At 37.4% G+C, this 144,179-nt stretch overlaps 3 protein-coding genes and 1 pseudogene across 14 annotated transcripts; 3 read left to right on the top strand and 1 right to left on the bottom strand.

Moving 5' to 3' along the window:
* Positions 1 to 1,383: 1,383 nt before the first annotated feature.
* Positions 1,384 to 48,503, top strand: ZNF782 (zinc finger protein 782). The gene is made up of 6 exons (XM_057724977.1): positions 1,384 to 1,476; positions 2,856 to 3,084; positions 3,628 to 3,678; positions 8,816 to 8,942; positions 40,057 to 40,152; positions 44,286 to 48,503. The coding sequence occupies exons 3-6, from the start codon at positions 3,664 to 3,666 to the stop codon at positions 46,139 to 46,141; spliced, it is 2,094 nt and encodes a 697-aa protein (XP_057580960.1). The 5' UTR covers positions 1,384 to 1,476; positions 2,856 to 3,084; positions 3,628 to 3,663; the 3' UTR covers positions 46,142 to 48,503.
* LOC130846629 (NTF2-related export protein 2-like) lies at positions 37,591 to 37,950 on the bottom strand. The gene has a single exon (XM_057724990.1). It carries the CDS (start codon positions 37,933 to 37,935, stop codon positions 37,591 to 37,593), a length of 345 nt encoding a protein of 114 aa, XP_057580973.1. The 5' UTR covers positions 37,936 to 37,950.
* On the top strand, positions 40,103 to 117,323 carry ZNF510 (zinc finger protein 510). 12 transcript variants are annotated; one of them, XM_057724981.1, is made up of 7 exons: positions 40,103 to 40,152; positions 50,499 to 50,611; positions 86,178 to 86,459; positions 87,267 to 87,325; positions 110,230 to 110,356; positions 110,648 to 110,743; positions 112,795 to 117,323. In XM_057724981.1, exons 3-7 carry the CDS (start codon positions 86,390 to 86,392, stop codon positions 114,489 to 114,491), a joined length of 2,049 nt encoding a protein of 682 aa, XP_057580964.1. In that variant the 5' UTR covers positions 40,103 to 40,152; positions 50,499 to 50,611; positions 86,178 to 86,389; the 3' UTR covers positions 114,492 to 117,323. The 12 variants fall into 12 exon arrangements, 11 of the variants coding, with proteins under 11 accessions (XP_057580964.1, XP_057580962.1, XP_057580966.1 ...); XR_009051594.1 differs by lacking the exons at positions 40,103 to 40,152; positions 50,499 to 50,611 and adding an exon at positions 84,579 to 84,794 and having other exon boundaries at positions 112,795 to 115,924; positions 116,881 to 117,323; XM_057724979.1 differs by lacking the exons at positions 40,103 to 40,152; positions 50,499 to 50,611 and adding an exon at positions 84,562 to 84,658.
* On the top strand, positions 55,526 to 70,583 carry LOC130844366 (diacylglycerol O-acyltransferase 1-like; annotated as a pseudogene).
* Positions 117,324 to 144,179: the final 26,856 nt, after the last annotated feature.

The following is a 144,179-nucleotide window of genomic DNA, read 5'->3' on the forward strand; positions in this document are numbered from 1 at the left end:
AGGTACTGAATGGGGTTTACAGATGCTTAAGAGAGGATAGGACAGTTAGAGGGAAGAGAACAAGTGAGGTTAATGTATTTATAACTTTGGCTGTCTGCGCTGAGCCTTGTAATGGACATTACATTGTTTCTCTTCCTAAGGCCACAGCTTTCATAAGTGTTGCCTTTTCTGCCAAGCTCTGGTAATATTACTTACCCTCACTATAAGCTTGGGGTTGATAATGGTTCCCTACCATCATCAGTAACAGGATGCTTCACCAATCCCATCTATGTTTTTGGAGCCCATTTATTAAACTCAAGCCTCCATTTTGTTTTTTGACAACTGACACTTGTTTCTTGAGGTAACCTGACAACCCTGATCATAAACTCCATGGGGACAGGGAATTTAATATCTTTTATTTGATGTTGCAGTCCCAGCATCTAGAATGATGTCTATTGCACGGAAAGTTTTCAATAATATTTGTTCCATGAACATATGTAGTGACCACTTTCTTTCCATTAGTGAAATTTACGTTAAAGTCTATTATGACTGATTTAATGTAATACTGATTTAATATAGTTTGACCACCATTTTTGTGCTTTTATTTGTAATTAAAGAATGACAAAGAAGTATGTATGTCAACAAAAAGCAAGCAAACCTAGGTGCACAGAAATCCAAGATCAACGTAGTTTAATGAACAAAATTTGTTGAAACAGTAATAGAATTCAGCTGGAAACAATGTTGATGCATAAAAACCAACACCTTCCTTATATATCAATACATCTGTATATACCTGCAGCACTGTCTTGACCTCCAGTAGAACCGCCACACTGGACTCCAGGGGTGCCAGTACGGGGCTTACGGGTTAATGGGTCTATTGGCTGTATAGACACAGGATAGAGGTCCCACGTTGAAAAATTATAATTTTGCAGTTATATAATTAAAATCCTAAATACCTCAATCGTCCTGCCATTTTTTTCTTAACCAATTTGCTTACATAACTTAAAATGTTTTCACACTTTACCTAAGTAATGGTCATTTTAGTATTTTCAATAGCCAATCCGTATTCAAGTTTCCCCAACTGCCTCCAAATGACTTAATGAAAAAACTATTTCAACTGGGACCCAATAGAGGACCACGCTCTGCATTTGGCAGTTAATATTTAACCCGTTCTCTTCAGGATCCTTAAGATCCTTGGCAGAGGATATCTAAGACTTCGCCCTTCAGCTTTCTAACACGCGTAAATGCCTAAAGCGTGACCGCAAATCTGGACGCAGACGTCTGGGAAATGTAGTCTTGAATCCTTCTGTTTTACCGCGCGGCACTCTGGGAAGGGGATCCTGGGCTTCTGCGCGTGTGCAGCTGTATCCCCGCCTCCTCACTCGTCTTCGCCGGACCCCCGGGATGGGCTTTGGGAACCTGGGGGATCTGCTCGGAAAGCGAAGGGTGCGCGCCTGGGGTGAGAGTGCGGAGAGTCCAGCTGGGACGGGTGCATTTGTGCGTAGGGATGGAAGCGGAAAATCGTTGGGCCGCCCTCCCACCAACCCCAGTGTATGCGCCCGGGCGGGCCCTCAGCCGGAGGAAGGCCAGTAGGGGGTGACTCCGGCCCTCGGGCTCCAGGGGGACAGGTCTGGCAGGTCCGGTTAAGAGCAGGTGCTCAGTGTAGGCCTGGGTGTGTGGGCACCGTGTGCTCGGCCCCGCCTGCAGCCTGACCGGGGAAAAAAGCCCAGGTCGGTGGCAGGGGTACGGAGTGAATTTATAGAGCTGACGGCGGCTCTGGGTGTGCGATGAGAGCCCCGGTTCTAGAGCCAGAAGGGCCCAGGTAAATTCCAGGTCTGTCACCTGTAAGCAGGGTTACAGAAGGAACCTGCGTAAGAGTCCGGTTTCTCGTATGAAAATGATACTAATGATGACTGTTTCGTGACTTTGTTTTGAAACTTAGATCTAAGTCATCACCTGTGCTAAGGGACAACTGCTATTATAGTTGGAAGACACTTTATTCTTTTCATTGGACGACTTTATGTAATCTCACAACCACTTTAACAGAAACCGAGGTTCAGGTTGGTGGCACCGTGTGCTCAGGTCACTAGCTAGCAGTGAGGGAGTTTAGATTCAAGGGCAGGCGTGCTTTACTTACAGCTTCAGGCTTTGCCTAAATATCACACCTACCTAAAACCGTCATTGTAGCCTTCACAGCACTTAGCAAAGTGGCCTGTCCCCAGTTCCCAGAAATATAAGGGAAAGTGAATGTAGATGGAATCCTACCGTGTGTCAAATGTATTCTGGGATTTCTAGTGTCTCTTCAGGTCACTTAGGGCAGACAGAGGTCCTTGGCCCCTTCTGCATTGTCAGGCTGTTTGTCTTTTAAGTCTGATATTATAATGAATTCCAAGAGTTAGGCTTTTGCTCCTAAAATGAGTTTGTTTCTTGGATCCATGTCCCAGTTACCCTGAAACAAAGCGACCCTTGTGAGGTAGGAAGCAGGGAGTCTCTGTAAACAGGAGTCTTACCTGGAAAAGAGCACCCCTATGACCTTAGACCTCACTCCAGAACCTCAGAGCAGAGATAGAAGAGCCCAGAAAGGAGCAGATCCTAGATTTGTAGGATCAGAAGCTGTTCTTAATCCCCCTGACCAGAATGAGCCAGTCTTAGTGATGAGGCCACCTCCAGAAGCCGCCAGACTATTGGGGGCCGGGGGGGAGGTGTTGCCAGCCTTGAGAAGAGCAAGCTGAGCTGAGGGGATCCAGGGGAAGGCTGCTCAGGAAAATCCACTTTGTTGGAGACCTTGTGAGGACGAGGTCTGGGGATAAGGGATAATCTGGCAGAGGGAGGAAATGCTGTCTCCACTCTCCTTAAATGGCCCCCACTCATTACAGATGCTGCGCTGCTGTCACATGTGTCCATCACGACATGTGAGACTAGTGACATCCTGACCTCACAGGATCCCAGAATGATGATATGTGAAGGGTTTTCCAAGGTCATCTATTTCTGACTCTCTTGAAATCTTTAAAGACATTGGGCCTGGAAGGTTCATTGATTTGTCCGGGGAAACCGTTTGTTTGTGACAGAATCAGGAGGAAAACAGTGCACCTCACTCTCTCACAGGTAAGTCACCAAAAGCATCTTGTCAAAAGGGGCTTTTGACAAAGGTATCATAGCGGAAACAATTAAAATTTCCTGCTTTAAGGCATTCCCATCTCTTTTACTAGGCTTTCTGTGGATTGTTTATACCAGGGGGTAAATAATATTACTAAGAAAAATAGATAAATGATGCATACTGAGTATTTTTCTGCTAAGTTAATTTTAATGAAAGAATAGTGTCTTATTCTTTGGTGGATTTAATTCAACTAATCTGTTGTTTTATTTATTTGTATTAGAAGGACACATGCATTATTTTTAGAACAGCTGAGGAAAGTTTACATTCACTTATTAAAAAACTGCAGATATAGTCCTCATGATCATCTCAGAGCCACGCAAAGACAGGTGGTGCCACCTGTACATGATTCCTCTCATGCCTTTTCAAGGCTTAGGGGGCCCTATTCCTGGAAGGAAGATGGTCCCCAATTGGGGTGCTGAGATTTTGGGAAGTAAATCTAGGAGCTGTAAGACAGGTTAAATCTCATGACACCCATCTTTCTGTCCTCTCAGCTGAACCACAGTTCTCTACTCTCCCAAGAGCAGAAAATGAACATACCTCAGGTGAGCTCTTTATTCTTTCCCCATTTTGCCTTGTAATGGATTTATAAGGTTAAAGAAGCATCCATGCATTAAATGGAAAAGGAGAAACAGAAATAGATCAAGTCAATCCTGAGGGATAATATACACTGTTTTACTATTAACTGTGATGTTTGCTGTCAGCTTTTGGTAGTAACCCTTGTCAGGGTAAGTAGGTTGCCTCCAGGTACCAGTTTGCTAAGATTTCACATTAGTCATGAATGTGCATTAAATAATATTGATTACATTTTGTGTATCTTTTGGAGCAAAGCTATAGCTTATTTCCTTTAACCTATAAATACTGTAAACAGTATAATAGATTTCCTAATGTTAACTTAAATCTCCATGTAGACCCTAATTGCTAATAAGTGTGGTAAGTTGCTTCTTACATATCTTCCTAGGACTTTTTGCTAATACTATATTTAGGATTTTTATTTTTGTATCCACAAGTTGGATTACAGTATACTTTCTTGTTTATGTGTCCAATTAGGGTATCATGGTCATAGTCTCATAAAAGGAAATGGTACATTTTCCTGCTCCTTTTAATAATAATTTAGATGAGAAAATTGTGTTACATGTCGATTTTGTGAAACTCACCTATAAATTAGGGCCTTACAAAGACTTTTTGCATGAAGATTTTGATTAATTTATTGATCATAAGTCTATGCTAGATTTGTTTTCTGTTTTTTTTTAGTGTAACTTTCCTCATTACATTTTCATAGAAAATTATTCATTTTTTAAAATTTATTTATTTATTTATTTTGGTTGTGAAGGGTCTTAGTTGCAGCACACTGGATCTTCGTTGCAACATGCGGGATATTTAGTTGGGGCATGTGAGCTCTTAGTTGCTGTATGCAAACTCTTAGCTACAGCATGCACGTGGGATCTAGTTCCCTGATCAGGGGTCGAACCCAGGTTCCCTGCATTGGGAGCGTGGAGTCTTACCCACTGGACCACCAGGGAAGTCCCTATTTATGTTTTTAAATGTATTTTCATGAGCTTGTTGATAGTATCCTCTTGGGATTTCAAAGTCTTTATTTGTTGTATCAATAATTTCCTTTTTGATTAGCTTTAAAATTTTATTTTAGTACAGAGGCTGCCAATCAGAAAAGGACAAAGTATATTCTAGCGATATATAATATATGTCTTTCTCTCCCTGACTTACTTAATATGATAATCTATAGGTCCATCCATGTTGCTGCAAATGGCATGATTTCATTCTTTTTTGTGGCTGAGTAATATTACATTGTGTGTGTGTGTGTGTGTATACCACATCTTTTTTTTTTTTTTTGGCTGCATTGGGTCTTCATTACTGTGCACAGGCTTTCTCTAGTTGTGGCAAGCAGGGGCACCTCTTGGTTGCAGTGTGTGGGCTTCTCATTGTGGTGGCTTCTCTTGTTGCAGAGCCTGGATTCTAGGTGCACAGGTTTCAGTAGTTGTGGCTCGTGGGCTCAGTAGTTGTGGCACATGGGCTTAGTTGCTCCGAGGCACGTGGGATCTTCCCGGACCAGGGCTTGAACCCATGTCCCCTGCATTGTCAGGTGGATACTTAACCACTGCGCCACCAGGGAAGTCCTGTACCACATCTTTATCCATTCATTTGTTGATGGACATTTAGGTTGCTTCCTTCCATTTATCGGCTATTATAAAGTGCTGCAATGAACATTGGGGTGCATGTATCTTTTTGAATTATGGTTTTCTCCAGATACATGCCCAGGATTGGGATCACTGGATCATATGATAATTCTATTATTATAGAGTTTTAAGGAACCCCAGTACTGTTCTCCATAGTGGCTGCATCAATTTATACTCCCACCAATAGTGTAGGAGGGTTCCCTTTTCTCCACATCCTCTCCAGTGTTTATTATTCACAGACTTTTTAAAAATGGCCATTCTGACTGACGTGAGGTGATACCTCATTGTAGTCTTGACTTGTATTTCTCTAATTATTAGTGATATTGAGCATCTTTTCATATGCCTGTTAGCTATCTGTATGTCTTCTTTGGAGAAATGTCTATTTAGATCTTCTGCCCATTTTTTGATTGGGTGGTTTGGCTTTTTTGTTGTATGAGCTGTTTGTATATTTTGGAAATTAATCCCTTGTTAGTAGCATCATTTACAAGTATTTTTTCGCAGTCTATAGGTTGTCTTTTCACTTTGTTTATGGTTTCCTGTGCTCTGCAAAAGCTCTTAAGTTTAGTTAGGTCCCATTTGTTTATTTTTGTTTTTATTTCCATTACTGTAGGAGACAGATCTAGAAAAATATTGCTGTGATTTATGTCAAAGAGTGTTCTGCTTATGTTTTCCTCTATGAGTTTTATAGTATCCAGTCTTACATTTAGGTCTTCAATCCATTTTAAGTTTATTTTTGTATATGGTGTTAGAGAATGTTCTAATTTCATTATTTTACATGTAGCTGTCCAGTTTTCCCAGCACCACTTGTTGAAGAGACCGTCTTTTCTGCATTGTATATTCTTGCCTCCTGTGTCATAGATTAGTTGAACATAGGTGTGTGGGTTTATTTCTGGGCTTTCTATCCTGTTGCATTGATCTGTGTGTCTGTTTGTATGCCAGTACCATAGTGTTTTGATGACTTTAGCTTTGTAGTATAGTCTGAAGTCAGGGAGCATGATAATTCCAGCTCAGTTGTTCTTTCTCAATATTGCTTTAGCTATTTGAAGGCATTTGATTTTTATGTAGTCAAATTTAGCACTTTTTTCTTTTATGCTTCCTGGATTGTTACTCATAGATCAGCATCTCACACTCTAACCTTATAAAAGAGTTGTTCTGTGTAGTCTTTTAGAATATGATTTTATTTTTTACATTTAGATCGTGAACACATTTTAATTTTATCCCACTCTGTGCTGTGATATAGATTTGTCTTTTCCCAGATGGCCATCTAGTTATCCCAATGACATTTGTATCTAGCCTTTTCTCACTTATTTAAATGATGTCATCTCTATTCAAGTAGGAAATTGACTTTATCATTATTCCTACTACACACTGTCTTCAGTTTAAGCTTGCATGTCTTTCTGGGCTCTCACCAGTGACCTGCTCCTTTTGCCCACTTCTGTGTTTATATTAGATTCTGGGCAATATTGTACTATTTTTTTATCTAATACTACCTTACCCTCTATCTTCCATAATTTGTTCAAAATTCAGGCCTTGTGCTGGGACATTTCTCTGTATTCCTTTTTTTTTTTTATAAATTTATTTATTTATTTATTTTATTGGCTGTGTTGGGTCTTTGTTGCTGTGTGCGGGCTTTCTTTTAGTTGCGGTGAGTGGAGGCTACTCTTCGTTGTGGGGCGCGGGCTCCTCATTGCTGTGGCTTCTCTTGTTGCGGAGCACGGGCTCTAGGCATGTGGGCTTCAGTAGTTGCAGCACATGGGCTCAATAGTTGTGGCTCACAGGCTCTAAAGCGCAGCCTCAGTAGTTGTGACACATGGGCTTAGTTGCTCCATGGCATGTGGGATCTTCCTGGAGCAGGGCTCGAACCCGTGTCCCCTGCATTGGCAGGCAGATTCTTAACCACTGCGCCACCTTGGAAGCCCTCTGTATTCCTCTTTTGTCATACTTTTATTACTATAAAAGTTTTGTATTTTAACTAAATGTGTTTTTGGAGGCAGAGGATGTAAATATGTGTGTTCAGTCTATTTCCTTGCACTAGAGAAATAATTTTTGCTTGTAATTCTCTCTTCTCTTAATTTCCAGTACTCTAATCTTTCTGTTTTCTCTTTCTACCAGTTAGAAATCCTTTCTCAGCCTTTCTTGCCTATTTTTCTACCTGCCTTTTAAATTTTGCTGTTCATTTGAATTTTGTACTTGGTGCTTTTCTTTCTTAAAGTTTATGTCCTTTCTGAACCAGCCCTTTTTCTTTGATGACTTCAGTTACCATCTTAATGACTAATGTCTCCTGAATCCTTATTTTCATTTTAGACCTCCCTTCTCCATCCAGAATCATGCAGCCAACAATGAAATAAATAATTGCATCTGTGTGTTCCACAGGTGTTTTGAGTGCAATTGAACAACATCTGCTCACTGTGACCCAACCTCTGGTTCTTATTTAGTCTTCCAATCTCTGTGTATGGCATCAGCATCTGCCCACTTGCTTGTGTAGCATCTCCGCGTACAGCTGCACAAGAAAATAGTGACCAGATTTTTTTTTTCTCTAAGGATTAATTTCCCATTCTTTATCTCTGTTGCTTTGCCTTAATATAGGTCATCTCTTAAATTGGGTATTTTGTTTGTTGCTGAAAATATTGTCCACTATTCATATAGCGTGATTGTTCCTAACTAGGGCTGATTTTGCTTCCCAGGAGACTTTCGGAAGTATTTGGAGATATTTTTGATTGTCATGACTGGGGATGCTATTGATATCTAATCAGTAGAAGACAGGGATACTGGTAAATATCCTAAAATACACAAGACAATCTTCCACAAAAATAGCATTATTTGGTCCAGAGTGTCAGTAGTGCCAAATTGAAGAAGCCCTGCTAGAGAGCAGAGGCAGAGTTAGTCTTGTTTTATAGCATTTTGTTTTAAATTCTAAACAGTAAACATATATCCAGAGAAAATCATGATTTGAAAGTATACTTGTATCCCAATGTTCATTGCAGCACTGTTTACAATAGCCAAGGCATGGAAGCAACCTAAATGTCCATTGATAGATGGATTGATGAAGAAGATGTGGTGCATGTATACAGTGGAATATTACTCAGCCATTAAAAAGAATGAAATAATGCTGTTTGCAGCAACATGAATAGAAAGGTGGAGAGGGAGGGATAAATTGGGAGTTTGGGATTGACATACACAAAGTACTATTTAAAAATAGATAACCAACAAAGACCTACTGTATAGGACAGAGAACTCTGCTCAATACTCTATAATAACCTAAATGGGAAAAGAATTTGTAAAAGAATAGATATATGTATAACTGAATCACTTTGCTGTACACCTGAAACTAACACAACATTGTAAGTCAACTATAGTCCACTATAAAAATAAAAATGTAAAAAATAAAAATAAAATAAATAGTAAACATAGTAGGAGTTAGTTTTCAAAAATATTTTCCATGTCCTGATTCTGAACCCTCATATTGATTAGAAATATGTTGTTCCAGGCATCAGTGTCATTCAAGGACATCACTGTGGAGTTCACCCAGGAGGAGTGGCGGCAGATGGACTACGCTCAGAGGACCCTGTACAGAGATGTGATGCTGGAGAACTACAGCCATCTTGTCTCAGTGGGTGAGCAGACCTTACCATGTGACTCCCTCAAGAATGCAAATTCAGTTTTTTCTCTTTTTAAATGTTAATCACTTTTTTTGAGGAATATTAAATGGAAAATAAAATTTAGCACTTTTCGGTCTACAAGTTAATAAGTTTTAAAAGATGATACAGTAGATTACTATCATCAAAGTCATGATTTGGAATATTTTCATCATTCCCCCAAAATTCTTTGTACCTCTTTGCAGTGAGTCCACTCCTATTTTTTCTTGCTCATATGTGTTTTCATTTCTTGTGTAAATACCTAGGAGTGGGGTTACTGTGTCTTCTGGTAAGTTTATATGTAACTTATTCAGAAAGTGCCAAATGTTCCCAATTTGGGTCTGCAGTTTTTCATGCAATGTCTGAGAGTTATCATTGCTCTTTGATTACCAACATTTGGTTCGGTAAGTCTTATTATTTTTAACCATTCTAGTTGATGTCTAGTTGCATCTTATTGGATTTTAATCTGCATTTCTCTGGTAATTAAGAATGTTGGACTTCTTTCCATGTGCTTTTTAACCATTGATAATCTCCTTTAATGAAGTGTCAAATCTTTTGCCCATTTTTTTTTGGTTTGGGCTTATTGTTGAGTTGAAGGAGTTTAGATCTTTATCAAATACATTTATCAAAACATTTTGCAAATGTTTTTTCTCCAGCTCTGGCTTGCCTTTTTAAGAAGAAAATGTTTTCAGATTGTTTTTGGTTTGTATATATACTTAAAAATTTTTTTTGTATGACATAATTAAGATTCACAGGATTAGCACAATTGTACTCTTTACAAGTTTCCCCTAATGGTTATATCTTACATAACTATAATATAATCTCAACACAAGGAAATAAGCATTGGTACAGTGTATATGAATAGCTCTGTGCCATTTTTTTTTTTTACTTTTTTATTTTGTTGAAGTATAGTTGATTTATAGTATCATGTTAGTTTCAGGTGTACAGCAAAGTGATTCAGTTATATTGGGTTGGCCAAAAGGTTCGTTCAGTTTTTTTGCTAAGATGGCTCTAGTATCACTTAGTTTTCTTTGACTTTATTTGAAACAATTTTGTTAGACTGTATTGTGACAGCTGTCATATCAACGTGCATTTAAAAAAAAACTTATCAAAACTGGTGAATTTTTGTGTAGCCATTTTAATATTGAAGATGGAAGAAAAAAAACATTTTCAGCATATTATGCTTTGTTATTTCAAGAAAGGTAAAAACACAACTGAAATGCGAAAAAAGATTTGTGCAGTAAGGTGCTGTGACTGACTGAATATGTCGAAAGTTGTTAAGTTTTGTGCTGGAGGTTTCTTGCTGAACGATGCCGCACAGTCAGGTAGACCAGCTGAAGTTGAGAGCGATCAAATCGAGACATTAATTGAGAACAATCAACTTTATACCACACGGGAGATAGCCAACACACTCAAAATATCCAAGTCAAGCACTGAAAATCATTTGCACCAGCTTGGTTATGTTAATCACTTTGATGTTTGGGTTCCACATAAGCAAAAAAAACCTTGATAGCATTTCCACATGCGATTCTCTACTTAAACATAACAAAAATGTTCTGTTTTTAAAACAAATTATGATGGGTGATGAAAAGTAGATACTGTACAATAATGTGGAATGGAAGAGATCATGGAGCAAGTGAAATGAACCACAACCAACCATACCAAAGGCCAGTCTTCATCGAAAGAAGGTGATGTTGTGTATATGGTGGGATTGGAAGGGAATCCTCTATTATGAGCTCCTTCCAGAAAATCAAATGATTAATTCCAGCAAGTACTGCTCACAAATAGATCAACTGAAAGCAGCACTTGACGATGACATCCAGAATTAGTCAACAGAAAACGCATAATCTTCCATCAGGATAACACAAAACCACATGTTTCTTTGGTGACCAGGCAAAAACTGTTACAGCTTGGCTGGGAAGTTCTGACTCATCCTCATATTAACCAGACATTGCATCTTTGGATTTCCATTTATTTTGGTCTTCACAAAATTCTGCTAATGGGAAAAATTTCAATTCCCTGGAAGACTGTAAAAGGCACCTGGAACAGTTCTCTGCTCAAAAAGATAAAAAGTTTTGGAAAGATGGAATTATGAAGTTGCCTGAAAAATGGCAGAAGTTAGTGGACTAGAAAGGTGAATACATTGTTCAATAAATTTCTTGGGGAATAATGAAAAATGTGTCTTTTATTTTTGCTTAAAAACCAAAGGCATTTTTTGGCCAACCCAATAGGTTACCACAGAGCACTGAGTAGAGTTCCCTGTGCTATAGAGTAGGATCTAGTTATCTATTTTATACATAGTATCAATAGTGTATATATGTCAACTCCAATCTCCCAGTTCAACCCACCCCCGCTTTCCACCTTAGTATCCATACATTTGTTCTCTACATCTGTGTCTGTATTTCTGCTCTGTAAATAAGATCACCTATACCAGTTTTTTCAGATTCCACATGTATGTGTTGATATATGATATTTGTTTTTCTCTTTCTGACTTACTTCACTCTGTATGACAGTCTCTAGGTCCATCCATGTCTCTACAAATGACCCAATTTCGTTCCTTTTTATGGCTGAGTAGTATTCCTCTCAGCACCATTTATTGAAGAGACTGTTTTTCCTCCATTGTTTAGTCTTGCCTCCTTGGTTGTAGATTAATTGATCATAGGTGTGTGGATTTATTTCTGGGCTTTCTATCCTGTTCCATTGATCTATATTTCTATTTTTGTTCCAGTACTGTATTGTTTTGATGACTGTAGCTTTGTAGCATAGTGTGAAGTCAGGGAGCCTGATTCCTCTAGCTCCATTTTTCTTTCCCAAGATAGCTTTGGCTATTCAGGGTGTTTTGTGTCTCCATACAAATTTTAAGATTTTTTTGTTCTACGAGGGTAAGTCAAAAATTATCCACATCCTGGCTGTAGTATTTATAGAAGTTTTAATATAATTGCACTGTGGATAATTTTTGACTCATCCTTGTAGTTCTGTGAAAAATGCCATTGGTAATTTGATAAGGATTGCATTGAATCTGTAGATTGCCTTGAGTAGTATAGTCATTTTGACAATATTGATTCTTCCAATCCAAGAACATGGTATATCTTTATATCTCTTTGTGTTGTGTTTGATTTCTTTCATCAGCATTTTATAGTTTTTGGAGTACAGGTCTTTTGTCTCCTTAAGTAGGTTTATTCCTAGGTATTTTATTCTTTTTGATGGAATGGTAAATGGGATTGTTTCTTGGATTTCTCTTTCTGATCTTTCATTGTTAGTATATAGAATCTAAAAAACAAGACAAACTAGTGAATATAACAAAAAAGAAACAGACTCACAGAACAAGGTAGTGGTTACCAGTGGGGAGAGGGAAGGGGGAGGGTTAAAATAGGGATAAGGGATTAAGAGGTACAAACTGCTATGTATAAAATAAATAAGCTACAAGGATCTATTGGACAGCACAGGGAATATAGCCAATATTCTATAATAACTATAAGTGGAGTGTAACATTTAAAAATTATGAATTACTGTGTTGTACACCTGAAACTTACATAATTTGTAAATCAACTATACCTCAATTTTAAAAGAATAGAAACTGCTAAACCGTTTTCCAAAGTGGCTGTACCATTTTGCATTTCCACCAACAGTTTGTGAGAAATCCAGTTATTGATACTTTCTGTCCTTCCTAGTACTTGGTATTATCACTGTTTTTTTCTATTAGTGGTTATAATAGGTGTATAGTAATATCTCATCTTAGTCTTAACTTTCATTTCCTTAATGGCTAGTGATGTAAAATATTTTTCCATGTGTTCATATGCCATCTATATATCCTTAGATAGTAAATGTCTTCATGGCTTTTGCATATTTTTCCTATCTTTATTGAGGTATAATGGCAAATAAAAATTGTATATATCTAAGGTATAATACTTGATGTTTTCATATATGTATAAAACATATATTGTGAAATAACGGCCACAATCAAGCAAATTAACATGGCTGCCCTTTTTTGGAGGTGGGGGTAGGGCCATGAGTACAAAAGATCTACTCTCTTGGCAAATTTCAAGTATACATTACAGTGTTGTTAACTATTGTAACATTTGTATATTAGATCTCCATAGCTTGTTCATCTTGGTTAATTGAACTTTGTACCCCTTGACCAACAGCATCCCATTCCCTAGCTCCCAACCCCTGGAAACCAGCATTCTATTTTCTGTTTCTGTGAGTTTGACTGTTCTGAATTCCACTGAGATCATGCAGTATTTGTCTTTCTGTGTGTGGCTTATTTCACTTAGCATAATATCCTCTAGTTTTATCCATGTTGGGGCAAATGTCAGGATTTCTGACTTTGGATATATACCCAGAAGTGGAATTTCTGGCTCATAAGGTAGTTCTGGTTTTAGTTTTTTGAAGAAACTATTGTTTTGTGTAATGGCTGTACCAATTTACCTTCCCACCAACAGTGTACAAGGGTTCTGTTTTCTCCCCATCCTCAGCAACACTTATCTTTTGTCTTTTTGATAATCACCATTCTCTAACAGCTGTGAGGTGATACCACACTATGGTTTTGATTTTGTATTTTCCTGGTGATTAGTGATGTTGAGCACATTTTCATATTCCTTTTGGCCATTTGTATGGTTTGAGAAATGTCAACTCAGGTCCTTTGCCCATTTTTAATCTGGTTATTCACTTTTTTGCTATTGAGTTATATAACTCCCTTATATTTTTTGGATATCTACTCCTTATAATTATTATTATGATTTGCAAATATTTTCACCCATTCTCTACGTTACCTTTTTTTATTCTGCTGATTATTTCCTTCTCTGTCCAGAAGCTTTTTGGTTTGACGCAATCTCACTTGTCTGTTTTTGCCTTTGTTGTCTGTGCTTTTGTTGTCATATAGCAACCATTGCCAAGACTAACGTCAAGGAGCATTTTACCTATGTTTTCTTCTAGGAGTTTTATGATTTCAGGTCTCCATTTATGTCTTTAATCCATTTTGAGTTGATTTTTATATATAGTGTGAGACCAAGAGTCCAGATTAGACTCCAAATGTGGATTTCCACATCATCTGCAAACAAATGGTTTTACTTCTTACTTTTTTTAATTTAGATGTCTTTTATTTCTTTTTCTTGTCTAATTGCCCTGGGTAGGACTTCTAATGCTATGTTGAAGAAAAGTGAGAGTGGGCATTCTTGCCTTATACTGGATCTTAGAGGGAAAACTTTCACTTTTCCTCCAATTGGTTGTGGGCTTTTCATATGTAGCCTTTACTATGTTGAAGAAATTGTCTTCTGTACTTATTTTGTTGAGAATTTTAATCGTGAATGAGTGTTGAACTTTGTCAACTGTTTTTTCTACAGCTTTTGAGATGATCTTTTTTTCTTTCACTTATTTAATGTGGTATAACACATAGATTGATTTACATGTAGTTAACCATCCTTGTGTCCCAAGGATAAATCTCACTTGTTCATGGTTTAAGTTCTTTTAAATGTGCTGTTAAATTTAGTTTGCTAGTCTTTTGTTGAGGATTTTTGAATCTCTATTTGTAAGGGATATTGGCCTATAGTTTTCTTGCAGTGTGTTTCTCTGGTTTTAGAAACAGGGTAATGCTGACCTCATAAAATGAGTTTGGAAATGTTGCCTGTTCCTTTTTTTTTTTTTTTTTTTTGGAGTATAGTTGATTTACAGTGTTGTGTTAGTTTCAGGTGTACAGCAAAGTGATTCAGTTATACATTTATTCATTCTTTTTCAGATTCTTTACCCATATAGGTTATTACAGAATATTGAGTAGGGTTCCTTGTGCTATACAGTATGTCCTTGCCCTATTCCATTTTGTAAAAGAGTTTAAGAAAGATTGGTATTAATTCTTTGAGCATTTGGTAGAACTCTACCATGAAGCCATCTGGCCCTGGACTTTTCTTTGTTAGGAGGTTTTTTTTTTCTTTTTCCTTTCCATCTTTTTATTTTTTTTTAAGCTCTTTATTGGAATATAATTGCTTTACACTTTTGTACCAGCTTTTGAGGTGCACCAAAGTGAATCAGCTGTATTTATACATATATCCCCATATCCCCTCCCTCCCGCGACTCCCTCCCATCCTCCCTGTCCTGGCCCTCTAAGGCATCACCCATCATCAAGTTGATCTCCCTTTGTTATACAGCAACTTCCCACTAGCTATATATTTTACAGTTGGTAGTGTATATATGTCTATGCTACTCTCTCACTTCGTCCCAGCTTCCCCTTCGCCCCCCACCCCCCCAACCCTATGTCCTCCAGTCCATTCTCTGTATCTGCATCCTTATTCTTGCCCTGTCACTGGGTTCATCAGTACCATTTTTTTTTTTTTTAGATTCCGTATATATGAATTAGCATACAGTATTTGTTTTTCTCTTTCTGGCTTACTTCACTCTGTATGACAGACTCTCAGGAGGGTTTTGATTAGTAATTAAGCCTCCTTATTTTTTTAATTAATTAACTTATTTATTAGCTATTGACTGTGTTGGTTCTTTGCTGTACATAGGCTTTCTCTAGTTGCAGAAAGCAGGGGCTCCTCTTTATTGTGGTGCACGGGCTCCTCATTGCAGTGGCTTCTCTCTTGATGCAGAGCATGGGATCTAGGCACGTGGGCTTCAGTAGTTGTGGCACATGGGCTCAAAAGTTGTGGCTGTTGGCCTCTAGAGCGCAGGCTCAGTAGTTGTGGGCCACAGGCTTAGTTGCTCCGAGGCATGTGGGATCTTCCTGGAGCAGGGATTGAACCAGTGTCCCCTGCATTGGCAGGCGGATTCTTAACCACTGCACCACCTAGGAAGTCCCAAGCCTCCTTATTTTTTGTAGCTCTGTTCAGGCTTTCTATTTCTTCATGATTCAGTTTTGACAGGTTGTATATTTCTAGGAATTTATCCACTTCACCTAGGTTACCTAATTTGTTGGTTTAGTTGTTCATAATAGTCCTATATGATCCTTTTTATTTCTCCACTGGTTTTTCTTTTTCTGAAAAAGACTTTATTTTTCTTCATTTGTAAAGGATTCTTTTGCCAAGTATAGTATTCTAGGTTGGCAGGTTTTTTCTTTTAGTGTTTTAAATGTAACACCCCACACTCTCCTAGCCTGCAAGGTTTGTGCTGAGAAATCTAGTAACAGTCTTATGGGAGATCCCTTCTATATGATAAGTGACTTTTCTCTTGCTTCTCTCAAAATTCTCTTTGTTCATGACTTTTGACAATTTGATGATGTGTTTCAGTGTACTTTAGGTTAATCTTATTTGGGGCCTTTGAGTTTCATGAATCTGGATGTCCATTTCCCTCCCAAGATTTGAGAACTTTTTAGCCATGATACCTTGTTTTATTATTTTTACTTTTTTATTGAAATATATGTTTGACATATAACATTATATACATTTAAGGTGTTCAGCTTGTTAATTTGATACATTTATATATGGTAATATGTTTGCCATTGTAATGATAATTAGCACCTCTATCATGCAACATAATTATCCTTTCTTTTTAGTACTTGGAGTAATTAAGTTATAATCTCTTAGCAAATTTGTTCATTATAATACAGTGTTGTTGCCTATTTTTACTATGCTGTGCATTATATCTCTAAGGTTTATGTACTACTTGTTGTAAGTTTGTACCCTTAAACAACATCTGTCCTGCCCCCTACCCTCCCATCCCCTGCAAACTATGATATTATTTTCTGTCTTTACAAGTTTGGCATTTAAAAATTCCACATATAAGTAATAGCATACAGTATTTGTCTTTCTTTCTTTGACTTATCTTACTTATCATAATGTGTAATGTGCCAGAGGTCCATCCATGTTTTCATAAATCAAATGGCAGGATGTCCTCCTTTCTCATGGCTGAATATTCTGTTTATATATGTACCACATTTTCTTTATCCATTCATCTATCAATGGACATTTAGGTTGTTTCCATATCTTGACTACTGTAAATTATGCAGCAGTGAACATGGGGGTGCACATATCTCTTTGAGTTAGTGTTTTCGCTTCCTTGAGATAAATGCCCAGAAGTGGAACTGCTAGATCATATGGTAGTTCTATTTTTTAATTTTTTGAGGAGCTTCCATACTCTTTTCCATAATGGCTGCACCAGTTTACATTCCCACCAACAGTGCACCAGCTGTTCCCTTTTCTCCACATCCTCACCAACACTTGTTATTTCTTTTTTTTAATTAATTAATTAATTAATTTTATTTATTTATTGGCTGCATTGGGTCTTTGTTGCTGCACACGGGCTTTCTCTAGTTGCTGCGAGTGAGGGCTACTCTTCATTGTGGTGCGTGCGCTTCTCATTGTAGTGGCTTCTCTTATTGTGGAGTGCGGGCCCTAGGTGCATGAGCTTCAATAGTTGCAGCACATGGGCTCAGTAGTTGTGGCTCACGGGCTCTAGAGCACAGGCTCAATAGTTGTGGCGCATGGGCTTAGTTGCTCCGTGGCATGTGGAATCTTCCCAGGGCTGGGCTCGAACCTGTGTCCCCTGCATTGGCAGGCAGATTCTTTACCACTGTGCCACCTAGGAAGTCCAGCATTTGTTATTTCTTGTCTTTTTGATAACAGCTATTCTAACAGGTGTGATATGATACCTTATTGTGGTTTTGATTTGCATTTCCTTCATGATTTATGACATAGAGCATCTTTTCATGCACCTGTTGGCCATCTATGTGTCTTATTTAGAAAAATATCTATTCAGGTGTTCTGCCCATTTTTAATTGGATTGTTCTTTTGTAATTGAGTTGTATGAGTTCTTTATATATTTTGGATATTATTAGATATATGGTTTGCAAAATTTTTCCCATTCTGTATGTTGCCTTTTCATTTTGTTAATTGTTTCTTTTTTTTGCTGTGCAAAAGCTTTTAAGTTTAATGTAGTCCCATTTGTTGATTTTTGCTTCTGTTGTTTGTGGCTTTAGTGTCATATTCAGAAAAGTATTGCCAAGACCAATGTCAAGGACCTTCTTCCTTCTCTTTTATTCTAGGAGTTTCATAGTATCAGGTCTCATGTTTAAATGTTTGATCCATTTCAAGTTAATTTTTGTGAATGGTGTAAGTTCAGGCTCCAGTTTTATTGCTTTGCATGTGTTTATCCAGCTTTCCTAGCACCGTTTATTGAAGAGACTGTCTTTTCTCCATTGGGTGCTCTTAGCTACCTTATCAAATATTAGTTGACCGTATAAGCAGGGTTTAATTCTGGGATCCTATTCTGTTCCATTGGTCTGTCAGTTTTCGTGCCATTACCATACTGTCTTTACTACTGTAGCTTTGTTGTATGGTTTGAAGTCAGGACGTGTGATACCTCTGGCTTTGTTCTTTTTCCTCAAGATTGTTTTGGCTCTTCAGGGCCTTTTGCAGTTCCATACAAATTTTAGGATTTTTTTTTGTATTTCTGTGAAGAATGCCTTTAGCATTGTGATGGGGATTGCATTGAAAGTATAGATGGCTTTGGGTAGTATGGACGTTTTAACAATATTAATTTTTTTTAATTTATTGAAGTATGGTTGATTTACAATGTGTTAATTTTTGCTGTACAGCGAAGTGGTTTAGTTATACATATGTATACATTCTTTTTCTTATTCTTTTCCATTATGGTTTATCACAGGGATATTGAATATAGTCCCCTGTGCTATACAGTAGAACCTTGTTGTGTGTTCATTTTACATATGATAGTTTGCATCTACTCATCCCAAACTCCCAATCCATCCTTTCCCCTCCTCCCCTCCCCCTTGGCAACCACAAGTCTGTTCTCTTATGATCCATGAACACAGATCCATTCGTTTGTGTCTTCTTCAATTTCTGTCAGCAAAATCTTTTAGTTTTCATTGTAGAGATTTTTTACTTCCTTTGGTTAAATTTATTCCTAAGTGTTTTATTGTTTTTGATGCTATGGTGAATGGAATAGTTTTATTTTTTTTTTCAGATGTTTCATTCGTTCTTAGTGTATAGAAATACAACTGATTTCTCTATGTTGATTTTGTACCCTGAAACTTTACTGAAATTGTTGATTCGTTTCAACAGTTTTTTGGTTTAGTGTCAGGGATTTTCTAAATATAGAATTATATCATCTGCAAATACCAACAGTTTTGCTTCTTCCTTCCTGATTTAGATGCCTTTTATTTCTTTGTCTTGCCTAATTGTTCTAGCTAGAACTTCCAGTACTATATTGAAAAATAGTGGTGAAAGTGGGCATCCTTGTCTTGCTCCTGATATTAGGCAAAAAGCTTTCCAATTTGTTGTATATGGCCCATATATGTTGTATATGTTGAGGTATGTTCCTTCTCTACCCAATCTGCCAAGGGTTTTTATTATAAAAGGATGTGGTATTTTGTCAGATTCTTTTCCAGCATCTATTGAAATGATCATGTGATTTTTATCTTTCATTTTACTAATGTGATGTATTACATTTATTGATTTCTGTATGTTGAACCATCCTTGTTTCTCAAGTATATATCCCACTTGATCATGGTGTATAATTCTTCCTATGTGTTCTTGAATTTGGTTTACTAATATTTTGTTGAGAATTTTTACGTCTATATTTGTCAGAGATATTGGTGTATAGTTTTCTTCTGGAGTCCATCTCTGGCTTTGGTATCAGGGTAATGCTGGCCTCACAGAATGAGTTCAGAAGTATTCCCTTTTCCTCAACTTTTTGGAAGAGTTTGAGAAGAATTGGTATTAATTCTTCTTTAATGTTTGGTGGAATTTGTCAAATGAAGCCACCTGGTCCTGGGGTTGTCTGTGTTGGGAGGTTTTTGATTACTGATTCAATCTCTTTGCTCATTATTGTTCTGTTCAGATTTTCTCTCTTCCTGATTCAGTCTTGATAGGTTGTATGTTTCTAGAAATAGCCGTAATTTTTTTTTCTTTAAGAACTTCTATTGAGATACAATTGACATACAATAAACTGTATATATTTAAAGTGTACAATTTGATATTTTTTCTTATTAGTAATGTATATATGGCAATCCCAATCTCCCAATTCATCCACCCCCCAACCCCTGCCCCCCCTGCTTTCCCCATTTGGTGTCTATGTTTGTTCTCTACATCTGTGTCTCTATAGAAATAGCCATAATTTTTTTAAATAAACTTTGTGTTTTTTTTATGATTTCTGTATCTTTGTTTAACTTATTTCATTCACGTAATGTTTTCCTGGTTTCATTGAGTTGTCTGTGTTCTCTTCTAGCTTGCTGATCTTCCTTAAAACATTTTTAATTTTTTGTCAGACATTTTGTAGATTTCCATCTTTCAAGTTTGCTACTAGAAATACATTGTTTTCCTTTGATAGTGTTGTATTTCCTTTATTTCTCACATTCCTTGTAGCTTTGCATTGATGTCTTTTCATGTGAAGGAATAGTCACCTCTTCCAGACTTTACAGACTAGATTCAGTAGGGAAAGACCTTCACCTATGGGTGATATGAAGAGGGCAGCTGGGTTGGGTGCCAGTTGTGGACTTCAGGCAACTCTATCAACTGAGATCAGCATTCACAAAGACTGTGGGGCTCCTTGACAGCAAATGCTGCAGGTGTCTGCAGCAAGAGCAAAGGCTGCTAGGGTTCTTGCTGGCACAGATTGCTTGATTTCTCTTGCTCTCCTTTTTTCTTGCAGGGGGATGTCTCAGCAAAGCTTTTGGTGTCAGAGTGCAGGCATACACAGTGGCAACACTAGAGTCCAGAGCTCAAGCATGTGCATGGTATTGCTGGGTGGGTGGGTGGGGTGGGGTGGGTTGTAGTGGCTCCAGCCTCAAAGGAAGCATAGTCGAATCTCCTGCTCTAGAGCGCTGTAGCCCAATGGGCTCCAGGCAGCCCCATCAGCTGAGATAACGATAGGCAAAGACTGTAAGTATCCTCAGTGAAGAAACTTGCGTCTGTTGCAATAGTGAGGGCTCTTGGGGACCTTGGTGGCAAAGGCTGTGAAGGGCTAACTTATTTTTTCATCCTCTTCATAAGGTCTTCTGCAGAACCTAAATTTTTTATTTTGACAAAGTCCAATTTATCAGGATTTTGTATGTGTTTGTGTATCTGAGAACACTTCACCAAGCCCTTAGTCCAAAGATTTTCTCCAAATTTTAAAAAATTTTACACTTATATTTAAATCTATAGTATGTTTTGAGTTAGTTTCTTATAGGGAGTTAAGTGTAAGTTGAGATCTTTTTTTTTTAATATTTATTTATTTATTTGGCTGCACCAGGTCTTAGTTGCAGCACACGGGATCTTCGTTGCCATGTGCAGAATCTTTGTTGCTGCTTGTGGGATCTTTAGTTGTGGCATGTGGGATCTTTAGTTGCAGCATGTGGGATCTTTAGCTACAGCATGCAAACTCTTAGTTGTGGGACTTCCTAGGTGGCACAGTGATAAAGAATCCGCAAGCCAATGCAGGGGACACGGGTTCGAGCCCTGCCCTGGGAAGATTCCACATGCCACGGAGCAGCTAAGCCCGTGCGCCACAACTGTTGAGCCTGTGCTCTAGAGCCCATGAGCCACAACTACTGAGCCCATGTGCCGCAACTATTGAAGCCCACGTGCCTAGGGCCCATGCTCCACAACAAGAGAAACCACTACAATGAAGAGCCTGCGCACCACAATGAAGAGTAGCCCCTGCTCTCAGCAACTAGGGAAAGCCCGTGTGCAGCAACAAAGACCCAGCACAGCCAATAAATAAATAAATTAATTAATTAATTAAAAAAAAAAAAAACTCTTAGTTGTGGCATATGGGATCTAGTTCCCTAACCAGGGATCAAACCTGGGACCCCTGCGTTGGGAGTGTGGAGTCTTAGCCACTGGACCATTTTTTAACCTATCCATTTGTTCATGTACCATTGTCTTATTTCATTGAGTTGCTTTTTCAGCTTTCTCAAAAAATCATTTTGGTGTCCTTGGGTGGATCTGTTTCTGGGTTCTCTAAATCAGGTAGAGTGCTGCTTCCCATGTTATGCTTATTTTTCAATATTGTTTTAGCTATTCTAGTTGCTTTGCCTTCACATATAAATTTTAGAATAATGTCATTATGTTTTTTAAATGCTTGCTTTGTTTTTTATAGGAATTACATTAAAAATGTATAAATTATCAGTTTTGTAAGTTGCAATCTTTGCTGTGTTGCCATTCAAAATTCAAAATATATATGTTTATATAGATCTTTGATTTCTTTCATCTGTGTTTTTTAGTATTCAGCATTAAAGTTCTATACATGTTTTGTTAGATTTATACTTCAGTATTTTATTTTGAGTGATTGTATATGTTATTGTATTTTAAATTTCTGTTTATCAGTTGCTAGTTTATAGAAACATTTTTATGTGTTGTTCTTTTATGCTGAGACCTTGCTGAGCTTTCTTAGGAGTGATGAGAGCAGACACATTTGCCTTGTTTCCAATCTCAGAGAAAAAGTATTGTGTCTTTCACCAAGTGATGTTAGCAGGAGATTTTCTACTGATATTCTTCATCAACTTGAGGAAGTTTTCCTCGATTCCTAGTTTTCAGAGAGTATTTATCGTGAATCGGCATTGAATTTTGTCAAATACTTTTGTTGTATCTACTGCTGTGTTTATGTGGTTTTTCTTATTTACCCCCTTACCATGGTAAACTACACTGGCTGATTTTCAAATAGTAAATCAGCCTTGCATACTTGGAATAAACCTTACTTGGTTATGTCATATAATTCTTTTTATTTATTGCTCAATTATATTTGCTAATATTTTTTAAGTAGTTTTTCATTTTTATTTATGAGGGACATTGGTCTCTAGTCTTATGATGTGTTTGTCTAGGATTTATATCAGGATAATGCTGCTTTTATTAAATTAGCTGGAAATTGTTTCCTCCTCTTGTATTTTCCAGAAGAGATTGTGTAGAAGTTTTGTTTATTCTTCTTTAAATGTTTGGTAGAATTCTCTAGCAAAAGCACCTGGGCCTGGAGATTTCCTTTTTGGATGTTTCAACCTAAAAATTCAGTTTCCTTAATAGTTTTAGGACTATTTAAATTGTCTCTATTGGACAAACTATGGTATTTTTGCTTTTCTTTCTAACAATTAGCCCATTTTATCTAACTTGTCAGATTTACAAGTATAGAGTTGCTTCTTGCTTATTTTCATTTTAATGTCTGCAAGATCTGTATTTATATCCCTGTTTTATTCATCATGTTGATAATTTGTTCTCTCTCAAGTAAAACTTGTCAGTTTCATTGTTCTTTTCAGCTAGCTTCTTTTTTCATTGATTTTTCTCTGTCATTTTTCTGTTTTTAATTTCATTGATTTCTGCACTTTATTTTTTTTCCTTCTGCTTAAGTTGGGTTTGTTTCACCCTTTTATAGTTTTTTAATGTGAGACTGTTTTGGACGTTTACTCTTTTCTAATGTAATCATTTAGTGCTATAAATTTCTCACTCAGCACTGCTCCAGCTGCATTGTGCAAATTGTGTATCAAGTCACTAAAACAAATTCTTAATTTATATCTCCTAGTGTATCTCCTAGTATATCTCTTCTGATAGAATCATGATTTATACAGTATGTGATCTTAAAGAAATGCAGTTAAAGTCTAACAACTATTTACTTAATACCTATTCGCTAGACTCCTGTACCAGTCTTGAAGATATTATATGTAATAACATACTCTCAATTTTCATAGAGTGGTTTGAATACTCAGTCTAGTCATTGGACTAAGTACTAGAAAAGTAATTATGAACAAAATACAGACCATCTCTGCTTTCAGAGAGCTTAACATTTTAAGAGGAAAACAAATTATATAAACAAATGTAACTGTAAATTTGATAGGCATAAGGAAGCAAAAATATGCAATGCAGTTTCTCTAATAGCAGTACCTGACTTTAGGGGATGCAGTGAAATCTTTCCATAAAAAAGATGTGATGTGGGACTTGCCTGGCAGTTCAGTGGTTAAGATTCTGTGCCCTCAATGCAGGGGGCCCGGGTTTAATCTCTGGTCAGGGAACTAAGATCTCACATGCTGCATGCCACAGCCTAAAAAAACAATAAATACATAAAAATAAATAAAAAGGTGTGATATTTATTGATACTAGATGAAGGATGTATCAGGAGAGGGGTTCACTGGACTATTTACTATTTTATAAAGTTTTTTAAACTCAAAAAGAAATATTAAGATAAAGTAACGCTTGATCAAATCCGTAAGGAAAGTGTAGGAAGTATTCCTACAGAGAAAAGAACAAGCACTAAGATTCTTGATAGAAGAGAAGATAGTGAGCACAGAGTCCTAAAAATAGATTAGTGAGGCTGGAATGAAGAAAGCAAGAAGGCATATGGTATAAGATGTGGAAGAGGACCAAGAGAATATACTGAGGCCGTATTCTGAAGTTTTTAAGCAATGGGTAGCCATTAAGGATTTTAAATAAAATAGTAACACAGTCAGATCTGCCTCTAATAAATGTACATTTTTGGCACTAAAAGAATTCCACATGTATTAGATTTTACCCAGCAATCTCATCTCCAGGAATCTATCTTAAAGCTGTACCTGCACAGATACAATATGATACATACACAAGGTCATTCATCATAGCATAGTTGATATAGCAATAAAACATCAACAACACAAATGTTCATAATTGACTTAAACTTGGGTTACATCTACCCACAGATGAATATTATGCAACCACAGTAGAGGAAGAGTTTATACACAAATAAGGAGTAATATTCAGTATATATTGAGTCAAAAAGAGAGAAGCAGAACAGTGTGTATTAAAAGTTATCTTTTGAATAAGAAACAAAGAGACAGGAATATATATAATTGCTTATGTTTGCAAAAATGAAATACTGGAAGAAAATTAGTAAAAGTGGGAAGGAGGGGAATGAGTGGAGGGGACAGAAATGGATGTGAGACTTTGAATATATCTTTGTATACAATTTGGATTTTTGAACTACATAAATATTTTATATATTTAAAAGTTACACAAAAATTTAAAAGCAGTTTTTAAGTGTGAAAATTTTGGAGACTTGATAGTTTCATGTATAATTGATTAGACATACTTCACCCCGTTCCTCCCCTTAAATAAAGCTAAAACCCCAGACATTATATATAAAACAATCATAAGACTTTGGACAGTGGAGAGAAGGATACAGACTGACTAGTGATCTCAGAACCCAAGAAAAAATACTTAATTTCCTCAGTTTTATTTTTGTCTAACATGTTTGAGCTTGGGTGCTAGATAAAAAAAGCAAGCCAGAAATACCAATGGGCACAGGCAAAAAAAGCCCCAGTAAAGCCTGCTTCTTCTAGACAGGGAAAAGGAAAGGGGCATAGAAAGACTGAAAATTTTAGATAACTGCCCTACCTCAGCTAAAACACCGTGCAAAAAACTGAAGCCCACCTCCATTAGTAAAGACTGACTTCCCTCATTCTGCTGTAACAAGGTACCACTCCACCTTTCTAATAGAGTGATGGGGAGCCAAGACTTTCACCACTGACTAGCAGCAAAAAGAGGTCCCAATCCCTACTCCATGGTGTCTGGAGAGGCCAAGTAGAGAACCTGGACTTCAGACCTCGTCTGGCAGTAAGAAACTGTATTTCCCCTTCAGCTGCCACAATGTCAGAGGAAACCTATTGTAACAGAAGATGAGGAAGATCTAGAGTCACATAATGCTTAGAATGTTCAGGATGCACTTGAAAACAGTAACAGTAACAAGGTATAAGGTGGTTATAGCATATGGGTAAGTTAATGACAGCCATAGCACAAGGGATGGCAAAGACCATAGGAAATACACTGTTATAAGGTACCTACACTATATGTGAAGTGGTATTGGTATAGTGTTATTATAAGGTGGACATAGATTACTTTAAAATATATATTGTAAACACTGGGCAACCACTAAAAAGATTTTAAAAGAAGTGTAAATGATACACTAAGAGAAGAAATAAAATGGATTCATGTAAAGTGAATGGCTACAAGGGTGTACCCTAAACACAAAGACTCAAATAGCTTAAAAGTAAAGAGAGAAAAATATGGCATGCTAACACCAACCAAAAGAAAATTGAAGTAAATATATTAATTTTGGACAAAATATACATTAAAACATGGAAGATTACCAAGGATAGAGAAACACTGCATACTGAGGTCAGTTCTCTAAGAAGACATAACCATCCTAAACACATATGTATCTAGCAACAAATTCAAACTACAGGATAGAACTGGAAAAAAAACTAGACAAATCCAGTATTAGAGTTGGAGCCTTAAACTCTGCTCTGTCAGTATTGATAGATCAAGAAGGCATAAAATTAGTAAGGTTATAGATAACCTGAACAGCACTATCAACCAATTTGGATCTACTGATACACATACACACATAAACTATTCCAACTACAAGAGAATACACTTAATTCGCAACTATACATGAAACGTTAACCAAAATAGAACAGATTCTAGGCCAAAAAGCACACTTCAACAAATTTTAAAGTATAGACATTAAAAATATGTTCTCAGACTACACCAGAAATAGACAAGAAATCACATACAGAAATACATCTGGAGTATTCCAAAATATTTGGAAATTAGCCAACACATTTCTAAATGATACGTGGGTCAAATAAGAAATCACAAGAGAAATTTTGAGAATTTTTTTAAATGAAAAAAAAAATGAAATGAGATGCAACTAAAGCAGTACTCAAAGGTTAGTTTATAGCACTAACTGCGCATATAGGAAAGAAGATCCAAAATCAGTAACCAAAGTATCCACCTTAGGAAACTAGAAAAAGGAAATTAAACCTAAAGCAAGCAGAAAAACAGAGTAGAAATCAGCGAAATTGCAAATAGAAAAGAATGTAGATAAAGTAAACAAGATGAGTTCTTTGAAAAGATCACTAAATTGATTCATCTCTAGCTAGACTAACAGAAAAGAAGAAAAACACAAGTTACCAATATCAGTTATGAAAGAGCAGTCAGAACTACTAAGAGTATAATAAGGGAATACTACAAACAGTTCTGTTGCCCATAAAGTTGATTATTTGGACAAAATAGACCAATTCCTTGAAACACAAACTTCCAGATGTACTTGTGATGAAATAACTAACCTGAATAGTTCTATATTTATAAAAGAAATGTAATTTGGAGTTTAAAACCATCTGAAAAAAGAAACCAGACCTAGATGACTTCACCAGTGAATTCTACCAAACTTTTGAGAAATAATACCAATTCTATACAAACTCTTCCAGGCAAGTAAAGAGCAGGGAACAATTCCCCACCATTTCATGAGTCCAGTATTATTCTAATATGCAATGAGAAGACTAAAAAAAAAACTATAGACTAATATTTCTCATGAACTTAGATCTAAAAATCTTGTATAAATATTAGGAAACCAAATCCAACAGTATGTAAAAGGGTGATATATCCAAATGAGTTTCATTCTAGAAATGCGAGACTGGTTCTACACTTATAAACCAATAAATGTAAGTCACAGTAACAGACAGTAAGAAATACTGTATGATCATATCAATGGAAAAATTTTAAAAATTTCACTAAATTTACAGTGCATTTGTGTGTCTGCGTCCCCCCAAAATCATGTTGAAATCCTAATCTCCAAGGTGATGATATTTGAAGGTGGGGTCTCTGGGAGGTTATTTGGTCATGAGGGCAGAGCCATCATGAATGGGATTAGTGCCCTTATAAAAGGGACCCCAGAGAGCTTACTCACCCTCCTATTATATGAGGATACCTCAAGAAGAAGCCATCTGTGAACCAGGAAATGGGCCCTCATCATGCAGTCAATCTACTGGCACCTTAATCTTGGACTTCCCAGCCTCCAGAACTATGAGAAATAAATGTTTGTTGTTTATAGACCACTCAGTCTATGGCATCTTTGTTATAGCAGCCTGAACATTCTAAGACACCATTCATGGGAGAAAAAAGAACACTCTCAAAAAATTAGGAATATGAGAATATGACCTAATAAAGCATATATATGAAAGATCTGACACTAGCAACATACTTGTTGTGGGAGACAGAACACTTTCCCTCTAAGTTAGGGAATTTCTTATCACTCTTATTCAGTGTCTTGCTGGAACTCCTAACTAGTACAGTAAGGTAAGAAAAGGGGGAGGAAAGTATACAGATTGAAAAGGAAAAAATAAAACTGTCTTTATTCACACATGCTATTTTCTATATAGAAACCTCCCAAAATATACTGAAACATTCATGGAAATAATAAGTGAATATAGCAGCTTTACAAGATCCACGGTCTTTTTGCAAAGTTATTGCTTTCCTGTATATTAGAAGTGAACAATTGAAACTTAAGTTTTTTTTAAAAACCAATAACAATTGCACTAAACAAAAGAGGGTAGTACTTAAGGGTAAATTAACAAAATATAAGATGTGTTTGCAGAAAACTACAAGACACTGATGAAAGAAATCGAAGAACATCCAAATAATGGAGAGATGTTTTGTATATATGGATTGGACAACTTAAGATAATCAGTTTTCTCAAACTTGAACTATAGATTCAAGGCAGTCTCAATCATGATTCCAGGAAGTTTTTATCAATAAACTGACTCTTAATATTTATATGGAAAACCAAGGGATCTGCAATAGCTGAAAAAATATGAAAAAGAACAAAGTTAGGATGATATTTCCCAATTTCAAGGTATGTAATATTGGTGAAAGAATACTCTTGTTATTCAGTGGTACAGAATGGAGAGCTCGAATAGATACACACAAATATAATCAAGTGAATTTTGACAAAAGTGCAAAGGCAATTCAATGGAGAATGGATAGCCTCTCATCAAATAGTGCCAGAATAATTGAATGTCTATATGTTATAAAAACAACAACCTCAAATTCAGGCTCATGTCTTATCCATAAATAAACTTAAAATGGATCATAGACATAAGTGTAAAATGCAGAACAGAAACATCTAGAAGCCAAAAACAGAGGAGAAAATCTGTGAGTTGGGTTTGTTGATGTGTTTTTACATGCAACACCAAAAGAAGATCCATGAAGGAAAAAAATTGATATGTTGGACTTCATTATAATTTAAAAATTGTACTCTAAAAGACACTGTTAAGGGAATGAAAACATAAGCCACAGAATGGAAGAAAATTTGCTAATCAAATACTTGTACTCAGGACTTGTACTCAGAATATACAAAGAGCTCTTAAAATTTAACAGTAACAGAGAGTGATGTCCACAAAATAGTGAGCTAGAAAACTCCAAGCTCTCATTCCCCTATAGAAACAAAAAATACTTTGTCAGAACTCTGAAAAAATGAAGGTTTACAGCAACTAAACAAACACACAAGCAAGAAAAAGTCATCTACAAAGTCATAGAAAATTTTTTAATATTTTTACTCATCCTTGCGCTCACACTGTCCAGTGCAATGGTTGTCTTAGTCTCGAGCAAATGGCTTCCCAGTTCCCAGGTCCTCCCTCAAACCAGAGGAAGCAGAACATACCTTATTTGCAAATTATTCTGTATGTCTGTTCTGACCTGTCGGGGGGATACCTAAAGGACTGACTCAAGGTGCTCATCTGTTTCACATAATACAGAATACAGGCAGGAAAAGTGGCAAGACTTGCTCATAAAAGGCACAAAGCAGACAACAAGTCCACAGATGCCTGGGGCAAGATATTATGAGTGGAAATATGCAATAGACCATCTAAGATGCTGAGGATAAGCTGGGAGAAGACTCTTGAAAATTAGGACATTCAAAAGCAGCCAAGTACATGGGTCAATTTAGAAAGCCATTCCCTTGCCTACACATGACACATACTCAGAAAAGACTCGAGAAGACCTTAACCTTCCTCCTCAGGCTGATTTTTTTGCATAAAGCAAACCTGGATAAGTGGTAAAGGAGTGCCACAGAACAGATCATTTGCAAAGACAGGGAGAAGTGGTTCTCATTTTTGTGTGGTTTGTTTTTGGTGGTTTCTTTTAGCTCCTAATAAGGAAATCTGTCAAAATATTAGTTGAACACAAACTAAAGGAACAGGGAGTTCAGTGATCACACACTATAAGCAGTTGACTTTGCAAAAAAAATAGTTTGGAAAAGTCTCAAGACAAATGGACTACTACGGCCTCCAACAGTTAAAAAAATAAAATCAGCAAACCCTGGGAAAGAGGAGAATCTGATTTTCAGAGTTACCACGTTATAATAATCAAATGCCCAATTTTCAACAAAATATCACAATGTGTACAAAGAAACAGGAAAACATGGCTCATTGAAGGGAACAAAACTCTTTGACAGGAAAAACCACTCTTAAGGGACCCAGATGTCAAAACTGCTGGACAAACACTTTAAGATAACTGTCTTAAATAGGACCAAAGAGCTAAGAGAAAACATGAAAAAGAGCTAAAGGGCATCAGGAAAACAATATAAAATTAGAATTAGAATAGCAACAAAAAGATGGAAAAAATTAAAAGGAACCAAACAGAAATTCTGCAGTTGAAAAGTATAATATCTGAAATGAAAAATTCATTATAGGACTTCAACAAGAGAGAGAAAGACAGAAAAAAGAACTAGAAGATAAGGACAGTTGAAATTACCTAATCTGAGGATCAGAAAGGAAAAAGAATGGGGGAAAGTGAACAGACCAAAAGACTTGTGGGATACCATCAAGAGGGACAAGGAATACAAAATATGAGTCCCAAAAGAGAAGAGAGGAAAGGAATGGAAAGTTTTTTGAAAAAATAATGGCTAAAATTCCAAACTTGATGAAATACATGAATTTATAAATCTAGCAGGCTCAATGAATTCCAAGTGTAAGCCCCAAAAGACCCAAACTGAGGCACATACTCTGTCAAAATACATACAGAGAATCTTGAAAGCAATAAGAGAAGTGACTCATTACATACAAGGGACCCTGAATACAATTATCACCCTATTTCTCCCCAGAAACTTTGGAGACCAGAAGGCAGTGGGATAACGTATGTAAAGTGCTGAAAGAAATGAATTGTCAAGTGAGAATTCTATATCCATAAGACGGTCCTTTAAAGTTGAGAGAGAAATTAAGAAATGCTAAGATAAACAAAATTAGAGTTCATTACCACTGGAGCTGCCCTACAAGAAATATTAAAGGGAGTCCTTCAGGTTGTAATGAAAGGATGCTAGATGGTGACTAGCATGTAGCATCTCCAGTAAAGGCAAAGGCATGGACAAATATATAAGCCAGTATTACTTTAACTTTGGTATATAGCAACACTTTTTATTTTCTGAAAAATTTAACAGTACATAAAAATAATTATAAATCTGTGTTTTGGGCTCACAATGTATACAGGTGTAATTTGTGAAATCAATAACATAAAGTTAGAGGATAGAGCTGTAGAGTCTTTTTTTGTTTTAAAGAATTTTTATTGAGATAAAATTGACATACAGTAAACTGCATATATTTAAAGTGTACAATTTGATATTTTTTTCTTATTCATAATGTATATATGGCAATTCCAATCTCCCAATTCATCCCACCCCAACCCATCCTCCGCTTTCCACTCTTGGTGTCCATATGTTTGTTCTCTACATCTGTGTTGTAGAGTTTTTAATGATTAAAGTTAAGTTGACCTCAATTTAAATTAAATTGTTATAGCTATGTATATAACTCCCATGATAAAAAAAGAATCTACAGAATATACATAAACAGAAATGAGATGGAAATCAAAATGTATCAGGACAAAAAAATCAACTAAACACAGATGGTGCCAGTAATGGAGGAAACGAGGGCAAAAAAACCTATAATACATACCAAAAGCCAGTAGCAAAGTAGGTGAAGTAAGTCATTCCTTGTCAGTAAGTACTTTTACTGTAAAAGGATTCTATCAAAAGATAGAGATTGCCAGAAAGAATTTTTTTTTTAAATTGATCCAACTCTGCTGTCTTATAAGAGACTTAATTTAGATCTAAAAACACATTTAGGTTGAAAAGGAAAGATGGGAAAAGATATTCTATACAAATAGCAACCAAAAGACAGTAGGGGAGGCTAATCTATTATCAGACAAAATAGACTTTAAATCAGAAACTATTACAGGAGGCGAAAAAGGACATTATATACTGATAAACAGGTCAACCCACCAAAAAAAATGCATAAGCATATATGTACCAAACATCAGAGTCTCAAAATACATGAAGCAAACATTGACAGAATTAAAGGGAGAGGCATACAGTTCTACAGTAATAAACACTTCAATATTCCACTTTCAATAATGGAGTAAATAACCAGATAAAAGTTAAGTAAAGGACTTGAACAACATCATAACCAACTGAACCTAACAGACATATAGAAGTCTCCACCCAAGTTCAGTAAACTACACATTTTTTTCTTACATGCACATTGGATCATTCTCTAGGATAGACCACAGAGAAAGTTTTAACACATTTTAAAAGATAGAAATCATATGTATCTGTTCCAATCACAATTAATGAAACTAAGAAGTCATTAACAGACAGAAATTGAAATGTCATAAATATGTAGAAAATAACATGCTCTTAAACAACCAATGTGTCAAAGAAGAAATCATAAGGGAAATTGGTAAGTACCTTGAGAGAGTAAAAATGTTAACACAATATACCAAAACTCATGGGATGTGGTCAAAGTAATACTAAGGTGGGAATTTGTAGCTGTAAACACATATATAGAACAAGAAAAAAGATCTCAAATCTATAACCTAACTTTACACCTTACAGAACTAGAGACAGAAGGGCAAACTAAACCTAAAGCTAGCAGAAGGAAGAATATAGACTGGAAAAGAGATCAATAAAATAAATAATAGAAAAATAGTAGAGAAAATCAATGAAACCAAAAGTTGGTTCTTTCACAAAGTAACAAAATTCACAAATCTTAGCTAGATTGAATAAGAAAAAAAGAAGGAAGGCTCAAATTCTTAAAATCAGAAGTGAAAGTGGGGCAGTATTACCAATTCCACAGAAATAAAATCATTATGAAAATACTGTGAGTAATTATATGTCAGCAGATTGGACAACCTAGATGAAATGGTCAAATTCCTAGAAACCCACTGTCTTCCAAAGCAAAATTATAAAGAAATAGAAAATGAAATAGATCTATAAGTAGGAACTTAAGGAAATACTCCAAAAAAATAGAATGATGGGGGTATGTCAAAGAACACAGGAGCCAAACTGAAAGAGCTCCCCATAGGCAAAGCTGCAACAATTTGAGCAATAAAATAATATAGTGTTGGTTTATAACCCAAAGTATAAATTACTTATAAGTCCATACTGATATATGGTTAAGTAAGTAAATAAATAAATGGGAGAAAACAGAAAAATCTCTGACACAGAATTCCTAATAATTTATGTAGTTACTCCACCTTCTAGGAGGTGAAGCAGAATTCCCCACCCCTTTAGTGGGCTGTGCCTAGTGACTTCCTTCTAAAGAGTACAATATGAGGGCTTACCTGGTGGTCCAGTGGTTAACACTCTGTGCTTCCACTGTAGTGGGCACAGGTTCAGTCCCTACCAGGGGAAGTAAGATATTGCATGCTGCATGGCCAAAAATAAAAAAATTAAAAATTAAAAAAATAATAAAGAGTACAATATGCATGGAGGTGGGGGTGGGGAGTAACTTTACATTGGAGAATTCTGGCACACACTACCTCAACCAGGTTATCAGCAGTGATGAGTCATGTACCCTTGATAAGGTGGGGTAAGAATGGCAGTCATTTTACCTCTGTGGTCTCTCTCCCAAAAATACAACCCCATTTTTAACTATGACAAAAACATCAGACAAATCCAAACTGAAGGACCTTTTTACAGTGTCCTCTAAATTGTCAAGATTATCAAAAAAGATTATAACTTACAGTCTAGAGGAGGCTAAAGAGACATGATAACTAAATGTAATGTGGTATCCTGGATGGAATTGTGGAACAGAAAAAAAAATGACTAGGTTAATAAAACAAGGAAATCTGAATAAAGTATAGATTCTATTTAATAATAAAGTATCAATATTATATTAATAGGTATGACAAATCTGCTAGTAATGTAAGATGTTAACAGTAGGGTAAATTGGGTGCAGGTTATACAGGAATTCGCCTTTGTCTCTTTGCAACTTTTCTGTGAATGTAAAGCTAGTCTAAAAATAAAACATTTATTTAAAAAAAAAAAAACACCTCAGTGCATGTGCACAGCTGAATGGAGAGGAAGGGGCGGGAGGGGAGGGGGGGGAGTCACTGAACTTTATGACCAAAAAATAGAAATGGCTCAATCATCATAATGTATTCCTGAACATCAGGGAACTATGGGTCTACAACAAAATCTCTAACATTTGTGTCTTTGGAGTCCCAGAAGGAAAGGCTAAAAAAATTTTTCAAAGAAATAATGGCTGAAATTTTCCCAAATTTGCCAAAGATATAAGCCTACAGATTCAAGCAGCTGGGCAATCTCCATACAGGGCAAACCCAAAGGAATCCATGCCATGAACTCCATGACTTTCAAACTTCTGACAACCAAAGAAAAAAATGTTAAAAGCAATAAGAGAATGATGACCTCACTCATAAGGAGAAACAGTCTGAATATTTATGAAGTGATCTTATTGTTCATAGTATGTACTTGGGTTATTTTTAACCACAGATAAGTGGTTATATAGAAATAGATGGGAATTAAGTCATGTTGGTAAATAGTATTATTCAGGTCTTGTATTTTGTTATTTATTTTTCATCTATTCTAGGAATTATTGAGAAAGTGCTGTTACAGTCCAGCTATAATCGTGGATTTGGTTATTCTTTCAGTTGTATCAAGATTTGCTCTGCATATTTTGAAATATTGTTATAAAAAGGAGAAACAGGATTGTTTTGTTCTCTTGATGAATTATTCCCTTTATCATTGTGCAATATTTCTCTTTACCCCAGATAATATGCCTTTCTTTTTTATTTTGCTTTGATATTAATATAGTCACTCAGACTTTCTTTTTTTTTGTTTGTATGGTATCTTTTTTGTTCATTTTACTTATAACTTATCTGTGCCTTTATATTTAGAGTGAATTTCTTGTAGCTATAATATATTAGAGGCTTGCTTTTCTATCCGATCTGTTAATCTCTGCCTTTTAATTGCAAAGATTAGACCATTTATGTTTAATGTTATTGATATGGTTGGGTTTAAATATACTAATTTGTTATTTATGAACTATTTTTCCAGTTTTTGTTCCTTTTTTCTACTTTTGCTGCTTTTTTGGATTAACTATTTTTAATGATTTCATTACATCTATATTATGGTTTGTTAGGTGTGCCTCTTTTCTTTGCTTATGAGGTTCATTTAGCACTTACAATACACATCTTTAACTTATGGTCTACCTTCAAATACTAATTTGTCATATATATTTTAGGAATCTTACAATAATTTGCATTTTTTTACTTTCTGTTGTGCTGTTATTGTTATCATATTGTCACAGTACTTTTTTTTATTACAAGGCAAATTTTATTTTTTTCAAGTTACAAAAATATGTGCATGTCAAAAACAGTCTAGTCCGTATAAGAGTAGTTCCAGCCATTTAAAAGTTATACTTAGTTTGGAAAAAGCAATTCATATATGTCTTAAAACATTCAGTTCATGAAGAGTATACAACCACTCAATTCAGTTATTGCTAGTTATAGGCAGCTTTTACTTGAGACTGTTCTCCGCAAGGGAAAGGGCAGTATTTGGGCAATCTCATTGTTGCTGCTAAAGCTGTAGTTTTAAAAAGCCAATCCAAAATTAGAATAAACTCGCTTTGAGTAAAATATAATGTGTAAGTTTTAGTCAATACCTCAAGAAGGTGTGGTCTAAATTTAGTTCCATCCCCTTCTCCTACTTAATTCTATTTTGTTAATATATTGGGGGGGCACAAAGGGGAAGCTGGGACAAAGTTTGAGAGCGGCATTGACTTCTCTACACTACCAAATGTAGAATAGATAGCTAGTGGGAAGCTGCTGCATAACACAGGGAGATCAACTGGATGATGGGTGATGACTTAGAGGGCTGGGATAGGGAGGGTAGGAGGGAGTTGGAGGGAGGGGATATGGGGATATATGTATAATACAGCTGATTCACTTTGTTGTACAGCAAAAACTGGTACAACAGTATAAAGCAATTATATTCTAATAAAGAGCTTAAAAAAATATCAGAAATGTAATGTGTAGTTTGGGACAAGAGTAAATGAATCACTGATTTTCAAATTAAGTGACAAGAAACATTAACTTTGAGTTGCAATGTAGAAACAAATCTGGCACATCTGGTGTAAAAACAGGAAAACAGTAAATTCAAAAATGGAAAGACATTTTAAGTTTAACCAAAAACCAAAGCTAGATTTCTTTCTCTTTAGATGTTGACACATAAAATGAATCAGTTGGTTCTTTTGACATTTATGAGCTTACGAAGATCTGCAGTTCTCTATTTTCTCTAAAAAGACGAAGTGTTAGCCATATAACAGGAACGTGTTTTATAACAGATATGTTTGCTCCAGTGCCATCTGGAAGAACAAATCATGAGATTAAATAATTTTAACTTAAGTATTAAAAAGTTCATGCAGTTAACAATGTAAACACAGGGAACAAATCACTTGCTTTGGGTGTGGATAGTATATAGGAGACTTCTGGTCTGAAATTCACATGGAAGACTTAGAAGTTAAGGGCTGCAAAGAGAAAGCAATGGCTTTGTTTCCAGCTTTCCTGTCAGACTCTGCTGCAGGGCCAGGCTTACTGCTGACATTTTACCCCCATAAGTTCTTCAGTAAATTGAGGCATTTGTTGGTGATAAGTATGAGGTGAATTGGAAAAACCTTTAAAAGTAATTCTTAGAACAAAAGTGACATTTATGACCATTTGGTAAGGATACTTACTACCTTAATGACTTAAATCCTAAAATTAGGCTACATTTTTAGAAGGTAGAAAACACGTACCAAAAGTGTACCATTTGGTACCCCTTCTTACTTTTGGCCAACCTTGGATCTCTACATTTCTCACTCTTCATTCTCCCATTAAAGCTATTAGTCCTACTACCATTCACTACCTAAAGATATAGACCTGGTGCTGCCAAGAAAAATGTTTTTAAGAAGTTTTGCTTTATGCCACTGAGTGTATCCAAACTCAGGTATCAATTCAGAACATTTTACACTTCTTTCGTAGATTAATTGACTTCATAAGGAAACATGCCAACATAAAAAACCCACATTTCTTAACATAAAAAGACTGCTGAACATCTCTGCATGCGATTCTAGTATGTCAGAGTAGTTATGTAAACCTAAATTGGTAATGTGTTCATTGAACTGATTTGAAAAAGCCTTATATTAAAACTGTATTACCAGTGTTTACCAAAAATGGGTACATATTGTACTACAAAATTAACCTAATAACAAAAAACATTCCACTTCCTCCCAGAGAGTTATGTTGTGCTGATATCCTACAGATAGTACTATAAAAGGGTTTCATTTTTGCAACATGCTGGGCTCATGGTGAATATGTTAGTACAGAGATCATGGGGTTAATGTTACTGTAAGAATGTCATTAGTGAAACATATTTATAAGGCATGTAGAAAACTAGCATTAAAGCTTTTAAGGGCAACAATCCAAACTGGCAGCTGCTAGTAATAAAAAAATATTAAAGAAATTTAGTTTCAGCACATCCTAGTTTTTAGTGCTTCCACAATGAATTGAATTATTTCACATAAATTTCTGTTGCTGGAGCTAATGGACCAAAAGAGAATGGACTTCTGCCCTCTTTAACTACTAGCCCAATCTTGAAAACAGAAGCAGTCACTTGTAGTCTTCCACATGATTTTATTAGGAGTAGGCTGAGCAGTCAGCAGGAAATTCTTGTTGAAGTAGTGTTGTTTGTTTCCATCAAACTTCATAGTTTCACTGGTCACAACAAGAACTGTAGTCTGGGCCTGAGTAGCTTGCTCATGAACTGGCTTGCAATCTAACATACTGAGCTGGAATTCACTAGAAAGCAACATCTCAAAAAAATTAATTAGGGCTTCCAGCCCTGTGACAACATTTCCATTCCATGTTAAAGTGGCCTTGTCCAGATGCAGCCTGGTTAGTGCCCGTCCTCTTCTGTCCATTGTCTCATAGTAAATATTGACAAATTCCTCAGCAGCTCTGCATGCCTGATCTATATAAGGTTTAAAATCCCCAACATTCCCAACTCTTGCTAGTTCTCATTTCCTACAGTACATTATTGTTGTTTTAAAAGATAATTTACTGTTATTTAAAAAGAGTTCTGAAAATCAAGTTTTATGTTTATCCTCCTGTTTCCAGGTTATGGTGCTCTTTTTTTTTCTATATATTAATCCAGATTTCCACCTGATAGCATTTTTATTCTGTGTGAAGAATTTCTTTTAGAGAATTAACTTTCCTTTAACATGTCAGTTGATGATAAATTCTTTCATTTTTGTTTGCTTGAAAATGCCTTATATTTGCCAAATATAAAGTTCTAGGTTGACTTTTTTCTTTCAGCACTTTAAAATTGTCACTTCATAGTCTCTGGCTTGTATAAATTCTGATAAGAAGTGGACATTCATTTTTTTTTCTCTGTAAATATTATGTCTTTGTCTATTCAACATTTTCTCTTTATCAGTGATTTTAGCAATTTAATTATAATGTACCTTGGTCTGGTTTTCTTCATATTTCTTCTCCTTGGCATTCATTTAGCTTCTTGAATCCATGGGTTTATATACATCTTCGAAAACTGAACCTTTGCCTGTTATTTTCTCCATCCTCCTTTTTTCCTTTTGAAAGGCTAATTACATGTTAGAAAACTTTATCTCACAGGTCACAGAGATAACCCTGTTTATTATTTTCTAGTCTTTATTCACTGTGGGTTTCTTCTTTCATAGTTTTTATTTCTGTACCTTAAAGTATCTATCTGCCTTATGTTATTTAGCCTTCCTTATGTGGCATATATATACTATTATTAATCCTATCCAGTGTTTTTTTGTTTGTTTATTTGGTTTGTTTTCTCATTTCAGATATTTTTCATACTTAGAATTTCAGTTAGGAACTTTTTTTTTTATAAATTCTCTTTCTCATATTCTTGAACATATGGAGTATATTTACTGTTTTGATAGCCTTGATTATTAATTTTATATGTGTCATTTCTTACTCTCTGGCTTACTGATGGATTTTCCTCCTTGATTACAGTCATATATCCCTTTTATTCATACCTAGTAATTTTTTATTGAGGGCTAGATGTTATGGATTTTATATTGTTAGGTGCTAGTTTTGTTGTATTATTTTCAATCTTTGGGGCCTTTTCTGGGAGGTAGTTAAATTATGTGGAAGAAATTTGATCCTTTCAAGATTTGCTTTAAAGTTTGTTTTACTGGATTCAGAGTTCACTTTACTCTTGGACTAATTTGGCTCCTCTACCAAGGCAATAAATACCCTTCTAGTTATTCGACCCAATTGGCCATGGGTTAGGAAGTTTTCAACCCTGACTAGCAGAAACAGAAGTTTCCTACCTCTGTACGTGCTTTGGTGACACTTCAGCCTGCTCTTTTTCACTGGTCTTTTCCCCAACATCAAGTGTCTTCCTTACACTTTCAAAAATTATTACTCAGAAGATCCTTCTGTAGATCAGATAGAGAAAGACTCTGTCTCTTTTGTCTCTTGTATTTTATCTTACAAATCCTAGCTGTCATGACTTCCTTAAAATGCAGTTCTGTTGCCTTAACTTACTGAGTCAGCCAGGCTCTGTTTTGGTGGCCTCTTTTTGTGTTATGGGTTGAAAATTCTCTAAGCAATAAGCTGTGATAATCACAGGGCTCACCTCATTTGTTTCTTTGTTCTCAAGTATCCCTGTCTGTACTGCCTCTTTTCTGAAGTCTAAAACCCATTTCATTTAGTTTGTATGGTTTTTTTTAGATGTCTGATATGATGGGGTAAATCAGTTCTTTTTACTCTGTTATGGCCAGATATGAAATTGGTCCTTATGAAATCTCATTTGAAGCACAGACATTGACCATTTTAGAACTTAATATTATTTATGCTTGTGACTTAAGAGTTTAAGGAGAGTGATCCTTTATGAGTATAAGAAAGTGTTTTTTGCTATCATTTCCCCCTGCCCCCCAAAATTCTAGCAAGCACCCGCAATGTGCTACTTCTGAAGCTATACCTTTCTTCACATTGAGAAACAGTGAAACGTATGCAGCTAACTCAAGTGCTAAAGTATTTCCCATTTACAGGGTACTGCTTTACAAAACCAGAACTGATCTTCATGTTGGAGCAAGGAGAAGATCCATGGCTATTAGAGAAAGAATTTGTAAACAGAAGTTCCCCAGGTGAGTTATTGAATACTGGCAGAAGGCATCTAAGAAAATTAGATCCAAAGTGATCAGCTTGAAGTGAGCAGTTTGAAATGTTTTTTAGCACTCTCCTATTAGAGGCCATTGGTAGGTACATGGGGCAAAGTCAAGAGAAAACCATATGTGACAACATGTGTGAAATATCTATCTGAAAAGTTCATTTGAGATGAGGTGCCCAGAGTTTTTACTGGGGGCTGCTCACATAGGCACCCTCTGTCTAGCATGTTTCAAAATTCTAGGCTTTCAGATGGAAACTAGGCGTTCAGCATAAATATATTGTTTGTACAAATAGTTTAGGCACATTGAGTCCCTTTAGCAGTTCTGGGAATCTTGGGAACCATCTCGAAATCTAAGTTCCCAGATGCCAGCTAAGGGCTAACCTTGTAAGCAGACCTTTCTAAGGGTAGCAGTCTCAGGCCTGCTGTATTAAACATTTTCTGCACAAAAGCTATGCAAATACACTACATAATACAGAGTAAGACAAACATATCTGATATATCAACTGCCAATGTAAATGGATTAAATACACCTATGAAGAGAAAATGCTATCATATTGTATCAAAGAGATACACCTATAAAAATAATTTAGAAAGTTTGAAAATACAGTCATGAATTGTTAAGCCTATGAACATAAAAACAACTCAGTGTTATTTATCTCAAAGTTCAATTTAGGTCAAAAACAGATGAGAAAAAGGACATTCTGATAATGGTAAAGAAGATAATTTTTAAAGGATACATAAAAGTTTAAAATACTAGTACACCAAATAGATTATCATCAAGATTCATAAAACAAAAAACTGCAAGAGTTATAAGGAGAAATCAGAACACATTAGATATAGACAACCTTAATGTGCTTTTCTGATTTCATTCCACAGCCTGTGGACTCTAGAATAGTGCTTGGCAACTATGGCCCACAGGTCATATCCTGCCTACTGCTTGTTTTGGTAAAGAAACATTTATTGGAACACAGCAATATCTATTCGTTTACGTATTTAAGCTACAAGGCAGAGTTGAATAGTTGCGATACAGCCTGCATAACCAGCAAAGCCTAAAACATTTACTCTGGCCTTTTACAGAAAAAGTTTACCAACCTCTGGTCTAGAAATTATAAATAGCATATTTTATAAAATGAATTTATTATGTTCTGAAAACAAAGCTATGCAAACACACTACATAACTATTCTGAAAACAAAGAATAAACCTCCTTTTAAATGATGTTGGGACATTGACAAAATGTAAAAGTTTTAGGCAAATTCTACAAAGTAAAGATATTATTGTTAAATAACACTATAAATTGCAAACAATATGAGAAAATTTTAAATCCCTCTGTCTTAAAATTAATAATGGATATATATCTTTAAAAATCTATTTTATCAAAGTTAAAACTGTACAATATCAAGAAATTATTTTTTAATGAAACATGTGTATTAGACCCTTTGCACTATAGATGAAGCAGTGCTTAGAGGAAACTGGGGGGGAAGGGGAGGGTGGGGTGAATTGGGAGATTAGGTTTGACATAAATACACGACATGTGTAAAATAGAAAGCTAGTGGGAACCTGCTGTATAGCACAAGGCGCTCAACTCAGTGCTCTGTGATGACCTAGTTGAGTGGGATGGGGGAAGAGGGAGGCCCAAGAGGGAGGAGATGTGTATGCGTATGGCTGATTCACTTCGCTGTGTGGCAGAAATTAACACAACATTGTAAAGCAATTATATTCCAATAAAAAATAGTAATAAAATAAAAGCAATAAAGTTTTAAAAGAAAACTAAGCAAAGCAAAAGATATAATAAAGATAAAACATTATAGTTATAAGACATAATTATAAAGCCAAAAGGTGGTTCTTGAAATAAAAGCAAATAAAATAGCTTATCTCAGCTAGAAAAAGGGAAGAAAGCACTATTATTCATTTTAAGTTTTGGCTCAGATTCCTACTTCTATAATATAATTTTGGAATACTTTAGCCTATATTTTATCTCTTACTTTTGTAAACTCTTAACCCATTTGATGGGTGTGTCAAAAGAAAAAGATTCTGTGCCATATAGCATACAGTTACTGAATGAGCTCCTTTCCTCACCTGGATTATAATCTCCCAAAAAGAATGGTCTCTCTTTCACTCTTCCTTTCTGGGTATTTGTCACATGATAAATATTTTTTAATAACATTGTAGGCTGACTCCAAAGTCAGGTGGAGAGAGGTATTTCATATTGATTCACTCAGAAAACACTATCCACAAATGTAAGTGCCCAAGTCAAATTTCTGGGGTTTTTGAATCATCTGATGTAGGTTGTTATTGGATCTGAGCCCTTATATTAGTGAAAGAACTCTCTACGTAATTCTTAGACACGGAGCTTTTTATGGACCACTAAATTTATATTACAGAGGAATGCAAAGACTATCACAGTGAGGGTTTTATTTTGGAAAGGTGAGCAAAGCTGCATAAACATATATTAGGTGCTAAGGTGAACTGTTATTTTAGGTACAACCAAGAAAGAAAAAATGCTGCTCATTTAACTATGGATTTGCCATCAATTTACAATGCCTCCTGACTTCGGTGATGGTTATTTCCTTTAATAATCATGAGTCATAGATACAGGTGCTTTCCATGTATCCCTTGTTAAAATGAATGATACAGGCAGTAGCTTCTTTCAGATTTTAAAATAAATGTTGCTTAAATTTGTGAGAGGATATTAGAAGCCTGTTTTCATTGTTAAGATTTGGGAAAATAGCTTTGCCCTTCCTGAAGGGCATCTAGATTCTAAATAGTTCTAAGGCTAGAATGGAGGATAATTTAGGGAAAGAATGTGAGTATGAAGTTATTGTTGGAAATGAACCACTTAATGAGGACTGATACCCTGTCAAGATTAGAGCAGAAAATAGTGTGTACTAGTGGATTGGTAGCTAGAACACATAATGAGCATATAGTTAGCATACAACTTTCTTTTCCTGAATTACATCACTTTAATCTTATATCTGTTGGTACCAAGGTATCCAAAAGCCTTCAAATATTTTTAGCATGGGCCTGATATTTTTGCATGGAGTGTGTGTAGCAGGAGAACAATTGCAGTCAAATTATGCACAGGAAATTTATGGTAAATAAATATAAAAGATACTTGTTTCTAGGAGCAGTTTGAAACATATGCAGATGAGTCAAAAATTATCCACACTCCAGTTATATTAAAACTTCTGTAAATTTACAGCCAGAGTGCGGATAATTTTTGACTCACCTAGTACAATCCTTAAGATTCTTTCAGTGAATAAAAACTAGATATGTGGGAAAATAGATGGAAAATAGAATTAAGGATTGGACAGGGCCAAGACTGGTTTGAGGGAAATAAGTGAACAAATTGAAAAGAGGAAAGTTAAGATTTGATGATTAGAGGGATTCGCTATTGAACAACCCTGATATAATACCAAGGCACCAGAACCAGGAAAGAGAGGGGGCTCCAAAATAGGTGGAAAAATTAACTCTCATCAGTTTTTTCACTTCCACTGATACATTTATGTTTCTGTTTCTGATTATTTCTTTCAACATGAGAAAGTTAGTGCCATGATTTTTTTTTTTTTCTTTTTTTTTGGCCACACTACATGGCTTGCAGGATCTTAGTTCCCCAACCAGGGATGGAACCCGGGTCCATGGCAGTGAAATCACTGAGTCCTAACCACTGAACCACTAGAGAATTTCCCATGATAAATTAAGCCACTGAAAGCAATTCTCCATTGATACTTTTTGTTACCTACTTAGTGCAAAATCCTTGTTGGATTCATTCCAATCTTTGTTTTTTCTGTTCCCAGGATTCAACTCTTCAGTATATTCTCCTTTCTTAATTTTTCCTTTCCTCTTCTCTACCTGGTTTTGAAAATTATACTTTAAGATACCAAATATATATGTAATTTCATTTCTAGATTCCTCTCTCTCATTCCACTAGGAAAAGTTTTTTTAATAACAAAATAAGAGAGAAATTACTTTACACTTGAAATTACTTTATTTTTGGGAAACTGAGCCAGACACCAAGGAGTCAAATACATAATGGGGCATATGTATGTAAATTTCATTCCATAATAAGTATGTTAAATATCATAAAATATTTTTAATTTTCTCATTTTTAGAAGAATCCCAACCTGATGAACTCTTAGAGGCAAGACACTTGAGGCAAGTTTTATTTATCAACAAATCATTGACTACAGAGCAAGATATTACAAGAAAACTATGTACTCTGGACATAAACATTTTTCCTGCAGAAACAATGCCCTGTATATTTGACACTACAGGGTCTACTTATTTGCTTCTTAGCTCATTGGCCCCACACTGTCAGTATTCAAGAAATAAGGCTTATGAGCTTAATGTATGTGAGAACTGGCTCCTCAGTATTAAGGATGGCAGAACTAATACTGGAGAGAAATCTTTTGTTTATAGTAAAAGTGTGAAAGCCTTTGGACATAAAGACAAAGTTATTCAGCATCAGACAATTCAGACTTTGAGGCAGGCTTTTGAATGTAATAAATGTGGAGAAGATGTTCTTGAAAAGACTGCCCTTGTTACATCTAAGAGTACCCACCCAAAAGTGAAATCTTATAAACTCAATAAATTTGGGGAAAACCAATGTGATAAATCAACCTTGATAGTCTCTCAGAGCAACCATCCCGAGAAGAGTCACTATGACTTTAATAAATATAAATGTACTACTGATAAAAACAGAAGTAATTTCAGTAGGACCACTCAAAGTACTGACACAGAAGGGAAATCTTTCAGCCCAAAATTACATATTAGAGAACAGCAAAAAATTCATATAGGGGTGAAACCCTTTGAATACGGAAAGAATTTCAGCCATAATTCAACCCTCCCAGTGCATCAGAGAATTCACACAATAGAACAGTCCTCCTATGGCACATGTACAGAATCACTGGGTTACCAGTCAACTTTCAATGTACATAAGAGAACTCAAATAACAGTGAAACCCTATGAGTGTAATGAATGTGGAAAATCCTGCACTATGACTTCATGCCCAATTCAACCTCAGAAAAGTCACACAGAGGAGAAACCATATGAATGTCATGAATGTGGGAAAGCTTTCAGTGAGAAGTCACGCCTAAGAAAACATCAGAGAACTCACACAGGAGAGAAACCCTATAAATGTGATGGATGTGAGAAAGCTTTCAGTGCAAAGTCAGGCCTAAGAATACATCAGAGAACTCATACAGGAGAGAAACCTTTTGAATGTAATGAATGTGGGAAATCTTTCAACTATAAGTCAATCCTCATAGTACATCAGAGAACTCACACAGGGGAGAAACCCTTTGAATGTAATGAATGTGGAAAATCTTTCAGCCATATGTCAGGCCTAAGAAATCATCGGAGAACTCACACAGGAGAAAGACCATATAAATGTGATGAATGTGGGAAGGCTTTCAAATTGAAGTCAGGTCTAAGAAAACATCATAGAACTCATACAGGGGAGAAGCCCTATAAATGTAATCAGTGTGGGAAAGCATTCGGTCAGAAATCACAACTCAGAGGACATCATAGAATTCACACAGGGGAGAAACCCTATACGTGTAATCATTGTGGGGAAGCTTTTAGCCAGAAATCAAACCTCAGAGTACATCACAGAACTCACACTGGGGAGAAACCCTATAAATGTGATGAGTGTGGAAAAGCTTTCAGGCAGAAATCAAATCTCAGAGGACATCAGAGAACTCACACAGGGGAGAAACCCTATGAATGTAATGAATGTGCCAAAGCTTTCAGTGAGAAGTCAGTCCTAAGAAAACATCAGAGAACTCACACAGGAGAGAAACCCTATAATTGTAATCACTGTGGAGAAGCTTTCAGCCAGAAATCAAACCTCAGAGTACATCAGAGAACTCACACTGGGGAGAAACCCTATAAATGTGATAAATGTGGGAAAACTTTCAGCCAGAAATCAAGCCTTAGAGAACATCAGAAAGCCCACACAGGGAACTAAACATAAATGTAATGAACATGGAAAAACTCTGAGCTGGAAATCAAGTCTCACAATACAAAATAAAACACGTAGGAGAGAACCCCTATGAATATAATGAACACTTGGAAGTTTCTCTGCAAGATACCAGCTTTCTCTAAACATCAGAGAACTTACATGAGAGAAGTTCTTGAAATATATTTTGTATGGGCAGTCTCCTGTTGAGGGCAGTCCTCATTGTAGATCAGAGAATTCGATCCAGCAAAGAAACTCTATAAAGGTAATGAATACAAGGAATACTCTGTGCATTCAATCCTTGGAAAACTCACACTGCAGAAGAACTCTGGGAATGTAATGAAAATGTCAAAACTGTGCCAGCAATCAAAATTCGTTCATCATCAGAGAAATCAAACAGTGAGAAAATTGAGAATGTAATAAATGTGAGGTAACCTTTAGCCAAAAGCCAGCTTCCTCAGTAAAGAAGAAAATACATAAAGGGTAGAGACTTCATAGCATATCAGAACGGGCAAGAAATCAAGGTAATAGATATGGGGAATCCTTCTACCATAAGTCAGACCACAATTTGACTAACACGAGGGTAATAACTATTTGACATATAATGACTATTAATTGTTCACCAATAACCATTTCCTCTTTTTTCTCATGCCACGCCTGGTCTAAATTTCTCAACTACTCTGTCATCCAAATGAGATCATATTTTTAACCTCTGAATAGTGAAATATAGGGGTCAATGACAAGTCTTACTAATTACATCTCGCAAATTCTTAATGTTTTCTCCTGTCCCTTGTCAGAGTGGAGTGGAGATTACCCCCAGCAAAACCAAGGGGCTCGTGCACAGAAGATGAAAGGGTACAAAATAGAAAGAAACAGGGCTAGAGAGTGACTATTGAATGGAATTTTCTCCTGCATGTACACAGACTTTTTGCTGTGATGAAATAAACTCGTTCTCTGCTGAGCTCCTACAGGTTTGGGTATACTTAATACTGACATATATTCACCAACCCTCAGTTAACAGAGCCTATGAATATGATTTCTCCAGACATGTGAACTCAGTATAGTATATCAGAAATATACGATACACAGGTAAAACCCCTGACAACATCTTGAATGACCATAGTTTTTATCCACAACTCTTCCTCTTCGGTCAAGTAAATATCAGGGGAAGATACCTAACATTACAACATACATAGGTAATACTTTACCCCAAAATGAGATCTCATTAAATACCTGATAACTGAGCTGTGAATCAAAGCTTTCAACGAGTCATCAGAGTTTAATATCTCTCAGAGTTTGTTATAAGGGAAAAATTTATCAATTTGAGAAAGGTGAATAATAGCCTTTGTGTTATATAAAAACTATTGTTTCATATGTAATATTAAGACAGATAATGAAATATAACAATATTGGTTCATGGACATTCACTAGAATAATATTTTTAAAAATAAGGAATAAATTGCATAAACTGCACAGTGTTGAATGTATGTGAACATTTTCTGAGTTCTCTTGTCTATATGAGTTTGTATGTGCATGCCACTTAGATGTTTGCTTTGTATGTATATTGGAACTCAAATGCATTGTTATAGAATTATGTTCCTCTTACTTAGTAACTATTCTGATATCAACTATGATTTGCCACATATATATTAGTAACAAATAAACCTTTTACAGGAAGTATCTGAAAATTCACAATCCTATACCTCATTCTTTTTCTCCTGACGTGTGCATATAGGAAAGGCCATTGTTACTAAGCTATCTTTTTCCAGCAAAGCCAAACCATGTTTTCTGTGTACTTTTGTATCATCTCTGGGTCATTAATACAAATACTGTATTAAAGCATACACATGTATAAATATATGTAAATGTGTGTGTGTGTATTCTATCTCTCTCTTCAGTGTCACTAATACTTCCTCAGTGATATCAAAGTATACTGATAAGCCCTCTGAAGGCATTCTTCATTTACTGTATGTGTTTTTTATTTCCAACATTTAAATGTTACTGTAGTTTCTATCTTTCTGCCAAAATAACCCATCTGATCTTGCATGTTGTTTAGCTTTTTTACAATCATTTTATATAGTGTTTGGCACTCTCTATCTCAGTTAAGCAACTGCTTTGGTTCTTGTCTCTCCTTACAGCCACCTAGCTCTCCAGACTTTGGGCTAGTTTTTTTCTCTGCAATTTCAGATATCTGATATATTCAAGAAAAGTTGTTAATTTAAACTCTTCCCAGCTGTCTTCTTGTTTAAGAACAGGAGCAATGCTTTTCCTGCTCTCTAATTATCTGAAACATAACTGAAAGTTGTTAGTTGATTTTTGACATATGTTCCAGGGTAACTTGATGCAAAAAAGATGACTTTTTTCAAAAATGGTGATAAAATAATTGGATATTCATATATTAAATGCACCTTGATGTTTATACCATAATTAAAAGTTTATTCAAAATAAATCATAAACCTAAACGAAATAGCTAACAGTACAAAGCTTCTATTGGGAAACAGAAAGTAATTTGAAGCACAGAGATTTTTAAGATGTAACACAAAGAATTGTGTGAGACATAAAAACAAAAAAGATAAGTTGGAGTTTATTAAAACTTAAAGTGTCTGCTTTTCAAGATTTTATTATGAAAACAAAAAAGAAAGTCATACATTGGGAGAAAACGTCTCTAATATATCTCACAAAAGACTTGCATTCACAATATGTAAAAAATGTTCATAATGCAATAATAATACAAACAACTCAGTTTAAGTGGGGAAAAAAAAAGGATAAGATTAAAACAGGCATTTCACAAAAGAAGATATATAGATAGCCAGTAAATACTAGAAAAGATGTCCAAAGCTTTAATCATCAGCGAAGTGCAAATTAAAACTATATGTGATAGCATTAAAAATCCATTTGATGTCCTTGTAAAGGTAATGATACCTTACCTAAAACCAATAATTTCATTTCTGGGTATTTACCCCAGGAAAACTTAAATAATTATACAAAAACAAAATCAAAAAATAAAGTTTTAAAAAAACTTTATAAAAATGTTCATAGAATCTTTACTTATATTAGCCCCAAATTAGAAAGAACCAAAATGTCCATCAGCAGGTAAATGTATAAACAGTGATGTTGCCTGACAATGGAATACCACTCAGCAATGAAGAGGAATGAACTACTAATGTATGTAACAACATTGATAGTAAAATTAGGCTGGGCAAAAGAAGCCAGGCACAAGAAAGTAGAGCTGTATGATTCTATTTACACAAAATTCTAGGAAAGACATCTAATCTAGAGGGTGGGGGTGAAGATTAACTGGGTAGGGGAATAAGGGAATGTTTTAGTATGATGGAAAGTTCTACATAGATTGTGCTGGCGTTTACAAAGGTGTGTAAATTTTCAAAACTCATCAAAAGCTATCAGAAATGCATATGCTTGTATAAATTACACATCAATATAGTTGATTTTTAAAATTATAAAAGTGAATTTTGGACCCCCAGCATATTATGAGACCCAGATTCTGAATTTGCCACATGGCTCGTTGGCTTTACTATCAATACTTGTATATTTATTCCCTTCTCCCTTCCATATGGCTGTGTGACCTTGGGCAAGTCAGTTCTCCTTTACGTCTCTCCGTTTCCTTGTTTGTGAGGAGTGCATAATGATGGGTAAGTACCTACAGTCCTTTTTGGAAGCATTTTCTGAGTTAATCTATCAATGTGTCAGTCACATAAGACAATACCTGACACAGAGTAAATGAGCAATAAGTAATAACTAACCATTATCTATTTTACTACTGTTATTAAAAATCAAAATGAAAGTCTGTGTTCCTTAAAAGAGCTTAAAGCAAGATTATAGCTGACAATAAAACTAAATAATAAATTAGGCCTAAATGAGATTCAGCCTTGATGTGATAGGAAGGTGGGAGTTCCTCACGCTCTCGAGACTTACTCTTTCTCTTTATCTGATGACACCATTCCTAAAATTTTGGAAGCCTCAGGCCTGTGCACTGGTTTACATGCCTCAGCCCACAACATTTTCTAAGTATCCAATTCCCAGGAAACTGCTTTTCCACAAAGGCAGGAAAAGCACCCCCTGTGATGCTCTCTCTCCCCCCTCCCCCCAGAGCTTGTCTCTGATGGAAGTCTGAACTAAGCTGGAGTATTGTCACTTGGGTTCTTCCATCCAGGGTAGGAGTTACACACCAGATGTACAAATATTCTAAAGAGAAGTCACACTTCAAGATAGTACTAACAATAAACACTTGTGCGCACACGCACACATGCACACACACACACACACACATCCTTTAATGGCCACTGCTGCCCTGAGTTCTGCTTCCCTGCTATACTGGAGGTGATTTCATTAATGCCTTTTAACACAGGAACTGCATCCTGAGTTCTCTTGCGTAATGGAATCACTTCATGGTGACCGCTGTGAGAAAAGAGGACTTACAGATCAGCAGATGATTTGGCCCTAACCATGGGCAAAAAAAAGGTATGAAGTTTTGCATTCTTCACCACAGGTGTGTCAGGGCCTTAAAAAGACACAGTTTCAAGTAGTAGACGGTCTCCTGCCAGTGTACAGAGTTTGTGGGGGCATGACTTGGGCCAGAGTTTGAGAACTCATCTTCTGGGTCAGTGGAGAATTTTGACAAACACCTTGAGATAAGATTGAGCTCAGTTCTCAGAGGCCCCTCCATATTCCTAAAGGAAACACAGTCGTCAGTGGTGTGGGCATAACTATACCTGTAAATGCTTCAGTGGTCTTTTATTTGGTAGTATAACTTGTTTTCATATCAAAATTATTGGAAGAATGCAGAAGCAGGTGATAGTTACAAGCTATAGGAAAATAAGTATAGAAGATTATAGTGAAAGGATGCAATCCATTGTACATAAGTATGCAACAGAAACCATTAAGTTGCCACCAATTTTAATTGTGAAACTTTATTCCCTGCATTAATGCTTTATATCCACATATTTAAAATGGACCTGAGGGTTTCAGGCCTTTATTTTTCAATTTGCGTCTTATGTTTTGGTGACTTATCCTTGGAAAAAGCAAAACCCCATGTCTGATCTCCATAAGAGGATGAGCAATGTCTTATCCTGAGCCACAAGCCAAGTGTTTGTCTCATGGAAGCCCCTTTGCAGCTGGCAGGTCGTGGACAGGAAGGTGGCCCTCCTGGCACAGATACCACAGAGATTGGTATCTCCAAACAGGCGAACCAGATAGACCTCGGGGCCTCCTGTAAAGCCCTGCTAGTCCCACACTGGAAACACAAGCCAGACTGCAAGGCATGAGCAACTTCCCAGACCAGTGTCTGTAATGGCTATTGAGGATCAGAAGCCCCTGGGATTTCTGATTCTGCCTGATATCACAAAAAGCAACAATCCAGGGTAGGTAACAATGCGATGTTGGCGGCCAGTGAGGAGGGGGCATGGGTACTGTCTTGCCACGATGGTGCCAGGGGCTTTTAGGATCCTGGGGATCATGACAGGTGTTTTTGTTGGTCTGCTTGGTGCACCACTCGAGGCTGTCAAGCAGTGTTTCCCATACACCTGCCTTTTCTGTGCGGTCTTCAAGAGCAAGAGTAGCCTCTGTGCCTAAAAGGGCGCAAGGCAGCTGTTGACACATAGCAGTATGTTAACTGTGAACCACATCTAAGTGTGGACTTCTTGGCACATCACACCTACCTAATTACCAAAGGAAGCAGTGCATGAATGATGTTTCTAACCAACACACTGGTAATTTGTTTTCATATTATTGTATATTTTTCTTGGAAAAAAAGTGAATACAATTTTTTTAAATGTCTGGCTTAGCCTCTTTGTTGGATCTTTACAATCTTTTCATATTATTTAGCTGTAAATTCCCCCCTTAGCACTGTTTGTTTCCCATGATTTTAGTCTAAATTCATCCTGTTGTAGTCATAGAAGAGATTTTGTATGATCTCTCTCTCTCTAAATCTGCTGAGACAATTTGTGGCCTAACACATGGTCTCTTCTGGAAAATGTCTCATTGTGTGTTGGATACAGTGTTCTGTACATGTCAGCTCTAGGTGGTTTATTGCATTGTTCAAGTTCTCCATTTCCTTATTTATCTTCTGTCTGGTTGTACTACCCATTATTTATAGTGAGGTACTAGCGTCTCCCTATTACTGTATACATGTTTGTTTCTCCCTTCAATTCTGTTTTTGGAGCCTACTTATCTCCTTGGGTATTTATGGTAACTTTGTAAATTCCCTTACATATATGATTGCTTTTTAATGTTCTACTCCTTAAGTGTCTGGCTCACAGAAAAGAAAAAAAGAGAAAAATTAAGGGAGAAAAAAAAGGTGCTGGACCTATACATCCTCTAGAAGTTGCTTCAGCCAGATAAGGAGGGGGCCTGCAAGAACAGCTGCCTGCCTCTGTGTCTGCACCTGTGTGATCAGAAGCAGCAGTCAGCAGTAAAAGCAGATCGCCAGTATTTGGGGGTTAGTGTCCTTATTGCTCACCCTGGACCCACAAACTGCATGAAAACTGCTCCAGGAACACATTCATGGTTGTCTGCAGCGGGGTTGAAGGTATGTGAGATGGGTAACTGCTATGGTGCTAAAAGCTGAAATTGACTAAAATTAACTTCAGTTTATAGGGAACTGCAAATCTTCAATAGATTCCAGAGTTCCAAAATAGTTACACACACAGATTGCGCCAGCATAATTATTGTCTGGGTTGGGAGACAGATTCCTGGTCCTTCCTCATACCACCATCTTCCCTTTAGCTCCACCTCCTTTACATATTATTTAAATTTACAACGGTTAATTATTTACTTAAGGGACAATGTTTTGTTTTATTTCTATAACAGTATTTTTAACCATATTAAGTTCTATTGCTTGTTTCTAAATGTTCTCCAGTTTGTGGCTTGGAAGTTCTCAGAGCTAACGTCAATATCCTCAATCACTGGAAAGCCAAGTACTTTGTTTCTAGGACGCTAAATTGTTTGGTCAGGTGTTTGATGTATGATTTATGTTTTATTTTATCTACAGGATTATTCTTTAAGCCCATGGGAAAGATTTTTAATTTGATGGGTAGTTTTCTGAGAGCTAAATCTCCCTACCCAATTACCTGGCAATCTTGCTGTAAATTAACATTAATTTCACTCCATCTGGTGAGTCCCATTAAGACTATTTGTGAAACTTAATTATGGGATCCCTGGCATCTTTTATTTCCCTAATTGGACATGGCTTTCAGGTGGTCTTCATTTCTGTGGAAGGACTGTTTAGTGCTAGTAAACCAAAGGCCCCTTGAGTGCCTGTGGACCATTGCGCAAACTCATCATGAAAAATTAGTACCTTTTATTTTTTCACGAATCACCACAGCTAATTAGCATTGGTTCCTTCAAGTTTCTTACTGGCATGTGCTAATCAGAATTAACCCACTGCATGAAATAAGCATGGTGTATTGTAAACTAAAGAAGTAGGGAAATGTGAAGCACAATATTACTGAGTAATGTCACTCAAATTTAATATGCTTATTGCAATGGCATTCAAGTCTTTGTGTCTTAGCTTCTGAATGTGCAGAAGTGGATAACTTTGGTGCAGTAGATAACTTTGGCCTTTTGGTGAAGACCATAGTCCTTCTTGATGATGTTTTTTAATGCATAAAGTATAATAGGATTGCAATGAAAATCAAATGTACTAAAAGAAAGTAATCAAATACTTTTTAAATAATTTGTGGTATAGAAATAAATGTGATACTTTATTAATGCATCAAATACCCAAATCTAGTGTCAGATATATAAACTGTCATAATTTCCCAGTAGAGATGAGCCAAGTAATATTTCTAAATACCTATAACAACTGGTAAGTGATACATGAGAATATTTTTTATTTCTGTTGGTGACAGAGTCGTGGATACTCTGACACTACTGATATTTGTTGCCCACATTCATAACTGAAGGAATAGATAAATTTCAGTAAGAGGCTAGTTACATTAAAGATGTAATTTTGGGAGTTCCTGGTGGCTTAGTGGTTGGGATTCCAGGTTTTCACTGCCACGGCCTGGGTTCAATCCCTGGTCAGGGAACTGAGATCCCACAGGCCATGCAGCACAGTCAAAAAAAAAAATGTGATTTTGAGTGACACCAGCAAGATGGCAGAGTAGGTGGTCCCTGACCTCAGTCCTCCTTATAGGAAGACTGACTAGCAACTATCCAGAGACAAGATACCTTTGTGAAAATTCCAGAACCCACAGGTAAGACTGAAGCACTCTCCTTGGGCCAAAGAGAAAAAAGAAGGACCACATTAGAAGGGTAAGAGGAGCAGTTTCACTTTGATCACATCACCCCTCCCCAAGGCTGACACAGCACTGCATCAAGAGACATCTCTGGGCCTATAGTTTCTCTAGTGGAAAATAGCCCAAGGTGGGCATGCAGCTTCCTCAGCATTGCAGATGCTTCTCAGAAGGCCCACTTGGATCTCATCTCACAGGAATCGGTGGAGCTGGACCACTAGTTATTAGACAGAGAAGCAGAAGGAGGCAGAGTTTGTAACAACCAGCACAAATACCTTGGCAAGCCACATTCCTGCTGCTGGTTGTGCCTGAGCAGAGATCTCAGCCAGTGTCTGCCCATCTCCAGAGCCAGGCCACTGGCTTCATCTTCCCAGGGAGCTCTATTGGCAGTTATGTCAGGTTATGGTCCCCAGCCAAGCATCTACACTGGCTATAAAGCCCATTCTAGGGGCCACTTGGGGAAGTAAGACAACAGCCCCTACAACTGCTGAGTATAACCTCTAGTCCCACCCAATTAGGAAGCCTAGACAGAAAACATGGGCAACTGTGGAGTCCATCCTATAACTTCAGTGGACTAGGAAGGCAAGCCAGCAGCCCCTCTCAACTCAAGAGCATAGCCTCAGCCCTGCATAAACACAGAACCCAAAGAGTGACCCCAGGCATCCTTGAAGCCCAGCAGAACTGCCTGGCTACAGAGCACAGCCCGTGACCTCATCCAGCCAGTGACCCCACCCAATCACAGAGCATAGCCTGAGCATAACCTGTGGCCCTCTCCTGACCAGGAAGCCCAGAGAGCAACCCAAACATGGAGCAGAGCCTCCACCCCACCCAACTGTAGGGAACAAATGAAAGCCCCACCAGATGAAGGAGCCCAGCCAGCAACTTTTTCCAACAGGGGCACACAGCGTGCAGCACTCGATCACAGAACCAGCCTGTGGCCCTAAGCAATTTAAGGGCACAGCCTGCAGCCCTACCTGACTACAGAGCACAGCCTGAAGTCCCATCCAGTCCCAATTCTGAATACAGAATTCAGCCAGTAGCACTATCTAGATGGGAAGCACAGGCTGAGGCCCCACCTGACTAGGAGGGATTGCAAAGTGTGCCTGCAGCTCTATCCAGTCACAGAGTCCAATAAGCAGCAATGCTCTACAAGGGAACACAGACTGACTGCCCAACCAGAGATGAACATGGAGCCCAGCTAGTGGCGCTGCCTGACTGTAAAGAACAGCCAACAGCCCCACCTAACCATGATGTCCAGCCAGCACCTTCCCTCCACTTCAGAGTATGGGCAGGAACTTTACCTAACTAGAGAACAAGCCCCACTTTCCCACAGGTGTTACAGGTGACCTGGCCAGAACCCATACCTGAGATAACTGATGGAGTTCTTTCCCTGACAAAGCAAACCTGTAAAATCTAGAAAAGGAAACCACTTCCTCAACTGCACAGAAACCAAAACAAGGTACAAGGATCACAAAGAATCAAGTAAAGATGACATCACCAAAGGAAACTAATAAAGCTCCAAGAACAGACCCTAAAGATCTACAAACTTTCTGACAAAGAATTCAGAATAATTCTCTTAAAGAAGTTCATCAAACTATAAAGCCACACAGATAAATAACTAAATGGAATTAGGAAAACAATACATGAACAAAATGGGAAGTTCAATCAAGAAATAGAAACACACACACACACACACACACACACACACACACACACACACACAAATCCCAGGGCTTCAGAATACAATGACTGAAGAACTCAACAGTGAGTTTCAATAGTAGACTTGACCAAGCAGAAAAAAGAATCAGTGAACTCAAATGCAGATAATTTGAAATTATCCAATCATAGAAGAGAGAGGAAAAGGAATTAAAAAGAATGATGAAAAGCTACAGAACTTGTAGGACACCATCAAAGGAAATAGTATATGCATAATAGGAATACAAGAAAGGACAGAGAGAAAGAAACAGTCTATTTAAAGAAATAATGGCTGAAAACTTTCCAAACTTGGGGAGAGAACTGGTCATCCATATTCAAGACACAAAGTCTCCAAATAAGCTGAATCCCAAAAGAGCTATACCAAGAAATATTATAATTATTGTCAAAAGTCAAAGACAAAAAATTTTTACAGCAACATACAAGAGAACTCCCCCTCCTCCCGCCCCAAACTATCAATGGGTTTCAAAGCAAAAACCACTCAGGCCAGAGGAGAGTGGGATGATATATTCAAAATACTGGGGAAGAAGAAAGTCTGTCAACCAAAAGTGCTATACCCTGCAAAGCTGTCCTTCAGAAATGAGGTAAAGACTTTCTTAAACAAAAGATAAATCACCACCAGTTCTGCCTTATAAAATATGCTAAAGGGAGTTCTTCAAGCTAAAATGAAAAAATGCTAATTAACAACATAAAAGCATATGAATGCATAAAACTCACCAGTAAAGGTAAATACATAGTCAAAGTCACATTCTCTAATATTGTAATAATGGTGGTGCATAAATTACTTTTTTTTTTATTGGGTATAGTTGTATTATAATGTTGTATTAGTTTCCACTGTACAGTGAAGTGGAGTTCCCTGTGCTATACAGCATATTCTCATTAGTTACCTATTTTATACATATTAGTGTATATACTTTAATCCCAATCTCCCAATTCATCCCACCCCCTCTCCTCCCATGGTGTCCACACGTTTGTTCTCTACATCTGTGTCTCTATTTTTGTCTTGCAAACTGGTTCATCTGCACCATTTTTCTAGATCCCACAAATATGCATTAAGATACGATATTTGTTTTTCTCTTTCTGACTTACTTCACTCTGTATGACAGTCTCTAGGTCCATCCACATCTCTACAAATGACTCAATTTCATTCCTTTTTATGGCTGAGTAATATTCCATTGTATATACCTACCACATCCTTTATCCATTCATCTGTCGATGGGCATTTAGGTTGCTTTCATGTCCTGGCTATCGTAAATAGTGCTGCAGTGAACACTGGGTGCATGTGTCTTTTTGTATTATGGTTTTCTCTGGGTATATGCCCAGTAGTGGGATTGCTGGTTCATATGGTAATTCCATTTTTAGTTTTTTAAGGAACCTCCATAGTGTTCTCCATAGTGGGTGTATCAATTTACATTCCCACCAACAGTGTAAGAGAGTTCCCTTTTCTCCACACCCTCTCCAGCATTTATTGTTGGTAGATTTGCTGATGATGCCCATTCTAACTGATGTGAGGTGATACCTCATTGTAGTTTTGATTTTCATTTCTTTAATGATTAGTCATGTTGAGCATCTTTTCATGTATATGTCTTCTTTGCAGAAATGTCTATTTAGGTCTTCCACCCATTTTTTGATTGGGTTGTTTGTTTTTGATATTGAGCTGCATAAGCTATTTGTATATTTTGAAGATTAATCCTTTGTCCATTGATTCATTTGCAAACATTTTCTCCCATTCTGAGTGTTTTCGTATAAATCACTATCAACTCAAGATTTAAAGTGAAAAAACAAACAAATATAAACATTATAATAATTTTTTATTGGATACACAATATTTTAAAAGGTGTAAATCATAAAACATCAATAACCTAAAATGTAAGGAAGGGAACTTCCCTGGCAGTCCAGTGGTTAAGATTCCATGCTTCCAATGCAGGGGGCACAGGTTCAATCCCTGGTTGGGAAGAAGATCCCATATGCCACAGGGCATGGCCAAAAAATAAATAAGTAAATAATAAAATGTGAGGGAGAGGGAGAAGTAAAATATAGTTTCTGTATGTTACCAAAATTATCAACCTAAGATAGGATTTTGAAATAGGATATAACTATAAGATAATTTATGTAAGATTCATGGTAACCACAAAGGAAAAATCTGTAGGAAATACATAGAAGATTAAGATTAAAGACATCAAAGCATACAACCATAAAAAGTCGCCAAATCACAAAGGTAGACACAAGAGAGGGAGAAAGGAGCAAAGGTACAACAAAACAGTCAGAAAACAATTAACAAAATGGCAATAGTAAGTCCCTACCTATTAATAATTACTTTAAACATAAACAGGTTAAATTCTTCCATGAAAAGACAGAATGGTTGAATGGATAAGGAAAAAAAAAAAAAAGATTCTACAATATGCTTCCTGCAATAGACTCACTTGAACTTTAAAAACACAGGCTGAGGGACTTTCTAGGTGGCGCAGTGGTTAAGAATCCACCTGCCAATGCAGGGGACACAGATTCGATCCCTGCCCCAGGAGGGTACTACATGCCGTGGAACAACTAAGCCCATGTGCCACAACTATTGAGCCCATGTGCTGCAACTACTGAAGCCATAGAGCCTGTGCTCCACAACAAGAGAAGCCACCACAATGAGGAGACTGCGCACACAATGAAGAGTAGCCCCTGTTTGCCGCAACTACAGAAAACCCGTGTGCAACAACAAAGACCCAATGCAGCCATAAATAAATAAATAAATAAATAAATAAATAAATAAATTTATTAAAATAAATAAATAAAAACACAGACTCAAAATGAAGAAATAGAAAAAAAAAAGGTATTCCAAGCAAACAGTAATCAAAAGAGAGCAGGGGTAGTTATATTTATGTCAGACAAAATAAACTTTAGCTAAAACAGAGACAAAGAAGGTCACAAGAGACAAAGAAGGTCATTATATAATGATAAAGGAGTCAAAGGAGATATAACAATTGTTTAATATTTATGTACCCTACATTGGAGGGACTAAATATGTAAAGCTCATACTAACAGAACTAAAAGGAGAGATAAACAGGACTACAAAATAGTAGGACTCTCAATACCCCCACTTGCAACAATGGATAGGTCATTCAACAACACTTGTGAACTAATGTTCATTGAACAACACTATAGATCAAATGGACCTAACAGAACATTCCATTCAACAACTGCAGAATACATTCTTCTAAAGTGCACATGGAACATTCTCCAGGATAGATCAAACGTTAAGGCAACAAAACAAGTCTCAATAAATTAAGGAAACAGAAATCATATCAAGTATCTTTTCTCACCACAGTGGTATTAACCCATACTATACTGACACTTTCTGTGCTTTTCTTATTCAGAACTTTCACCCTACAAAGATGTATTAAGTTGCCAGATATATAAACCTAATAAATAATCTATTGTGTGTTCAGTGTAAATGGAAATGAAAGACTTATCCTTTCAGTTTATTTACGCACTTTCTCTCCTCTGCCCTTGTCAGGCAGAAAAGACAGCTAAGTATCACTACATCAATTAAGCACGTCTTTGCGTTGGTTATCTTTGCACAAACAAACGTTAATGATGGGAACTTCCCTGGTGGCTCAGTGCTTAAGAATCTGCCTGCCAATGCAGGGGACACAGGTTCGATCCCTGGGGTGGGAAGATCCCACATGCTGCAGAGCAACTAAGTCCGTGCACCACAACTACTGAGCCTGCACTCTAGAGCCCTCCAGCCGCAACTACTGAGCCCACGTGCCACAAGTACTGAAGCTAGCATGTCTAGAGCCTGTGCTTTGCAACAAGAGAAGCTACCCCAATGAGAAGTGCATGCACCCCAACAAAGAGTAGTCGCCACTCACCGCAACTAGAGAAAGCCCACACACAGCAATGAAGACTCAATGCAGGCATAAATAAATAAATAAATAAATAAATAAATAAATAAATAAATAAATGATTTTTTTAAAGTTATAAAAAAATTAATGATGCCCTCTTTATTTTGCCAGTCTTTTTTGTTCATTTATTTTGGTAAATGACATAAATATAAATATAGACAAGTAAGAGTCTATTTAATAATCTTTTGATATTGTTTGTCAAGAAAATGTTGAAAAAGCTATCTAAATAACAAATGGAAACTTCTTGAACTATGTTCATTTTATTCTATTAATTCACTTTATGATGATGTGCTATGGACCCACTGTTTTGTGGCATTCTGCTTGTTTTGGACATTTTTAAACATGCTGAGCCATGATCTCCAACCAAGCTGTGGACATGTGGGCAGCACTAGAATTATGCTCAACCATTAAGTTTGGTCAGGTTTACCTGGGCATATGGATGCTTATGTCTTTATAATCCAAACTTTAATCTATTAACATTTAATGTGATAATTAATTTATTTGCCCATATTTCCAACTAACTGGAAGACATATATTCTACTTTTCAATCATTGTTCTTCAGGCACTTATTCATTTATTTTAATGGCTCCTGATCTACTGACTCTCTCTTGATAGTAACTGACCTTCCCCTCACTGTACTATCACTGAATTTTAAAGCCAATTAGTTAGTCTTGATCACAGGCTACAATCATCGATTCTCAGTTTTGCCCAATATTTCAGTCACTGACATGGGTAGCCCCTGAGTAATGCCTCCCATAACCCCCATATCCCTGATCTTCAAATACTAGTTTCTGACCACTCACTTGAATCTTATGTGTCTGAGACATCACACCACATTAAATCCCTCTATAATGGAGCATATTGTTCATATATCACTGAATTTTATGGCATACTCCAGTACCCATTGGTCCCAGCACTATACCCACAGGTCACTGATCAATATTCAGCAGAGACCATGATCATTGTCGGTCACTTGCACACAATTACTCATCTCCTCAGATCACCCAGTATCCTACTGCCACATCCTATGTAGTGATCCCCCCAAGTTCTCAGTTGCTATAAACTGCAGAACTCTATTTCTTTTATCCTGCTTGACATCAAATTAATTGACCTTCACTTTCTCAGACATCAACTGAACAAAACATTGAATATGTGTCTTTTGTTCCAGAATGGTTGAGGCTAGAGACAGGTTTTGCTGCGAGCTTCACACAGGCACTGGATAACATGTTTAGAGTGGTCGCACTTGCCCAGAGAGAGTAGGTGAAAAAGAGTCAAGGTCAGAAAGTCACAAATCTGAGAATAAAGGGAGATGCAGAGAATATAAGAAAGTCCAATAAGAACTATTTCCTACTGAACCGTGCTGTCCGCAAGAGCAGACTAGCTATACTCACTGCTGGCTCCTCAGGACCTAGTACAGTGTTTGACATAGAGTAGGCAGGCACACAGGAAACATTTGTTGGCAGAAGTACCAGAAATATTTATGGAATACTAGGAGAGTTAGTGTCACAGATGGCAAGAAAGGAATGTTTCCAACTGAGGGGATTGTCATCAGGTAAAATTCCAAAGACTACCAGTAAAACCAGAAAATCAAATTTGTGTGAGGTCTTCATATATCAAATATATTAAACTCTTTTCACACAAATGTTTTGAAACTTTTTCCAAGGTCATCATTTTTTTGAAAATTAGTTAGAATTTATGCTTTGGATATATAATGTGTAAATTTGTATATACTCAGATAAGTCAATCTTTTTATTTTGTGTTTTCCTCACCTTATTTGAAACTACAAAACTAATCGTCATTTTCGGCCTAGAGGGACTTAAAAGAAGCCAAAGCCTGTGTATTCTGTTTCTCCCTCAACCTCTGAGATAGTGCCTTGGGAGAGAATCAGTTAATGACTAATGAATGAGTGTCAATAGAAGATAACGTTGGCTACCTATTTTTGTTCAATAGCAAGAACCCCTCCGGTGCTTTCCTGAGGTATCTCCTTAGATGTTACTGGAAGGAATGGAAGTTACAGGAACCAGTTTCAGGATTCTGTTTCTTCAGAGGAGCCCCTGAAATGATCTGCTGTACTGGGGTTAGGGACCTCTCTTTCCTTAGTGAGCAGGTATTCTGCACACCCTCAGAAGGAAGACTGGGCTGAGAGCAAGGGTAAGATGAAGTGCCCAAGCCCCAGGTGCAGGCTGAAAGCACCTTTGGAGGACCCTGGGGCTTGAGCATAACCCTGCAAGTGGTGGGGGCAGATGAAGAGCCAGCAACTGCTTTTTCACCCCACAGCCCTGGTGGCTCCTGGGGAAAAGTCACTGCCCTCTCTCTAACCCAATTCATAGTCATGTCAGGGACTGAGAGTGTAATAAAAAATAGATATGTGCTAATTTCAATCCTCATGCAGGCATCCCAAGAACAAACCCTGGAACTTTCCAAAGGCCTGGAAAACCCTTCTCTCCCTTCACTCTTCCCCAACAAGTCAACAGAAAGTGGGAACCAGCCTCTGGCTCCATCTCACCACATCTATTCATACTCATATCTCTGGAATCTGTACTGAGAGTTCCTCTGAATTTGCCCAGAAAAGGTTGATTTCCTTTTCCATGCTTAGGAACCCTATTTTTCACTCTTGGGCACCTTGATGAGTGGACTGAGTCCACTCAGTTCCTGGATTGTAGTAATAATTTGAAAAAACTGTAAAGACTGATGTAGGGTCATACCATCCATGGGGCAGTGTCCACAGTCATAGAAGGGACTTCCTATTGCCTCCTTTACATCACCCCATCCTTGTATTGGGGCCATATTTGATTCTGCACTTTATTCTCCACCCAGGAATGGGCATGAGGTCCCTGTTCTAAACACACACACTTCCTCTTGGCTGTTCTAGGACTTAGGGACAGATGAACACCTCTTCTGAGCCCCTGACTCCCTATGCTGGGCCAATCTCCATATACATACATCAAGTCCTGCCCCCAGAATAGCTTTTTCTAACTCCAAGCCTTCCAACCCTCTTTAAAGTTGACCGTGAGTGGATAGTTCTCATGGTTGGGACAAGGTGGGACACACTTCTCATGTCACCTATCCTAAAGATCCATCACTTAAAACTGATCTAAATGTTAACACAAAGAGAAATTTATAGATTTTGCATGTATAAATTAGTTGTATAATTTAAATAAATACGAAGCAGTAAACAAAAAGGATTTCCAGTTTTAAAAATTGCAAAGCATTCAATCAGTTAAATATACCAGCTTTCATACCATCAGAATTTGCGTTGCATGTATTTCAATAGAAAACTATATAGCTATTAAAATTATAATGAAATATAAATTTATTATCATTTTTAAATGCTAGGATGTACCCTATACATAGACCATGATCTAGGAAGAAATATACCTAGATCTTAAGAGTGATTACCTCTAGGTGTTTGAATTAAGATCTTTCCATATTTTCAAATATTTTTGTTATATGTGTGCATTCTTTTTATCATTTTATCAGACAATAATCTTATCATATGATAAACAATTTTTAAGTGTTTCTACTTTGGCATGTGTTCCTACTTTGTTCCTATGTTTTTTGACATCCTGATCTATAAAAGCCAAAACTCCCCTCTAGAATGTCCTACTGGATGGTGATGCTGGTTGACAAAAAGAGCCTGTGTGTTTTTACCCTTTGGCCCTACTACCATAGACTCCGCAATTACATTGGAAGTTTTTCAACTATTTGAGGTGGAAATCTACATTAAAAAGTATGAGAAGCAAAATCTAATCTGGAAAGAGGGCATCTTATAGGAAATTTAGGCTCAAAATTCACGTGCATATTTCTTTTTAAAACTCAGTTGTTATGTTCAGATTAGGTCAGGAGTATCTGACCAGCCTCACAGTAGGAAAAAGGAAATAGAAAAGGAAGTAGATAATTGCTTACTGATTTACTACTTATTCTTTAAAAACAAAATATGTCATCACTCATATTTTCTCTTAATACTGGCATGTTTTTCTATTTTGAAAATAAAATCAAATCACAATATCATGAATGGTAATATTTTTCACAGGTTTTTTTTTTCACTTGTTAACTACTCCTGAGAATTAATCCTAATTGGGTGAATTGTGTATTTCAATTCCATGTAAGGCTGTAAATACAGCAAGATGGAAAACTAAATATCAAAATTTATTTTATATGCAGAAAATATTACACACAGTAGGCCAAAGAGTAATGTGAAAATTTTTAAACTTAAATTTATATAGAGGCGATTATACAATTTGACAAGCAGCTTTATGAATGAAGAATTAAAGAAAAATCAAGTACATGAAAATATTGTGTTAGAATGGTAAAAATAATTGTCTTAAAAATGTTCCTTGCTGATTTAGTCTTGCTTTTCCAATTATAAATAGATGTCTCCTAAAACAATTTGGGAGCATAAAACTGTCAAATTATGTTTTCCAGAAAGACTAATTCTTTTAGTCATTTGGCTTCTCTTCCTTCCTCAACATAACTGTTGAAATGGGTGAGAGGAAACTGGAAAGTCCTATAAAGTTAATAGGACCATACATTGGCACAGGTTTTCTCATTTGGCAACATTTGTGGTATTTTAAAATGTATTCATTTTAAACAAGCAATTCTCTAATTTTGGAATTTGTACCACAGAATTAATTCTGTGAGCAAATTCATATGACAAATATGTTTGGTGCACATTACAATAGCGAAAACTGGATGCAAACTATAACCAGACAAAACTATAATTCAAAAAGGTACATGCACCCCTATATTCACAGCAGCACTATTCACAAAACATGGAAACAACCTAAATGTCCATGGACAGAAAAATGGATAAAGAAGATGTGGTACATATGTACAGTGGAATACTACTCAGCCATAAAAAAAAAATGAAATAATTTCATTTGCAACAACATGGATGCAACTAGAGACTATCATACTAAGTGAAGTAAGTCAGAAAGAGAAAGACAAATACCATATGATATCACTTATATGTGGAATCTAAAATATGACCCAAATGAACTTATCTATTAGCAGAAGGAGACTCACAGACATAGAGAACAGACTTGTGGTTGCCAAGGGGGAATGAGGTTGGGAGAGGATAGACTGAGAGTTTGGGGTTAGTAGATGCTATTACATATAGAATGGATGGACAACAAGGTCCTACTGTATAGCACAGGGAACTATATTCAATGTCCTGGGATAAACTATAATGGAAAAGAATATAAAAAGGAATATATAACTGAGTCACTTTCCTGTACAGCAGAAATGAACACAACATTGTAAATCGACTATACTTCAATAAAAAAAAAAAACTGGATGCAAAGTAAAATTCCATCAAAAAGGGATTAGTTAAAAGATATGATGCATCCATACAATGGAATAATATGCAGCTAAGGAATGTTGACCTAAAAAAAATGCACAACGTGAGAGTTGCAAGTTAAGTTTTATTTGGGGCAAAATGAGGACTGCAGCCTGGGATACAGCATTTCAATAGCTCTGAGAAACTGCTCCAAAGAGGTAGGGGGAAGGTCAATATATGTGTGATCTTAGTGAAGGAGGAGTACATGTAATCAAACACATATTTTTGTAGAAGGTTCCTGCTAGTCATGAGGCGCAGACATCACCATGTGAAGGGATTTAGTGCTTTTCTAGATATGAGGAGATGCAAGGGTTGGCTCACAAAATCAGCTCCTGAAAACAACTAACTATCTGAAGACCTGTTCCGCCCATTTTCCAAAGCACAGAGTGTCTCATTCCTGGTCTCCACCCTGAATTCCCTCTAGGGGATGCTGAAGGTCAGCAGCAGCTGCAGCAGCACGTGTGATTTAATCCTTGTAGAGATAGCTGGCAAGTGCCCATGGCAAATGCCAATTTGTAGTTGACAGGAAAAAGAATGAGGTGGTTTTATACATCCTCCCCAAGTATCAGGGCCATAAAACAATGTAAGTGTAAAAGTAACTTGCAAATGAATTTTTTATTTTACTTCTTGATTTTTTGTTTGTTTGTTTGCACAACTGCATTGAAATCAACCTAGAAAGCTAAGCTCCACATAACATTACAGTTGTCTTTCCATGCCTGCAGAGAGATTGGTTCTAGGACCCCCCTGCAGATACCAAAATCCAAGGGTGCTCAAGTCCCTTATATAAAATGGCATCATATTTGCATATAACCTACACACATCCTCCCATATACTTTTTTTTTTAATTGAATGAAAGATTCTTTAAATTCTATAGTGCTTCACAAAAGTTTCACACACATGATCTCTAGAATAATTATAATACCCAATACAATGTAAATGTTATATAAATAGTTGTAAATGTAATGTAAATACTATGTAAATAGTTGCCTGCCCTAGGCAAATTTAAATTTTGCTTTTTGGAACTGTCAGGGGAGAAAGAAATTATCCTCTAGATAATTTCTCTAGATATCCTTCTAGATTCTTCTGGGTAGTCTAAGAATTAAATTAACGTAAGACAGATTAACAGGAGAAAGTCAAACAAATGTTAATAACATATACATGAGAGAGATCCAGGAAAACCATAACTCACCAAAATGACTGAAGCCCTCACCTTAAATACCATCTTCAGCTAAAGACAAAAAAGGACACTGGGGGCAGTGGACTTCAAAGGGGAGGAAGGCAATTCACATGGAGATAGAAAAGCAAATGTTTGGTAAACAAATGTTTGCTAGGGCATGCACAGACAATGGGACACAGAGCTCACTCTAATTCCCTGGTCCTGCTGTGTTTCCCACCACCACACCTAGCCCATATTCTTTGTGGACATCTCTGGTGATAACTCTATTCTGGGAATAGGCCTGCTATCTAAATCCTTTTAGGCAGTTAGGAGTAAGGTCAAAGTTTCTTCCTGAGTCTCCTAGGCCTTGTTTTCAGCTTGAAATAATCTGCATGCCAAAGAGACACATTTGGGGGGTGGTAAATTTTGACCCCCTATAGAACTTTCTGGAATTTTTTTCTAATATTTTTGATCTGTGGTGAGTTGAATCTGTGGATGTGGAACTCGCAGATATGGAGAGCCAACTGTAGGTGCTTCAGTGGAGTTGGGAGGGGAAGGTGAGGAAAGTATTATTTTCCATCAATCACTGTTTTGTTTTTGTTAAACTGAGTAGTACCTCTTTATAAATTAAAAATAAAAGTTTAGAATTCTAGTTTTACTTTGATGATGTAGAGAGCTGAAAGTGTCTCTCCCACACTTAAAGCAAGGAGCTTACAGGAAGAAACAGCATTTAAGCACTTGCTTATAAGGGCAGCAGTTACCAAGGTGCCACTTACCTCTGTTTTTTAGTTGAAATGCTAAAGACTGAGATAGACTACAGGGAGAATGTGGAGCAGGGGAGGCAGAAGGCTTGGGGGTCACACTGTCTTTCATGTTTTTCCTTCACAAACCTCACCAGTGCTTACTGAGGATTTGAGAGAGAATCTTATTCTACCCAGATCACCTCCCTTACCTTCCCCGTGGAACAAAAGTCTAAATCTTTATTCAGAAAGAATTGTAACAAAAACTGTAGCCTTAGTACATCAGTACTAAGTAGACTCAACAAAATTCAGGAAAGAATAAGTGAACTTCATAAAAAAAGAGTAAAGGAGAAAAAAAAAGAAAAGAACAGCGCATCCTAGAGTTATGGAGTGTCAACTTAAAAAAAAACAAAAGCACAACATGAATTTTGAGTTAAGTTTTACTTAGGGCAAAATGAGGACTGTAGCCCGGGAGACAGCATTTCAAATAGCTCTGAGAAACGCTCCAAAGAGGCAGGGGGAAGGTCAGTGTATATGTGATTTTGGTGAAGGTGGAATACATGCAATCAATTGCATATTTTTTGCAGAAGGCTTCTGCTAGTCTCTTGAAGATTACTGCGAGTCACGAGAAGATGTCACCATGAAGGATTTTAATGCTTTTCCTAGATATGAGGTGATGATACAAGAAATGTGCTTATAAAATCATCTCCCGAAAATATCTATCTGAAGACCTGTTCTGCCAGTTTTCCCCAGAGCACAGAGTGCCGCATTTCTGCTCTCCACCTGAACTCCTTTCAGAGGGTTTTGAAAGTCAGCAGCTGCAGCAGCACATGATTTAATCCTTGTAGGGGTAAATGGCAAGTGCCAGTGGCGAGTACCAATTTGTAGTTGACAGCCCCCTCATGGTCATAAATTCAACCACACTTTGGGAGGCATTTCATGACCATTTCATTCCACAGTGCTAGGAAGGCTCATTCCCAGGTCTGGCAAAGATTTTGCTGATAGGCCACTCAGTGTGCTATTACTGGATTAGGTCTTATAAGCAATAACTAAACGTAGCTCTGGACCACCTGTCTTACTAATCTGTTATGGTCCAGGGAAAATTCCCCCTTGTGGTATCTTCCCATATCCAGAGTTACACTATTAGAGTCACTGCTGATCTCATATAAAACTATTTTTGATGGAGCCTCAGTCACACATTTGGTAATGCAAGAAACAACAATCTTGTAAGAAGCAAAATACAAATAACATAGCTAGCAGTATTATTAAAGTTGTAAGGAGACCTCAGGCACTGCAAGCCAGGCTGGCCACAACTCAGCCGCGGCAGGGCACGGGCTGAGGCTGTGGGCAACTGCAGAGGCCCCCAGCAGCTCCTGGCGCCCTTGACGGGTTCCCGGCCCTTGAGCCAGGGCAGCAGTGGGCCGTGGCAGCAGAAGAGGAGGTGTGGGACATGGGTGTGGCGGGGGGGAAGCACCAGCCTCGGACAAGGACAGGAATGGAGTAGAGATGTCAATGTGGGCAGTGGCCAGTGGAATTTGAGGTGCCACCACCTGCAAGACTCTCTGTTCAGCTCCAACAGTGGCTTCAACAACTACTGGGGCATCCTGAATTAGTGTGTGGTGATGCTTATCTTGAACAATGCACAGTTATTTTTAGAGAACCTCATCAAGTACAGCATCCTGCTGGACCCCATCCAGGTGGTGTCTCTGTTTCTGAAGGACCCCTCCAGCGGGCCCACTCTGTGCCTGGTTATTGTGGCCAACATCTTTGCCATGGCTGCATTCCAGGTGGAGAGGCACCTGGCTATGGGTGCCCTGATGGAGTAGGCAGGGCTGCTGCTGCCCGTGGTCAACTTGGCCACTGTTCTCTGCTCGCCTGCGGCCGTGACCTTCCTGCTTGAACCCATCAATCCAGTGGGCACTGTGCTGGCTCTGATGGTGTACACCATCCTCTTCCTCAAGCTGTTCTCCTACTGGGACGTCTACAGGTAAGAAGGCCAATGGGGGAGCTGCCTAGCGCACTGCGAGCTACCCTGACAATCTGACCTACCACAATCTGTACTGCTTCCTCTTTGCCCCCAATCTGTTACAAGTTCAACTCCCCCCCAGCCCCTTCCCTCATCTGAAAGCGCTTCCTGCTGCAGTGGTTCCTTGGGATGCTGTTCCTCACCCAGCTTGTGGTAGGGCTGATTCAGCAGTGGATGGTCCCCACCATCCAGAACTCCATGAAGCCCTTGAAGGATATGGACTACTCCCATATCGTGACGCGCCTCCTGAAGCTGGCGGTCTGCAACCACCTCATCTGGCTCATCTTCTACTGGCTCTCCCACTCCTGCCTGAATGCCATGGCTAAGCTCATGCAGTTTGGAGACCGGGAGTTCTATCGGGACTGGGGGAACTCCGAGTCTGTCACCTACTTTTGGCAGAACTGGAACCTCCCTGTACACAGGTGGTGCCTCAGACACTTCTACAAGCCCAGGCTCCGGTGGGGCAGCAGCAAGTGGGCAGCCAGGATGGGGGTGTTCCTGGCTTCCGCCTTCTTCCGCAAGTACCTGGTGAGCATCCCTCTGCACATGTTCCGCCTCTGGGCCTTCGTTGGGCCTTGTGGGCACGATGGCTCCGATCCTGCCGGCCTGGGTAGTGGGCCAGTTCTTACCCGGCAACTACGGTAATGCGGCCGTGTGGCTGTTGCTCATCATCAGGCAGCTGGTGGCAGTGCTCATGTACGTCCAGGACTGTGGGAAGACATTCGGGAACCTTTCTGAAACCTTGAAAATGTTGAAGTATGTGGGCCGAGTGATGGGATTCAGAATGTCCTGCTTGAGCAGTGGAGGAGCTGAGGGTGCGGGGCATGGAGACTAATATCACCCTGTTTGGCCCTGAAGGATGGCTGGTTAGCCAGAGACGGGTAAGATTCCTCAGAGGAGGAACAACCTAAGACAGGCACAGCCATAGAGGGGCCAACAGGGGTGGTGCATAGAGCCTTCCTTATATCACCGTGTTTGGCCCTGGAGTATGACTGGTTAGCCAGAGACGGGTAAGATTCCTCAAGGGAGGAACAACCTAAGACAGGCACAGTCGCAGAGGGGCCAACACGGGTGGGGCACAGACCCCTAATATCTGACAGAGGTCTCCTGCCCCCAGGGCTGTTTTGCTCTCCACCCCCAGCTCAAATCCACACCTGCTCAGCTCGGACCCAGGAGGCAAACAAGGATCATTGCCCCAGTCATGTGAGGCCTTTGATTGTTTATGAGTGTAACCTGAGAATGTTAGCCCACGAACTCAATAAAAGCAACCTGGGATGAGTCAGCAGGGCTCTTGATCCGAGAGGTCTTGAGCCCCCCGGTCCCACTTTTCTCTTCAGTCTGTGTCTGTGTCTTCTTCAAGCTTGCGGCACCCGTCACTCACCTCGAGTCGCCGAGCTGGTCTCGGCACAGGACTACTATGTGCTCAACTCTGAGGACCCCACGGCCGGCCATGAGCTGCTCCAGGCCAGCCCTCCTCCCTGCTGCTGTGGCTGGAGCCTGCCCCTCACCCGTGTGCTGGGGTGGGGGCCTGGCTGGTGGATGCTGCCTCCTGACCCCCAGGAGGCCTCTCTGCCCCTATAGGCACCCTCCTGCCCCCTCAGGGACTGTGGGAGGTGCCAGTGCTCCAGGAACCGTGGGATCCTGCCCACTGGTCCCAATGTGTCAATAAAGTGCTGTCCACACACACACACAAAAAAGTCATAAGAAAGAATTAAGCCAAGAACTTCCATTAGGTGCAGCCCAGTATATTCTCAGGTCATCTGACTTTGTTCCTTATCTTTAAGGGAATTATATATGAGCACTGTCCACAAGGCACCCAGCCCAGTTTCTCAGCGTTACCAGACTGATGATCCTTAGCATGATTTAATTGTTCCCAACACAGAGGTGCCTTTAAACTTAAATGACCATAGCATGGTGTCAAAGCCATCCCATAATTGTGGGAGGTTTCCTTTTAATAGATGAGAGGTTACAGTTTTTTTACTGAGATTTTAGCTCGTGGTTCTGACTGAGTTTGAGTAACTTTAGAGGAAGATTCATTTTTATGGCCAGGGTCAGAGCAGATATTATTAATGGGCTGGCTGAGGGGATCCCCTGAACAGGACTATAATGTCTCTCCTCTAGAATAAATTTCCTAAGGGCCACCCAATGAGAGCCTTGGAGGGGAGAAATCCACCAAGGTAACTCAAAAGTACTAGACACAGGTAATTGGCCACAAACTCAACAATTGGATTGATTTTTAAAATTAGCATAGGATTGTGCCCATGATAGGACAACATTTGATTCATATAAAAAGCTCCAAGAAGTCAAGAAAACTTTATAAACGATCGTACAAGTCAGGTCCAGGATCTTGGGCTAGCTGTCTACTTCTGATGTTGTCTTCTTCTCATCCTAGTGTGAGTGTAGTTTCTCCTCTATAAATGTCCTCTGTCTAGGTTAGAGATAGTCCTTTAAACTATGTCTTTTCCAGTAGGCATAATCCTCTGGTTGCAGGTCACGGGGCATCTGATTTTCATCCGAAAATAGACTACAGAGATAAGCTTCAGAAACAAACTTAGAGTGTCCTTTAATAATTCAATTTAACTTTACATTAATATAACATAACAGCAAGGAACTATCCAGGAAGTAAGTTGTAGTAAATACAGACTTCCATTATCAAAACTGGGATTTAACATTCATTGAAACATCTTGTCTCTAAAATTACCCTCATTTCTACCAAATGTAACCAAATTAAGACTAATTTGTTTGCAAAAATAAATCTGGTCTTAATTAACTTGGCCTGATAATTTATGTAACTATAGTTGATCATAGAGGCTTTTTGCTTTGCTAAAACTTTTATAAGGAGTCTCAGACTGAAGTTTTATTTTAAAAAACCTCTTAGGGCTAGGAAAGTCACGCCAAGGGCTTGTCACAGATTTTGCCTAACAGATCTAGGTGAATTCTTCCCTTTTCAAGATTCACAAAATACCTTGAGATTTCTGTACCCGTTAGTGAGGTAGCCTTCCTAATTTACCTGATAATAATAAAGCTGCTGGGAGCCTAAGAGTCCCCAGTCTCTAGAAGGAGCAGATAGAAAAAATAAATGTTTCAATTCTGCCTACAAAGGTACAATTTACCAAACTGCTGTAAGTCATAATTAGTTGGAATAAGAAAAAACTTTTAAAGCTAGTCTCAGGAATTAGAGATGGTCTAGATAAGATAAGTGTTCCTGACAGCTGTGGTCTCAAGGCACAGGGAGAGAAAATCAGGTTCTCCTGGCAGGACTTATTCCCTTAGGGTCAGAATTCTGAAGATAATTTTTTTCAAGCTAGCTTTCTCTACTGGTTGGGAATTAAATGTGGGTCAGTTAACCTTCGACTGGCATTGTGTACTTAATTGGTGCAACTGAAGTTTCATAATTTTCATAGATACCCCCTTTACTTTCTTTTTAATGGTTTTGAAAAGTTGGTCTGATATAGTTTCAAGTAATTAATTGTTGGTTTCCTGCAAAGAAGTTATTCTATGGTTTCCTCTTTTAGAAGCTTCTAGATACCAATCAAAGTAAGCATTCCATTCAGTCTTTTTCAGTGGCTTTTTTTCTAACTGTGTGTGCAAAAATATTAATTTTGGAATATCAAAAGAATCCCAATTTGGTTATTTTAGACTGAGATATCCTTTAGTATAAGTTCCCCAATTAAGTAGGTACTTGCAAGTATGAGTTTCTGTACGTACATAAACCTCTCTGGAGTATTAGTCAGAGGCTGGCTTTCTGATGCCCCTTGTTGCTGTGTTTGAGAGGCTGTATTTCCCATTTTAAAGTTGAATTTGTCAGGGATAAAAAAAAAAAAAAACACTTGTGAAGTTGTGTGGTGGGCCAGTGTGCTGCTTGTGAGCTTAACTCCCTAGTCATCAGCTCAGAGTCGTTCCAGCCCTCTTATGTGTCTGTTTGTCCCTTCAGTGGTCTAAGACCACCACGGGTGATTGGATCGCTGAATGGCCAATTCTTATCCGCAATCCCTGGACAAGCATTTTAATTAATGAGTGGGGTTTCCCTATGGGACCACTGCATGGTATGAAGACTCTGCCTCCACCAATCCTATAAATTTCCCAGTCACCTGAGAAAGCCATAACCAGCTGGGAGGAGTCTCATCCCTTTTCTTTGGAGCAAAGCTCTCATGTAATATCTTCACTTTCATCCTGACAAATTCTATTAAGGCAGCTGAATTGAGGAAAAGTGTTAGATCAGCCTCTTATCTAACCACTCAGCCAAGACTCCTTAGTCTCCTACCACTGAGAAAACCCTGGTATCTTTCAACCGAGCTCCACCCCATGCAGTATCTTCCAACTGGGTGGTTATTTCCCTGGTATCTTTCAACCAATTCCACCCCCCCCCCCCCCACCCAGTATCTTTCAACTGGGAGGAGACAAGTACCTGCTACCACCAAATAAAACTCAGGATTATCAACCAATACAGGAGATCTGAGAACTAGGAGAGACTTACCCAAATCGCTCTGGACTCTCCAAGGAGGTGGATAGGTGCAAAGGGCCTCTGCTGGTACCAAGGCTCTAGTTCTTCATAGAGTTCAGGCAAAGGAGAGAAGTCCACTCTGGGTCCCTTCTTTTGTGGTTGCCATAAAAACTGTTGACTTTAAAAAAGTGCACAGTGTGAGAGCTGTGAGTTAAGTTTTATTTGGGGCAAAATGAAGACTATAGCCTGGGAGACAGCATCCCAGATAGCTCTGAGAAACTGCTCCAAAGAGGCAGGGGGTAGGTCAGTATATATGTGATTTTGGTGAATGGGGAATACATACAATCAAGCACATATTTTCTTACAGGTTTCTGCTAGTTTCGTGCAGGTTACTGCTAGTCATGAGCAGCAGACATCACCATGAAGGATTTTAGTGCTTTTCTAGATATGAGAAGATATAAGAATTGGGATCATAAAATCATCTCCTGAAAATATCTAATTATCTGAAGACCTGATCTGGCAGTTTTTCCCAGAGCACAGAGTGCCACATTTCTGCTCTCCACCTGAGCTCCTTTCAGGGGGTGCTGAAAATCAGCAGCTGCAGCAGCACATGATTTAATCCTTGTAGAGGTAGATGGCAAGTGCCAATGGAAAATGCCAATTTGTAGTTGGCAGGGGCACTATCAAACAGTCTAGATAACACCTATTTGGAATCCCAGGAGAAGAAAGAGAAAAAAAGGCAGAAGAAATATGCAGTGTAAGCACCTGACAATTAGCTTTTTTTTTATTATAATGTAAGTGCCTGACATTAAGCTTTCAACTGCCCAGGCACCTACTTCAAAAACATCCATCTGGAATAAACACAGTGCCAGCTATACAACTAGATAAAAAGCCAGGCTGCCCCACCCATTAAGTTCCCTTTTCAGGCCCTGGTTGACCCAGATAACTGACCGTTTGAGTGACCATGATTTTCCCTTCCTGCACTTTAATTTCCAAAGGAGTGAACCCATGAAATCCTAGGCACCTCACCCTCAACCCCAACAGAGGCAAAATCCCAGGTCCACACTCTCTTTCTCTCTACCCACATCCTCAATTTGAGGCCCCAGGCATGCTTTGTACCATCCAGGACCTGTGAGTAATAAACCCTTATTTTTTTCAAAGTTCCCCAATGGTATTGCTAAGGTTGCAATCATAATAAGAATCACAATGGCTGATCCAGCTACAACATTGTTTCCTGTCAGAGAAATGTCTGTGGGGAATCGCCACAAGTAGTACAGGCCCAGATGAGTGCCTCAGGCATTTCTAGCCAACAGCATCACTATTAATAGGCTGAGACTGACCCAAAACAAAATATTTTAAAAATTAATAACTAAAAATTTTCCAGAACAGTGACAACACCAAACCACAGATGCAAGAAGTGCAAAGAACACCAAGCAGGATAAATGCAAACAAACACTTCCAAGAAATATGCTATTCAAACTGAGGAGATGACAAAGAAAATCTTGAAGAAAAAAATGTGTTAACCACAGAAGGCAAAAAATAAGAATCATAGTAGACTTTTCATCAGAAATCATACAATCAAGAAGAAAAAGGAGCAACATCTCTAAAATGTGGAAGGGAATAAACCTATCAAACTAGAATTCTATCTCTAGTATCTTTTAAAAGTAAAGGAAAACTAAAGATGTTCTCCAACATAAAAAGCTGAGGGAATTTACTACTAATAGACCAACACTTCAAAAAATATTAAAGGAACTTCTTCAAAAAGAAGCAATAGGATACAGGTCAGAAACTTGGATCTATAAACGGAAATGTAAAGCACTGGAAATGGAATTAATGAAGGTAAAATAAAATTCTTTGCAAATTTAAGGAAAATGAGAAAAGAACATATCGAAATTTCTGGGAAACAATGTTTAAAGGGATATTTAGAGCATTAAATGCTTACTTTAGAAAAAAAGGATCTAAAGCCAGTAACCCAAGCTTCCAAATTATGAATCTAGGGAAAGAAGAGCAAATTAAATTCAAAGCAAGCAGAAAGAAGGAAATAATAAAAATTGGAACAAATCATGAAATTGAAAATAGAAAAACAATAGAAATTAGAACACTTCCTAACACCATACACAAAATCCTTTCATGGATTAAAGACCTCAATGTAAGGCCAGACACGATAAAACTCCTAGAGGAAAACACAGGCAGAACACTCTATGACATCCATCAAAGCAAGATCCTTTTTGACCCACCTCCTAGAATAATGGAAATAAAATCAAGAATAAACAAATGGGACCTCATGAAACAAAAGCTTTTGCACAGCCAAAGAAACCATAAACAAGACAAAAAGACAACCCTCAGAATGGGAGAAAATAATTGCCAATGAAGCAACGGACAAAGGATTAATCTCCAAAATATACAAGCAGCTCATGCAGCTTAATACCAAAAAAGCAAATAACCCAATCCACAAATGGCCGGAAGACCTCAATAGACATTTCTCCAAAGAAGACATACAGATGGCCAACAAACACATGAAAAGATGTTCAACATCACTAATCATTAGAGAAATGCAAGTCAAAGCCACAATGAGGTACCACCTCACACCAGTCAGAATGGCCATCATCAAAAAATCTAGAAACAACAAATGTTGGAGAGGGTGTGGAGAAAAGGGAACTCTCCTGCACTGTTGGTGGGAATGTAAGTTGGTATAGCCACTATGGAAAACAGTTTGGAGGTTCCTTAAAAAACTAAAAACAGAACTACCATATGATCCAGTAATCCCACTACTGGGCATATACCCAGAGAAAACCATAATCCCAAAAGAAACATGTACTGTAATGTTTATTGCAGCACTATTTACAATAGCCAGGACATGGAAGCACCCTAAATGCCCATCAACAAATGAATGGATAAAGAAGATGTGGCATATATATATATATACAATGGAATATTACTCAACTATAAAAAGGAATGGAATGGAGCTATATGTAATGAGGTGCATAGACCTAGATCTGTCAAACAGAGTGAAGTAAGCCAGAAAGAGAAAAACAAATATTGTATGCTAACTCATATATACAGAATCTAAAAAAAAACAAAAAATGGTACTGATGAACCCAGTGACAAGACAAGAATAAGGATGCAGATGCAGAGAATGGACTGGAGGACACGAAGTTGGGGGGGGTGGGGGGGCAAAGGGAAAGCTGGGATGAAGTGAGAGAGTAGCATAGACATATATATACTACCAACTGTAAAATAGATAGCCAGTGGGAAGTTGCTGTATAACAAAGGGAGATCAGCTCGATGATGGGTGAGGCCTTAGAGGGCAGGGATGTGGGGCGGGGGGGGGGGGGGGGGGAGTCGCGGGAGGGAGGGAATATTGGGATATGTGTATAAATACAACTGATTCACTTTCGTGTACCTTGAAAACTTGTACAAGAGTGTAAAGCAATTATATTCCAATAAAGAGCTTTAAAAAAAAAGAAAGAAAAACAATAGAGAAAACCAACATAACAAAAAATTGATTCTTTGAAAAAAATTACAATTGACATACATCTAGTAGGACTGACCAAGATAAAAAGAGAAATGGCACAAATTAACAATATCAAAAATGAAAGAGGGGGAGCATGACTAACCTCACAGACATTAAAAGGATAATAAAAGAATGCCACGAACTCTATGCCCATAAATTCAACAATTTAGAGAAAATTATCCAATTCCTTGAAAGACAGAAACTGCCAAAAATCATTGAAGGAGAAATGGATAACCCAAATAGTCTTACACTAGACTGGTGAATTCTGATAAACATTTACTGAAGAAATACAGCAGTTTCACACAATCTATTTCAGAAGGTAGAAGAGGGAAAATACTTCTCATTCATTTAGTGAGTCCAGCATTACCCTGTAACAAAACTGGTAAGATATTTAAAGGAAACTATAGACCAATATTTCTCATAAGCAAAATCCTCAATATATCAGCAAACTGAATACATCACGATGACATAGAGTTCATCCCAGGAATGCAACCTAGTTCAACACTAAAAAAATTAACGTTCAACAATGTTGCTGGGAAAATTGGATATCCAAATACAAAAGAATGAAGTTGGACCCTTACCTTACATAACATAAAAATATTAACTTAAAATGAATTTTAGATATAAACATAAGGCTAAAACTATAAAACTCTTAGAAGAAAATATAGGGGAAAACCTTCACCGGAATTCCCTGGTGATCCAGTGGTTAGGACTCCATGCTTCCACTGAAGGGGGCCGAGGTTCGATCCCTGGTAGGGGAAGTAAGATCCAGCAAGCTGTGCAGTGGAGCCAAAAAAAAAAAAAATTATTTAAATAAAAATCTTAAGATTTCAGAGGAGGATGTTCAAAGCCTTCTCATAAAAAGAAAAAGATAAAAGAAAGAAAAAAGAAACCAACAACTTCATGATACTGGATTTGGCAATGATTTCCTGAATATGACACCAAAAGCACAGACAAAAGAAGGAAAAGTAGATAAACTGAATTTCAATAAAACCTAAAAATGTTTGTGCGTCAAAGAACACTACCAAGAGTGTAAAAAGACTACACATAAAATGAAAGAAATGTTTGCAAATTATATATAATATAAGGAATTGATATCCAGAATATACAAAGAACTCCTGTAACTCACCAACAAAAAAGAAAACAATCCAATTTAAAAATGCACAAAGGACACAAATAGACATTAATCCAAAGAAGATATACAAATACCTAATAAGCACATGAAAAAGATGCTCAACATCTATAATAACCACGTCTTTTATTTTCTGTATTTTTATGTTTTGGCATCTGGGGCTTTGCTGACCCTGGAGGGACTACCCCTCCCAGGATTAGCCATTTCCTTGAGATAGTAAACAATTTGCTCCGGAGCACACTTTGCAAACACAAACCAATCTCCAAACACTTCCTTTATCAGCCTCTCACTGTCTGAGCTACTATCTACCTATACTAATCACCCCAGGGCCAGGTATCAGACAACTAGGGGCAGCCCCTATGCACCAAAACTTTCTGGAATTGTTCAAACTAGCTAACCCTAAGCCTGTTTACCATGTTTTGCTCATTTCTTCCCATGGAAACCACAATAAATGTTCTTGCCCACTTTCACCCCTCTCCCTCTGCCTTCTGACTGACGCTGGTGCTTCCCTATGTGCCCCCTGCCATGGCATGACCTGCCCCTTCCTCTTGGGAACTTCGAGTAAGAAATTATTCTTTTCGATGACAGTTGTTTTGTGATATGTTTGTCTTACTATACTTCAAATTTTCTGTTAATAAACTATATTTTAAACATCAGTAATCATTAAGGAAATGCAAATCAAAAGTATAACAGGATACCATTTTTCACTTATCAGGATGGTTATTAAAAAGAAAGAGAGAGAGAGGGAGGGAGGGAGGAAGGAAGGAAGAAAAAAGAGAAAGAAAGAAGGAAGGAAGGAAAGAAGGAAGGAAGGAAGGAAAGAAAGAAGAAGAAAGAAAGAAAGAAAGAAAGAAAGGGAGAGAGAGAGAGAAAGAAAGCAAGCAAGCAAGAAAGAAAGGGAAAGAAAGGAAGAAAGAAAAGAAAGAAAGGAAGAAAGAAAAAGAAAGACAGTGAGGGAAAATAAAGATTGGCAAGGATGTGGAGAAACTGAAACCCTTGTACATTGCTGGTAGGAATGTAAAATGGTGCAGCCACTGTGGAAAGAAGTATACCAGTTTCTCAAAAAATTAAACACAGAATTATCCTATGATTCAGCAATGCCACTTCAAGATATATACCTGCAATAATTGAAAGAAGGGACTTGAACAGATTTTTGTTCATGCACGTTCATAACAGCATTATTCACAATAGCCAAAAGTTGGAAACAACCCAAACATACATTGATGGGTGAGTGGATAAACAAAATGTGGCATATACATGCAATGGAATATTATTCCATCTTAAAAAAAGAAGGACATTCTGATACATGCTACAATATGGATGAACCTTGGACCCAGACTAGCCATTACAATATTGGAAAAGAAGAATAAAGTCAGAGGGCTGATGTTACCCAATTTCAAAACTTATTATAAAGCTATAGTAATCAAGACAATGTGGTATTGGTGAAAGAACAGACTGATAGATCAATGTACCAGGATAGAGAGCCCAGAAATGACCAACACAAATAAAGGTAACTAATCTTTGACAAAGGAGCAAAAGTAACACAATGGAGAAATGGCAGATTTTTCAATAAATTGTGCTGAAATAACTGGATGTCCACATGCAAAAAAAAAATTATCTGGATATTACATCCTTTACAAATATTAACTTTAAATGAATCATAAACCTAAATGTAAAGTGCAAAACTATAAAATTCCTCGAAGATAACACAGGAGAAAATCTAAATGATCCTGGGTTTGGTAAAGACTTTTTAATATAACACCAAAGACATGATCCATGCAAGAAATAATTGATAAGCTGGACTTCATTAAAATTAAAAGTTTCTGCTCTGCAAAAGGGATTGCCAAGAGGATGAGGAGACAAATCACAGACTAGGAGAAAATATTTGCAACAGATGTATCTGATAAAGGATTGTTACCCAAAATATATAAAGAACTCTTAAAACTCAACAATAAGAAGGCAAACGACCCAATTAAACAATGGGCAAAAGATCTGAATAGACACCTCACCAAACAAAAGCAACGAAAAGATGCTCAACATCATATGTCATTAGGGAATTGCAAACTAAAACAATGAGATACCACCACACACTCATTAAAATGGCCAAAATCAAAGACACTGACAACACCAATTGCTGAGGAGAATTCTCATGCACTTCTGACAAGAATGCAAAATGGTTCAGCCACTTGGAAGTTAGGTTGGAAATTTCATACACAACTATACATACTCATACCATACGATCCAGCAGTCAATGCTCCTTGGTATTTACTCAACGGAGGTGAAAACATATGTCCACACAGAAACTTGCACATGGATGTTTATAGCAGCTTTATTTATAATTTCCAAAGCTTGAAAATAACCAAGATGACCTTCAATAGGTGAATGGGTAAATAAACTGGGGTACATACAAACAATAGAATATTACTCAGTACCAAAAAGAAATGAGCTATCAAGCCATTAAAAGACATGGAGAACCTGAAATGCATATTACTACATCAAAAATGCAATCTGAAAAAGCTACATACTGTATGATACAAACTATAGTGACATTATGAGAAAGTCAAAACTACGCGAATAGTGAAAATCAATGGTTACCAGGGGTTAAAAGGGAGGGACGGATGAACAGACAAGCACAAAGAATTTTTAGGGCAGTGAAACTATTCTGTGTGATACTATAATGGTGGATATGTTATTACAATCCACAGAATGTAATACCAAGAGTAAACTCTAATACAAACCATGGATTTGGGTAATAATGACATTGATGCAGGTTCATCAAGCGTAACAAATGTATGGCTCTGGTGCAGGATATTCATAGTGCAGAACACTGTATGTGTGAAGGGGCAGAAAGTATATAGGAACTCTGTATTTTCCTCTCATTTTTGCTGTGAACCTAAAACTGCTCTAAAAAATAAAGTGTATTAAAAGAAGAGAAAAAAGGACACAGAGCAGCCTGAAGGATCTCCCAATGGCAAAAGCTAGAACATATTTAGCAAAATAATACAGTAATGGATTATAGCCCAACAAATGAAATAAACCTTCATCTGTTTATACAGATAAAAACAAATGGTTGATTAAATAAATTTGGAGAAGGGACAACTCCTCCCTACAGAAGTACAGTTAATAACAGTAAAAGATGTTAATGTACTTCAGCCATATACCACCAGCAACATACTTGTAGTTAAACAATGTGGACTCTAATAGTCGTTGCAATGAGGCAGAGTGCACACTATATGGGAACCATAAACTGTTTTAGTAAGAGGGTATTAGGAAGGAATTATTGGATCTGAGCTTTGGATAGTTCATTTTGCAGAGGTTCGAAGGCAGCTGAACTTAGTCTGGATTGGGTGTTGTTAAAAAAAAGGGCAGCAGTTACATCAGCTGAGAGAAGGATATTTCTAATTTTGAGAGTAGCAGAACAATCTTGTTTTTGTCCCTACTTATGCGAAATTATAAACTGGTCTTGCTTGTCTTATCACAGTCACAAAATGACCTTGTCCATTTGGTGTTCAGTGAGATTGTTTATGTCCAACAGGAAAACAGCACTGTTTAGCTCGGGGCACCAGGACAGCTTTAATCGACAGCCAGGCTCTAAATGTCAAGCCAGTTCCCTAATGTCAGAGGCTGCTTTATACTTTCTCAAAGGAAGACAAAAGTTGAAAATCACCATTAGAACACCAGAGTGATCACTGATGTACGCAAGATCCATGGATGAATGCTAAATTGGTGGGTTATACTTTAAGGAGAAACAGAATTTTTACAGCCTCAAAGTATCTCTCTGAAATATTTATTAGTAATTGTAGTGGTGCAGCATCTACACTGGTAGCACCGAAGAGGTGGGGCATGATACATGTCTGTGGCCCCTCTCAGGACACCCAGGCTGTGTTCCCAAGGCTGGGGCAGGGTCCCAGGCCTGGGAATAGAGTGAAGGGCAAGGGTTTCCAAGGAAAGGAACTGAAAGGCCATATATTTTTAAAACAATTGTATTTCTTAAGAATTTAAAAAATTTAGAAATTTAAATTTTAAAACTTCAAAACTGGGATTTCCCTGGTGATCCAGTGGTTAACACTCTGTGCTCCCAATGCAGGGAGCCCAGGTTCGATCCCCCAAATGTAACAACTAAGAGCCCACATGTCGCAACTAAAGATCCAGCACGTCCCAGTGCAGCCAAATAAATAATTAAAACAACAACAACAACAACAAAATCATTCAAAATTGTCTTTTAAGTCCTTATAACTTGAATCCCTATGAAAGTTATTTATTGTAATATAAATGCCATGGATATGGCCTTACTTTGTTCTGGCACCTACATCATTGTTCTAATGAGGTTACTGAATGTTCTTTTTCCACTACTGAAGCCAGCTCTGATACACAATCTGTTCTCTTCCTGGACTTGAACTTTTAATGCACAAGGATCAGCTTTTAAATATTTTAGCAGTAGCATACATGTTAATATGGACACATTGCTATGCATTTTCAATTCTTTTCTAATCATTCCCTAACGTTTTTACTGTGATGAAAGTTGGAATTTTTCCTTTAGGTTTAACAAACAAAAAATATAAATGTCAAAGACAAAACACACATAAAAAACTTTTTAGATTTCTGATCAGAACTTTTATTATTTTCATCTAGGAAAATAGTATTTATTAAAGCTTCTGAAGTGTCAACGTATTAAAGTTTTATATCTTGATTCACAAAACTGTGCTTACTGCTAACATTAATCCTATTTTCTCGCTAATCAAAACTTAACCACTTTTGGGACTTCCCTGGTAGCGCAGTGGTTAAGAATCTGCCTGCCAATACAGGGGACACAGGTTTGATCCCTGGTCCAGGGAGATCCTATACGCTGCGGAGCAACTAAGCCCTCAAGCCACAACTACTTAGCCTGTGTGCCACAACTATTGAGCCTGTGCTCTAGAGTCCCTGTGCCCCAACTACTGAAGCCCATGCACCTAGAGCTTGTGCTCCACAAGAGAAGCCACCACATTGAGAAGCCTGCACACCACAACGAAGAGTAGCCCCCACTTGACACAACTAGAGAAAGCCCCTGCAGCAACGAAGACACAACGCCGCCAATAAATTAATTAATTAAAAAAAACAACCACTTTTTATCATTGCCATATAAAATAATCAGTGTTACAAAATATCAACCAAGAAAAGCGTGTGTTTTTGTGTGTGCGTGTGTTTATATAAAAGTATGAGTGGAGGTTTCTGATTTGGATCTAATTTCACAAGTGTGCACACTAATTTTAAGTAAGTTCATCCCTAGGAGATGCATAATTTGCATGATAATCATTTTCTTATTTGAGTTATGTGTACTTTCAGGTGTTGCTTTCTCTTTTTTCTTTTTTCCTCAAAAATAAACTCTGGATTACAGATACTATTCTTTTACATTAATCATAGGCTCCATTTTCTAGTATTTGTTACATTTTACAGTTTTATTTACAAAAACTGTTTATATACGATAAAGTTAATTGTCTATCAGGACCCACAAAATGGAGACCCACATTGCAAATCTAAACTTAAGTTGGCTTGCACTTAACAGGACACGTATCACTGTCAAGGAAACTTCACATACACCAACCACAATCCTCCAACTCAGCTTTAACTAGCTTTCTTAAACCTAGAAAATAGGACCTGCCTTATACGAAAATATCTGACCTCCTAGCCAATCATGTCCTGTTTCTACGCTGCCTCTTGCCCAAAACCCCTCAGAATAGTGTTCCACTGCTTGCTTCTAGCCCTAGAAATTCTCTACATTTTACTATATTTGTCTTTTCTAGTTATTTTTTATTACCAATATATAATACAATGCTAAGTGCTGTAATATGCATTTTTATAAAAAAGTAAACTTACCTACATAATCCCAATATTATAACAATTAAAGGTAACGATAACTTCCCTTAATGTTTATAATATCCTGTCCATATACAAATTTCCACAATTGTTCCCAAACGGCTTGTTTTCTCCAAAGAGGATCATTGATCGAGGACCACATATTGGAATTGCTGGAATGCCAGTTTAACCCATAACCTCTGGGGCTTTGGTAGCATCTGAGCGCCATTTATCAGTACACGCTGTTAGTAACATCGTTTGCTCCCTAACCCCCACCCCGCTGCACGCACACACACGCCCACCCCCCAAATTTGCCGGCGTTGGCGGTGTTTATGGGAAATGTAGTCTTGACTGTTACCGGTTGTCGCGCAGCATTCTGGGAACGGATGTCCTAGGCTCTTCTCCCTGCCGCTGCAGTCAAACCCTACTTTCCTACTTCCGCCCTTCGCGACTTGCGGGCGCTGAGGGTTCGCACCTGAGGTGAGGCCGTTTTAAGTCTGGGCCTCCAGCAACGGAAGGGTGGGCTTGTGCCCAGGGTAAAGGAACAGCAAGTCCTGGGAACCCCTCCTGCCCCAAGGTGGGACTCGCACCACCTGTCTGCGTGCGCGGCCACGGGGTAAACCTGGGGAAGGAGAACGGGGCGGGCTCCGGGGGCGCAGGTGGGGCTGGTTGCGGGTCAGAATTGCTCGGTGCGGCAGGGATGTGGGAGCTGACTGCAGCCGGCCCTGGGAAAGCCCCTTGCCAGCAGCGGGAGGGGAATGTGCGTTTATGATATTGACCGTGAACCTGCAACAAAGCACGCGCGGGCCTTCGGTCTGCCTTGAGCGCCAGAGCTTAGGAGCCGAAAACATCGTGTAACTTCCTTCTCTGTTACTTGGGCATAAGTCAGGTTTCTCACCTAACAATAAGGTTATTGATAACTGTTTCGTGGCGTTGTTCAGAGAGATGTCTTCACCGGTAAAGCATTTAGCCAAGGGCTAGGTAATAAGCACGAGTAACTAGTAGTTAATAAGCCAACATGTAATGTTGGCTCGCATCATATTTAGGAGACACTTATCATTTAGTATTTAATCCTCACAACCATCCTATTTATAGGTATAACTTTATCATTAAAGAAGGGGAAGAAAATAGGCTCAGAGCAGTGAAATAATAGACCCAAGGTCACAAAAGCGAGGAAGCTAGGAAGTAAAGAAAGGTATGCTTTACTCCCAAATTCAGGCTCTTCCTAATATCCTGCCTACCCAAAAGCTAGCGTTGCAACTATCACGGCACTAGCAGAGTGACGTGCCCCCAGATCCCCAGGACTGTGATTGTAAAGTCAGCGTGAACTTAATCTCACTCTGTGACCGGTGTGCGTATTCTGGGATTTCTGGAATGTCTCCAGAGCCTGTGGGTTAAGACTAAGTCTCTTGGCAAATTCTGCGCTGTCCAGGCTGTCACTGTCTTCAGAAAGCACAGTCCAGTGTTCTAGTGCAGTGCTGCCCAATAGAAAGAGGTGTGCCACGTATGTAATTCTAAATGTTCCAATAGCCACGTTAAAAACTAAAGAGAAACACGTGACATTAATTGTAAGAACATATTGTGTCTATCTCAATATATAAAAAACGTTACTTCAGCACGTGGCAGTAGCCGCATTTCAAGTGCTCAATAGTGGAATGTGGCTAGCGGCTTAAAATAATGGATAGAACAGTTCTAATGAATTCCAGGAGAATCAAGTTTAAGGCCCTGCACTGGTGGTTCCCAACCAGGGTGATTTTGCTCCCCAGAGGACCTTTGAAAATGTCCAGAGACATTTTTGATTGTCACAACTGGGAGGAGGAGGTGCTACTGGCACCTGGTGGGTAGAAGCCAGAAATGCTGCTTGTCATCCTACAATGCACAGGACAGCCTGCTCTCCCCCCCATGACAAAGAGTTACCCAGCCCACAATATCATTAGTGCTGAAGCTGAGAAAGACTGCTCCTTATGAAAGTTTCAGCTAAACTGAATTTGTTTCCTAGGCTTAAATCTCAACACCTCTGGAGCAGAGCAGCTCTTTTGTGGCAGGAAGGAGGGGACAGGAGTCCCACCTGGAAGAACAGCCCATCTCAGAGGAACCAGCCTCATCAGAGCTTCAGAACAGATGCAGAAAAACCCAGAAAGGAGCAGGTTGTGATTTGCTCCACCAAAAGTAGGTCTTAATCACCTTGCCTAGAGAGAGCCAGATTTGGTGATGTCACCACATCCGGAAGCCGTCAGAGACTGTGTGACCGTGGGAACTCTGGATCAGCTTGCAGAAGGTGGTGAGCCGGGGTGGAAAGGGAAGGGGTGACTGACAGACTGCACAGGTAAAGCCACAGCCAGAGTCAAGGAAATTCTGTCTCTAGTCCTTAACCCCCCACTTTCTTCATTCTTCCTTCATTTTTTCCAGATTCTGAGCCACTCTCACACCATGTTCATCACACATGGCATCTAGATAGGCTGAGGCTTCCTTTACCCTGAACATATAGAATCAAAAAATGATAATATAGGAGAAGATTTCTACTTCTCTTAAAACTTTAAAACAAAATATTGAGCTTGAGATGTATATCCCCTGGTCACCCAGGACAGAGCTGGCACAGTACTGTTCAAAGCACAATGTTGCTCATTCTGTCACAGGTAAATCACTAAAAGCGTTTTATCAAAAGTCTTTGAGAAATTGCAACAAATTAGAATAAAAGGATTTAAAAATATTTTGTCATTATCTTTTTGTCTAGAGTTTTCTGTTGATTTTCTAACTCAAAGTATAAATAGTATTAATAGGGTATTAATATTAATCTTCTGTTTTAATTTTTTGTTAATTAGTCAGAGGGGAGGTACATTTTTTCTCAATCAATAGGAAAATAATTTACAGTCACCCAGTGAAAAACAGCAAGGTTATATCCACGTGATCGTATCAGAGATGTTCATATTCAGGGAGTGGTGTGTCTCCATCTGCCCCTTCTCAAGGATCAACAGAACACTTTTCCATAGAGAAACTTTTTCCCAAACTGGTGTGGTGAGATTAGGCAAGTGAATACAGAAGCCCACCAGACCTTTCCTGACTCCATTCCTCTTTTCTTTATCCCCAGCTCATTCTTCACAGTTCGCTGCATTCTCCCAGGTGCAGCAGAAAATGAACATATCTCAGGTAAGTTGTTTATTATCACCTTTTTTTTAATGGATTTTATAGGTGGTTAATTAACATGGCAAAGTAGATACAGAAATGGATCAGAATTACTTGGCGTACCCCCCCAAAAAATAATTAATAACTAAATAAAATTAAAAAAAAAAAAGAAATGGATCAGAATTATTCAAGGAAGATAAAAGAAAAGCAGATGAATAGCAGAGCAGAGTTGTCACGTGGATGGATAAAGGTCCTCTGATGTTAGAGATTTTCCAAAGGGCAGCTGCAGATTTCTTCTGACCTTTCTGATAGCCATGGCAGAGAGTGAGACAGACAGTATTTGTTTAAAGACAGTATTTGTTTAAATATTTGTATTGATGAGACGCTTACACCAAACATTCCTCATGGAATCTAAAATCATCAAAGTCAGGAGAAATGTCTTTGTTGGTCTTCATGTAGGTGATAGTGCAAATCTTTCCCATGATAGCCCTGAAAAGAATTCCACTGGAAGTAAAGGGCATATTGCCAAATCAGGGCTTTTGTTAACACAGGTGTTCAGATAACTAAAACAGAAGTTGAGGTTTTTGTGATCATCCTGCTGGATCCAGGGATAATTCTTAGACTAACTGGAGGTCAGTATGAATGGCCTATTTGTTCATGTCCTTAAAAATAGCTCTCCGAAAATATTCCTCTCAAGTACCTGTCCTAAACAGGTTGTTTAGCAGACAGTTTAAAGTCCTATTCTTTGGCGAATGTTACCACACTTTGCATACATACGTCAGTCCACTGTATGAAACCTTAGTGTCTCTCCTCATATGCCTGTGATCTGCACTCACCAGTAACTTAATTACAGTCAAATCTGATGGGTCTTGTGTAGTCCTTACTTCACTAGACCTGTGTGCAGTGCCTGACTCCCCACTCTCTCTGCCTCTGGAAGGTCTCCTGCATTAGTGTATGTGTGACACCCTCCTCTGCCACTGTCCTGCCTCTTGTTTCTTTCATGGAGTCATCTTTCTCCTGCTCTTTCATATGTCTCCTCCACAAGTTTCCATTCCTTCTCACTATTCTTCTATTTTTCTTGACTCATTTCATCCCATTTCTGGTTTTAACAATGATGTATTTGCTAGTCTCCCAAATGAGGCTCTGCAGCCCACCCTGACCAGTGGCACTTATTATGATGATGGAAATGGTCTATATCTGCACTGACCAAAATGGTAACCAGTAGCCACATGTGCCTCTTGAGCACATGAAATGTGGCTAAAGTGGCTGAGGGACTGAAATTTTAATTTAAGTTTTAAATAGTCATATGTGGCTACCATACTGGATATAGTTGACTCAGGAGTTCTCTGTAGATATCTAAAAGTATCTCCAGCTCAACTGATTCAAAGTAAAAGTCAATATTCACAGCCCTTCCCAAACTAGTCCTCCTCATCTTTCCCTGTAGATGGTACAACCCTATTTAGCCAGGCACCCAAGCCACAAAAAAATGGAATGCATGCTTGACTCCTCTTGCTCTCTCTCTCTCACTGTCTTAACTCCTACCACGTCTGGCCAATATCCTGTCTGGTTACTTTTCCTATTTGTGTAGATCAAAGATAACAGCAGTTTTATGTGGTTCAATTTAATGTATTTTAAATGTATTCCTCTACTTTATTCCTTCTCTCGACTGAACTAGTGGAATAGCTTCTTTACTGATCTGTTCCACCTCTTTCTTCACCAACTCAAGCGCATCTTCCACATGGGTAGTTCATCTAAATGCTAATGAGGTAATGTATCATGCATTTGTAAATTATCTCAGTGGCCTGTCACCCCTAAACAATAAAATTCTCAATTTCTCAGAATAACATTCAGGTTTTAGAGGCATTACAGCTTTCATTTTGTCTTTTCACTTCATTGCTGTTCTGACTTTTTTGACAGCTATTTATTGAGTAGCCAAGACGTTGCAAGGAGGTGACATGTGCTGTAGTTACAGCTTAAACAATACAGATAGTTTTCTTTCTTTCTAAATAGTATTTACAATCTAGTGGAAAATATGACATTAAAAAATTCAGTATATAACTTTATTCTAAAGCAAAACCGAATCTCATTTAGTTTCTTAAACACATTCTACTGTTACTGACTCTGCCTCACATCACATTCTCATTGTCTTCTCTGGATTGACGAAGTCTTCATTTCATTCACCTGGTGTTATGGACTGATTTGGGCCCCGCCCCGCCAAATCCATATGTTGAAGCCCTAACCCACCATGTGATGGTATTTGGAGATAGGGTTTTTAGGACGTAGTGAAAGTTAAATGAAGTCATATGTGTGGGATCCTAATTCAATAGGATTGGTGGCCTTATAGGAAGGGGAAGAGAGAGAGACGTCACACATAGGCATGGAGGAAAGGCCATATGAGGACACCTTGTGAAGGTGGCACCTGTAAGCCAGGAAGAGAACCTCAGTAGAACCACCATGCTGATACCCTCATCTCAGACTTACAGCCTCTAGAACTGTGAGGAAATAAATTACTGTTGTTTAAGGCACCCAGTCTGGGGTATTTCATTGTGGCAGCCAGTGCAACTGAGTCACCTGGCTCTTTACTTTCTTTTTCTTTTTCTTTTTTTTCATTTTATTTTTAATTGTGGTAAAATATAGATAACATAAAACTTACCATCTTAGCCATTTTTTAAGTGTACAGTTCAGCAGTGTTAAGTACATTCATATTGTTGTGCAGCCAATCTCCAGAACTCTTTTCATCTTGCAAAATAAAGCTCTATATGCACAAATGGCAGCTCCTCACTCCTCCCTCTCTTCAGCCCATTTCTATGAATTTCACAACTCAAATAGGTGGAATCACATAGTTTTTGTCTTTTTGTGACTGTCTTATTTCACTTAGTATAAAGTCTTCAAAGTTCATCCATGTTGAATCGTGTATCAGAATTTCTTTCCCTTTTAAGGCTGAATAATACTGCATTGTATGAATATACCACATTTTGTTTATCCATCCTGTGTGGGAAAATAAGGTTGCTTCCACCTTTTGGCTATTGTGAATAATACTACTATGAACATAGGTGTACAAATATTTCTTCAACTCTGCTTTTAATTCTTGTGGATATATTGCTGGATCATGTTACAATTCTGTGTTTAATTTTTCAAGGAACTGCCATACTGTTTTCAACAGTGGCTGCAGCATTTTACATTGTCAGCAGCTGTGCACAGGGATTTCATTTTCTCCAGATCCTTGTCAGCACTTGCTATTTTCAGTTTTTCTGATAGTAGCCATTCTAATGGATGTGCAGTCTGGCTCTCTACTTTTGACCTGTCATGAGTCAGCTTTGGTTGCCTCATCCCGGAAACAATGTTCTTTTTCTCCCCCTTGTCTCCCTCTGGGCTAATTTCCTCTCCTCTTCTGAATCTGCACAGCCCCCTGTCTTTCACCTATCTGCACTTCATACATTAGTGGAAATTACCTGATATGTGTCTGCCTGTCTGGTTAGACCATTAGCTTCAAGATCTGGAACCACCATGGGTTCATCTTCATAGGCTTTCAGCTTCCCTAGCTGAGATTGCTCATTAAACTCTGTTCTGAATAAAAGATTACCTCTGTACATGGAACTGGGCCACCAAGAGAATATGGATTTACATTCTTCTCAGACCACCACTTCATTTCTCACAAGATAGAGCCCATTCCATTGTTATCTTCTCTTACAAACCTGTGCACACGTGTTCTACTTGTGACAAATAGCCCTGTTCTTCTGAATGAAGGGCTCCCCAAGAGGAAGTTTTCCTGACTTTCCCTTTGTATTGTGCTTCCTCTAATATGTTGTCATTTAGCCTCTTAACCTTTAAGACCATTTTGCCTCCAGATTCTTTTCATGCTTGTAAGAAGGACTAAACTTCTTGTGGACAAATACGGTCCCCTTGGAGGAGCTAATACACAGGAGATATTAGGAATAATGTGAAGATTTCTTCCGAATACATGGGAAAAAATTGTCAGGATTAAAGGAATTAGTTGATCGACTGATCATTTGAGTTGAACCAGTATCAGAATTTGCAGTTTGTCAAAGACAGATGACAGACTGATGGTATAGGCTCAGTTGATCAAAGGTGGATAGTTGAAAAGAATTGTGTCAGTCCTGAAGAATGGGTGGGATTTTGTTGCAGAGTATGGGCAGGTTACTACATTCTTGAGAGAATAACATTAAGTGGACTAAACAAAGGATACAAGGTCCAGTAAGAGAATCTTTGCCTATTACACTTGAACTTCCTCTTAGGGAATACTAAGAGAGATGGAGAAATGTTGGGACAAGACTAAGTGTATTAGTTTGTTATGGCTGCCATGATAAAGTACCACAGACTGGATGGTTTAAACAATAGAAATTTATTTTCTCACAGTCTGGAGGCTTGGTTCCTTCTGAGAACTGTGTGGGAAGAATCAGTTCCAGGCCTCTTTCCTTGGCTTATAGATAGCTGTCTTCACATAATCTTCCTTCTGTACATATCTGTGTCCAAATTTGCTCCTCTTATAAGGACACTAGTCAAATTGGATTAGGGCCTACCCTAATAACCTCATTATATATAAAGTAAAAACTCTATCTCCAAATAGTTATGTTGTGAGGTACTGGGGTTAGGACTTCATTGTATGAATTTTGAGTTGGACTAAAGCCCCTAACACTAGAAGTCCTTGGTTGCCATCCTTAAGGGTTTGGTGTCATCATGAGTTCTAATATATGACATGGGGAAGAAATTCATGTAATAAAAGCAATTTTGTTTTTAATGTGGAAGTACTAGTAAAATGGGAAAGACATGAAAGGAGTAAAGTAGGAGTCCATATGACTCTGTAGAGTTTTTCTGATAGAAGGGCAGAATGGTGATCCCTGTTGTAGAAGTGTATGAGAGCTGAGATTGTGCATAATTTCATATATATATTTTTTTAATAAACTTATTTATTTATTGGCTGTGTTGGGTCTTCATTGCCATGTGTGGGCTTTTTCTAGTTGCGGCAAGCAGGGGCTACTCTTTGTTCCAGTGCATGGGCTTCTCATTGCGGTGGCTTCTCTTGTTGGGAAGCATGGGCTTAGGTGCACAGGCTTCAGTAGTTGTGGCACATGGGCTCTAGAGCGCAGGCTCAGTAGTTGTGGCACACAGACTTAGTTGCTCCATGGCATGTGGGATCTTCCCAGACCAGGGATCAAACCCGTGTCCCCTGCATTGGCAGGCAGATTTTTAACTACTGTGCCACCTAGGAAGTCCCCATATATTTTTAAAGTCATTTGTATTTCTTTTTTTGTGAATTAGTCTTCTTCCTTTTTGCTATTTTTAAAGGCCTTTTCATTATTAAAGAATTTTTTAATTATTAAAGAATTTATCCTTTTATTCCAACATGTGTGACAGATATTTTTCCCTGTTTCATTATTTGTCTTTGGACACATTTTGTCCAGAGTTGACCAAATTCTTTCATTGTTACTAGTGGCATTTTGAAAAATTGTTAAAATACAGAAAGATACAAAGGGATAATGTAATAAACCTTCCCTAATTATCAACTATGAAATTTTATTAAATTTAAAAATTTTTTTACTTATTTAACTGAGGTAGAGTTGGTTTTTTTTTCTTTTATTGGAATATAATTGCTTTACACTCTTATACCAGTTTTTGAGGTACACCAAGGTCAATCATCTGTATTTATACACATATCCCCATATTCCCTCCCTCCTTCCACTCCCCCCCACCCTCCCCATCCCAGTCCTCTAAGGCATCATCCATCATCGAGTTGAACTCCCTTTGTTATACAGCAACTTCCCACTGGCTATCTATTTTACAGTTGGTAGTATATGTATGTCTATGCTACTCTCACTTCGTCTCAGCTTCCCCTTTGCCCACCGCCCCCCCAAACCTCGAGATCTCCAGTCCATTTTCTGCATCTGCGTCCTTATTCTTGTCTTGTCACTGAGTTCATCAGTACCATTTTTAGATTCCGTATATATGAGTTAGCATACAATATTTGTCTTTCTCTTTCTGACTTACTTCACTCTGTTTGACAGACTCTAGGTCTATCCACCTCATGACATATAGCTCCATCTCATTCCTTTTTATAGCTGAGTAATATTCCATTGTATGTATATGCCACATCTTCTTTATCCATTCATCTGTTGATGGGCATTTAGGTTGCTTCCATGTCCTGGCTATTGTAAAGAGTGCTGCAGTAAACATTATGGTACATGTTTCTTTTGGGATTATGGTTTTCTCTGGGTATATGTCCAGTAGTGGGATTACTGGATCATATGGTAGTTCTATTTTTAGTTTTTTAAGGAAGTTCCAAACTGTTTCCCATAGTGGCTATACCAACTTACATTCCCACCAACAGTGCAGGAGAGTTCCCTTTTCTCCACACCCTCTCCAACATTTGTTGTTTCCAGATTTTGTGATGATGGCCATTCTGACTGGTGTGAGGTGATACCTCATTGTGGCTTTGACTTGCATTTCTCTGATAATTAGTGATGTTGAACATCTTTTCATGTGTTTGTTGGCTATCTGTATGTCTTCTTTGGAGAAATGTCTATTGAGGTCTTCCGGCCATTTGTGGATTGGGTTATTTGCTTTTTTGGTATTAAGCTGCATGAGCTGCTTGTATATTTTGGAGGTTAATCCTTTGTCCGTTGTTTCATTGGCAACTATTTTTTCCCATTCTGAGGGTTGCCTTCTTGTCTTGTTTATGGTTTCTTTCGCTGTGCAAAAGCTTTTTTTTTTTAAATAAATTATTTATTTAATTTATTTATTGGCTGCATTGGGTCTTCATTGCTGCACACGGGCTTTCTCTAGTTGCTGTGAGCGGGGGCTGCTCATCATTGTGGTGCGCAGGCTCCTCATTGTAGTGGCTTCTCTTGTTGTGGAGCATGGGCCCTAGGCATGTGGGCTTCAATAGCTGTGGCACATGGGCTCAGCAGTTGTGGCTCACAGGTTCCAGAGCACAGGCTCAATAGTTGTGGCGCATGGGCTTAGTTGCTCCGTGGCATGTGGAATCTTCCCAGGGCAGGGCTCGAACCCATGTCACTTGCATTGGCAGGCGGATTCTTTACTACTGCGCCACCTAGGAAGTCCTGTGCAAAAGCTTTTAAGCTTCATTAGGTCCCATTTATTTATTCTTGATTTTATTTCCATGATTCTAGGAGGTGAGTCAAAAAGGATCTTGCTTTGATGGATATCATACTGTGTTCTGCCTATGTTTTCTTCTAGGAGTTTTATAGTGTCTGGCCTTACATGTAGGTCTTTAATCCATTTGGAGTTTCTTTTTGTGTATGGTGTTAGGAAATGTTCTAATTTCATTCGTTTACATGTAGCTGTCCAACTTTCCCAGCACCACTTATTGAAGAGGCGGTCTTTTTTCCATTGTATATTCTTGCCTCCTTTGTCAAAGATAAGGTGCCCATATGTGTTTGGGCTTACTTCTGAGTTCTCTATTCTATTCCATTGATCTTCCTTTCTCTTTTTGTGCCAGTACCATACTGTCTTGATCACTATGGCCTTGTAGTATAGTTTGAAGTCAGGAAGCCTGATTCCACCAACTCCATTTTTCCTTCTCAAGATTGCTTTGGCTATTCGGGGTCTTTTGCGTTTCCATACAAATCGTAAGATTTCTTGCTCTAGTTCTGTGAAAAATGCCATTGGTAATTTGATCGGGATTGCATTGAATCTGTACATTGCTTTGGGTAGTACAGTCATTTTCACTATGTTGATTCTTCCAATCCAGAAACATGGTATGTCCCTCCATCTGTTTGTGTCATCTTTGATTTCTTTCATCAGTGTCTTAAAGTTTTCTGCATGCAGATCTTTTGCCTCCTTAGGCGGGTTTATTCCTAGGTATTTTATTCTTTTGGTTGCAATGGTAAATAGGAGAGTTTCCTTAATTTCTCTTTCTGCTTTTCCATTTTAGTGTATAGGAATGCAAGAGATTTCTGTGCATTAATTTTGTATCCTGCTACTTTACTAAATTCATCAATGAGTGCTAGCAGTTTTCTGGTAGAGTCTTTAGGGTTTTCTATGTATAATATCATGTCATCTGCAAAGAGTGACAATTTGACTTCTTCTTTTCCAATTTGGATTCCTTTAATTTCTTTTTCTTCTCTGATTGCTGTGGCTAAAACTTCCAAAACTATGTTGAATAATAATGGTGAGAGTGGACACCCTTGTCTTGTTCCTGTTCTTAGAGGGAATTCTTTCAGTTTTTCCCCATTTAGAATGATGTTGGCTTTTGGTTTTTCATGTATGGCTTTTATTATGTTGAGGTAATTTCCTTCTATGCCCATTTTCTGGAGAGCTTTTATCATAAATGGATGTTGAACTTTGTCAAAAGCTTTTTCTGCATCTGTTGAGATGATCATGGTTTTTATCCTTCAATTTGTTGATATGATATATCACATTGATTGATTTGCGTATATTGAAGAATCCTTGCATCCCAGGGATAAACCCCACTTGATCATGGTGTATGATTTTTTTAATGTGCTGTTGGAGTCTGTTAGCTAGTATTTTGTTGAGGATTTTTGCATCTATATTTATCAGTGATATTGGGCTGTAATTTTCTTTTTTTGTGACATCTTTGCCTGGTTTTGGTATCAGGGTGATGGTGGCCTCGTAGAATGAGTTTGGGAGTGTTCCTCCTTCTGCTATATTTTGGAAGAGTTTGAGAAGGATAGGTGTTAGGTCTTCTCTAAATGTTTGATAGAATTCGCCTGTGAATCCATCTAGCCCTGGGCTCTTGTTTGTTGGGAGATTTTTAATCACTGCCTCAATTTCCGTACTTGTGATTGGTCTGTTCATGGTTTCTATTTCTTCCTGGTTCAGTCTTGGAAGATTGTACTTTTCTAAGAATTTATCCATTTCTTCCAGGTTATCCAATTGATTGGCATATAGTTGCTTGTAATAGTCTCTCATGATCTTTTGTATTTCTGTGGTGTCCTTTGTTACTTCTCCTTTTTCATTTCTAATTCTGTTGATTTGCATCTTCTCCCTTTTTTTCTTGATGAGTCTGGCTAAGGGTTTATCAACTTTGTTTATCTTCTCAAAGAACCAGCTTTTAGTTTTATTAATTTTTGCTATTGCTTCCTTCCTTTCTTTTTCATTTATCTCTGCTCTGATCTTCATGATTTCTTTCCTTCTGCTCACTTTGGGGTTTCTTTGTTCTTCTTTTTCTAATTGTTTTGGATGTAAGGTTAGGTTGTTTATTTGATATTTTTCTTGTTTCTTGAGGTAGGACTGTATTGATATAAACTTCCCTCTTAGAACTGCTTTTGCTGCGTCCCATAGGTTTTGGGTTGTTGTGTTTTCATTGTCATTTGTTTCTAGATATTTTTGTATTTCCTCTTTGATTTCTTTAATGATTTTTTGGTTGTTTAATAGTGAATTGTTTAGCTCCATGTGTTTGTATTTTTTTACAGTTTTTTTCCTATAATTGCTATCTAGTCTCATGGCATTGTGGTCTGAGAAGATGCTTGATATGATTTCAATTTTATTGAATTTGCCAAGGTTTGATTTGTGACCCAAGATGTGCTCTATCCTGGAAAATGTTCCATGTGCACTTGAGAAGAAAGTGTATTCTGTCGTTTTTGGATGGAATGTCCTATAAATATCAATTAAGTCAAGATGGTCTAATGTGTCATTTAAAGCTTGTGTCTCTTTATTTATTTTCTTTTTGGATGATCTGCCCATTGATGTAAGTGGGGTGTTCAAGTCTTCCACTATTATTGTGTTACTGTCGATGTCCCCTTTTATGGCTGTTAGCATTTGCCTTATGTATTGAGGTGCTCCTATGTTGGGTGCATAGATATTTACCATGGTGATATGTTCTTCTTGGATGGATCCCTTGATCATTATGTAGTGTCCTTCCTTGTCTCTTATAATATTCTTTACTTTAAAGTCTAATGTGTCTGATATGAGTATTGCTACTCCAGCTTTCTTTTGACTTCCATTTGCATGGAATATCTTTTTCTATCCCTTTACTTTCAGTCTATATGTATCCCTAGGTCTGAAGTGGGTTTCTTGTAGGCAGCATATAGAAGGGTCTTGTTTTTGTATCCATTCAGCCAGTCTGTGTCTTTTGGTTGGAGCATTTAATCCATTTACATTTAAGGTGATTATTGACATGTGTGTTCCTAGTACCATTTTCTGAATTGTTTTGGGTTTGTATTTGTAGGTCTTTTCCTTTTCTTTTGTGTCCTACTTAGAGAAGTTCCTTTAGCACTTGTTGTAAGGCTGGTTTGGTGGTGCTGAATTCTCTTAACTTTTGCTTGTCTGGAAAGCCTTTGATTTCTCCATCGAATCTGAATGAGATTCTTGCTGGGTAGAGTATTCTTGGCTGTAGGTTTTTCTCTTTCAGGACTTTCCGTATATCCTGCCATTCCCTTCTGGCCTGCAGAGTTTCTGTAGAGAGGTCAGCTGTTATCCTCATGGGTTTTCCCTTATATGTTATTTGTTGCTTTTCTCTTGCTGCTTTTAATATTTTTTCTTTGTGTTTAATTGTCATTAATTTGATTAATATGTGCTTTGGTGTATTTCTCCTTGGGTTTATTCTGTATGGGACTCTCTGTGCTTCTTGGAGTTGGTTAATTATTTCCTTTTCCATTTTAGGGAAGTTTTCCACTATAACCTCTTCAAATATTTTCTCAGAACCTTCCTTTTGTTCTTCTTCTTCTGGGATGCCTATAATTTGAATGTTGGTATGCTTAATGTTATCACTGAGGTCTCTGAGACTGTCTTCTATTCTTTTTTTTTTTTCTTTTCCTGCTCTGTGGCAGTTATTTCCCCCATTCTGTCTTCCAACTCACTTATTCATTCTTCTGCCTTAGTTATTCTGCTGGTTATACCATCTAGAGTATTTTTAATTTCAGTTATTTTGTTATCCATTGCTGTTTGTTTGTTCTTTAGTTCTTCTGAGTTCTTATGAACTGTTTCTTGTACTTTCTCTATGTTGTTATCGAGATTTTGTATCATTTTTACTATCGTTACTCTGAATTCTTTTTCAGACATTTTTCCTATTTCCTCTTCATTTATTTGGTCTTGTGGGTTTTTTCCTGCTCCTTTGCCTGCATGGTGTTTCTTTGTTTCCTCATGGTAGTCCAAACTTCTGGGGTTGCTTGTCCTGGCGATAGAGGGGTTTATAGAAGACTGTCCAAGCCCCAGACTAGTGGCCGAGTGTTGGGTCAGAGAAATACTAAGTCTAGGAAACACGTACATGTGCAAGACACACAATTACTGAATCCATTAGGACATAAGGCACTAGAAAGACCTGACAGAAGAACCCTAGTATGCTATCAGATATTCAAAGAGAAAACCAACAGAAATTGAAAACCAAAACAGAACAACACAGAAACTAAAGCAAAAACAAACAAACGAATGACACCTTACACATACGAACACAAATCCAGGGAGATATTGAAAGCTAGGATCAAATATAAAAAAGAGCTAGAGTACCACCAGACAGAATGGAGATTCTCAGAATGAAATTAGACAATTGTACTAAGACCTAAGATAAAGACAAAAACCTAATATTAAATACCAAGGCGGTGTGTCATATGGAGAATAGAGCAAGGAGTCTGAGCAGATCAGTAGTGTTGCTTATAAGTATGTTAAGATAAAATAAACTAAAAATGGATGGAAGACAGGGGATTGGAAATATGCAAATAAAAATAAAGGAATAGAAATGTATGAAAGATAGAGGTGAAAAGAAGGTAGGAGAGATATATAGTCCGTACTACCAAAAACTTGGCTAGAAATAGAAGTATATAAAAAGGCTAAAAATAAAAATAGGATAAAAAATAGAATAAAAAAAATGTTATAAAATTTGTAGATCCCTTAGGACTAAGATCATAATTAATAAAGAAAAAAAAAGAGAAAAAAAAAAACTAGAACTGATCCCAGAATGGGCCAGTTCAGTAGAATTGATACTAATATTTGTTTCCTTAGAGTCGCAGCTGTAAGGGTCCTTCTACTCGCCTTGGGTTTTTTGTATTATTCTGTGACCAGCAGAGCTTCCTTTATTGTTCATTTGTAAGCATTGGGGAGGGGGAGGGTACAATAGTGGCTCTTTCCCCTGGGGGTGAGTGAGCAGTGGCACTCTGCCTGGGTCACGGTGGCTCGGGCAGCTTGGGTGGTGCCTGTTGCAGAGGGACACCGGCGGCTCAGGCCAAGAGAGCGACTTCAACTGCAGCTCCTCCCCCCAGCTACGACTCTGCTGGGGTGCGCTGCCTGGGTCACAGCGGCTCAGTCGGCCGTGGCGGTGCCTGTTGCAGAGGGATGCCAGCGGCTCAGGTGTAAACAGAATGTCTCAGAGTTGGGCCTCTCTCCGGGTTTTTTTGTTCTCGGCAGCCTCCCTGCTGCCGGTGTTCCAAGGGGCTTTAAGCTAGCCCCACCCGAGTGCCTTAGGTGGCCCACAGGGGTCCCTTCACTGCCCGTTGCAGGCACCAAAAGAGAGAAAGAGGCTATGCCCACGGCTCCTCGCCCCCGCCCGTGAGCCAGCAGCATCCAGCTGCCATCATGGCCGGGCAGCTCTCAGGGGCAGGCACTCCTCGCTGCGGACCTCTTCCCTCCTGTCCTTTCGGTCCATCTCTTTACTGGCAACAATTTTTCTCACCCTGAACCAGCTCTCCGGTTCCCACGCTCCCGCTCCCGGACCCTCTGTTCAGCTGTGAATCGACTTCTCAGTCCGGGAACACTGAGCTGTGGTGTGGATCCTCCATGTGTTTCTCACTCCCTCCCGTCTGCCACAGCTCAGCTGCTTCACCCTCTTTGAGCCGTCGTAGATGCCTCCCTACCGGTTATGTCGGGATCCTTGCCGTCCTTTCTGGTGTCCGAGGTCATCTGCTGGTGTTTAGTTGGTTCTCTGTGGGAATTATTGCGTCCTTTGGTGCATTCCCAATGCATCTGTGGAGAGGGATGCATTCCACGTCCCTCTACTTCGCCACCATCTTTTCTCCTCGAGGTACAGTTTTAGTACTAGTAAAGTGTACTCTAATTTTGAACTGAGTGGATTTTTACATGTCTGTGTGTATATATATAATTTACCACCCAAGGTTAAGATAGAGAACATTTCCATCATCCCTGAAATTTCTTTCTTTCCTTCCAATTTTCAGTTAATAATCACTGCCCCCTTCTGCAGAGGTAACCACTATTCTAACTTCACTTATCAGAAAAAAAGTATAAATTCATTTTTCAACACCATATAATTGAAATCATACCAATGTATACACTTTTTCAGGGGAAGGGGCCATTTGGCTTTTTCCTCTGTATTTTTAGATCATCAGTGTTGTGTATTTTAATACTTTTTATTGCTGAGCAGCATTCCATTATATGAATGTATGATGATATTCTCATTCTCTTGTTGGTAAGGTTTTCATTTGTGTTTTTTCCAGTTTGGGACTATTATGAATAAAGTTGCTGTGAACATTCCTTTGTGTCTCTTGGCATATCTTCACTTCTCTTGGTTAGTAGTTTTGTAAAGTGGTTGAAACAATTTATACTTCTTCCTGTACCAGATTCTCACCGCTGTCAGCCTTTTTGATTTTAGCCATGTGTACTGGTCTCTTATTGAAATTTATAATTTGCTTCTCTGTGATAAATACTAACATTGAGCACCCTTATTTGTGTTTTGGCCATGTAGATATCCTATTATGTGAAGTACCTGTTCAGTTCTCTATTTTAATTGAATTATTTGCTTTTATTGATTAGTAGTAGTTATTTCTGTATTATCAATACAAGTCATTTGCCAGATGTATGTATTGCTAATGTTTTTGCATTCTGTGACTTGACTATTTCTAGTGTCTTTTGATTAAGTTTTGAAATTTAGTAAAGCTCAGTATCAGTTTCTTTAATGGTAGTTCTTTGTGTGTCATGTTTGAAAGATCTTTCCCTACTCCAAGATCATGAAGGTATTCTCCTGTGTTATTAGTGGATGCTTGATTATTTGAGCTTGATTCACCTGGAATTACTTTTATGTATGGTAGAAGGTAAGTGTCAAGGTTCATATTTCCACATAGATATCCAGTTGCCCTAGCATCATTTGTTGAAAAGACCAGCCTCTGTCCACTGAATTGCAGCAGGGCCTCTTGTTCAATCAAGTGAATATATATGTATATAGTATTCTCTTCCTTTGATCCAGTTTCTTATCTTTTTACAAGTACTGTACTGTTATAATTACTGTTGTATTTCAGCAAGTCATGAAATAGGGTAGGCCTTAAAGTTTTACTTATTTTGTTTTTCATATTTCATTTATTTATTTTTGGCGGCATCAGTTCTTAGTTGTGGCATGCAGGATCTTCGTTGCAGCATGAGGGATCTTTTGTTGCAGCACACAGGCTCCTCTCTAGTGGCACACGGGTTCCAGTGTGCACAGGCTCAGTAGTTGTGGCACACTGGCTCCATAGTTTTGGCATGCAGGCTCCAGAGCATGTGGGCTCTGTAGTTTGCGGCACATGGGCTCTCTAGTTGAGACATGCGGGCTCAGTAGTTTCAGTGCACGGGCTTAGTTGCTCCCCAGCATGTGGGATCTTAGTTCCCTGACCAAGGATCGAACCCACCTCTCCTGTATTGGAAGATGGGTTGTTAACCACTGGACCATCAGGGAAGTGCCAAAGTTTTAATTCTTAAAAAAATGTATTGGCCAATTTAGATCCTGTGTGTTTTCATAGAAATTTCATCAGCTTCCACTGAAAATCCTACTACGGTTTTTTAGAGTAGTGGTGAAGTCTGACATTTCATTAGATTTACTCTTCTATGTATTTGATCTATTTTGATATTGTAAATATTTTTAAATTTCATTTTTAGTTGTTGGTTTATCAAAATACGGTAGATTTTTAAATACTGGTCTTGTATCTAGCTACTTTGTTAAATTCGCTTATCCTAATAGTTTCTTTTGGTAGATTCTTTTGGATTTTAAATATGCACATCATGTCTTTTGCAGATAAAGAAAAATTTACTTCTTCGTTTTCAAGCTTTGTCTTTGATTTCTTTTTATTCTTCTAGTACAATTTTGAATACAAATGATGATAATAGAAGTCCTTTTCTTCTACCTCAGCTGAGGGGGAAAATACTTAATATTTCACCATTGAGTCTGGTTTTAGTTTTAGAGTTTTTGTACGTGCCCTTCATTAGAATGAGGAAGTTCTCTTTCTGTTTTTAGTTTGCTGAGAATTTTTATCACATAGAGGTATCACATTTGGTCAAATGCTTTTTCTGCATCTGGTGAGATAACAGTATAATTTTATTTCTTTATTCTGTTAAAGGAGTGGATTATACTGGTTGATTTATCAGTGTTTGACCGATCTTGCATTCCTGGGATGTTTTACACCTCCTTCTGAAGTACTATCCCTTTCATATGTCATGCACCTTCTTGGTTAAATTTATGCTAAGTATTTATTTTTGATTCTGTTCTAAATGGAATTGTTTTCTTAATTTTTTTTATTGTTCTTTGCTAGTGTTTAGAAATACAAATGTTTGTGTGTTGATCTTGAATTCCTGAAAATTTGCTGAGTTTGTTTATTAGCTATAATAGTTTTTTGTAGATTCTTTAGTGTTTATATATTATATATATTTATATATTAGATTATATAGGCTGACTAGAGGTGGTTTTACTTTTTTCCTTTCCACTTTTAAGGTCTTTTTTCTTTTTTCTTGCCTTGCCTAGAACTTCCAGTACAATGAATAGAATTGGTTACATTGGACATCCTTGTCCTATTCCTGACCTTTGGATGAAACTTCCTGTCTTTTAGCATTATGTGTGACATTAGTTAGGATTTGTCATAAGTGCTTTTTCTGTTGAGGAAGTTCCCTTTTATTCCTAGTTTGTTGAGTGTTTTTATCATTTGTGTTGGATTTTTGTCAAATGCTTTCTCTGGATCAGTTGAGATAATCATGTGGTTTATTTCCTTCATTTTATTACTGTGCTGTTACATTGATACTGCTAGGTTTGGTTTGCTTGTATTTTGCTGAGGAGTTTTGCATCTGTATTTCTAAGGAATATTGATCTTTAGTCTTGTGATTTCTTTGTCTGACTTGTTTAAAAGTAACTCATAGAATGAGTTAGGAAGTATTCCCTCTTCTATTTTGGGGTGAGTTAGAGAAGGACTTGTGTTCATTCTTAAATGTTTAGTAAAACTCACCAGTGAATCTTTGTTGGGAGATTTTTAATTACTAATTCAGTCTCCTTATGTAGAACTCTTCAGATTTTCTATTTCTATTTGCATTAGTTTTCATAGTTTGTATGCTTCTACGAATTTTCCTTTTCATCTAGGTTATCTAGTTTGTTGCTGTACAATTGTTTATAGTACTCTTATAATCATTTTTATTTCTGTAAAGTCAGTAGTAATGGCCCCACGTTCATTACTGATTTTAGTATTTTGAGTCTTCTTTTTTCTTACTGTGCCTAAAGGTTCATCAGTTCTGTTGATCTTTTCAGAGAACCAACATTCAGTTTTGTTGATTATATTGCTTTTTGTTATTTATTTGGTTTTTCTCTGCTTTAATCTTTACTGTTTCCTTACTTCTGTTAGTTTGGGGTTTAGTTCACATTTATTTTTTTAATCCTTAAGGTATGCAGCTAGGTTATTGATTTGAGATCTTTTTTAATGTAGCTGTTATAGATATAAATGTCCCTCTAAACACTGTTTTAGTTTCATCTCGTAAGTTTTGGTATGTTCCGTTTTTCTTTGCAGTTATCTCAAAATATTTTCTAACTTCCCTTTGATTCCCTATGATTTATTCTTTGATCTGTTGGATTTTTTAAGAGTGTGTAGTTTTATTTCCACATGTTTTTGAATTTTTTTAGTATTCCTTTTCTTACTGATTTCTGGTTTCATTATGCTTTGATCATGGACAGTACTTTGTATGATTTTAACCTTTAAAATATATTGAGACTTGTTTTGTGGCCTAAGATATGGTCTATACCATAGAATGTTCCATGTTTACTAAAGAACGTGTATGCTTCTAGTGTTGGCCTGTTTCTGTGGATATCTTGATCTAGTTCATACAGTCTTGTTCAAGTATGTTCTTTCACTATTGATCTTTTGTCTAGTAGTTTTATCCATTATGAAAGTGGGGCAATAAAATCTCCAAGTATTATTGTTGAATAGTTTATCTCTTCGATTGTGTCAGTTTTTGCCAACAGAAATTCTGTTGTTAGGTACATGAATGTTTATAACTGTCTTCTTTTCTTGATTTATTGATCCTTTTACTGTTATAAAATGTCCTTCCTTTCTCTCCCTTTCTGTCTCTCTCTCTCTTTTTTTTTTTTTTTTTGGTCTTAACACATTATTGACCAGAGACATATTCATATGTCTTTTGTTACTCAAACATTATTGACTGGAGACATATCAATATGTTTTTAGAGAGTGATACAATTAACTTGTTAAAGTTGTTAGAGCTTAAAATTTATCAAATGTTCATTATACAGCTTATGAGTGTCATTATCATTCAGATTTTGCTCTGTTAAGTTTTTGTTCCAACTTTACATATATTATAAACATAAAATTTTCAAAAATGACACATTGTGGGGATATGTGTATAAAAACAGATGATTGAACTTGGTGTACCCCCCCAAAAATAATAAATAAATAAATAAATTTTTAAAAAATGACACATTGTGAAATTTTGAGTGAAGAATTTTTCAGTGATTGCATGAGCATCATATATACTAGTGTCTCAGAAGATGATAGTTCTTCAGAATATAGTTCTGATTCAGATGATGTGAATATTAGACCAACAAAAAGACAAAAAATCTGATACCGAAAGTGAAAATGAAACTCACGGTGCTGGAGAATGCTCCTTTGCTTCTACAGAAGGATGAATTAAAGAGAGCATTTCATGAAAATTAGAAGACTTTACAGGTGTCAGATGTAACTATTTAATGTAATAACCCACAAAGTGTTAGTGAAATAACAGAATTAATTTTTGGCTGGCCAAAATAAAAATTGCTGGCCACAGGCATTAGTTTCTGCAAAACTCCCCAAGTCGTTAATGAGTTAAAGTCTGTTTTGTCTAATCCTAGTATAGACAATCCTATACTAGGTCTATTTTGGTTACTGTTTACATGATATATCTTGTATTAGTCTTTTATTTTCAAACTGTGTCTTTGAATATAAAGTATTACTTGTAGACTGAATATAATTGGATCATTTTTTTTTAATCCATTCTGCCAGTCTCTGCCTTTTAATTCAAGTGTTTAACCGTTAACATTTAATTTAACTACTGATAAGAAGCATTTGTTTTTCATTTAGCCATTTGCTCTGAGTATGTGATATGTCCTTTTTGTTTTTCTACTTCACAATTTTTGCCTTCTTTTGTGTTAAGTCAGTATTTCCTAGTATACCATTTCAGTTACCTGGTTGTGCCTTTACTACATTTTCCCCCTGTTATTAGTTTACCTTGTTGATTACAGTTAACACCTAGAACAGTATTGTTCAAATGAATACAACTTTAATTTCCATAGTATACTAAAACTTTGCTCTTCTATAGCTTCATTCCCTCCTCACTCCTTTGTGCTGTTATTATCATCCAAATTACATTTTGATATATTGTGTGTATACCAATAGCGATTTCTAATTATTGCTTTATGTAGTTGTCTTGAAATCATTTAGGAGAAAAATAAATACAAAAAAAAATACATTTATGGTGCCTTTTATATTTTTACCTGTGTAGTTACTTTTACTTAACGTAGTATTCTTTATTTCTTCATATGGATTTGAGTTATTATCCAGTGTCATCTGAATGACTCCCTTCTTGGTATTTCTTATACGGTAAGTATACTAATGACATCTTCCCAGTTCTTATTTATCTGGGAATGTCATAATTTCTTCTTCATTTCTGAAGGGTAGTTTGCTGAATATTCAAGTCTTGGTTGACAGGCTTTCCTTTTGGTACTTTAAATGTCATACAACTGCCTAATGGTTTTGCTGGTTTCTAATGAGAAATGAGCTGTTAATCTTGTTTGGGAGCCTTTGGAGGCAATGAGTCGCCTCTCTTGCTGCTTTCAAGTTTTATTTTGTCTTTTGGCCCTTTTTGCTCCCTTCTCTCCTCCTGCTTCTGGTATGTGAATGTTGCTGTGCTTGATTGTGTCCCACAAATCACTGAAGCTTTTTGTTCATTTTCCTTCATTATTTTTACTGTATGCTCTCAGGTTGAGTCATCTCAATAGATTTATGTTTAAACTGGCTGATTTTTCTGTCTTTCAGTAGGCTCTTAAGCCCTCTAGGGACTTATTTACTTCAATTTTTGTACTTTCAACTCCAGAATTTCACTTTGCTTTTTCAATATATGTATAATTTCTGTTTCTTTATCAGTATTCTTTATTTGGTGAGACATTGTTCCCATACTTTCCTTTTGTTCTTTTGATATGGTTTCCTTTAGTACTTGGTGTACATTTAAAACAGTTGATGAAAAGTTGTGGTCTAGTAAGTCCAATGTCTGGACTTACTCAGAGACTTACTGTTTCATACATAGCTTGTTTGTTTTCCTATATATGTCATGCTTTCTCATCTGTTTTACATGTCTCAAATTTTTGTTGAAAACTGGACATTTAAAATATAATGTGCAATTTGTAATCAGAATCTCCCCCTCTGCAGCTGTTGTTATGTATTTGTCTAGTGACTATTTTGAACTAATTCTGTATAATCTGTATTCTTTGTCATGTGTGGCCAATTGAAGTCACTGCTCCATTAACTAAATAGCCAGCTAATAATTGGACAATGATTCCCTTAAATACCTGTAACCACTAAGGCTCCCAGTATTTGCTAAGTTACTCTGTGTGTATGTTGGGGCATGCCTTCAACAGTTAGCCCAGCATTTTATTATTCCACATTAGTCTTCACCTTTTTTTCATAGAGCCTCAAGGTCAATGAGAGGCAAGGGTTTAGCGCCTTCTCAGGTCTTTCTTGAATGTGCACACAGCCCAGGGCATATGTGTCACCTTGTACATCATCAGGAATATATCTGAGCTTTTCAAAGCTCCTTCTGTATATATCATTCTCCAGCTTTTTCCTTTTAAGCTTTTTAGTAATATGATTTCCCTTAACTGTTAAAAACTGCCTGTAGTAGCCAAGTAGCCATGAAGGTAAACAGTATCCCACAATTTTTTTTTTTTTAAACAATGTCATGTCCCCAGGAAAAGTGTTATTTACAGTGGGTGAACTTTGAGTCATGTCAAATGAAGAGGGGTGGTCTAGGAAACCACCAGACAGGCCAAATAATGGCAGTTCTCTGGGAATGGGGCTTATCTTCTAATTGAACCTCAGCCTTAGCTACTGAGAACTTGGATCTCAGCATTTCATTACTTAGAAGAGATAGGGCAGATGGGTCTAGGCAGCATTTTGGGTAGGGTCTGCTATTGCTCTCTCCCTACTGCAATGAGATCCCACCAATGGCCTCAAGTTGTATGTTCTGATGACTTTCCCCTTATAGATTAAGTATTCTTTAGTGGAGATATGCATGAGTCTGAGTGGATTTAAGCACTGATTGTTCTTCCTCTACACTAGCCATCACCACATGGGACAAAAATGGACTTCCTCTGAATTCTCCCCCAATCCTCTCTATGACAGATTGGCTTAAAATCTCACAAAGAAGGTAGAAATTACCCTATGTCTGTGACACACCATTTCCCCAGGGACTTCACATTCTTTACATTTGCATACATGTGGCCTTTAGCAAGTTGTTGAAATTTTTCTAACTTAATCTTCCTATCTTCTTATATGGAGTTTAGCATATGGTTCAGTGAGCAAATGAATGGGTCCTGATTCTCCCTATAGGTACCTCTCTCTCTCCTGATTTCAGATTGCTTGTTTGCCGTGCAATTTCATTTCTCTAATGAGTTCAAAAAGACATTAATTTTCAGTTTGCCAAGCTTTGTTCTTGTAAGATGTTAGTATTGCTCTTTTCATCTCTCTACATCTCTGAGCTAAAATCCAAAGCCACACTCTATGATTGTAATTTTTTCTAATTTGATGATTGTAATTTTTTCTAATTTGGTTTTTGTTTTATAATATGCAGAATGTCCTGGAAAATAATTTATGTTATGATCATGTTATCCTACATATTTTAGTTAGTCAGGTTGGTTAATGATGTCATCTTCTATATCAGTGGTCAGCAAACTTTTTCAGTAAATCTCAGATAATAGGCTTTGTGGGAGATATGATCTATCTTGGCACTACTGAACTCTACAGTTTTAGTCTTATATCAGCCATAGATAATACATAAACAAATGAATATAAACTGTGTTCAAATAAAATTTTATTTTCAAAAAAATAGGTAGTATGCCAAATTTGGCCTTTGGCCTATAGTTTGCTGACCCCTGTTCTAAATCTCTGTTGGTTTTTCAGTCTGCTTGTCCTGTGAGTTACTGAAAGAGTTGTATTAAAATCACTAATTATGATTGTGTACCTGTATATCTCATTTCTGTCAACTATTGTTTATATACATATAATATACAATAATACTCATTGTTCTCAGTAGTTATGTTCTGTAAAATGGCCATGAACATTGAATTAGCGAATACTGAATCATTGCTCCCAGGGGAAATACAGGATTAGGTTACCACAAGCTCCTGGTCGCAACATTTTGGTTAGCCAATCAATATGTAACCTTGTTTTATGTTGTGTTTGTGTTCAAGAACACCTTATTTAGTAATATTGCCAATTCATGAACATGAACTAACAGCCAACAGCACCATAATTAATGCTTGAACAAAGCCTATTAAACACACTTTTTTTCTGCATAAGGCATATCACAACCTTCTTGCACTTAGGAACACTAGATAGCACTTCTGTACTACACAATGGGGCCATTTTAAAATGTGAAACCACCAAGAAATAGCACAAAAATGAAAAAAAAAAACCCCAAAAACCAATGTGCTAAATAGAGTACAAAAAAGACACTTGATTACAGTACAACAGCTAAAAGAAGAAGGCAAGGCATCATCTTGTTCAAACTCAGCTGAGAAAACATGTATTGGGCAGATCATTCTGTGAATGTCTGCAAATGACTGCAAAATCACAAGTACTGATTTGGAAGTTAAAAGTAAATTTTAGTGAGCAGGTGAATTTACAAATACAGAATCTGAATAATGAGAATTGACTGTATTTGGAAGCTATGTTTTCAAGTACATATCAATTTAAAAGGATCATTTTATCATTATATATTGTTATTCATTATGTTTTATCATACTTCCTTATATTCAAGTCTACTGTTATTCATGTTAATATAAGCACATCAATTTTCTTTTGGTTAGTGATTATATATATGTCTTTTTCAGCCTTCTCCTTTCAATCTTCATACATCCCCCTCTATAAATTGTGTTTTCTTTGTTGTTATTTTTATGCTGTCAATCTTTCTTTTAATTGTATTTGTTAATCCAGAGGTTGGCAAATTTTTTCTGCAATGGGTCAGGTAGTAAATATTTTCAGTTTTGATAGTCATAAGGTCTCTGATAAAACTACTAGGCTCTGCTTGTTTTTGCATAAAAACAACCATAGACAATACAAAATTTTGGGGGGTAGGGGAGTGGCTGTGTTCCAGAAAAAGTTTTATTTTAAAAAGTGGCAAGCTGGATTTGGCCACAGGTCATAATTTGCTGATCCCTTCCCAAGAGCATGTCGAGGATAGAACGGTGGGATAAAAATTGTAGGAGGTGTATTTGTATTTGTTTGCTAAAAAATAAATTAAAAAAACAAAAGTTTTACTAATATACTTATTGATAGTCCAAGTATATAACTCATAAATATATACAAATTAAGTTATTAATATTTTTATTAATTGAGCACCTCCAAAGTATAAGCTAAAATTAGATCCAAAGCAGGCATCCTTTATATTCACATAATATAAGCTTTTTACAGTAAATATAAGAATTGTTTTCTTCTGTATTTTCTATTTCATCTAATTCTAAACCCTTTGGATTAAATAGAAATGTACTCTTGCAGGCATCATTGTCATTCAAGGATGTAACTGTCGAACTCACCCAGGAGGAGTGGCAGCAAATGGGTCCTATTCAGAAGACCTTGTACAGAGATGTAATGCTAGAGAACTACAACAACCTAGTCTCAGTGGGTGAGCATATGAGCATAACTTACCCTCATAACTCCATACACAAGGCATTTCCTTTTTATGCACCAGTACTCAAGAATGATTTAGATTTTAATGTTATTTAGCCTTTTCATTCAGCAATATAATGTAACCAAGCCCTATTGAGGAATAGAAGGTGTTTGACTGCCAATGCCAATGGCCAATGATAAATTCAAATGAGGACCTTCAGGGTGCTGTTCCTGAAGCTTTTTTCCACTTCTGGAGACTAAAAAGCTCATCATCTGGCCTAAGTACTCAATTGTTGCCTGTTTACAGGGAAATGCATTTTCAAACCAGAGGTGATCTTCAAGTTGGAGCAAGGAGAAGAGCCTTGGTTCTTAGAGGAAGAATTCTCAAACCAGAACCATAAAGGTGAGTTACTGAGCACTAATAGGATTCTGTAGGGTAGTTAGACTCCAGAAGGTCAATTTAGCAGTGAATACCTTCATATTTCAAGACTTTTCTTATATGTCCCAAAAGCACAGAAAGCACTAGTCAAAAGAGAATGATTAATAAACTTGACTACATTAAAATTGAGAATTTTGTTCATAAATGATACTATTAAAAGGATGAAAAGACAGGCTACAGAGTAGCAGAATAGGTATACAATACAAGTAACCTAGAAAGGATAAGCATCTTAAGTATATAAAACCTTCTGCAACTCAATATAGGAAAGCACAGCAACTCAGTATAGGTGAAAGACTTTAAATACAGGAGCTTTCAAACAGCCATTTAATCTTTGAAAATGTGTTCAGTCTTATTACTTTTCACAGAGTGCAGAATAAAGTATAAGGTGAGACAAATGATATGTATGGCATGAAATGAGGTTAACAAATCTGGCAATGGCAAGTTAGGGGGAGAATGTAAAATATTAAAGACCCTTATTTACTGACTGAAATGTAAACTGATAAAAACCACTGTGAAATCAGGAGGATGTCATCAAATAGTTAAAGTTTTACACATCTGTAACCAAGCAATCATTTTCCCAACTGTATACCCTACAAAAGGCATGATTGTATTCTCTAGAAAGAATAAAACAATATTTATGGCAATATTGGTTATTTTTGCCAAAAATTGGGATCATCAGCAATGCAATGGAGGAAGGAATAGTACTTCTTGAGGGAGAATTATACAGCTATATGAAACCTTATACAATAGTTGCAGACATAATATCAAGCAAAAAATATAAATATGCATGTATGGTTACATTTGTGTAAATGTCAGAAATAAGCAAAACTCAATTACATTTTTAGGAATTAATGTATAAGTGGTAAAACTACAAAGAAAATCAAGGAAGTAAATATCAGGAGAGTGATGAACTCTTAAGCATGAGGAAGTTGTTACCAGGCAGGGATTTTTGCAGAGCCATTTATGCTCTGTTTCTTGATGTGGTTTCTAATTTGATGAGTGTTCACTCTATACTTTTAAATTGCACATATAAGTTTTATGCAAATATAAATTATGTTTCATGCTTAACAGAGAGTTACGAGATGAGCCAAAAGTAAGATAGTATTCACAGTTCACATGATCCACAAAGAATGGGCATCTAGAATGCATAAGGAATTTGGATCTTTACAGTAAGGTCTTCCATGATACCTCATTTAAAATTGTACCCCTCATATCAAACTGAAATATGGAAATTTAGGATAAAGTGACCAGGTTCACTTCTCTGCAGTTTTGTTAGATGAAATAAATCAAAGGTACCACAGCCAGAATTTAGCAGTGAATCTAATTTAATTACACGAATTGATTTTCCTTTCATCAGTCATACTTGTTTATATTTCTATAACTCACAGCTGCAAGATATGCTATATCCTGAGCTATAAACTTCTTCATTTAATCATGAAGAGGTTGGTGCTATCGATTTAATTTGATTTTGAAAGACTGAATGGAAATAAGGAATGATATCAAATTGAAGTATGAAGACTTTTGCATATTCTACCAGTATAAGCTAGATAATGTTGGACCTCTACTGTAATTTACTTCCTCAAACCAAACCGTTCGCTTGTTGGGCCTAGCTCATCAATACTCATTATCTCCTAATTTTTCTTGTTACTCTACTTAAGTTTATAAGCCCTTGTTGTATTAATTATCTGGTTTTCCTGCTCCCCAAAATCATCACTCCCATAAAAGTCTAATTTCTCTCACTTCTCCTCCCAGGTAGGAAAATCCAATTTATCACAGTCCAAATACAGATATGTATTTATAACCAGTTTCCTCTCTCATTTTCACTGTATCAGTATTATTTTTTAAAGGAGGGTGAATATGTAAATTCCGCACCCCCCTCTCTCTTTCATTCACACATACCCACAAATTAATCTTGAGAAACCAAAACATGAAATGCAACGTAAGCTATATGTTTATAAGTATCAACTCCTAAGAATTTTAAGATTCAAACAGTGTTTTCAATTTTTCTGTTTTAGAAGACTACAGTGATGATAATCTAATCAAGAGGAACAAGAAAATCAAACACTTGCAGCAAGTAACATTTGTAAGTAATAAACCATTGCCTAGAGAGGAAGAGGAGGTTTTGAGAAAACCATTTAATCTGCACATAGTTCCTGTTTCTTCATCAAAAATATCCTGTAAATATGACTCATGGGGAATGAATTTGCAGAGTATTTCTCAGTTTATCAGTAATAGTAGAAACTACTCAACAAAAAAAACAGATTGTTATAATGTACGTGAAAATCTGCCTTTCAAAATTAAGCTTGAGAGAACTCCTACTGGAGAGAAATTTTCTGAATGTGATAAAAATCAGGAAGCCCTCAGTTATAAGGAAAATCTTCCTAAGCATCAGGAGTGTCAAACATTGAAGCAAGCTTTTGAATTTAATGGGATTGGAAAAGCCTTCTATGTTGAGGTTGCCTGTGTTAAACATAAGACTACTCCTACAGGACAGCAATCCTGTAAAGATGATGTGTTTAGGAAAAACTATGATGAGACAACTCTCTTTGACCACAAAAGAACTGGGACAGGGGAGAAACACTCTCATCTTCACCGATATGGGAAATCCTCCTGTGAGAAGTCAGCTGTCAAGGAATACAACAAAATTAACATGACTGTGAAACACTGTGAATGTATTACAAGTGGGAATAATTTCAGCAGGAAGTCATACTTTACTCAGCCTCAGAGAACTGTCACAGAAGAGAATCAATTGGTATGTAGTGACAGAACACAAACTAGAGATAAACACTTTGAATACCATGAAAATAAGAAATCCTACCTGACAAAAGCCCACAAAGTACACCAGAGAACTCACTCTGGAGTAAAACCCTATAAATGTAATGAATGTGGGAAAGCCTTCTGTCAAAAAGGACATCTCATTCAACATCAGAGAACTCACACAGGAGAGAAACCATTTGAATGTAATGAATGTGGAAAAACTTTCTCCCAGAAGTCACACCTCAATACACATCAGAGAATTCACACAGCAGAGAAGCCCTATAAATGTAATGACTGTGGGAAAACATTTGTCCAGAAGTCAACCCTCAGGGGACATCAGAGAATTCACACAGGAGAGAAACCCTATGAATGTTGTGAATGTGGGAAAACTTTTGTTCAAAAGTCAACCCTCAGAGATCATCATAGAATTCACACAGGGGAGAAATCCTTTCAATGTAATGAATGTGGGAAAACTTTTGGCCAGAAGTCAAACCTCAGAATACATCAGCGAACTCACAGTGGTGAGAAAACTTATCACTGTAAAGAATGTGAAAAATCCTTCTGGCGAAAAGATCATCTCATTCAGCATCAGAAAACACACACAGGAGAGAAACCATTTAAATGTAATGAGTGTGGGAAAACTTTTGCCCGGACATCAACCCTCAGGGTTCATCAGAGAATTCATACTGGGGAGAAACCATTTAAATGTAATGAATGTGGGAAAAAATTTGTCCGGAAGGCAATCCTTTGTGATCATCAGAGAATTCATACAGGGGAGAAACCCTTTCAGTGTAATAAATGTGGGAAAACTTTTGGCCAGAAATCAAACCTTAGAATACATCAGAGAGCTCACAGTGGGGAGAAATCTCATGAATGTAATGAATATGGAAAATTGCATAAGAAGTCAACCTTAAGTGTATACCAGAGAATTCAGGGAGGGGGAAAACCATATTGATATAATAACTATGGAAAATCCTTCTGACTAAAAGACCAACCTCTATTTGACATCAAAAAATTCACAGAGTAGAGAAACCATAGAAGTATGAATATAGGAAGAATTTTGCCCAAAAGGCAATTCAGAGAGTGTATCAGAGAATTCACACAGTATTTCTTTCAAGGTACTATGGAAACCGTATTGGAAGGGGTCATGCCTTGTTAGATAACTCATACTACATGTACTGCTAATCTTCTCATTAGTAAGAATTTCATTTTTCCTCTAGGCACATAGCTAATCTAAATTTCCCTATCTCCCTTTCATCTGAGTAGGGCTTTGTGACTGGCTAGCAGACTGAGAATGTTCATGTTTTATGCCACACCTAGTTCTGACAAATAAGACTTCCCTGGTGCCAGCAGTATTTCAGCCATAAATGGAATAGTAGCAGCTATCAGAAAGGAAACGAATTGCCCACTTTGCTGCCTGAAGCAAAGCGTCTGGCTCAGTAGGACCCTCAACTCATAGGTACTCTAATTGAGCCTGGTTCACTGATGGTTTGGCTAGTTGAAACCACTTGGACACTATGGCTCTTCAACCTCATTGCCACTATGCAGACCCCAAAACTGATGTGGCTACTCTTGTCACTGGGCAGAACACAAAGATGTTCTCAACTCTGGCCAGTATTCCCTTTGATGAAATTTGGTGTGTTTTCATTGACTCTTGGGTTCTTACTGTACCTAGCTATTTGACATGCCTGTTGTAAAACTATAAGCTTGTAAAAGCATCCCTGTTTGGTGCTGTGAACTGTAGGGGTAAAATCACAGCTACTGAGTACAACATCTGAGTTGTTGAACTAGATTCACATAGTAAGAGACTATTCTCTGATAAGACTGACTGGAATCAAGTTGCTGGTCAAGCCCCCACTACCCTGGTTGCCAGCATTGCTACCCGAATCCATCATCATACTGATGGCAAAACATTTACCATCTTACCCTGGCTACAACATAAAGGTGTCTCTATATATCCAGTGCTTCCTCTGATGTCATTTGATATAAGAACGTACAGATTTTTTTCTTCTGGATTAGCAGCCAGTGCTCCATAAGCCATTTGATTAATTCACCCCTTCCCTATGGATTTTAAAAATCTTCATATACTAACTTGTCATTTGTAAACACATTGCATATAACTGATCACTCGTGACCCATTTCCTAATTCTGTATAGCTAGGTCCACATACTGTAGTAATAGATTCTACTTTTCTGAACAGGGATGGCACATACCTCATGAGCCAAAAACACCCTATCTTTCTGGCCTGATACTGAATGTTTCACTGAAGGGTATTTGAATCAAGTTTAGAAAAGGAGAATACCGCCTAGGACTTTGGAAATGGAACATCACAGACCAGTTACATTGTTACTCTAGAGCTGCCAGCAGCATTGCAAAGATTCACCTATGGTAAGAGAAGATAATGTCCAGTTAGTACTATATTCCCTGAAAATCAAGAGATTACTTGCCGAGACCAGCTCGGCAACTCGGGGCGAATGATGGGTGCCGCAAGCTTAAAGAAACATAGACACAGATTTAAGAGAAAGATGGGACCCAGGGACTCAAGACCTCTAGGATCAAGAGCCCTGCTGATTCATCCCATGTTGCTTTTATTGGGCTCTCGACATTCAGGAAGCAAGATAGCATAAGGTTCTCATACTCCCAGTTCCCTCGTCCCACAATCAAGGTTTTCTTTGAAGTAACCAAATTTCTGTTTTGTATATCTTTTTGCACAAAGGGCCTCACATGATTGGGGGCAGTGATCTTTTGCAAGAACAGCAGAAGAACAATCAGTGCGTGCACAAGCAGCATTCTAACTTGCACTGACCCAGCAATCCTAAGTCCACACCTTTAGCTCCTCCACTGCTCAAGCAGGACATCCTGCACCCAGTTGCTCGGCCCACATACTTTAATTGCTTTTAGCCATATTTTCTGTAACATTTTCAAGGCTTCAGAAAGACTTCTGAATGTTTTCCCACAATTACTGTTTTCTCCATTTTTGTAATTGTTGGTAATATAAAGTCATTCTTTCATAAAGTTTTCCTCAGTTTCTTAAGATATGTAGAATCATCTCCTTCATAGTCCCTTTTATATATCATCTTTTATGAGTATGATTGGATTTGCTATTAAGTTCAGGATCATCTACCCACCAAGATGGAACCAATTCACCTGAGTGGCCTGAATGGGAGGCCAGGTGACAAAGTCCCCTGATGGCACTCAAGCTTTATCTGCTGTCCCCTTGCTAGGGATGCCTCTCCATATAATACATTATCAGTTGGAGACTGTGGTCTATGCTGTAGTCAGGAATGCTCCCTTCTCCCTGCCTGATTTATCTCCTTTCCAAGTACTAACTTTTGTTCCAACAGATGGATGCCTCATCTAGAAACACTGGCAGAGTCAATTTTCTGTCTGCCTGACTACTAAGGATCTTCAAGCTGATAAAAGAAGCCTCCATGAAGGCAGGAATTTTTATCTGTTTTGTTCATACTGTGTCCCAAGCATTATGAACAGTCACTGTACATATTGGGCACTAAGAAATGCTTGTTGAAGGTAGAATTATCAGAGAGATATCTGAACATTTTTCCTCTTGATGGTTTAAATTATATTTTGAGATTAGTCATTATTTATTGTAAATAGTTAAGGAAATTATTGCTCTAAGCTGCCACTCAGACTCTGTTCTTTTGGATACTTTTTAAAATTGCTAAAAGAAACAAAACTCATTCTTAATATTCAGAAGTGTACTGTTCTTCAGATCTCTTTCAGCAAAGACAAAATTTATTTTCAATAAACTAGTATTCCCAGTTTAAAATTATGTCTGCATAAGTATTGGTTTTTTATCAGCATTGGAGACTACAGGCTTTTGGGGGGGGGGGTGGGTGGGCAGTTTCTTCCACACAAATATTTTTTAAGACCAATCCAAGAAATTGCGTAAAACAATAATAATGATAAATCAGATTTTCAGGATCAACCAAATGGGAAAGCAAAATAATTAGTTCTTGGGATCATGTCTTTAATTCATTGCACCAGTAATTCCATTCATTTTTACTTCCAAACCAACCTCCTGACAGTTAATAGAAGTTTTTTATTTTCTCAGGTCCAAGAATCTGTCTCCTAGGAGACATGTCAGACCCCAAAAGAATGGGTATAACACCTGCTCTGAATTACCTCCATATTTGTCTTTCCTTGCCAGGTATATAATACCTCTTCTCTCCCATTAAAGGTCTCCCTAGAAACCTAGCAGAATAATATATTATGTCCTTCTACCAAGGCAGCTTCACGCTGTAATGGGGAGAAACAAATTTGTTTTCTTTTGGAGACTGCACAATATCCAAGTGCCATTAACTTGCCTGACCAACTGGCTATTTTAGTGACCTTCTAAGGAACTGACTGCCAACTGACAACAGGATAATTAGCTTAATTATCAGCTGACTAGCTTGATACACAAACTGAGAAACTACTGGAATATTACTCAGCCATAAAAACAAAATAATGCCATTTGCAACAATGTGGATGGACCCAGAGATTGTCATACTAAGTGAAGTCAGAGAAAGACAAATATATGATATCGCTTATGTATGGAATCTAAAAAAAATGGTATTATTTACAAAACAGAACTAGAGACATAGATGTAGAAAACAAACTTATGGTTACCAGGGAGGAAGAATGGGGGAGAAATAGGGAGATTGGGATTGACATATACACACCACTATATATAAAATAGATAACTAATAAGGACCTACTGTATAGCACAGGGAACTCTACTCAATACTCTGTAATGACCTATACGGGAAAAGAATCTAAAAAAGAGTGGATATATGTATATGTATAACTGATTCACTTTGCTGTACACCTGAAACTAACACAGTGTTGTAAATCAACTATACTCCAATAAAAAATTTTAAAAAAGAAAAGAAAATCTTCAAACACTTGGAAACTAAACAACACACTTAGAAATATTCCATGGGATGGAGGAAGTTACAAAGGGAGTGAAAAAATAATTTGAAGTGAACAAAAAGGAGAAAACTTGTCAAAATTGGTGCACTGGAGCTAAAGCAGTGCTGAGCAAGAAATTCATACCACCAAAAACTTACATTAGAAAAAAAGAAAGGTCTCAAATCAATAGTCTAAGCTCTCATCTCAAGAAACAGAGTAAAATCCAAAGCAAGCAGAAACAAAGAAATAATGTAAGAACAAGAATCAATCATGTTGGGCTTCCTAGGTGGCGCAGTGATTAAGAATCTGCCTGCCAATGCAGGGGACACAGGTTCAATCCCTGCTCCAGGAAGATCCCACATGCCACAGAGCAACTAAGCCGTTGTGCCGCAACTATTGAACCCATGTGCTGCAACTACTGAAGCCCACACGCCTAGAGCCTGTGCTCCCAACAAGAGAAGCCATGGTAATGAGGAGCCCGCGCACCACAATGAAGAGTAACCTGCTCTCACCACAACTAAAGAAAGCCTGCGCACAGCAGAAGAAGACCCAACACAGCCAATAAAATAAATTTATTTTAAAAAATCAATCATGTTGAGAAGAGAAAATCTAAGAAACCTGAACTTCATCCTTTGAAAAGAGAAATAAAATTGATAAAACTCTACTATGAGTGAAAAAAAAAAGATACAAATTACCAAATTCAGGAATGAAAAAGATATCACTACACCAATACTAAAAGGATAATCAGGGAACACTACAAAAAAAATCTGTGTGTCACTTTGACACTTCATGTGAAACCAACCAATACAGAGTTCAATATCTCAAAGCCACAAACTATGAATACTCAAGATAAAAAAGATAATTAAATTCTTCTATAACTATTAAATACATAAAATTCATAGTAGAAAGCATTCCAGAAAAGAAATATTCAGGCTCAGATGATTGCAATGGAGAATTCTTCCACATTTAAAGAATTGACACCAGTTTTACCTGAACTCCTCCAGAATAGGGGGGAATACTTTACAACTCATTTTATGAGGCCCATACACGAAAACACAACAAAGATAATAAGAAAAAAGAAAGAAACTAAATGTTTATATCTATCATGAATTTTTATTTAAAAATTCTCAAAAGCCTATTAGTAAATCAAATTCAGCAATATAAAAAAGTAATGTCACAACAAAATGGAGTTTATTCCAGGAATCCCAGGCTCATTCAACATTTGAAAATAATGTAATCCCACATATTAAACTAAAGAGAAAAATGGCATGATCATATTAATGCAAAAAAGCATTTCACAAAATCCAATTCCGTTTTATGATTTTTTTTTAAAGTCAGCAACCTAGGAATAGAGAATGTCACCAACTTGCTAATTAACTGAAAACACAGCTAACATTGTACTTAACAAGGACAGACAATTTCTTCCTCAAAATTAGGACTAAGGCAAATATGTCCACCTTCATCACTGATATTCAACATAGTACTGTTAGTCTAGCCAGCACAATAAGGCAAAAGAAAAAAAAAAGAAAGAAAAAAAGAATTAAAGGCATATAGATCATAAAAGAAAAATACAAATTTATACCTATTTACATATGACATAATTGTCTATGTATGTACAAAATCCCAAGGAATCCAGAAAAAAAAACTAAAACTAAAACTAAAAACTTCCTAGAATTAATAATTTAATTCAGGGTTGCAGGTTACAAGAGAAACACAAAACATAAATTATATATCTATTTGCTATACGCACACACGTGTATCTAAATCTAAAACCCTATGCAAAATTTAATTCAAAATGGATCATAGATTTCAATATAAAATGTAAAACTATAAAATTTTGGAAGAAAAAGGGGAAATATTCTTCCAGAACTTCTAGTCATGACAGCATACTCATAATGAATAGAAGATAAATATAGAATAGAAAATTGATAAATTGAACATCAAAATAAAACATTTATTCTGTGAAACAATAGCAGTAAGATGAAAATAGGGACTTCCCTTGTGGTCCAGTGGGTAAGACTCTGAGCTCCCAAAGCAGGGGGCCAAGGTTTGATCCCTGGTCAGGGAAATAAATCCTGCATGCATGCCACAACTAAGAGTTCACATGCTACAGATGAGTCTGCATGCCACAACTAAGAAGTCCAAATGCCACAACTAAAGAGTCCATATGCCACAACTAAGGAGTCCACATGGCTGCAAGTAAGAAGTCCACATGCTGCAACTAAAGATCCCACATGCTGCAACAAAGATCTGACATGCTGCAACTGACTGGCACAGCCTAAATAAATAAATAAATAAATATGAAAATAAACACAAGCTACAGACAGAAAATAATTTGCAAACCATCTTTCTGACAGAGGACTTGTATCCCAACTACATAAAGAATTTTTAAACAGTAACAAAACAATTCAATTTAAAAGTGGACAAAAAGCACAAAAAGAATCTTTACCAATGACAATATGCTGATATACTGCATAACTTTAAATTTTCTGTATATAATGATGTCTTGATATTTTAGAAAACACTTTCTGGCTGGGGAGAGACTGCTCTTCCTGGGACAAGCCAATTCCTAAATAGCAAATGATTCAACTGGGAGCATGCATTTGATATGCAATCTAGAGTTATACCTCTGTCTGGCAAGTACACCCCACTAGGCAGTATTCCTCACCCTTAATAATCACAGGGCCAGGAATCAGGCAACTTAGAACCACCCCTATAAAGACTACCAGATTATTCAAACTGGGCAATGCTAAACTGTTTACTCTGCCTGTCCTTGCCTTTCCCATGGAAAGTTGAATAAAGGCTCTGACCTAGTCTTTCCCCTTGCTCCTGTCTTCTACCACCTTACCAAATCTGGCATTTCTCCCATGGCCCTTTGTGCTATACCTCTCATTTCTAGCGGTACTGTGGGTAACATTAAACTTTTCTCTCAATGGCATTGACCTCTCCAAGTCATCACTCAGTCACCTCCATAAAGTTAAGACCCAGATGCAAAACACAGTGGCACATAAACAAATGAAAAGATATTCAAGGCATTATATGAAATTAGGAAACTGCAGGTTAAAACCACAATGAGGTGCCTCTTAAAATGGCTAAACTTTAAAGTACTTACAATAACATGTACAAATAAGGGTACAGAACAAGTAGATGTCTCATATATTGGTGATGGCTGTGAAAAATGGGAAAACCACTCTAGAAATACTTTTTTAAAAAATTTATTTATTTACTGGCTGTGTTGGGTGTTCATTGTTGCACGTGGGCTTTCTCTAGTTGTGACAAGTGGGGGCTACTCTTCATTGCGGTGCGGGGGCTTCTCAGTGCAGTGGCTTCTCTTGTTGCGGAGCATGGGCTTTAGGTGTGTGGGCTTCAGTAGTTGTGGCACACAGGCTCAGTAGTTGTGGCTTGCAGGCTCTAGAGCACAGGCTCAGTAGTTGCGGCGCATGGGCTTAGTTGCTCTGTGGCATGTGGGATCTTCCCCGACCAGGGCTCAAACCCATGTCTCCTGCATTGGCCGGCAGATTCTTAACCACTGTGCCACCAGGGAAGCCCTGGCAATACTTTTGAAGCTTCTTATGAAATTAAACATACACTTAGCATACCAAGCATTCTCACTCCTTGGGTATTCATCATAGAAAAAAATGAAAAATTATGTTCACACAAAAATCTGTACATATTGTTCATATCAGATTTGTTATAATTAAAACCAGAAACTCAAATGTTCTTCAATGGGTGAATGTATAAACAAATTGTAGTACATCCATATTATGTACTGTGAATAATCTGCAGCAATAAAAAAGAATGAAATATTAATATATACAACAACTTTAATGAATCTCAAGGGAAAGAGGCCAGTCTGGGAAAGTTATATGCCATATGTTTCTATTACAGGAAGTGACAAAATTATAGAAATGGATACCTGACGGAAGAGTGCTGTATCTTGATTGCGGTGGTGGTTAAGTGAATCTAAATATGTGTTAAAATTGACAAGATAAGCAAAACTGACAAAGCTTTAGCTAGACTCACCAAGGGGCAGGGGGAGAGCTCAAATAAAATCAGAATTAAAGGAGGAGATATTACAAGTAATACCACAAAAATTTGAAAGTTCGTAAGAGATTACTATGAACAATTATACACCAACAAATTGGAGAACCTAGAAGAGATGGATAAATTCCTAGGAACATACAACCCACCAAGACTGAATCATGAAGAAATAGAAAATATGAACAGACTGATTGGAAATTGAGGAAATTGAATTAAGGAAATTGAATCACTAATCAAAAACCTCCCAACAAACAGAAGTCCAGGACCAGACAGCTACACTGGTGAATTCTACCAAACATTTATAAAAGAATTACCAATCTTTCTCAAACTCTTCCAAAAGACTGAAGAGGAAGCAAATATTAAAAACTAATTTTATGAGGTTGGCATTACCCTGATACCAAAATCAGACAAGGATGCCACAGGAAAAGAAAATCACAGGCAGATATCCCTAATGAACATAAAAACAAAAATCCACAACAAAATATTAGCAAACTGGAATCACTATGTTGTACATCTCTAACTTATATAATATTGTACTTCATCTATACTTCAATTTTTAAAAGTTTAAAAAAATATTAGTAAACTGAATTTAACACTGTATTAAAAGAATTATACACCATGATCAAGTGGGATTTATTCATGGATGTAAGGATGGTTCAACATCCACAAATTAACCAATGTGATATACCAAATCAACAAAATGAAGCAAAAAAATCAAATGATCATCTCAACAGATGCAGAAAAATTATTTGACAAAATTCAACATCCATTTATGATAAAAACTCTCAACAAAGCAGGCAAAGAGGAACTATATCTCAACATAATAAAAGCTATATATGACAAGCCCAGAGCTAACATCATGCCCAAAGTGAAAAGCTGAAAGCTTTTCCTCTAAGATCAGGAACAAGACAAGGATGTCCACTCTCACCACTTTTATTCAACATAATATTGGAAGTCCTAGCCAGAGAAATTAGACAAGAAAAAGAAATAAAAGGCATTCACATTGGAAAGGAAGAAGTAACACTATCACTATTTGCAGATGACATATTAAATACAGAAAAGTCTAAAGACTCCATCCAAAAACAACAACAATGAAAAATTTTTTTTAAAAATAACTGTTATAACTGTTAAAAAACAAAACTGAGTAAGCTTTAAAGAACTTATTGGGGACTTCCTAGATGGCACAGTGGTTAAGAATCCTCCTGCCAATGCAGGCGACATGGGTTTGATCCCTGCCCCAGGAAGATACCACATGCCATGGAGCAACTAAGCCCATGTGCCAGAACTACTGAGCCTGTGCTCTAGAGCCCATGAGCCACAAGTATTGAGCCCATATGCTGCAACTACTGAAGCCCAAGTGCCTAGAGCCCATGCTCTGCAACAAGAGAAGACACCACAATGAAGAGCCCATGCACCAAAATGAAGAGTAGCCCCCGCTTGCCACAACTAGAGAAAGCCTTTGTGCAGCAATGAAGACCCAACACAACCAATAAACAAACATAAATAAATAAATTATTTTTTTAAAAAAAGAACTTACTGGCCTTTTATTCAATGATTCATGAATCAGGCTGCATCCCATTTAACAGAAAGAAGCCCTGAGGAGCTGGACAAAATGACTTTTATAGGCAGAAAGGAGCAGGAAAAGGGTTATTCTAGCAAAAAGTGGATCATTTGTGGCAAGGTCACCTTCCTTTGGGGGATGGCACAGGTCTATCAGGCAGATTACCTCATGAGTGTTGACCAGGTAATTCCAGATTGACTGGTTTAAGATTCCATTCCTCAGAGAGGATGAAACTGTAACTTACATATCAATATTAAGTTTTGGTTTGGAGACATGGGGCTTAACATAAGTGACTCCATTTGGGGCCTGTTGTCTATTTTTTAGCAGAACTAATAAATTCAGTAAATTTGCAGGATAAAAAATCAATACACAAAAGGCTGTTGCATTTCTACAGACTAATCATTATTGTGAATTAAGAAGACAATCCCATTTATAATTGCATCAGAAAGAATAAAATATCTAGGAATAAGTATAGCCAAAGAGGTTAAAGACCTATATATTGGAAACTACATGACATCAATGAAAGAAATTGAAGGAGACACAAATAAATGGAAAAGATATTCTGTGCTCCTGGATTGGAAGAATCAGTATTGTTAAAATGACCATACTACCCAAAGGAATCTACAGATTCAATGCAATCCCTGTCAAAAGTCCAATGGCATTTTTCACAGAAATAGAATCCTAAATTTGCATGGAAACACTTAAGACCCCAAATAGCCAAAGTAATCTTGAAAAAGAAGCACAAAGCTGGAGGTACCACACTGCCTGATTTCAGAGTATATTGCAAAGCTATAGTGACTAAAATAGTATGGTACTGGCATAAAAATAGACATATACATCAGTGAAACAGAAATAAACCCATGCACATATAGTCAATTAATTTATGACAAAGGAGCCAAGAATAAACAATGGGGAAAGGAGAGTCTCTTCAATAAATGGTTTTGGGAAAACTGGACAGTCACATGCAAAAGAATGAAACTCAACCACTATGTTACATCATACACAAAAAATAAAATGGATTAAAGCCTTGAAAGTAAGACCTGAAACCAAAAAACTCATAAAAGAAAACTGACTCAGTAAGTTCCTTGATGTAGATCTTGGTGATGACTTCTTTAAATCTGACACCAAAAGCAACAATAAACAAGCAGAACTACACAAAACTAAAAAGCTTCTGTACATTAAAGGAAACCATCAACAAAATAAAATGGTAACCTACTGAACTGGAGAAAATATTTGCAAGTCATATATCTGATAACAGGCTAATATCCAAAATACATAAATATCATATAAAACTCAATAGCAAAAAAAAATCCAATTAAAATAGCACAGAAGCTCTGAATAGACATTTTTTCCAAAGAAGACATACATATGACTAACACACACATGAAAAGATGCTCAACATTACTTATCAGAGAAATAAAAATCAAAACCACAACAGGTATCACTTCACACCTGTATAATGGCTTTTACCAAAAAAAGACAAAAATAACAAGTGATGGCAAAGATGTGGAAAAAAGAGAACATTTGTGCACTGTTGGTGGGATGTAAATTAGTGCCACCACTATGGAAAACACTATGAAGATTCCTCAAAAAATTAAAAATAGAACTACAATATAATCCATCAATTCCACTGATGAGTATTTTTCCAAAGAAAACAAAAAAACTACCTGGAAAAGATGTATGCACCCCCATACTCATTGCAGCATTATTTACAATAGCCAAGATACAGAAATAGCCTGCGTCCATTGATGGATGAATGGATAAGGAAATTGTGGCATATATATATGTGGATATATATATGAATATATATATAAATGAAATTTTGCCGTTTAGAACAACATGGATGGACCTCAGGGCATTATGCTAAGCAAAATAAATCAGAGAGAGAAAGACAAATACCACATGATCTCTCTTATATGTGAAATCTAAAAAACAAAGCAAATAAAAAAAAAACACACACACAAAGCTTGTAGATATGGAAAACAGATTGGTGGTTGCCAGAGACAGGTGATGAGGGGTGGAAGAAATGGGAGTCAAAAGGTTAAATTAATAAATAGTGTAGTGTCTATACTTCATAATACTGTATTGTATACTTGAAAGTAGAGAGAGATCTTAAAGAGAGATCATAAAAGTTATCATTACAACAAAAGAGTAGATCTTAAAAGAAAGAGATCTTAAAAGTTCTCAATAAAAGAAAAAAATTGTAACTGTATGGTGATGGATGTTAACCAGATTCACTGTGGTGATTTCACAATATATGTATATTGAATCATGTTACACACCTGAAATTAATGATATATGTCCACTAAATACCAATAAAAAATTTTTAAATCAATGGGAAAAATGCATAATGTAATAACTGTTGAAACTGAAAGTCTATAGACTGTTAGAATTGTACCAATGTAATTTTCCTGGTTTTCATATTGTACTACAATTAGGTAACAAGCGGGAAGCTGTGTAAAGAGTACAAGGACCACTCTGTACTAACTTCAGAACTGCCTGGGAATCGATACTTATTTCAAAATAAAAGGCTTAAAAAATAAAAGATAACTGGCCCTACCAGTGGGACTTATTATTACTATTCATAAATGGATCTTGCAAACAATTCAAAGATTTATCCCAATAATTCATGAATAAAAACCCTAAGGCTCTGCAGGTTTTTTACTGGGAGAGGAACAGGGAGGGGTGAGCAGAAATGTTGGAAAGGAATCCTCTGGGAATTTTCTCATCGTTCCTCTCTTCCTTTTAGTTTTCACAATATAAACTTTGACATTTGTGTGTCAGAGAAACAAGGTTCAGAATTTCAGAGCCAAGGAACGGGATGAAATCTCATACCCTTGTTAACTCATTAACTGATTTAACTCATTTTAAATGATCAAAATTAGTCTCCTTGGGGCTTTTCACAGACTCCCAGATGGAATTCACAGGGACTTCCCAACACCTCCAGTCAGGGTACAGCCCCTGGTTCTTGCGTCTCCTCAGGCTGTATGATGGAAGGGCCCCTTGTGCGTTGCTTGTGGTTTGTCTTGCGAAGGGCTGGGGTCCTCGTCCCAGTTTCCATTTCTTATCATCCCGCTGTGTTGGGACGGACCCCAGCGCCACCGCGTTAGAACGCCCCGCCTAGCATGGCCCTGCCACACCGCGAGCGCCCATGAGGCTTTCCCAGGCAGAGCCAGTTACTGACCCAGGGTCTCCAGCCTTCTCCCGGGGCTCCCAGCAAGTGGGGAAGCGGAGTCGGTGAAGGCTACTTGGCCTGAGGCCAGTGACCCTCCATTACTTCATCAACTGTCCCCCAAAGAGAAAAGTGTTGCATAACCGAAGATAATCACAATCACCGCGGCCTGTCACCGGGAGAGGCCTGAGGGCCTGTTCTGTCAAGGGTGATAGAAGGCCCCACCATGTTACCTCCTTCACCCCTTGGGCTCGCCCCACCTCATTCATGGCTGAAGCAGATCCTCCCGGCAAAGCCCCGTTTGAAAATGCTTGGTCCCTGGATAGCTGCCGGGATCACTTAACAAACCAAGCCTGGCAGCCTCCCTGAGCGGACCGTCTAATGGCGATGCTACTAGACAAGAGAAGCACAGGCTTCTGGAGTCTTGGTCTCCTCGGGACCAGAACACAACTTTCGCATTTGCGGTGGGGCCTGGCCTGAACTGAGGCGGGCGTGGGGAGGTGCAGGCCCACCCGCGCCCGGCGGCCCCGCCCACTGCAGCTGCGCGTCTCCTGAGCCTCTCACAGCGCTCCCTGCCAGGGGTTTCTGTCCACCCCTCCCGAGCCCACGCCCACCGCCCCAGGCTGGGTTCCACCTGGCCAGGGTCCCTCTGTAGGGCAGTAGCCTGAGCTAAGCCGGTGAGGGCTGACACCCTCCTGCACCAAGGCAAACCTGCTGCGGAGTGGGAGCCAACGTCCTCCAGGACCCTTTCCTTCTTGGGGGCAGGAGACAGTGACAGGGCCACCCTCTGGGGACGTACAAAGGAGACCTGCCCACATCTCACCATTTTGGGAGACAAAGATGAGAGGACTATTATCGCAGAGTCCTTGCCCCTCTCTTCTCCAAGGACCATGGTGGTGCCTAGTGTCACGGCCTGAGCACAGGTTGGAAAAGAATTTCCAGCACAAGGCAGAATGTAAGGAAGACAGAATTTATTAAAGAGAAGGGATGCTGCCAGAGCAGCAGGCTGACTTTCTGGCAGCCAGGGAGAGCCAACAATGAGCATAGGTTTGCTTGTCTGTTTTTATAGCCAGGGAGCCAGCAGTTATCTGCTGACTGGACAGAGTATGTATACTTTCAGTGTGCTGAGCGGGAGAGAACAGCGCAAATATCTTTCCTTATATGGGATGGACGTGGGATAGGGCATGCTGCTTGGGAGGGCTTTGGGACATTGCAGTGGTTACATTGTGACAGAATGATAGGAGTCCTGTAACTCTTTGTTCTGGCAATACTGGCCCTTTGAGTTTATCTTGTTCTTTGTCCTTGGAACACACCACACCTGGGTTCCTGGGTTCCACCACACCTGTGATGTCCTTGGAGCACATCACACCTTGGTCCCAGATGCTACCTGTGTGAACAACAGCCCAAAACCCTGGGAAATCACACTTAGGTGGAGGAGCTCCGTGGGGGATATTTGGGAAAGATAAATTTCTTGGGTGAGACTGATTAGAAGAATCCAGCCACACTTTCTGAGCCAATGCCAGGAACCTGACTCCCCATTTCCTTTTCAGCTGGTGTCTATTGTAAATTCCAAGAACACTGCATGCATTTTCTAGGATTATCCATTGCCCTTTTTATCTGCTGGAGCACTTTAAAATCCTATAATCTATAGAGCATTTGAGAGCCCATAGTATTAACTGAATGTGTTTTCATGACACTGAGGTCTAAGCCTCTTTTTAATTTTGTGCAGTTTAACATCTGGCTGTGGACTGCCAGCTTTATTTCAGTATAAATCTGAGAATCTCCATGTTTTTCCATCATTGCATGTTCTGGGATAATTCCTATAGACCAGTTCTTAACTCCAGAGCTATTGCTATGCTGATGTTGTGAAGGGCTGTCCTGTGCAGTGTAGGATGTTTAGCAGATCCTGGGCCTCCAAGATGCCAGGCAACCCCTCCTCTCTTGAGCTGTGACAAACAAACATCTTTTCAGACATTACCAAATGCCCCTGAGAGGCAAAACAGTGTATTTCTAGTGCAAGATCTGCAGGCAATGAACTCTCAACTCTGATTTTCACCCTCACTTTTTTTTTTTTTTTTTTTTTTTTTTGGCTGTGTTGGGTCTTCGTTGCTGCTGCGTGGGCTTTCTCTAGTTGCAGAGAGCGGAGGCTACTCTTCGTTGCCATGCACAGGCTTCTCATTGCAGTGGCTTCTCTTGCTGCAGAGCACGGGCTCTAGGCCTGTGGGCTTCAGTAGTTGCAGCACATGGACTTGGTAGCTGTGGCTCAGGGACTCTAGAGGGCAGACTCAGTAGTTGTGGCACACTGATTTAGTTGCTCTGCGGCATGTGGGACCTTCCCGGACCAGGGCTCAAACTCGTGTCCCCTGCATTGGCAGGCAGATACTTAACAACTGTGCCACCAGGGAAGCCCCTCACCTTCACTTTTGAGTTACAGTATCATATAACATTGAATTATGGATTGACTGGGTTTTCCCCCACCCACCTTCAGCACTTCAAAATGTCATTCCTTATGTTCTGGCCTTCACTATTTCTGGTAAGTCTGTGGTCATTTATACCTTTATACCAACCGTGAAATGCCTTTTTGGAATCTCAAGATTTCCTCTTTGTCTTTGCTTTTAACAGTATACTTGGGTGTGGTTTTCTTATTAGTCATGCTTGAGTTTGCTGAATTTCTCTTGAATGTACGTAAGGTGATGTTGTTCACCAAATTTGGGATATATTCAGCCATTATTTTTCAAATACTTTGCAGAACACAAGCAAATGTTTTGTCACTCCTCTTTCTCCCTTAATTAAATGTTGGATCAGTTGATATTTTCCAATAGATTACTGAGACCTTGTTTAATTTTTTAAAAACTATCTCTAATTGTCACTATGGATAACTGCTACACATCTTTCTTCAAGTTTACAAACTCTTTCATCTATAACCTCTAATATACTATTAAACTCACCCAATGATTTCTTAACATTTCAATTTTTACCAGTTCTAGAATTCCCTTTTGGTTAATTGTTATGTTTGACAAACTCCATTTATTAACTCATTTTCTTTCTCCTTTAAACCTTTAAACATAATAAACTAGCAGCATCAAAATCCATGTCTTGTCATTACAACATCTGGATCATTTCAGAATTGTCATTTTTTTCCTCTTAAATTTGGTTCTCATTCTGCTTAACCTGTCAGGTAATTACTGATTTATGCTGGAGACTTTAGATAATATGTTGTAGAGATTCTGGATGTAATAACTTCCTAGGGCTGCTGTAACAAATTACAACAAACTTAGTGGCTTAAACTTAAAACAGAAATTCAAAAATCACGGTGTCAGCAGGCCACATTCTCTGAGTTAAGTCCAGTAAGATTATCAAATCTATAGCGCAAAAGCTAATTTCCAAAGGCATTCACAGTCCATTAATAGTGCTGAGGGTTTTTCTCATTCAGAAAAATTTTAATGTTGGCTATGAACTAAAAATTTAAAAATCGCAATATGTATTTACTGCTGCTAAGTTATTGACCAGCTGTATGGTAGATTAACTCAAAATATTCAGTTTCTATTTCTAAAAATTAAAAAAAAAAGAAATTCATGGATCTCTTGGTAGTTGAGTCCACGAGAATAAGTGAAGTTTTACTGTTCACACTACTCATTCAGTAACACGATTAAAATATTTTAACAGTGTTCCTTTTGATGAACAATACAATGAATAACAAGGTTTCTAAATTTGTCCAGCTAAGCCTTTTTCTGCCTTCTCTGTATTTTTACAACCATGAGTTATAGAACATCTTAAGCAGATTCCACTTCAAGTTATACTGTTATACTGTTTTCACAACTCCTCAACTCTTAAGGCAAGTGTTCTCATCAAAAGAATAAGAATCATAAATAACATGGGGTTTTTTTGACATGAGTCTTGAGATGCCACAATCAAACACAATCTAATTAACTCAACATTACTAAAGAGCTTTGCTTGCTTGGCTAACAAATGAGCCATTTGAAAATTTGATTTGATAGCAGCCAACTTTTTTATTTGGTGAAGTAATTCTGTAATAATATTCCATTTAAATTTTTCAGGTAATTGCTTTACCTGTGAGATGAGCGTATTTTAATGTGGGCTTAGTATGATGTCTATATATATAGTACATATTTGGTACATCTATAGTGTCACTATTTTCATTTCTATAAGTATTAACTAATTCAACAAAATCCACACCCCACTGTACTTTAAAAGTCTACTTTTCTTGTTTTGACAAGATATTCACTAGTAATTTTTTAAAAAATTCTGCCATATGGCACTTTGAGTGAAACTCAAAATGCTGTCAAGCTACTACTGTATCACTGAAATTTGTAATTTGAAATTTGTAACAATGCCAGTGACATAAAGTGTTGTAACTACTAAATTCTGCTGTTATAATGTGAAAGCAGCCATAGACAATAAGTAAGCAAATGAAGATAGCTATGTTCCAATAAAACATTAAAGACAAAAAGCTCTGAATTTTTGTATCACTTTCGTGTGTAAAAATATTCAATTTTTTTCAATCATTTAACAATATAAAAACCATTCTCAGCCTGTAAGTTGTACAAAAACTGCAATGCACTAGATTTGACCCACAGGCCATAGTTTGTTGAGCCTTGCTCTAGAATAGTCTCTACTCCTAAGGCATGATTTTCCCTTAATGCTAGAGATGCTCATCAAGTTTTCTCTATAATGGATGGTCAAGAATGCCTATGTCTCAGCACTGCATATCTTATATCACCAACTAGCTCTCAGCCAGACAGGAGGTGATGTTTGCTAAACCTCATGATGCCTTGGCCTGCATATATCCACCCTAGTCCTTGGCCAAGGAAGCATGTTTATTTGTGAACAAGTCCCTGGCATCATTGTTTGCATTCTTCACACACACACACACACACACCCCCCAGAGAGCAGAGCTTCAGTGGTTCTTGTCTGCGTATCCTAAGGCATGTGGGTGCTAAGCAGATACAGGTAAGGTTTTATACGTATATTTACAATTTTTCTTTTACAAAAAATAATTAAATATTTTAAAACAAGCCCCACTGATAAAGGACTTACATCCATTCAATGTATCCAACTGCTCTCAAACATTGTACTATATGCTGTCCCTACATACATATACACATGGGATAAAAATACACCTATACAAAATATTGCCATGCATGCACACCCAGAATGCAATTTTATACACAAGTGAAATTAGTTATTAACTAACACATAGACCAGTATCTACTTAAGTAACCTCATATATCATTCTCAAAGGTGCACTTTTCTTAGCTCCATACAGAAGAGTATTTATACCAAGATCCATGTAACTGAGAGTGTAGAGCTTCTGCCCTGAAACTATCACCCTACAGTAAAGAAGGCCACCAAAAAGAAAGGAGTTGGTAGACCCCTCTGGGTCTGTCTCTAGAAGACTTCAATCCAGTCTTCCCCCTCACAAGCACCAAGAGAAATCATTGGAATCAGAGTTTGTATATGAGAACAAGACTGGTGGTGCTGATGAACCAACCCAGACCCTTAATCTGTTGTCCCCCAACCCTAAACCACACCCCCACACACACACACACACTCTTACCTCTAAGATGGCAGTATCATATACTAGAGTGACTGTGAAATGTGACTTGAGGATTGACCATAAGTCATGAGCTTCCTGAAGGTCACTCTGAGCACCAGTTGAAAATTATAGGTAATTAAATTATTAAACATTTTAAAAATTCTTTGGAAGCTATTCACTCTTCCTAGAATCATGCACATATAACAAATATATCCATGAGCTACACGGGGGGCATTCCCTGAGCAGTGGTTTAAAATAGTCACCATTTTGAAAATCTAACAAAAGCCATGAATTCTCATATTAGAAATATGTAGACCCACATAAACCATAAATTTGAATGTACCTCTGACAGCTAATGAACTCCCTGCAACTCATTTGTGGCACTCAGGAATAGGTTGAAAGTGGATCAGAATGTTCATTTCCTAGTTACTGAAAAACAAAGACTAAGTGCTCAAGGTGGGAGGACAAGGCCTTAGAATACAGAGCAGACTAAGTCTGAGAAAGACACAGGGAGCCAAATACCTCGGCAATACTTCTTGAACTCTCTCCTTCTAGGTGGGTTATACACCTGCGTTACATGTCATTCTGGCAAACTTCTCAGAAGTGGCTGATGGTAACTGTAGACTGTCACTTAATTAACTAAGCAGGCAGAGAAGTCAGAGTAATTAAGAGTTAGAATAATTGTTTAGTCATGCACAGTTAGGCAACCAGCATAGATCCAGTGTCATTCTGTCAAACTAAAAGTCAAGTAAGGAAAAGACAACCTGGGGTGAGCACTGAAAAGGCAAAAATGCCTATCATAAAGTATATTACTGCACACCACAGTGCAAAACCCCTCTGTAAACAGGCCTCTTATTTGCCTGCAGTACCATGAAGAGCATGAAGACGCAGGTATACAGAATATCTAATTTCTCCAGGGTCCCCAAATAATCCTACCATTTGTTGGAGTAATTATTTAGAGACAAGTAAGAAAGACCTATAAGTCAGGGAGAAGAAAGAAGCATTAATTATTAGGGCTCAGATAACATTCTCAAGTGGATTAAGTGGTGTTGGGGAGTGTCCTCTAGACATGTGCCAGCAAAGAGGGAAAGGCCTTAGTCCCATATCTCTAGGACTATGTCTCTGAGTTTCCCAGAAATGAATCTAAGCCAGTTGGTTGAGTTGGTTTATACCTTATGAGTACCTGAGACTAAATTAAATGCTATTCCAATCAGAATTTTAAAATACTTAAGGGGGCTTAAGTTCTAAATATTTTAAGGAAAACTTAAATATTTGGGGGAAAAGTGACTAAAGTACTTGCTCTATAATGAAACTATTACAAAGGCATATTAAACATTATCATGATCAGAACAAGTAAAAAAAGTAGTTTGGTAAAAGCAAAAAATAATCAGAAACATAATAAAAGGACACAGGAGCCAGTTTGAGTAAACATCCACTGGCCTTATCTCAGATGATTTGAGCATAAAAACAAAGCAAAACAAAACCCACTAGCTAAGGATTATAATTATTACTGAATGAAGAAAGAATCAGAGTCTACACAAACATAAATGAAAAATTCTGAAGCAAAGAAAACTCTTCCATACCATGATAAGCACAGGAGGAATAATGGAACCAAAAGAAAGTTTTCTCAAATATGGTAAGTGATTTGGGAATTGATCAGAAGTAAATGCTAAAATTAGAGGGTGAAATCTTGAGGACTAACAGGACACATATGTATAGCCTGAATGTATCTACTCCAAGATAGTAATATAAAGGGTTAAATGATGACTTTTGGGTGGAAGAAGCATGAAGGATACCACATTAATCAAATAATTCAACTTAGTATCACTATTAATGGGACTAATTAACAGCCTGTGTTTGTAGGTATGATGTACTGAAAAATCCTCAGCACTGCTACAAAAGATACATAACCTAAATGTAATCTAAGGAAACATCAGAGAAATCCTGTTATTTACATGATTAATAATAAAGAAGAGTTGTGGTTAATAGCTAATGATCATTCTGGATGTTATGAGGGGTTCTTACCATGTGACTTCTCTGATATATACCAACTTGGCATTTTTCACAGAGGTCATATTCATAGCTTGTGTTAGCTGAGGGATGCCTAGAATATGTCAATAAAAGATAGACCCAAAACTATAACAGTTTGTCAGAGAACAAATTTTTTTCTTCCTCACTAAAGTCAGACTGTCAGAGGAGCAAATTGTTATGCACAGTAATTCCTGAACCCTGACTCTCTGTGGTACTCTTCTAACTTCAGTGCAGGAACAAGGGACACAAGGGACAGTGTAGGAACAAGGGACACATTATACCAGATGGACTTAATTGATATCTAGAGGATATTTCACCCAAACACAAGAGAATACACATTCTTCTCATGTGCACATGGAACATTCTCCAGGACTGAGCACACGCTGGGCCACAAAGCAAGTGCTGGTAAATTTAAGAAAACTGAAATCATATTAAGCATCTTTTCCAACCACAACACTATGATATTAGAAATAAACCACAAGAAAAAAAACAAAAAAATACAAACGTGGAGGCTAAACAATATGCTACTAAACAACCAATGGATCACAGAAGAAATCAAAAAATACCTAAAGACAAATGATAATGAAAACATGACAATCCAAAACCCATGGCATGCAGCAAAAGCAGTTCCAAGAGGGAACTTTATAGCAATGCAAGCTTACCTCAGGGAACAAGTAAAATCTCAAATAAACCACCTAATCTTACACCTAAAGCAACTAGAGAAAGAAGAACAAACAAAACCCAAAGTTAGTAGAAGGACAGAAATCATAAAGATCAGAGCAGAAATAAATGAAATAGACAAAGAAAACAATAGCAAAGATCAATGAAACTAAAAGCTGGTTCTTTTAAAAAATAAACAAAATTGATAAACCTTTAGTCAGACTCATCAAGAAAAAAAGGGAGAGGACTCAAATCAATAAAATTAGAAATGCAAAAGGAGAAGTTACAACTGACACCACAGAAATACAAAGGATAATAAGAGACTACTATAAGAAACCATATGGAATAAAATAGACAACCTGAAAGAAATGGACAAATTCTCAGAAAGATACAATCACCCAAGACTGAACCAGGAAGAAATAGAAAATATGAACAGACCAATCACAAGTACTGAAATCAAAACTGTGATTTAAAAGACTCCCAACAAACAAAAAATTCAGGACGAGATGGCTTCACAGATGAATTCTATCAAACATTTAGAGAAATGCTAACACCTATCCTTCTGAAATTTTTCCAAAAAATTGCAGAGGAAGGAAAACTCCCAAACTCATTCTATGAGGCCATCATCACCCTGATACCAAAACCAAAGATACCACACAAAAAAAAAGAAAGAAAGAAAACTACAGGCCAATAACACTGATGAACATAGACCCAAAATTCTCAACAAAACACTAGCAATCTGAATCCAACAATACGTTAAAAGGATCATACACTATGATCAAGTGGGATTTATCCTAGGGATGAAAGATTTTTCAATATCTTCAAATCAATGTGATACACAACAACAACAAACTAAAGAATAAAAACCATATGATCATCTCAATAGATACAGAAAAAGCCTTTGACAAAATTCAACACCCAATTATATAAAAACTCTCTGGAAGGTGGGCATAGAGAGAACCTACCTTAACATAATAAAGGCCATATAGGACAAGCCTAGAGCTAAAATCATACTCAACAGTGAAGAGCTGAAATCATTTCCTCTAAGATCAGGAACAAGACAAGGATGTTCACTCTTGCCACTTTTATTCAACATATTTTTGGAAGTCAAAGCTACAGCAATCAGAGAAGAAAAAGAAATAAAAGGAATCCAAATTGGAAAAATTAAACTGTCACTGCTTGCAGATGATGTGATACTATACATAGAAAATCCTAAAGACACTACCTGAAAACTATTAGAGCTCATCAATGAATTTAGTAAAGTTGCAGGTTACAAAGTTAATACATAGAAGTCTGTTGCATTTCTATACACTAACAATGAAAGATCAGAAAGAGAAATTCAAAAAAAATCCCATTTATCACTGCATCAAAAAGAATAAAATACCTAGGAATAAACCTACTTAAGGAGACAAAAGACCTGTACTCCAAAAACTATACGACACTGATGAAAGAAACTGAACACAACACAGATATAAAGATATACCATGTTCTTGGATTGGAAGAATCAATATTGTCAAAATGACTATACTACTCAAGGCAATCTACAGATTCAATGCAATCCCTATCAAATTGCCAATGGCATTTTTCACAGAACTACAAGGGTGAGTAAAAATTATCCACAGTCCAGTTATATTAAAACCTCTATAAATACTACAGCCAGGATGTGGATAATTTTTACTCACCCTTGTAGAACAAAAAATAAAATCTGTATGGAGACACAAAACACCTTGAATAGCCAAAGCTATCTTGGGAAAGAAAAACAGAGCTGGAGGAATCAGGCTCCCTGACTTCACACTATACTACAAAGCTACAGTCATCAAAACAGTATGGTACTGCCACAAAAATAGAAGTATAGATCAATGGAACAGGATAGCACCCAGAGATAAACCCACACACCTATGGTCACCCAATCTGTGACAAAGGAGTTAAGAATATACAATGGAGAAAAGACAGTCTTTTCAATAAGTGGTGCTAAGAGCAATATTACTCAGCCATAAAAAGGAATGAAATTGGGTCATTTGTAGAGACATGGATGGACCTAGAGACTGTTATACAGAGTGAAGTGTGTCAGAAAGAGAAAAACAAATATCATATATCAACACATATATGTGGAATCTGAAAAAATTGGTATAGGCAATCTTATTTACAAAGTAGAAATAGAGGCACAGATGTAGAGAACAAATGTACAGATACCAAGGTAGAAGGTGGGGTGGGTTGAATTGCAAGATCGGGGTTGATATATATACACTATTGACACTATGTATAAAATAGATAACTAATGAGAACCTATTGTACAGCACAGGGAACTCAGTGCTCTGTGCTAACCTATTGGGTTGGCCAAAAAATGCCTTTGGTTTTTAAGTAAAAATAAAAGACACATTTTTCATTTTCACCAAGAACTTTATTTAACAACATATTCACCTTTTCATTCCATTGCCTTCTGCCATTTTTCAAGCAACTTCATAATTCCATCTTCCCAAAACTCTATCTTTTCGAGCAAAGAACTGTTCCAGGTGCCTTTTACAGTCTTCCAAGGAACTGAAATTTTTTCCATTAACAGAATTTTGTGAAGACCAAAATAAATGGAAATCCAAAGGTGCAATGTCTGGTGAATACAGCAGATGAATCACAACTTCTTAGCCAAGCTGTAACAGTTTTCACCTGGTCATCAAAGAAATATGCAGTCTTGCATTATCCTGATGGAAGATTATGTGTTTTCTGTTGACTAATTCTGGATACTTTTCATTGGTGGGAGAAGTAGATTGAAGCCAGTTGACTAGGGCCTTTAGCTGTTAACTAAAAATTCATGGGAAATGTATCCCACCAATCTAGTGAGGATTTAGCTTAATTAAAGTGTTTGATTTGCATTCAATGGATGTAGGATATAGTCTTCCAATCCTTAATAAGCAGGAATTAAATAAATTATACTTTCTTTAGGGCTTTGAAGGCTCTTGCTCTATTTAACCTAAATTCTTAGTTCATTACTGATAATACTGGTGTGAGGGGCAGAAGTATGGTGGATATTACAATTATAGTTGGTAGGAAAATTATTTGTTTTATAGGGTCAAATTGTCATTTTATTTTTATGTTGTTGGCAGTAGGGAATATGGTTAGTGCTGCGGAGTATGTGAGTTGTATATAGAAATATAGATTGAGTACTGCTGCGATAGCTATTAGCATAGGTAAAACAATACTGTTGTTTTCTGTTATTTGGGGTTTTTTAATTATTTATTTATTTATTTCACTGCATTGGGTCTTTGTTGCTGTGTGTAGGCTTTCTCTAGCTGTGGCAAGCAGGGGCTACTCTTCAGTGCAGTGCATGGGCTTCTCATTGTGGTAGCTTCTCTTGTTGTGGAGCATGGGCTCTAAGCACATGGGCTTCAGTAGTTGTGGCACACAGGCTCAGTAGTTGTGGCTCATGGGCTCTATAGCACAGGCTCAGTAGTTGTGTCACATGGGCTTGGTTGCTCTGCAGCATATGGGATCTTCCCAGACCAGGGCTCGAACCCATGTCCCCTGCATTGGCAGGCAGATTCTTAACCACTGAGCCACCAGGGAAGTCCCATTTTTTGTTATTTCTTGAATGATTATTCATTTGGGCATGAATCCTGATATTGGTGGGAGGCCTCATATTGATAGCAGGGTGTTGAGGATGACAGTTGTAATAATAGAGTGCTGCTTTTAGTTGGTCTAACTGGGAACAGTACTTGTTGGAATTAATCGTTCAGTTTTCTGGAAGGAGCTCATAATAGAGGACTCCCTTCTAATCCCACCATATACACAACATCACCTTCTCTGGATGAAGACCAGCCTTTGGTATGGTTGGTGGTGGTTCATTTCACTTGCCCCACAATCTCTTCCATTCCACATTGTTGTACAGTATCCACTTTTAATCACCCATTACAATTTGTTTTAAAAACGGACCATTTTCGTCCATCAACAGATGAATGGATAAAAAAGATGTGGTACATATATACAATGGAATATTACTCAGCTGTAAAAAGGAATGAAACTGGAACATTTGTAGAGACATGAATGGACCTAGAGGCTGTCATACAGAGTGAAGTGAGTCAGAAAGAGAAAAACAAATACCATATATTAACACATATATGCGGAATATAGAAAAATGGTACAAATCAACTAGTTTGCAAGGCAGAAATAGAGACCCAGATGTAGAGAACAAGCATATGGACACCAAGTGGGGAAAGCGGGGAGAGTTGGGGGGGAATGAATTGGGAGATTGGGATACCAAATTGTACACTCTAAATATATGCAGTTTATTGTATGTTAACTGTATCTCAATAAAAGTTCTTTAAAAAAAAAAGACCATTTTCATTACTTTTCAGTAGAGAATTGCACGCGGAAATATGGTCAAGGTTTTTTTTCCGCTTGTGTGGAACCGAAACATCAAAGTGATTAATATAACCAAGCTGGTGCAAATGATTTTCAGTGCTTGATTTGGATATCTGGAATGTGTTGATCATCTCCCCTGTGGTATAATGTTGACTGTTCTCAATTAATATCTCGATTTGATCACTATCAACTTCAACTGGTCTACCTGTCCAAGGAGCATCATCCAGTGAGAAATCTCTAGCATAAAACTTCATAAACCACTTTCAACATGTTTGATCAGTCACTGCACAAATCTTTTTTTGTTTTGCACGTTTACCTTTCTTGAAGTAATAAAGCATAATATGCCAAAAATGTTGCTTTTTTTCCTCAATATTAAAATGGCTGCACAAAAATTCACCAATTTTGATAGGTCTTTTTTTTAAATGCACACTGATATGACAACTGTCACATACAACCTAACAAAATTGTTTTAATGAAGTTAAAGACAACTAAGTCCTACTAGAGCCATCTTACAGAAAAAAAACAAAGAAATCTTTTGGTCAACCCAATAAACAGAAAAGAAATCCAAAAAAGAGGGGATATATGTATATGTATAGCTGATTCACTTTGCTGTACAGCAGAAATGAACAGCACTGTAAAGCAAGTATACCCCAATAAAAATTTTAAAATAAATAAATGGTACTGGGAAAACTGGACAGCTACATGTAAAAAAAATGAAATTAGAACTTTCTTTAATGCCATACACAAAAAATAAACTCAAATGGATTAAAGATCTAAATGTGAGACTAGACACTATAAAATTTTTAGAGGAAAACATAGGCAGAACACTCTCTGACATAAATTGCAGCAATATCTTTTTTGATTCATCTCCCAGAGTAATGGAAATAAAAGCAAAAATAAACAAATGGGGCCTAACTAAACTTAAGAGCTTTTGCACAGCAAAGGAAACCATAAACAAAACAAAAGACAACCCACAGAATGGGAGAAAATATTTGCAAATGATATGACCAACAGGGATTAGTCTCCAAAATTTATAAACACCTCATGCACCTTAATATCATCAAAACAACCCAATCAAAAAAATGGGCAGAAGACCTTAACAAACATTTCTCCAAAGAAGATATACAGGTTGCCAAGAGGCACATGAAAAGATGTTCAACATCACTAATTATTAGAGAAATGCAAATCAAAACTACAATCAGATATCACCTCACACCAGTCAGAATGGCTATCATCAAAAAATCCACAAATAATAAATGCTGGAGAGGGTATGTAGTAAAGGGAACTCTCCTACACTGTTGGTGGGAATGTAAATTGGTACAGCCACTGTGGAGAACAGTATGGAGATTCCTTAAAAAACTAAAAATAGAGCTGCCATATGATCAATGATCCTGCAATCCCACTCCTGGGCATATATCTGGAGAAAAACATGGTCTGAAAGGATATATGCACCCTAGTGTTCATTGCACCACTGTTTACAATAGCCAAGACATGGAAGCAAACTAACTGTCCATCGATGGAGGAATGGATGAAGAAGATGTGGTATATATATATATACAATGGAATATTACTCCACTATTAAAAAATGAAATGATGCCACTTGCAGCAATATGGGTGGACCTAGAGATTGTCATACTGAATGAAGTAAGTCAGACAGAGAAAGAGAAATATCATATGATATCGCTTATATCTGAAATCTAAAAAAAAAAATGATACAATGAACTTATTTACAAAATAGAAACAGACTCACAGACTTAGAGAACTTATGATGACCGGGGGGGAGGGTAGAGGAGAGGAAAAGTTAGGGAGTGTGTGACTGACACGTACACACTGCTACATTTAAAATGGGCAACCAACAAGGACCTAATGTACAGCACAGGGAGCTCTGCTCAATATTATGTAACAACCTAAATGCTAAAAGAACTTGAAAAAGAATAGATGCATGTATATGTATAATTGAATCACTTTCCTGTACGCCTGAAACTAACACAACATTGTTAATCAACTATACTCCAATATAAAATAAAAAGTTAAAAAAAAAAGATTATCTGTTCTCACCACTGTTTTTCAACATAGTAACCTTAAAGACATTATGCTAAGTGAGAAAGCCAGACACAGAAAGATAAATACTGTATGAATTTACTTATATTTTAGTGAAATTCATAGAGACAGAAAGTGGAACTGTGGTTAACATGGCCTCAGGGAGGGAAGAAGGTGGAGTTAGTACAATAGCCAGTTTCAGTTTGGGAAGATGAAAAAGTTCTGGATAGAAATGGTGATGTTGGTTGCACAACAACATGGGTATATTTAATGCCACAGAACTCTACAGGTAAAAATCATAAAGCAGTAGATTTTATGTTATGTATATTTTACCACTATAAAAAAACAGATAACTCAAATTGCACTATAGCTAATAAAGAAATTTATTTTCTTAATGAAAATCTTCCTACGAAGAAAACTCCAGGTTCAGATTGCTTCAGTGGCGAAGACTACCAAACATTTAAGGAAGAAATAATATCAATTCTATGCAATCTCTTCTAGAAAATAATAGAAATGGTTCAACTCACTTTATAAAACAGAGTACTGCCATGACATCAACTCCTTGAGGAGACATTACAAGAAAATAAATCTACAAATATCTTTTAAAAACATGGGTGTACAAATGCTTAAGATGTAAGTGAATCAAATCCAGGAATATAAAAAAATATAATATACTATGAATAAAACAAGTAGGGCTCATCCCAGGAATTCAAGGTTGGTTGAACATTCAAAAATCAATGTAATTCACAATATTAACATACTAAAAAAGAAAAACCAGTAATTCTCTGGTGGTCCAGTGGTTTGGACCCTGCACTCTCATTGCCAAGGGCCTGGGTTCAATCCCCGGTTGGGAAACTAAGATCTCACAAGCCGTGAGGTATGGCCAAAAAAAAATAAAAATCGTATGATTACCTCAATAGATACACAAAGAGTATCTGACAACTTCAATGATGATGATTATGAATGGGGTTTAAAAACTTACAGCAGACTAGACTACTTCCTCAGAGTGGTAGAGGATAGCTGGAAAAATCCTACAACTAATTTAGCGAATTTAATTACAGTGTGGTAAAAAATCAATGCTTTATCTCTAAGATTAGAAATGAGACATGAATATCTTCTCCCACCACTTGTATTCAATGTTATGTTGGTGGTCCTAGCCAGTTATTAAAGAAAAAAAAAAGGCATACAGTTTAAAAATGAAAAAGTAACATATCTTTATTCACAAATAATATAATTGTGTATGTAAAATATCCTTGGGAATCTCCTTGATCTGCTAGAATAAGCAAGATTAGCAAAGTTACAAAACAAGGACAGTATACAGAAATCAATCAGATTTCTATATACTCCAAAAATTAAAAATTGAAATTGTACAATACTTGCCATTTATATCATCATCAGAATCATGAAAGACAAATAACAGAATCTGTGTAAAGCATATACACCAAAAGCTACAAATCACTGCAAAGAAAAATTAAAGACCTAGATAAAAGGGAGAGCTATATCATGTTAATGAATCAAAGACATGTTGTTAAGATGTAAATTTGCCCCAGACGACTCAAGACCATTTCAACCAGAATTCCAAGCAAAGTTTTTGAAAAAATGGACAAGAAATTCTAAAATTTATATGTTAACAACAAAGACTGTATAATGATCAAAAAGTTTTCAAATGAAAAACACATTTGGAGGACCAAATCTTCCTTGTTTGATAATTTTCCACAAAGCTACATAATCAAGAAGGTGTGTTATAGACATTAAACAGAATAGAGTCCAGATATAGATCTATGGATATATGGTCAACTTTTTTGGTTTTTTGTTTGTTTGGGGGTTTTTTTTTTTGGCCACAGCACGCAGCTTGTAGGATCTTAGTTCCCAGACCAGGGATCAAACCCAGGTCCATGGCAGTGAAAGCCCAAGTCTTAACCACTGGACCGCCAGGGAATTCCCTGGTCAACTTGTTTTTGACAAAGGTGCCAAAGTGTTCAAAGGAAAAATTAACAATCCATTCAGCAAATAGTGTCAAAATAACTAGACCAGAGATGCAAAAAATAAACCACAATCCTTATTTCACACCGTATTGAAAAATTAACTGGCAAGGAATCACAGGTCTACATGTAAAATTATAAAATTTCTTCAAGAAAACATATAGGAGGAAATTTTAGTGACCTTGAATTAAGCAAAAATTTGTTTAAAAAGACATAAAAACCATGAAATATAAAAGAAAAACCAATAACATATTGGAAAACAAATGAAAACTGCCCTTCCAAGACATTGTCAATAAAAGCAAGCAAAACTAGCAAAGAACAAGCAAAAAACAGTA

This window comes from Hippopotamus amphibius, chromosome 2 (genome assembly GCF_030028045.1).
Source record: "Hippopotamus amphibius kiboko isolate mHipAmp2 chromosome 2, mHipAmp2.hap2, whole genome shotgun sequence".
Classification (NCBI taxonomy): Eukaryota; Metazoa; Chordata; class Mammalia; order Artiodactyla; family Hippopotamidae; genus Hippopotamus; species Hippopotamus amphibius.

Bases quoted from the DNA above. Each gene is read 5' to 3' on its own strand.
- ZNF782 (XM_057724977.1), top strand. The intron at 8,943-40,056 runs GTGAGCAGACCT...TCCCATTTACAG, and splicing joins CAGCCATCTTGTCTCAGTGG to GGTACTGCTTTACAAAACCA. The intron at 40,153-44,285 runs GTGAGTTATTGA...TCTCATTTTTAG, and splicing joins TGTAAACAGAAGTTCCCCAG to AAGAATCCCAACCTGATGAA.
- ZNF510 (XM_057724981.1), top strand. From the start codon at position 86,390: ATGTCACCACATCCGGAAGCCGTCAGAGACTGTGTGACCGTGGGAACT. The intron at 110,357-110,647 runs GTGAGCATATGA...GCCTGTTTACAG, and splicing joins CAACAACCTAGTCTCAGTGG to GGAAATGCATTTTCAAACCA. The intron at 110,744-112,794 runs GTGAGTTACTGA...TTTCTGTTTTAG, and splicing joins CTCAAACCAGAACCATAAAG to AAGACTACAGTGATGATAAT.
- LOC130846629 (XM_057724990.1), bottom strand. From the start codon at position 37,935: ATGGACAGAAGAGGACGGGCACTAACCAGGCTGCATCTGGACAAGGCC.